Source organism: Corvus hawaiiensis, chromosome 3 (assembly GCF_020740725.1).
Source record: "Corvus hawaiiensis isolate bCorHaw1 chromosome 3, bCorHaw1.pri.cur, whole genome shotgun sequence".
Taxonomy (NCBI): domain Eukaryota; kingdom Metazoa; phylum Chordata; class Aves; order Passeriformes; family Corvidae; genus Corvus; species Corvus hawaiiensis.
The window spans coordinates 99,073,177-99,212,465 of record NC_063215.1 but is presented as its reverse complement, the minus strand read 5'-3'; the positions used below and the strand labels follow the sequence as shown (position 1 = coordinate 99,212,465).

The following is a 139,289-nucleotide window of genomic DNA, read 5'->3' as shown; positions in this document are numbered from 1 at the left end:
CACTTGTATTTTGTCTATCAGGCGGTGATAAAAGATGCCCATTACCGTGTCGGATGTGATACAGAAGGGTCCTGGAGAAACCCAGCTTAGTATTTGGAAGGGATTGCTCAGACTTGTCTCCAGCAGACCTAACTCACCCCGAGTGACTCTGCCTGCGCTCCAGCTCATTGCTATAGCCCAGTGGTGGACAGGCTGCACTGCACGGGTTAGTGAGAGGTCACTTTGGCTGGAATGTGCCTTCAGGTGTGGGACTGTGTGTAAGGGCAGTAGGTACTTGCAGCTGATGCTCATTCACCTTCCCCTGTGGATTGAAAGGCAGGAAAAAAGCCCAATCCATAGACATTGAATAGCCATAGCGGCAGAAATATTGTCCCATGGGGCCTCCAGCTTCGGAGACCGAGGCTTATGAAGACCTGTGTGGATCAGACTCAAAGGTGTTACTTCCCTCAAGAGCCTGAGTCGACATATATGGCTGGAAACATGAGATAAGCCCCTTCTGAGCATATCTGACAGGTCTGGAGAATGGGACTTGGCAGAGCTGCTTGCTGCACTGTAGCTTGTATGAGAGGTGCTGCACAAAGGTGGAAATAGAGATGGATGAAAACAGATGAGTGTGCTGCTGCACTTACATCACACCACCTTCTCTTTATTCAGCTGTTTGCTGCACTGTGGTTTGGTGGGGGAGCTGGCAACGTTCTCCATGTGTAGAGGAGCTGGTAAACTGCGCTGTTCTGCTGTATGATAAAGCACTATCAACAGCATTTACAAAAAGAAAATATAGTCCATGTGTTTATGAAAAGCTTGTCAAAGAAGTTGCCAGCACAGCTTGTACTTAATGGCAGTGAGAACCAAAATGGACAATAAAAATAATAATTAAAAAAAACTTAAGGCTTATATCTTGGACAGGAAATTGAAAATGAAATATTTCCAGTTTGTTAGGTTGTGCATAAGTACACTACGTCTTGCTAAGCTATGTGAGGCTCCATTCCTACTTCAAAGTTTACTTTGATCTTCCTGTATTTACATTAGCCTTTGCCACAGTATTCACAAAGAGTTTTCAATGACTGGTCCAAGTCATATATTACACTCTGCTAAGACAAGTTTTAAGTCAGTATTGTGATGGTGCACATTATCTGGTGTAACAACAATACCCCCAGCAGTATGAAGTGCTTATTCCTTTAGCACACACACACCAGAATTTATACAACCTTGGTGGTGGTTGCACATAATTAGGAACAGGTTCTAATGAACCCTCTCCAAAGTTCTGTGAATGTTCCCTTGTGGACTCAAACCTCGTTCTCAGCATGATTTTTCACAAAGTTGGCTCCCTGGGAATGGTACATTATGGTACATAACATACATGAGCAAACTCACAGGGACACAAACAATTGCACGAGGACAACCAGCCAAAGCAGGATCAAGCCAGCCACCAATAAATGTGGTGATAGAAAGTGACTCTCCATCCCACCCATATGGACAGGGTTTTTACCTGTTTTGCTTAGGTATAAACAATTTGCATGTTTGAGTACAACAGAAAATCCAGCCCAAAACACGGAGTCTCTTCGGCATCTCTTAGCAGTCCCTTACCTCATGCCATGGACCTGGGAGGGCAGGATGGTGGCTGCCTTGGTCATTCCTATGAAATCACAAAGAGATATGGCTTCTCCAAATTTCTAAACATCCCGAGGATGAGGCAGGAGGTATCACAGCATTAGCTCCTGATTATATTATTACTTACAGCCAGGTCTATTTAGGAAGTATCATAACAATATCTTTGTAACAAGTGTCATGATAAATTCACCAGCATGAAACATCCTAGATTTTTCCCCTCCCATTGGCTTTGGTTAGGCGGTTGGAAGGATGATGCAGTGGAAAGACTGGTGAGATGATCAAAGCATTAGGCCAAGAGTTTAATTTTCATTAAGGCCACCTCAGGCTCTTGTAGAGCCAGGGAATCCTAAACCAAGCAGATATTCCAGCAGTGACAGGCAGTGTGAGAGCACTGTGAATGACTTTGAATGCAGATTTTATTCTGTAATTTACACTAGTCAGAAGGCCACAATAACTATATCTCTCACAGAGGGTGGGGAGAATGAATATTCCACCACATTTTCCAGAAGCCAGACAGTTGGTACAGAAGACATTATGCAAACACCAACCTTCTCATTCCCATTAAGAATCTGTTGCAATCCATGTAATGTTCCAAACTTGCATGTGCCTAGGAAAACACATAATTCTTAAGATTAGAAATTTAGTTTTATTTATGTAGCAATCTACCAAGTTTCCATCATCTTTTAGAATAACAATAGAAACCAAGTAACGTGTTCTGCCATCCACACTGAGGAGTAAAGGGAGGAAAACCAACCTCACACCCTGCAACACAAGCACAGCAGAATGCCTGGGAAAAGATACGGTTTATTTACCCTAATCTCATTTGTATTCTTACCAGTATTTCTGGTTGCAATGTCTAACTGATACTGCATTTACATAATGGATTTTTTTAAACCAAAAAATGTTGCATTCATTAGTGAAAAATTACTAAGTAGTAATAAATCAGTAATAAGAAGCTATGGCAAAATATTTCAATGGCTGTATTTGAAAATAGATCTGGAATTACTAGTTTGTGAGCTGCTGATTTTTCTGTTGACTGGGTTGTGTAAAATGGAATGTTAAACACTGAGTAGTTCTCATTTGATACTATGCAGTGTGTGCAAACTGTGAAAGGAATGGACAGAAAATTAGAAATCCAGGAATTTAGATATGAAAATGGACCCAGTTCATTTTTTTATAATTCTCTTGAATTTTCTGTGTCCTAATTTCTCTGTCTTTCAGTCTGAGAAAATAATGTGTTCTCATCTCAATAAAACATTATGAGGCTGCCCTGTACAATTTTATTCATAGATACAAACCATTGTAACTTTGCATATAGAAAATACAGTCAATATTTTCATCAAATACTGACCACTGGGTTTTAATCTTCCCTCTTTAACACCAATAGCACTGTCCTGGGAGCGCTGCTGACTATAAACAAAAGTCACACCCTTTCTGCTTTCATCATACACCTTAGCAGATGGTGTGGAGCTTGGGGAAAAGGCCCTGTGACAGTGAAGAGGTGTAAAACTGAAGTAGGAGAAGAGATGACTACCATATTCCGAAGTGGAGCTGAAAGTGGAACTGGACCACTTACTCTTTTTGCCACTGAAACCACTCATTTCCACCATTAAGGAAAAAAAAAAAACAAGTGGAGATGCTGGTTATTAAAAGTCTGTGTCTGCTATGTTGTCCTGGGTCAACTGGCTATAAAATCAGGAGAGCAGCTGGAAATAGAGCCTGTAGGAGGTATTGTCTGTAGGAAAGGAGACTGCAAATCCTGTGGAGCACAGAAGCACCACAGATTAAAGATAGGATGTGCTCCTCAAGATCAGATAAAAACACAAACACTCTGGACTTCAAGATTCCAGATTTGGATGGTTTCCATTATAAAATACAGAACATTTTTTTCAGAATCCAAATCCAAACTCCATCAAATTCATAAGAGTATGAATGAAATCATTTTTATACTTCAGGGCATAATCTGCAGTCGTGTTAAATCTTTGTAGATTTGTCTTTTATCGATCTCACTGAGAATCTGACCTAAAAGTTTTGATGTTCTCTCTATTTTTTCCCTAAACCTTTGTTTAGGAAATATTAGCAGTATTATCAATCATGAACTGGAAATGTCAGAAATTGTTCATTAAACTTCCCAATGCCAAAGATTTCATTTTAGAAATGCATTAGTGGAAAAAAATAATGACAATATTGCTCAGTTCATGAGTGCATTACAGCCCGTAACAGGCAGGTAATCTCTTTTCCAAGATGCCTTTTTTTCTAGAGTTTTTATAAAATTGAATGAAATTATATAGCTCCTGCTTGTATGATTTTTTTTTCCTCTTTCAAAACAAAAAAGCATCATAATTGCCATGAAAATTCCATTGTGCTGTCAGGTCACCATCCTGGGTTGCTGTGACCAACAGAGCATCTTGGAAAACGCTATTAATCTGGGAGACTTTTCCATAGAAGGATAAAAGCTTTGCTGACCTGCCAGGAGAGCATCTTGAGATGCACAACTGCAAAGCAGCACCAGAAAAGTATAAAACAGGAAACCCTGTTATCCAGCATGGCTGAGATGCCAGCCCATTTGTGTATCCCATGCAGCCAGCCAGTGCTGATTTTCAGAGTACACTTCCAGCTGGGGAAGGATTTAGTCAGGCAACATACAAAGGCAACAAATAAAAGCTCCAAGGACCTGTGACAATGAAATGTCCAGCACCATCTTGTGGCATTAGCATTAATTCAACCAGTTGGTCTTCTCTACAGTGGAAACTTTGTAACTCCTGTGCTTTTCTCGCCTGAAGAGACTGCTCGTTATAAAGCAGGAGTAGGGATACAAATCCGCTGACAAACAGAGCTCTGGAAATGGACCTGTTGAAGTGGTTCCAGAGGAAAGCTACAAAAATGCACAGCGGGCTGGAGTGTGTCTCCTGTGAAGACAGGCCAAGAGACTCGGGGTTGTTCAGTCTGGAGAAGAGAAGGCTCTAGGGGGACCTCAGAGCACCTTCCAGTACCTAAGGGAGGCTGCAAGAAAGCTGGAGACAAACTTTTAGTGGGGCCTGTTGTGATAGCACAAGAAGTAACAGTTTTAAATTGAAGGAGGGTGATTAAAATTACATATAAGGAATACGTTTTTTTACAATGAGAGTGCTAAACACTGGAACAGGTTGCCCAGAGAGGTGGTAGATGCCTTGGGCACGTTTGAGGCCAGGCTGGAGAGGACTCTGGGCAACCTGTTCTATTTGAACATGTGCCTGCTCATTTCAGGATGACTTTTAAAGGTCCCATCCAACCCAAACTGTTCTGTGATTCTGTGACTAGAAACAGGCTGGGGAATAATTCTTCTGATGGCCTGGCCAACATTCCTTTCTTTGTAAGCTGGGATGATCTTGGTGCCAGCTATTACTGAAACAGAGCTGCTGCCACGTTTGCTTACATAGCTAGTGCATGATCAGGATCTAAGTCATTGTTTGTCGAGTGCTATGCAAGATGTTCTGCATAAATGTGTACAGAAACCCACATCATGCTCTCAGATAGGTTTATAAAATACTCCCATACAGCTTCACAGCTTCAGTCCTGAGTTAAATTGCGCCAAAAAAAGGAAAGAATAATTTCCAGGAAGTTTTCCATTTTCTGGAATGATGCTTCTTTGTCTTTGGTCAAACAACAAAATGACCCAGATGAATTGCCTTGTGTTCTCCACATCTGTGTGTGAATTAAATTCCCCTGTGAGGTGCTTGGTTCACAGATTAGATTTTATTCAATTGAGAGGAAACTCTGGAAGCTCATCTTATCATTTCTTGCAAGCTGAAGTTTCTCTGTCTCTTCTAGTACTTTTTAGCCTGGAATTTACAAGCCTATACTTAGGAATAAGGTTTTAGTTCACTCAGTCTTTGGCGTCTGCTGAGACTGATAAGACATTCCAACATTAAACAGCACCTGGCAGAGGAGCTGTTTGTTTCTTTTTAATATGGTTGCAGTATCATTACCAGATTAATTTCAGAAGTCATTGGATTCTTTGGTCTCCACCCAAAAGCAATGTACATGGGTGTAGCTCCACAGACATCTTGAGGATCTGGCCAGAATTTTTTAGTAGTGGTCGTAGCTCTGCTGCGAATATGCTAATCAGGCACATGTGTATAAGTACCCATGTATTTTTTAAAGCTTAACCTTTACATTTTGAAGATCATGCAATTCACTTTTATGAAACCTTAAGTGGCAAAACAAAAAAAAACCCCAAACAACTAACAAGAAAACCCCAAACAAACAAACAAAAAAACCAAACAAACCAACAACAACAATAAAACATCCAGCAAAAAAAATCCCTTAAACCCATAAACCACCAAGGCAAAAGGATATAGTACATTCAGTTCTGTAATTATTAGTTAATCAGAATGTCATGATCATGCCTTGAATTAAAAGGATGGAGATCCAGTTTTTCTTATAACTCCCTGCTCACCTTGACCCCTGACCACAGGGACTGTCCCTGCAGCTGGTCATAGCCCTGCAGTCAGTTGTTGCACTCCTTGGTGTGCTCTTCCCCAAAAACCAGAAATGCAATTTCCAAGGGAATTTAAACAGCTTATACCCAGCTACTTCTGACAGTGTTCTTCTCTCCTCTCAGACCACATTCAGAGTTACAGAGGATGCTGTCTCCAGATCCTGGGGGCATAGAGATCAGGGAGCCTCCTTACGAGCTCACTGTGACTTGCTCCCGTTCCCGTCATGGCACTGGTAGATACTGCTTAGATGCCTAAAAAGCCGCCTGAAGGACTGGTAATTTAGGTCTAGGGTAGTGCTGTGTTGTAGCAGCCCTTTCAAGCAGGGACCAAACACAGGTTCTCAAGGTTTGCCTTGGAAGTGTTGGCACTTGTCTCCTGCAGCTGATTCTTTAACAAAAAAAATCAAAAATTGAGATAAACCAAATTGCTAACCAAAGGTAAATGTACACTGATTTTTTTTTTTTTTTACTAAACAAGGTTAATAGCTATTGAATCTCATATAGAGTTGATATTTAGTTTAGTCTCAGTTTACTTGCTATTTAAGTGAAACAAGGCTGTATTTTGTTCAAGTCCATTGCTGCAGTAACTCCTTCCTTGCTTTTCACAATAAATCAGGCAAAACAGAGCTCTGAAAAAAGACACGTGTGACACATGATTTGTAGTCAGTGACCATTGCAAGATATTTTAAGTCACAGAGCAAGTGGATAAATTACTTTACCAGAAAAATGGAAATTTAGTTGGGAATATATTTTAACCACATGGGTTCCAGGAAGGCTTCTCCATGCTTCTGTAAAAAATCGTTTAACAAACAGATGTCTGATTTTTAGCTGAAGGGATTACAGAATAAATAGCAGATTTGTCCTTCTAACTGCAGCTTAGTGAATGATAGGTAATATGTCAAACTTGATGCACATCAATAAATTGACTTAATGTGTAAGTTGATGGGTGGGTTGTTTAGTTTTGGTATTTGTCAAATGGAACTTCAGTCTGTCAGTAACAAAGCACCATGAACTACAGCAATGGAGTACATTGATGTGAATGGAAAAATAAGCAAGAAATATCAAAATTCAGCATGGACAAAAAAATGAACTGCTTTGGGTTAAAAGAGCAGACTGTGGTTTTATCAATTTATACAGGATAACTAAATTAATTCATACTCAGAAAAAAATGCAAAAACTACAAATTAAAATGTAATAGTTATAGCTAACTCAAGTGAAGAAAAAAGTAATTATTTTATTTCCAAAAATGTTAGAGAAAGGTACATTTTTCAGTAGTCAATCATTGACAGAAATGCCTCTGAATGCTTTGAATATGTTTTTAAAGAGAAAATTTCTCTCATTGTTGCCTATCTGGAAATCTGATGAATGGAGAATTGACTTTTTAATGTAGGATTACTGAAAACAATTTTTTTTGTGTAGCATTACAGAGCAGCTACATTTGCCCTTATAAATGAAAATAAAGACATGGTATTGGCTTTGACAACAAATTTCTGTAATGCAGCTTCATATCCATCATCTGCCCGAGCCTGCAATTGTGCACTAAGGGAAGAGGATGTTTTCTCTGAGAATAGAAATGCACCTTTTCTGTGGGGCAGCGATGTCTCTCAGCTCTTCCTGGGATCAATGCTTGTCCCAGGATACCTTGGAAAGAGGGAATTATGTATCATTTGAAAAAGGGTAGGCCCACACAACCTTACAACCAACCTTAATAGAAAATAGATGTGTTTGCTTCCTGTGACATTGCAAGGATTAACAGCCGAGATTGAATCCTACCCCCTCCTATTAATCCACTGGGCAAGCAAAGCCTCCATGTGAGCACTGGCAGCTCACTCCAGAAATGATTCTGCCACTGCCCTCTGTGCCCGAAATAATTTTCAGCATCAGTAACCACGGTATGTGGCATGCCCACACTTCTGCAGGACGTTCCCCTGCAGGATGGGGCAGCTCCTGCCTTCACCTGCTGCAGAATCAGCATGGCTGGGAGGGCTGGCTATGGCAGGCTGCAGCCAGTTTCAGTTCCTTAGCCTGGAAAGAAAATACTGTTTTAAAGTGCTTCTTTTGGTTTTCACATCCCTGATCTACCAGGTGACTCCTTGAGATGATGTAACGAAGGTGAGAGTTACTTTCTCCTCACCAGTGAGGGGACCTGAGCTCTCCAAACCCCCTGTCCCCTGGGAGAAGGAGAGGACCCCTCAGCACCTCCTGGCAGTCTGAGCAGTGTGGCACTCTTGTACTTGGGGTGCTACAGAATCATTTCTTGGTAGCATCTCATGGAAATATTAGTAGTACCAAAAATGTTCTCAGGTAGGACCTCGCTGACAGTGGAATATTCCTGTGGAAATCTTCAAGTGGAAATTTGCTGATGGGGTAATTCTGTTGTGGCACTTTTCTTGTAGGAGTTTGTTGATGGTGGAGTGCTTCTGTGGGAGTTTTCATGCAGGAATTTGTTGATGGTGGAGCATCACTGTAGAAGGACTTCTGGATTTATTTTGATGTGCAATGTTAGAGAGTACAACAGTGGTTTGGCATGAGTTTGTGGAAACAAGAATCCTGTGGGTGCAGTGCAGAGGGCAGACCTGAGGTTGCCTGTGCAGTGCAGTGGAGGGGAGAGCTAATGAAGGTGCTTCTCCAAAAAAGAAGAGAGTTGAGGCATAGCTGTCTGCTTCAGCCCCTTCTGCCAGGGCTGAGAAAGGCCACGTGGAGCTGAAGTGTTTCCCCAGTTTGAGGAAAAATCTGTTTCCAAGATATAACATCTATTAAACAGGCAAAGAACTTCCCTCCGTACAGAGTAGATTTGGACAGAAGTGGCACTGTTTAACTTTATTTCAAGAGAGAATTTCAAAACATACTGAAGTTCATTTCAAGACAGGTCACTCTAAATTATCAAATAAGATCGCTTCCCATAGTGCTGTTATAATATAATTAAATAAAGTTCAGAAAGACTCTGGACTTAAAGAAGAGGAAAGGCAACACAACTGTCAGCTTTGTAGTGAAAATGAAATAAAATCTACTTTTCATGGAGGAGGGTTCTTTATAGTGATGCCTTCCCTACTGATTTACTTTGAATAATAGAGACTCAAAGTTCAAAGGAAATCTCACCAAAAACCAAAAGAAATCAAATAAAAGCTGGTGTTAAACCTAAATTACACCCACCTGAGAGAAAGGTGGAGGCTTGAAACAGGGAGTGGAGAATGTTACAGTCAAGAAGGGAGTTCTCTTTGGAAGAGGTAAGCTGTGCTTTCGGGAGGGATGGGGATGTGGTTTGGGTAAGAAAAGAGCAACACTCAAGGCTTGCCTCTTATTCAGGAGTGGAGGGCTGCAGTCATAGAGGTGCTAAGAAGGAAGGAGGATAAGGCCCGTCTTCTCTTCAGGAGAGGTGGGGTTTGTGGTTCAGAACAGGTGCAGGTGGACTGAAAATTAACGTTTCAAAAAAAGCAGGGATGTGTTTCTCAGTCCAGGGCCTGCTGAGCCAGCTGTCCAGGCTTCCTTTGCACAGTGACCTGATCTAGAACCTGTAAAAGAGTATAACTGTGTAAAAGAGTGTAACTGTGCTGAGGAGTTTGCTGCATGGTGAGGAATGCAAATACATGCTAGTAAAATGAAAAAGATCTCATGCATTTAGGAGTTGTTTGTGCAGGGACTTTCTGCCATGTGGCGGAAAGAGAAACAGTGAAACAGATCTCCAAAGTTCAGGGGGTTGCGCAGTTACATTCCATGTTCCCTTGTGGTGCCTGCTGGCAACAGCTCAATTGCTAAAAGGCATGGGAGGCTTTGGGAGCTCTAGAAAACTCAGATTGTTGCACTCTTTGCAGGTAGGTGGGACATTGGCTACATGAGTGTGTGGAGAACGTGCAGGATTCGACATTTAGAGCAATTAAAAACCCCAAATCATACGAACAGTGCAGTCAATCCAAAAGCAGGTATTCCAGACTCCAAAGGAAGACAACAGCTCTTAGTTGGAGTACTGGTGCAAGTTTACTTCCCTGCTTGGCAAGGATACCTCTGGTTTCCCTAAGTTAGTCTATTTGCACTGAGTTTCTTTTCCTCCCTTTTGTTCATCCATCAAAAGAAACAGAGAAAGGAAATCTCCTCTGTAGGAGCTGGCAGTGGGTGGTGTTAGGGGAGCACCTCTCTCCCTGGGAAGGGGAATAAATGCAGCTGTGTGATCTTAGTACACCTGTATTGAATCTTTTAATCTTCCCCTTGTGAAAATAAAAGCTCAGCCTGCCACCTATAAGGATCATAAGTAAAACTGTTCTTGATTTCTGGAGGAGTTATGGGGTAATACCCGGAACAGCCTTGAACAGAGGCAAAAGAGCATTGCTGTCGCTGTTCCTTTTCTAACTCTAGATGAAAAGTGCTTTCCAGTCTTTGCTTGCAGGGGTTCTGCTCCCTGGGTTGAGGGAATGTGCTTCATCTGCTGGTTTACATTTGTGTGCTGTAGGCTTTTATTCTGCTGGTGGTCTGTAAAACTCAGTGTCTTTCATTTTAATCTGGTGTAATGACTTGACATTTGAGTCGCATTCCTCCCGTCTGCACAAACGCAGCCGTAGAAGGCTCTTCCTGACAGGCCAGCGTTAGCAGCAAAGTGCAAACAGGTTCATTCCCTTGGCTCCAAACTGTAGTCAACTAGGACAAAGTAGTTACAAAACGAAACAATAAAGTTTTAGAGGTCTCCTATAACTAATTATTTCCAGCTACAGCCTGCTCCTAGGGTGACACTGGAGGAAGTTAATTAGTGGGTATTTTGGCTGTCTGCTCAAATTATACTTCTACATTCAGCTAGGTCAGGGTATCCAAACAATAAAAATACCTTCTAAAAGTCATGATTAACTGCTCTTTTATCCTCACTGCATCCATTTTTCTGAAATTACTTGAGCACATATTGTGGTGAGAGGTGTAGGTGAACACGTCCGGAGAGAGCAGCCAGGCCAGGGAGCAGCCTCAGGCAGGACCCACTCCTTCTCATGAACCAAAGTGCTCCTGTGATGCCTTTTCCTGGTCTTAAAATCAAGAGTCATACACAGTTAGAAGGGGAAAAGGGATTTTACCTTGGTATTTATTTTAAGGAACCTTATGTGCACATGTCCAGGTCATATGCATCGAGATGCACCCTGCCGAGTCTATCTCTGTCTCTGTGTCTCTCTGTGTCCCCGTGTCTCCCCCCCCAACATTGGGTATAACATTATAGGTTTTACTAATTAGCATATCTATCAAAGATTCCCCAATGAGAGGCTCGAGTGAGCCCCCCTCCCCAAGGAACCTTCCCCTGGGTGGTTCTATCTTGGTTTACAGAATGTGTTCTGGAGAGGGCCTTGGGGTCTGGGGCACACTGATCCCCAGCTACGAAGCTTCTAAAATGTTTCGTCTCTCAGCTTGACAAACAAGTCCAAGAATGTAGGGAAAAAGCACTAAGAATACAGAAGCTGTAAAAAGGTATAACAGGGGTATAAAAGAAAAGGCAAAAAATCTTCATGGCATCACCTGCATACCCCAAGAGCAGCTGCATGTTCCAGGCTTTCATTCTATACTATCTGTGATGCATAACCAAGCCTAAAACGCCTCACAGAAAGGTTTGCTGGGGGAAGAATCATCTCTGTGTCTGCTGCAGTTCCCTCATGCTTGCAACAACAGGCGTGTGGCAGCTTAGATTGTATGGAGTAAGGGCTCCTCTGGAGGAAGCTCCTGGATCCATCACAAAGCAATGGATGTTTCTTTCTTTTCTGTTTATTTAATATTCGTTTTTCTTTATTTAATATTCTTCTTTTATTCCTATCAGTCTGAAAATGAAAAGCCCATCCTGTTGTATTGTATGATTCTGCTTCCTGAAGGTCTTCTGCATTCTACAAATGGCCACAGGCACCTGCACACGTCTCCAAAGCTTTCTGTTTGCATGTCCACTGGCGAAAAAAGCATTAAAGAAAATTGTTGCTATCTACTTTATTCAGATTTAAGCTTTATTTTCACAGGAGGTAAGTACCAGCAGTGATACTCACATCTGGGTGCAGCTCTATATACTGTGAAGATCCAAGGGTGTTTGTATCTGTATTGCAGGTTGAAGCTTTTATTTGAGAAAGCATCACTGTTAATTCCCCACCTGCAGGCTGGTCTCAGTGAACCTCCTACAGAATTATTCCAGGACAGCCTCAGACTCTACAGAGAAACTGGTACAAAGAAACCTTTTCTTTTCTTTTCTAGAACTACCTGGTTCTTTCAGTTTAAACAAAGCCAAAACAAATCAACCAACCAACCAACCAAAACCCCAAAAACCAAACTAGTTAGGACATTGGTATTTTCTCTTCTTCTTGCAGATGAAACAAATTACTCCTGCTATTAGTAAAGAGCTGTTTCTGTAGTTATGAACTAATTTCTTCAATGATGCTAAATGCATACCAAAAATACAGCTCAGTTGTTGCTGTCACTGACCTTGGTGTAATACCTGTGCACCAGGAAAAAAAAAGAAGTGGATTAGGAAAGTGAAAAATAGGAGACTGGGAAAAAGGAATGAGTTCTTAAATTACCAGGTCAGGCAGAAATGCTTAAGAGAAAAGTAAGATACTTAGTGAAGTAATAAATAATTCCTTTAACTGGTTAGAATAAAACTGATACAGGGACCTGCATCTTCAGAATGTGGCATATTTAACCATATGATATTCTGTTTAAATAGGCTGTTCTTATTAACCATCTGCAAAAATGTCAGAAAAGGAACAAGGACAACACTAGATTACCATTCACATTATCTTCATTCAACAGGAGAGCAGACAATTTCACTGTCCTGGCTGATGTTCACCCCATATTACCTTTCCCATTAGAAAACTTCTCCCAGCCCATTCTCTTTACAGCTCATGCTTTCCCCTTTGCAGACCCACTCCAACTGCAGCTCTAGGCTTACACTCAACCCAAACCTGAATCCTACCACTAAAAATAACCATAATCTGAGGATTATCCTTCCACACATGGCAATGGTAATGGCAACTAGCCATTACCCAGGAAAAAGGCTTTTACAGCCCAGGTATCTCCACAGCCCACACTTCCCTTTGGGTGCTCTTTTCCAGCTCCATTGCAGCTACAGGTCTCTAGGTTCTCCCTTTCTCTCAACCCCAAACCTAACTTTTACTTAGGCTGTAAGAAAGGCCCCCAGTTACTGTCCAGATGAAAAATTTCTCAAGACACAGTCCTCTCTGCAGACTGCACTTCAGTAACACCCCTTGTGACAGGACTATTAAATATTGGAGTTGTGAGTGGATGTTGTACCTCCAAACCTCTGACTTTCTTAATTTTCTTTATTTTTAAGGAAATATTTATAGTCAGTATGTTTAACCAGGCTGATATGTTTGGGCAGGATTTCTAAGAGAAGCAGTCCAAAACGAGGTAAATGTTGAAGGTTTCTTTTTTGGGCAGGTCACTAGTTATTTGTATAGCAGAAAGCTTCTGAATAATTCCTCCAAAGCAATAGCAATCCATGAAGTGCAAAATCACAGGAAGAAAAAATACCTGTATTTAAAATAGACTTACCAGGAAAGAGAAGACAGAAGAAATGACTCTTGAACACACGCATTTCTATTGAATATTGAATGATGAAGCTGAAATTCTAGGCAGTGTTTTCATCCTAGGTTTGCATTAATAAAACAAAAAAAACACCCCCAAAATCTGATGAGGTAAGACTCTCATTTAGCTTAGAGGGCTAAATGTGGAATAATGCAGACATTCATTACCTTACCTTAGTTCTTTTACACTGGCCTGGCTGTGTAGCTCAGCAGAAACTCTCTCCTCAATACCTTTGTATGAAAGCCCCTAAGCAGGAAGGACCAGCAGGACACAGAAGATCGGCTGAGGTGCTGGAACTACGCCCCATGGCCTTGAGCTGCAAGTGCCCACATGACATTATCAAATACCCCCTCTTTACTAAATGAATCACTCCTTTGCCATAGTTGCTTTGCTTAACTAATGCTGCTGGGCACAAATTTTCAAAGGATTTGCATCTGTTTTCTCCAAATTAAAACGTGGCCTTTATAAAGCAAAGTTTTCTCTCAGTTCATTGCTGAATTTTCTTTCTCCTCAACAAAAACAAGGAAAAGTAGTTCAACAGTATGCCTTATATGTAACTTTTTCATCAGCAAGATGTCCCATATCCCACAAGAGGTACTCATTTTTTATTTAAATAAATCCAGCAATAAGTAAGGGTGGGGTAGGTAAAGTCCTCCCAATGGGAAATGTTCTCTTTTAGCTGAAAACTGGAATTTCTGAAGAAACTACACTGAAGAAAGATATTTTATTTCATCAGTCAACTTAATTAGATTTATTTATGGACATGCCTTTCAAAATTTTAATGAGACCTAAACTTTTAAATCTCTGCACTGCTAAAAGGGCTTTTAACTTCATAGTCTGGAAGAATAAAATTATCAATTTATTAAAATAGCAAGTTACAGCTGGACTTTTTTGCTATTTTCTGTTGAGTGTTTACCACTAGGAAGTTATTGTGCAATAACAAATCTCCTGAGTATTTAATACATCTCAGAGTTATTGAAAGTCTCACTGTAAGCTGTTTAGTAGTACTTTCTAAAGGACAGGAAGCCAGAAAGGAATAAAATATCTGTGGTTTTTATATGTATGATTTTGGCTATGATATCAATAACACCTTCCATTTTTTAAGAGACAGGAGAGATGCTGCTGGCCTTGCCATCAAAGTGCTGCTGTGACCAGAGGAGAATCTACGGGGGCTGTGACTTCCCCACCAGCTTTGAGAAGCAGCTTCCAAAGTGGCCCAGGCACTCCATTATCTTCATCCAGGCTTGGTTCTGCTTCTCCTCAAATCAGTGGGAATTTCTGAAGTCTGTTGAAAAGGAATCAGGACCTGTAAGGTCTTGGGTCAATGCAGGGTCATCAAGGTGAAGTGATGTGCTTTCTAAAAAAATGTGTAACTCAAGCACTTTAAACACCTGGATTCAGAAATGTCAAAGTTAAAGCCCTGTGCACATCTTCCATTCTCCTTTACATGTGTGCATTGCAATATGGCCTACACAACGATGTTCTGCTTTCTGTGGGAGATAATTTTTCTCTCAGATGTACAGGACAGATGGAGAATATGGCAGGAATGTGGTTGGGATGACTTGGTTTCTGTATACCTCACACATAAAATTTGGTTGGCAGAGGATGAGTCATGAGATATGGGGAGAAATGTGCTTGCAGGTCTTGGCTATGATCTTAACTGTGGCATCTCCAGCTATCTCGTGTTTGGTTATTTATGTAAAGTAATAACAAATAAACCCGGATTGATCTTAATGCTGTTGCCTGCATAATTTTTGAAAGCAAACTGAGCTTTCACACATTTGGTCCTTTGACACTGGTGTGGAATGACAGCAGTGACTCCTGGATTCATTTATTAGATTTCTTGGGCTGTTGAGTAAACAATTGTTTACTGCTGTCAGTAAACAATTAAGCTGTTCCCTTTTTTTCTGCATGCTACCTTTAGAGGGGGAGCTTACACTTTCCCAGAGAGTTTATATTTTGAAGACTTGGGTCTGAACTTTCTGCTGCTTATACTAAAAATCCAGAGGAACCAATTAAATGCAATTTTTCAAGAGTAATATTTATAGCTATCAGAGTTAAGCATACAGACAATTTTCCTTTGGAAATCACTGTAGTCAAATGGACAAAAATGAAATTGAAAGTAAATTTCCTATACTGTAGAACTGAATCTGCAGGACTTAGCTGCCATGGGATCCTAGGTCAGGATATGCAGGTTTGATTAATATTTTAATTTACTGTTAAATTATCACCATTGAAAGAGTTGAACTTTAAAAGACTTCCAGAAACCTAGGTCAGTTTTTTTATTGTTTCCTTGCTTTCCCCCCACTCTCAAGGTAAAAGATGTATGATGAGAGCTGAAGGAGGAGAAGGTCAGGGAGGTATCCTGCTAAAGAGAATAAAAGCACAGCATCAATGGAATAGTTCCAAGCTTTAAAAGCACATATTCAATAAGCTTAAGTAGTTATATCAGAATTTTGTCACAGAATTCAGTGATGCCCAGTGACAGGACAAGGAGCAGTGCCCGTAAACTAAAGCACAAGAAGTTCCACCTCAGCATAAGGAAGAACTTCTTTACCTTGATAGTGGCAGAGCACAGGAACAGGCTGCCTGAGGAGATTGTGGAGTCTCCATCTCTGGGGACATTCAGACACCACCTGGACATGTTCCTGTGTCACCTGCTCCAGATGATGCTGCCTTGATAGAGGGTTGGACTGGATGATCTCCAGAAGTCCCTTCCAACCCTGAGGATTCTGTGATTCTGTGATTTCAGTATGTTTCTAAAAATTAAAATAGGTCTAGAATCCAGTGCTACATTTTTCTAAAAATCTCACTTTCAAATGTTAGAAACATCAGGTGATTTGAAGGCATGCTTGGTAGGACTATTGCTGGCACTAGCAGAATAATAAATTTTAGATTAATTGCCATCTTGAAGATGGTTGTAAAACTGTTCAAATTCTCACAAAAGCCTGAGCTGAGAAAGATAGGACACGGAAAATACTAACCTGAGAAATGAAAACTTCGAATGTTCCAAGCTGACCAGACCCAGGGATTGAAAGGAGTATGGGCAACATCTCTTGGCCATTGCAGATGCCACAAAGCCCTGGTAGAACTAGGTCACGGTGTCCATAGACCTTACTTAGGATATCTGCTGCCCTCTAACAGCAAAATGTAGGAATCACAAATTGGTTTTTGCTAGTGAACTGGAAAACACAGGACCAGCTCCGAGCTGCACCCCCTCCTGTCTCCTGTACCTGCAGAACTGTGTGCTGCTTCTGTTTCGCTACAGCTTTAGCAGAGAACCTGCACGTAGCTTTTGCCTGTCACACATCACTCCTCTGATTTTAATCAGCCCTCAGATTAATGTCTTAACCTTATCTTAGTTCTTTTACGCTGGCCTGGCTGTGTAGATCAGCAGAAACTCTCTCCTCAATACCTTTGCATGAAAGCCCCTGAGTAGGAATAACCAGTGGGGCACAGAAGATCGGCTGAGGTGCTGGAACTATGCCCCATGGCCTTGGGTTGCAAGTGCAAGGACTATCAGTAGGTGCACAGCTTGAAGTCTTCTCCCTAGCACTGCATTTTAAACCAAAACCAACCTTTCAAGGGAAAAAAGGGTCTTTTGGGTTGGTTTTTTGTATCCCCTCCCTCAGCAGCTCTGCCTTCTGCACACAAAGTCTGATTGCTACTGAGTGAATTGTGGTTGCATTTGTTAAAAAAACCCCTCCAAACTAAATTTCAAAGGCATGTTATCTTCGTGAACCTGTGAAAAACAGTGCAGAGGCTAAGGTAGTAAGGCTAATGTCTGTGCTACAGACCTCAGGATATCTTCTCCCTAGAACCACACAAATGGTATAGAAAGAATTTAAACCATTTCTGAGATGAGCTTGTGAAGAGGGATCTGTGTTAGCTACTCAATTTGCTTCCACTTTATGATTTTAATACTCTGATTGACCCTTGAAAGGGCAAGAGCATAAATAGAAACACAGGAAACAAAGTCTTCTTCCCGAAACCTGGACAAGTACAGTAGCACAAAAAGGGGATTAGTATTTTTTTATGGTTTGAAATTAGTATAATAGGTATATTCAAGCAGGATCCTATTGAAATGTTTGTTTAAACTGCCAATTTAGAAAGCCATTTATGTAAGTACTGTAATAGCACTCTCGTTCTGCGTGGCAAACACATGCTGCTCTGTGCAGGCAGTTTGAAAGGCTGAAGAGAAACTCTTTCCCTGCCAACCTAATTTCTTTTGAGAATTTATTTTTCATGCTGTGTAGTTCTTCAAATCTGAAGGAGAAGTCTAGCTAAAATAATGAAGCTGAGCAAGACTGTCATCCAGTATTTGGGTTCCAGTTTCAGAAACTAAGCAGCTAATGCTAATGGGATTAACTGTTAGCCCACTGGCACACTTGGTGATTGTGACATTGGCCAATCTAACGAGCCCATGGCATTATGAAGGCAAATAAATTACATAGAGCTTAAAGCTAGCAGCTGCTCTGTCATCCCTCCTTATCTAGACATGGTTTATTCCTCTCAGGAGGCACGAATAATGCAATTTTCATAGTTAGAGCTGAGATCTGGACCCCTAACCATGTCATCCAGCTCAGCAGTACACAGCTGCTTGCTTTGTGCATGCAGTACATCATCTCAGAGGCATTTATGGATGTTCCCTTTCCTTATGTCTTCTAACAATGAGAGAATGACTTTGGTCTCTCTGCTTCTCTGGAGTTACATACAGAAATAAAAAAAGTTAATAAAATCCTGCAGAAGTGAACAGATGAATCATATCTTAACTGACATTAATTCTTCATGACTATAATTGGGGATTTAAAAGACAAATTACTATTTACATAGCATTTGAGAAAAAACATATCCACAGATCTTTAAGTACACTGTAGTAAATGGCACTCTGATTTTGATATGATTTGTTACCTCAGTTAGGTGGGAAGGTGATAGAGGAAGCACTTCAGCAGAAATATTATGCCTGAAGACTTAATCCAGTTTGCAAGTCCAGTCACACTGACCACATCCACAGTATTTAAAATAATAGGTATTGCCAACTGCATTTGTGCTCTGGCCATGAACAATCAATGCCGTGGATTAAAGAGCCAAGAGGATTAGGAAAACTTTTTTCTTTCTAAAATATCCATCATTTCATGAAAGGAAAGCAAATCCCGATATCTCATTAAATTTAATTTAATTATGTTTAATTTATTTTCATTTTAATTTTTTTCCATTTTATTACTTTTCCTTTCATTCTGTGAAGTTTCATTTAATCTCATTTTGTTCTTTGATTTATCATTTCATTTCCGTTCATGAACTGAAAATTCATTTCATGAGTGGAAATGAAATCTGAAAATTCCGTCCAATTCCCAATCCTCCCCTTCCCTTCCATTTCAATTTTTGGTATTTCATTTCCTTCCATGAAATCCTGTCATGATTTTCCAGGAGCTCACTACAGATTTGTAACTTTCTCTGCACGTGTGGATAAGGCCCTTGCTACCTGAATAACTGTTAGGAATAAAACCTCTTCTGAGGGTGAGAAATTCAGTTGTTTCCTTCTATGGGGTTTTTCCTCCATATGAAAAAGAGGAAATAATGTAGAGATTGAGGCAGAAACACGAAAGAGAAATTACAGACAACATCATGTGGCTGTGTACACCTCTAGGATTTACTTCCATTAGTTTTACTTGTGATCTTGTAATTTTCTTCCTGCTTCTGAATGTGTGAAATAATAAATTGAATGCACCAAGGAAGGAATAGTAGCTCACAAGCTGCAGTTTTGCACGAAGTTTTCAGGTACTACCACCTTCCTCAGCTGGAAAGGGCAGCATGTCTTGCAAACTAATTTCATGGTTCTCAAAAAATAACTGAAGTGCCCTGCTGAGATGCAGTGCTGAGGTCTTCTGTTCTTAAGCTATGGATAAAAATAAAACATAATGCCTGGCTGTGCAGCTTTCTCTAGCACAGATGAGATGGGGATTTCTCTCTGTGGGTAAAAAAACTTGTCTAATGACTGCTGAATACTTATTTCAGACAAAATGTAAAAAGGCACTACATAAAAGTATTTGTTCAGGATCTGCTTTTTATTCTGTCCCAGCCTACTTACCTCTGTGTAGAATGGATCTGCAATCACAAGTATTTTCATGTACCATTCAGTTCATGTGATCATCTAAGTTACTGCAGAAAATAACTATATGCAGCTCTTACAAGTCTTTTTACTAGAGTCACATTTTAGGCAGAAAGTTGATAGTGAATCCGATTTTTATCATGACCACAGAAAAGCAGCCATGTCAAGAAGATGTCTTGCACACCCCTGTGGTTTGGCAGCTCTGGGCCCCGTGCTGCTTTGCACTCCAGTGTAGATTTCCCTACAAGGCTTTGTGGGTGGCAATTCTCTCTCTAGCCAGCTGCCCTGTCAGACCTTTTGTGTTACATTGGTCATAAAACTTTTGCACAAAACCAATATTGTACACATAAACTTTAGGGAACCATTTCCCCAACTTCTTATGAATGCCTGGGTAGAGACTGGGTAGAGACTGGGCCTCCTTTTTTCTGGTGACAATCACAGACAGGCAATATGACTGATACGACCATATTAACTATGATAGCATGATTTTTGTTTATTAGCCACACTTTACTATTCTGTATACTTACTTCCCTCTTTAAAAAGAAACCAAGGGGAAAAAACCAATCAAAATGGAGCAAAACTCCCATGTCAAGTAACTAGTCACAGATCAGAAACATATTGAAGAGATGTCAGAGAAAAAATTCTAGGTCAAAAATTATTCATACAAACAATTCTGCAAGTACTTGGAAATCAGGCAAGTTTGCAAATAATTTGTGAACTGAACAAGTAAAAATTTAAGTGGATAAGATTTTTGCAGGGAATGCTCTGACTACTGGAAGGTATCCCATTAGACCCACAATACATGCTGAGTTTCTCAGCCCTAAACCCCCAGATGGCAGTCTGAACTCATTCTCTGAGATGGCAGATTTGCTCTGCTGACATTCAGGTTTTCTCTCATTAAGGATCACGAGGATCAGGCACCCTTCCTTTTCTATAGCTCTCCCTGATATTCCTCTCATATCTGTGACATCAAAGTCTTACTGAAATGAATAATGAATTTGAAAAGATGAACTTCAAATACAGTAAACGAGTATTCTTTTGCTTGATTGGCATTATGGTAGCAAAGCAGGAATGATACTCTATCTATGGATGTCAGCTGCATTCCTAACAATACCAAAAGAAGAAGAGACGTCCCTAAATTCTAAGAGCACCTCTCTAGAGATGTCTGGCTTACATGCTGAAAATCCATATATATAACATTTTATTTAAACAACCAATTATTAAAAAAAAAAAACTTCAGAGATTGGAATTATGTAAGAAATCCATCCAATTGGATTCTGTCACCAAATAAGCCTATGAGATTAAACTATTATGCTTTATTGAAAACTCTAGGTAGTATCTGAGAGTTGTCTGATGAGATATTCGTGAATTAAGATTTCTAGGAATCTATTGCAGACATCTAAAAGCAGGAAAGGAACAGAACAAATGATTGACTGATACCCACTATAAGCAAAGCTGCACAAGTGAAAAGCAATCACCCTTACTTATTTCTCTAAGCTTTTGGTTTCAGTGTTCTAAACACCAGGAGACAGTGTTAATTTTGTTCCAATTGCTCACATATTAATTGCAACAAACAGTTCTTGGCCTGTAAATTTTCCAGTCTAAATATACAATATTTGAATCCTCATCCATATTGATTTGTCATAACTAGACCACAAGTTCAGTGTGGTACGCATATCCTACATGACTGGTGGGGATGTAACCAGTAGAATCACAATTATACTACAGGGGGTTTTTTTGACAGTGTTCTTCAATATTTGCATGCTTTTTTTCCTGAGACTACTTCAGCCTGTGAAATAGGTTTCTGAAATACTCATGAAAAGTGAACATAGATGGGAATAAATACTATTGCGATGAATTAAGGAAAAAACATTAACATGCTCAGAAAAAATGGCACAGTTTTTGCTTAACCTTCATATTTCCAGAATAATAATGTAAGGCATCAAGCCAAATAGCCAACGTGCTTTTTCATGGAATGCTATGACTCAGATTCTCAGGCTCAGGAATTCAGGCAATACAAAAGAATGAGATTTGGCCACGCTTAATTAGCACAGAACGTCTTATTGAAAGAAAAATTCTTTATGAGCTATGCATGAATGCTGAGTGACATTGTTAGGGTTACAAAAAATATATGGTGAGTCCCCAGTCAGTACGCAGTCAACTGAGGCTGCTGCAGCCTTGATGTCACTCAAACCAGCATGGCTTAAGGAGTCAATGGAGGTAAAAATTTCCCAGGACAAAAAATGGAATTATGAATTTCCAGCACTTTTCCTTCCATGTTCTTTATCTCCCACTAAAGGTGGCTGTCAGGCTGTGTTTAGATCAGGACCAGTGAGAGGCTGAGGTGAAAGACTTTGTGGCAACAATTTTTGTTCTCTTGTTTTTATTATGACATTTATTATGACATATTATGACATGTCTTTGAAGACCCCTGGAATGGAGCTTTGCACTGTTAGGTGACATACAAATATAGAGACAGTGCTTGCCCTGAAGAACACCTCACTCTCTATGTATTTCTTCCATTTAGTCCACACACATCATTTCCTGTTTGCTTCCAAAATTCCCTCTTCTGTTTCGACACCCAGTTCTCTAATGCAAATCACAGCTGCCTTTTATTTTATTTTGTTTTCCTTTCTCCTGCCTTTTCTTCAGCTGTACGTTGTCTTCATCAAAACTAATCTAGTTAATTCTTCATTTTTAAACCAGGCTGTGGTGTATGGTCCACAGTTGCTTAGCAACAGCTCCCCTCCACGTGCAGGGATAAGGGCAGGCAGGGATGCCAGCCTGGAAGTCTGGTCCATGAAGGTGAGAAAAACCAGGAACAAGACAGGTTGTCTCCCTCTGGGCTTCAGGGCTGTGCATCCTACTGCTACACACTAGCACAAATGTCAGAGGGCCAGGGTTTGCTTTCATTACCAGAACTGGCTTTTCAAACAAAAAAGCCTGTCTCAGCACATGATAGGAATCAAGTAGGCACAACAGAGTATGTCCTGGGTGCATGTATGGGTGATCTAAACCATTCCTCTATCAAGCACTAGGCACGGTTTACAATTACTCAAATCCCAACACTCACAACTTTACATAAGCCTGAAATGTACCAAAGAGGAATGTGGGTAACTTTATTACACAGGATTTAGGAGACTAAGTGTTGCAATCTCAAACCAGGAGGTCTGGCACTTTCAAGATGGGTATGAGCGATTTATGGTACAGATCTCTCCCCCGACAGACTTCCAAAAATGCAGAGGAAACTGTGGGAAGACAATGTTGTGGGCTTTCACCATACTCTGTAAGTATGTGTACATGGGAATGTACCTTGTCTCTCTGTTAAAACTCTGTTTACATCACATCCTTGGGTGAAAATCAAGAAATGCAAATGATAAGGCTCTGAGGCGACTGTGTAAATAACAAATATTCAATGATTTTAAAAGATCCAGGTTATCTTAAAAATCTTTTACTTCAAAAACATAAAGTAAGATGAGTCTGGGATTCGGGTTCTCTAGAGATTGGGTTTAAATATTCTTGTGACTGAAGGCCAGGGTAGTAAACACTCCAAAGGGCTTTGTGACTAAATCTCAAGAATAGTCAGATTGAGACACTAGTCTTCATGCCTTCCACATTACCTCAAGTTGCAAAGAATGAATTTGGAACAAGGCACAGCCAGAATTTCGTTAAGCCTTACAGGCTGTTGTAGATTAATTTCAGCTGGAGATGCTTGCAGCAGCCCTAAGTATGTAGAGAGGAGAAAAGGTTGCTTAAATCCAGACTTAATCCATCTCAGAATGATCAGATGAGACATTCTGTCTGGCTCATCCCGCCTTCACCCCATCCTGCCTTTGCTCTGAGTCAGAACACCCAGTCTAGGTACAAAATGGAAGGAATTTCTCCAGTATGCTGTTTTCTCCCCAAAATTAAGGTTTAGAATACTTTTTCTAAAGGCAAGAAGTGCAATATATAGGAAAAGAGAACTATCTGGTGCATCTTTCCATCCTCTGTTCTTCAAATACAACCTTTACTAAATTTCATAAACTGTGACAGCAATAAGGAATCCTCACACTCCCAGTCCTGCCCCCATCCTGTCTCGTGCTCATGTAGGAGCTTGCAACAAAGAATTCAATGCCTTGCCAGATAAGTCTGTTACAGATAACCCAAGAGAGAATACTTTGTGACAGCTATTTTTATATTTTTAGATGGATATTTATACTTTGCATACAGTACTTGCTCTCTCCCCAAGAGTACTAACCACATTACCCAGAAGATACTAATGCATGTATTTGATAAGGTGAATGTATCAAGTTGACATTATGGTGTAGATGTGCCTGTTGTGACTATTACTAAATTGCTGGTTTTGTTTTCACTTATTATCAAAGACCAAATGTGGAACTCTGCATATGATAGTATATTCACACTCATTTATGCTATTTAACATTAATGAATGACAGCTGGAGGTCATCAGGGCTGCTGAAGAAGGCAGAGTTTTACTCACTGTACTCCACAGATCAGAGAATCATAGGATGGTTTGGATTGGAAGGGATCTTAAGGATAATCTAGTTCTTATGGGCAGGGACACCTTGCACTAGACCCAGTTGCTCAGAGCCTGGCTCAAAATCTGTCACTGAACTCTTCAAGGGATGAGGCATCCATAGCTGCTCTAGGAAACCCATGCCTCACATGTCTCAGCAGCCTCACAGTCAAGAATTCCTTCCCAGTATCTCATCACAAGCTACCCTCTGTCACTGCCAAGCCACTGCCCCATGTCCTGTCAGTGCCTGCCCTTGGAAGAAGGCTCTCTGCAGCTTTCTTTAGGCCCCTCTTCTTGCAGGATGAGGCTGGGCAGTCCCTGGGGAATTTCACTGTTACCCTGCTCTCTGCAGCCTTTTTCCCACAAGATTCTTCCTAAAACAGAAATTCTATGGAACAGGGCTCCTGCAGGAAGCATGTGTGTGCTTGGGTCAGGAGCCCATCTGGTCACAGCCACAGAGAGCGAGCAGTGAAGTGCACAAGATGCATCATTCTTCCTGCACAAAGCACAGTGAAATGCAGGTGCAGCAAAGTCCCTGCTGGACACATCAGCCAGAGAAATGCGCTCTGGCAGGCTCCATGCCCTTGCAGTCTATGAGATCTATTGCTGTTCTGGACTCGAAATAACAAGGGTGCTTGTGACACCCTCGTGCCAGGGTAGCCAGTGACATACAGCAACTGAATGCTGTAGACAGAGGAGGATGCTCCTGCTCTAAGCCACAGGCCATTCTCCATGCCATTCTGTTGTGGGAAATCAAGATTTTCTTGCCCATCCTGTGGTGATTATGTGCAGCACTCAGGCAGACAAGCACACCAAGCTGTAGTTTGAGTCTGTGCAGCTGGCTCTCTGGTTGCCCCTTCTCTCCATTTGCCAGGCTCATACAGCCCTCTCATCTTCCTTGACTCCTCCCTTTCTCTGCCCTTGTCTCCTCCCAAATATGGAGCCAAGCTGAGGGATCTTTTCCCCCTGGCCGCCAGGCTGGCCCCTCCTGTGAACAGACTTGGTGTTGCAGCTGCTGTTGGCCCACTCACCCTGGCCTTCCATGGCATTCCAGGGGTGCTCTCCTACTGTTCCTGCCAGGTTCCTCTCCCCACGATGACCCCAGCCCTTCCTTTGAGTATCTCTCAAGTGTGACCACCTGGCACATCCATCACCCTTTAGTACTCATGAAATCTGGCTCTGCCTAGGGCACTGGCACTCCTGTCAGGAGCCAGCAGTTTCCCTGGTCATGCTTGGGAGTTTCCCAGGTGTGCTGTTCCCTTAGCCCAGGCTCACACCCTGGGCCCTAATGCCCAGCCCATGTGCCTTTGAGCACCACCCCCAAGGTGTCTGCTCTTTTCCTATCCCCTTGCTAGGCTTGATGTACCAGGTTCCTGCAGCCCATGGTGGCTGAGAGCACTCTCCTCTCTGCCCAGGCACTTGGGAGCTCTTTGGAGCCACTCTGTCCCTTTGTGCCCAATGGCTCCTTCTGCAGGTGCTGAGCGTGGCAGTCCTTGCCTTGCCCAGGAGTTGGAATTGCACTGAAAAGATGGTTCCCTGCGACCATAGGCAACTTTACTTCAGGTAAGTCAACCGTGTTGTCTGCCTGAACACAGAAGAGTGCGGGCAGGACAGAGCAGGTTTTTGACACTGATGCTGCCTTTGGATCAGCAGGCATTGCCCCAGAAGGAAATGGTTGCTGTACACTGCAGCAAGCTCTGGATGTTGCCTGTCCTGCTGCTTAAGATGTGTTTTGCCCAAGAATCTGCTGGAGGAGTTGCTTCACTCGAGTAAAGAATTCCACCAGAATCTTCATGGGAAATGGGCAGGAGTTAACTTTGCCCAATGTTGTTGTAATTGGCCTTGGTTTTGGAGAGGGGGTTGCTCTCGACCAAGGCTTTTGAGAGGCAGTTGGCCTTGGACACGACTTTTGAGACAGAGGTAATCTTGGACACAACTTTTCAGAGAGGGGTGGTCTTGGCCATGGCTTCTGAGAGGGTTGTGGGATGGTAATATAATGAGACCAGGGGTGTGAAATGGTCAAAAAATTACTACACGCCCGTGATGTTGGAGAAGAATTTCCATCTGGGCTCAGGCTCATCTGGAATAGGATCCAGTCATAGAAGAACTGAGTGGAGATGTAGACTCCAGGACGCCTTGCTCTGGCACAGCCTTTCCCCCAGCTGGTCACTCCAATGACCCACCAGGAGTCAGCGTTGTTGTCTTGGCACATGAGAGGACCACCGCTGTCACCCTGCAGGGGAGCAGACAGGATTAAGGTGGTGTTGGGTGGTCCCTGTCAGCACTGGGGGTGTCTCTGTGTCTCCCACAGCCCCTGCCAGAGCTGCATTCTGGGCAGAGCAAGGCTCTGCTCAGGGGCTGGAGCCTCCAGAAACCCATCTGCAAGAGGCTTGGTGTCCTGTAAGGGTAGTGCTCTCTGTCCTCTCTGCACAGGGCTCCCGGATGTGCAGAGGATGGACATTTGGCACCTGGATCTCTGGGTTGCCAAGAACACTAGTTGGGCTTTCTGGCACAAGGGGGCCCTGGGCAAGCAGGTGTGGCTGGGGAGTGTGCGGGAAGCCCCCACAGCGGTGGGGAGCCGGGGCTGGGAGGGCGACTGAGTGGCCGGGCAGAGCAGGCCCTGGGCTGTGTTGGGGCGGTGCTGCCCGGGCTGCCCGCGCTGCTGGGGGCTGAGGGGCTCGTGGCACGCTCCTACCTGGCAGGTGTCGATGGTGCCCTGTGGGTAACCAGCACACAGGTTGTGGGTGTGGATTTCTCCTGCGTACCAGTGGCTGCTGTTGCAGAGTTTGGTATCGATGAGCTGGACTTTGGCCTCCTGCAGGTGATCACTTGATTTTTGAGCTGTGAGCAGAGAAAGGAATGAGCACCCAGCAGCTCCTTGCCTGTTCTCCTCCCCTTTCTTGGGGGGGGGGGGGGGTCCCTTTCCCTAGGGCTTGCTTTGCCTCTGCAGAGGCTCTGGGGTGCTGTGTCTCTGCTGCCTGCCTTTGGGGACCAGAGCAGGTCCATCTCTGCAGAGGCGTACGTCCCACAGCCTGACTTTGGCCTCTGCTGTGGGGAAGCCCAAGCTGTGTCCCCAGTGTGCTGAGCTGGCTCAGGAGTCTCTCTTGGGAACTCACCTCTTGGAGCGGTGGAACCCCATCCAGCCACCCAGCAGTTCTTCAGCTCTGACACTCTCAGCGTGGCGTCGGGCACACAGGCCAGCTGGATGTAGGGGCTGCACTGGACAGGATGGTCCAATTCCAGCAGGGCAATATCGTAGCTCATGTCATCAGGATTGTATGCCTGGTGCACGAGCAACTGCTTGATATTGCGCACTTCTGCACCAGGACCTGGCTGAGTCAACTGGCTGGCCCCAATCACCACATACACCATGCTGATTTTCCTGGAAAGCAGATGGAGAGAGGGCTGAGAGGGAGCAGAGCCATGCACCACAGCAGCCCAGCAGCTGCCAGACCTCTGCGTGGCATGGCACAGAGGGAGCAGTGCTCTGGCAGGTGTGAGTGCCCTCCCACAGCTTAGGGTGGGGGAATGTTGATCTGTAGGCTGCTAGGAAGCCTTGGCATGAGCCCAGGCTTCTCTTCAGCAGTGTGGCAGCTGGGCTGACTGAGAGCAAAGGGGATGGGAGTAGCAGGTGGTGCTGCCAACAGGGCACCTGCTGGTGTTGTGGGGATGTCCCCATTCCCTGCTCCTCCTTACCTGATGGGGTCGAAGCAGTGGGCTGCTGTGAGGACCCACTGAGTGCTGATGAGGGAACCTCCACACAGATGCCTTAAGTCTGGCATCCATGGATGCTGGATGCTGACGATCCAGGGCCAGGCTCCTGGCAGGGCATTCGTGCCACCCACAACACGTGTCATGTCATAGCCATAAGCCACGTTGCCGTAGTAATAAGTCATGAGGCCATAGTCAGATACCACAGCTCGGTGCCCGCAGGTCCCTCTGCAAGCAGAAAGTCATTTCCATGCTGCTCCATGGCCTGCTGTGGCTCAGGCTGAAGCTCAGCCCTCTGCCCTCCCCACAAGGGCTTGCACGCACAGCAGCCCAGGGAATTCCATGGGGTGTGCGTCTGTCCGTGCCAGCACCTGGCTGCTGGCAAGGAGCTGAGGCTTGCCCATGGCGGGTGGGAAGCCGTGGCCCGGCCATGGGGGACAGGCAGGGCCCCCTCCAGGGAAGGCCCCAAGTGTTGGCCTGGCTCCCTCCCAGGGCCTGGGGCCACTTACCCACAGTTGTCCCATGTGCCGTGCGCCAGCCCGGCAGCGGTCAGCAGGACGAGGAGGCCGAGCCAATTCATGGCTGCCAGAGGCACGTGTCAGCTGCAAGCACTGAGGGATCCGGGCAGCAGCACAGCCACAGCCGCAGTGCCCGCAGCAGCCGCGCTGCCCGTGGTGCCCTCGGCCCTGGGGCTGATGTCACAGAGGGGTGGGTTCCGTGTCCTGGGCACTGCGGCCTGTGGCCCGGGGGCCACTGGGGGAGGGGCAACATCGAATGGAGGAGCCATGGAATGGTTTGGGCTGGAAGGCACCTTGGAAATCATCCAGCTCTGACCCCCTGCCATGGGCAGGGAGGGATAGCTTCCACTAGACCCAGTTGCCAACAGTGAACACAGCCTGGCTCAGAAGCTGTCCTTGAACACTTTGATGGATTGGGCTTTGAAGTACTAAGTCCTGGTCAATAGGCCCTGACCGAGGCTGGAGCAACTGGCCGTGACCAAAAGTCAGCCTCTACATGGGCTTTCCAACCAAATGTTATCTAAATCTGCTCACTGGAGAATCGTGGATTTATCTTTCCATATTTAGAAACTGGATAAGGCCACATCTGGCCTTGTTTTGGGGGTGTAGGATCACAGACAACTCCCTTGGTTCCTTCTGAAGCCTTCCCAGGCCTCAGGAGCATCCCAATAGAATAATGAAACCAGATGTTCCTGTACACAGAAGTTTTGGTATCTTGTTTATTCAACAGTGTAAAAACTGGACCCTCTCACAGCGTGGTCAGAAGCCTCGTTGCCTGCAGGCACCTGCAGGATTTCCCAGTTGCCAGGAGTGGTTCCCCAGTCCTTCACTGTGACAGTGGCTTCCCCCAGTTGATGGGCAGACCTGGATGATGGTCAAAGGTTAGGGTAACTGGTGATGTGTCTTCCTTCATCACTGTAGGCAGTCTTTTGTAGTAATGATTACATGCATTGCTTAGCTTATCCTTTTGTCAATGTTTGCTGATGATTTGATGTACTGCTTACCTATCCTTTTGCAATTCTTTGCAGTTTTGAATTATAGGAAATGACACTCCTGAAGTTGGTATCTGTGTCTTCTGTGCTGACCCTGCCTACATGAAAAACAGGCATCCACACTGCTCTGGGAAACCCATGCCAGCGTCTCAGCAGCCTCACCATCAAGAATTCCTTCCCAGTATCTCATCACATGCTACCCTCTGTCACTGTCAAGCCACTGCCCCATGTCCTATCAGTGCCTGCCCTTGGAAGAAGGCTCTCTGCAGCTTTCTTTAGGCCCCTCTTCTTGCGGGATGAGGCTGGGCAGTCCCCGGGGCAGGCAGCTGCTGAGGAATCCATTTGGGGCAGGGAGCTGGGTGTGCAGCTGCAGTGCCAGCTGCAGATTGAGCTCTGGCTGGGGGGAGCCCGGGACCAGGGGCCGTGAGCTGCCCAGCCTTTGCATAACCGAGGGCACGGGGAGCTGAGGTGCCAGCCAGGGATTTGAATGGACACGGAGAGCTGCAGCAGGAGCTGGTGGCTCTTTATGGAATGAGACATCTGTGAGTCTGCTGGGGGAATCCCGGGGCTGAACGGGTACGGAAACCCGCTCTGACTGGGTGAGAGTGGAGTGTGTAGGGAATCAAATGGGGCACACATTGGCTCGCTGGAGCCAGCCGTGCCTCCAGAATGGTCACACAGGGGAGAGGAGTTCCCTCAGCACTTTGGCAGCCCAGATGGGACACAAGAGCAGGACTGCTGGAGCTTCCCTCCTCCAAACATCCAACTGCTGGCAGCAGGTGAGTTCTCCTGGGATCTTTAGAGCAGGAAGAAGCCACAGGGGCAGTGTTACAATTCCGTGTGCAGATTCCATGTAAATTATAAGGGTGGATTTGAGCCTCTCTATTTGTGTGGTATTTGGTGCAGATTTGGTGACATCACTGGTAGCATGTGGAGCATGGGTGCGCAGCATGATCAGCATAAGGTGGCCACAGAGGAGTTATGGAGGCCCCCATAAGCTGTGAGGTGGAGGGGCTGGAGTTTCTGCCAGGACGCTTGAGTCTCTGCTCAAAGGCTTTTGGAGACAGGCACAGGGAGAGCCTTGTGTCCATCATGGCACACAACAGGTGCTAGAGTCCCTGGGCACGCACACAGAAGGGGGTTGAAGTCCCTTCTTGGCATGCAAAAAGGGGTTTCACGTGCCTCGAGGTGTTTGATGTGATGGGAAATATCCCTGATTTAGGTGAGGGAATGTTTGTGGCCGAGGTGTTGCTAAACTGGGGGAAATCATTATGGGCAGCAGGATTCTGCCAAGACAGCGCCATAAGGTTGTGCCAGGGTGATCGGGCTGCTCTAAGCTGGTTGCTCACTGGGCAGGGTAATGGCCATGCCCAAGCCTGAGTGACACTCTTGTGGTCAGCATCTTTAGTGAGCAGGCAGCCCCTGACTTCAGGAAATATTTGAAGAAGCTTCTGCCAGGGTGCCAGGGACCAGTAGAGATGCGGGGCGGTTGTTCTCAGCCCAGCCCATACTGATAAACACAAAGGGAAGAGTGCCACCCACCATGAGACAGCACTCCACTGGCCTGGAAGCCAAGAAGAGTATCCAGAAGCAGATGGAGTGACACCTAGCCCGAGGCACTTTGAAGCATTCCATTAGATGAAGGGAGTCAATGTTTGCCTCACTTCACTTGGAAAAGACAGCCATTGCCTTCGACACGTCTTCCCTGTGGCATTCCAGGATCCCCTACCATTTCTTCCCCACCCCGCACTATCAAAGTTTGATTGAAAAAGGTATAAATTTTGGGGTGAATTTGTACAGTTTGGAGATGATTTCTTGATTAGCGAGTTGAGATAAGAAGGTTCTTGCCCATCCTGTGGTGATTATGTGCAGCACTCAGGCAGACAAGCACACCAAGCTGCAGTTTGAGTCTGTGCAGCTGGCTCTCTGATTGCCCCTTCTCTCCATTTACCAGGCTCATACAGCCCTCTCATCTTCCTCGACTCCTCTCTTTCTCTGCCCTTGTCTCCTCCCAAATATGGAGCCAAGCTGAGGGATCTTTTCCCCCTGGCTGCCAGGCTGGCCCCTCCTGTGAACAGACTTGGTGTTGCAGCTGCTGTTGGCCCACTCACCCTGGCCTTCCATGGCATTCCAGGGGTGCTCTCTTACTGTTCTTGCCAGGTTCCTCTCCCCACAATGACCCCAGCCCTTCCTTTGAGTATCTCTCAAGTGTGACCACCTGGCACATCCATCACCCTTTAGTACTCATGAAATCTGGCTCTGCCTAGGGCACTGGCACTCCTGTCAGGAGCCAGGAGTTTCCCTGGTCATGTTTGGGAGTTTCCCAGGTGTGGTGTTCCCTTAGCCCAGGCTCATACCCTGGGCCCTAATGCCCAGCCCATGTGTCTTTGAGCACCACCCCCAAGGTGTCTGCTCTTTTCCTATCCCCTTGCTAGGCTTGATGTACCAGGTTCCTGCAGCCCATGGTGGCTGAGAGCACTCTCCTCTCTGCCCAGGCATTTGGGAGCTCTTTGGAGCCACTCTGTCCCTTTGTGCCCAATGGCTCCTTCTGCAGGTGCTGAGCGTGGCAGTCCTTGCCTTGCCCAGGAGTTGGAATTGCACTGAAAAGACGGTTCCCTGTGAACAAAGGTAACTTTATTTCAACAACTAATTCAACTGCAGTGTTTGCCTGCACACAGGAGAGGAGTGTGGGCAGGACAGAGCAGGCTTTTGACCCTGAAGCTGCTTTTGAATCAGCAGGCATTGCCCCCGGGAAAACTGTTGTAGTGCACTGCAGCAACGCTCTGGATGCTGCCAGTCCTGCTGCTCAAGAAGCACTTTTAGCTGCCTTTAAGCCCATCTGGACCAGGATCCAGTTATAGAAATGCTGAGTGGAGATGTAGACTCCGGGCTGCTGTGGTCTGGCGCAGCCTTCTCCCCAGCTGGTCACTCCAATGACCCACCAGTAGTCAGCGTTGTTGTCTTGGCACATGAGAGGACCACCACTGTCACCCTGCAGGGGAGCAGACAGGATTAAGGTGGTATTGGGTGGTCCCTGTCAGCACTGGGGCTGTCTGCTTGTCTCCCATAGCCCCTGCCAGAGCTGCATTCTGGGCAGAGCAAGGCTCTGCTCAGGGGCTGGAGCATCCAGAAACCCATCTGCAAGAGGCTTGGTGTCCTGTAAGGGAAGTGCTCTCTGTCCTCTCTGCACAGGGCTCCCGGATGTGCAGAGGATGGATATTTGGCACCTGGATCTCTGGGTTGCCAAGAACACTAGTTGGGCTTTCTGGCACAAGGGGGCCCTGGGCAAGCAGGTGTGGCTGGGGAGTGTGCGGGAAGCCCCCACAGCGGTGGGGAGCCGGGGCTGGGAGGGCGACTGAGTGGCCGGGCAGAGCAGGCCCTGGGCTGTGTTGGGGCGGTGCTGCCCGGGCTGCCCGCGCTGCTGGGGGCTGAGGGGCTCGTGGCACGCTCCTACCTGGCAGGCGTCGATGGTGCCCTGTGGGTAACCAGCACAGAGGTTGTAGGGGTGGACGTCGCCTGCGTACCAGCCGCTGCTGTTGCAGAGTTTGGTATCGATGAGCTGGACTTTGGCCTCCTGGAGGCGATCACTTGAATCTTGAGCTGTGAGCAGAGCAAGGAATAAGCCCCCAGCAGCTCCCTGCCAGCTCACATCCCCTGTGTGGGGGATCCCTTTCCCTAGGGCTTGGCTTTGCCTCTGCAGAGGCTCTGTGTCTCTGCTGCCTGCCTTTGGGGACCAGACCAGGTCCATCTCTGCAGAGGCGTACGTCCCACAGCCTGACTTTGGCCTCTGCTGTGGGGAAGCCCAAGCTGTGTCCCCAGTGTGCTGAGCTGGCTCAGGAATCCCTCTTGGGAACTCACATCTTGCAGTGACGGCACCCCAGCCAGCAATCCAGCAGTTCTGCAGCTCTGACACTCTCAGCGTGGCGTCAGGCACACAGGCCAGCTGGATGTAGGGGCTGCACTGGACAGGATGGTCCAATTCCAGCAGGGCAATGTCGTAGCTCAAGTCGGCCCGTTTGTAGTACCGGTGTATCAGCAGCTGCTTGACATTGCGCACTACTACCCCCGGGCCCGGCTGGGTGAACTGGCTGGTCCCAAGCACCACGTACAGGGTACTGACATTACTGGAAGACAGATGGAGAGAGGGCTGAGAGGGAGCAGAGCCATGCACCACAGCAGCCCAGCAGCTGCCAGACCTCTGCGTGGCATGGCAGTGCTCTGACAGGAGTGAGTGCCCTCCCACACCTTCGGGTGGGGGAATGTTGGGCTGGAAGCTACTAGGAAGCCTTGGCATCAGCCCAGGCTTCTCTTCAGCAGTGTGGCAGCTGGGCTGACTGAGAGGAAAAGGGATGGGAGTAGCAGGTGGTGCTGCCAACAGGGCACCTGCTGGTGTTGTGGGGATGTCCCCATTCCCTGCTCCTCCTTACTTATACTTGTTGAAGCAGTGGGCTGCTGTGAGGACCCACTGAGGTCTGATAAGGGACCCTCCACACCAATGGCCCAGGTCTGGTGCCCAGGGATGCTGGATGCTGACGATCCAGGGCCAGGATGCGTCCATGGCACCTGTGCCACCCACGATGCGGGTCATGCCATAGTCATAAGCCACGTTGCCGTAGTAATAATTCATGGGCTGGTAGGTAGCTCTGAGTCCGCAGGTCCCTCTGCAAGCAGAAAGTCATTTCCATGCTGCTCCATGGCCTGCTGTGGCTCAGGCTGAAGCTCAGCCCTCTGCCCTCCCCACAAGGGCTTGCACGCACAGCAGCCCAGGGAATTCCATGGGGTGTGCGTCTGTCCGTGCCAGCACCTGGCTGCTGGCAAGGAGCTGAGGCTTGCCCATGGCGGGTGGGAAGCCGTGGCCCGGCCATGGGGGACAGGCAGGGCCCCCTCCAGGGAAGGCCCCAAGTGTTGGCCTGGCTCCCTCCCAGGGCCTGGGGCCACTTACCCACAGTTGTCCCATGTGCCGTGCGCCAGCCCGGCAGCGGTCAGCAGGACGAGGAGGCCGAGCCAATTCATGGCTGCCAGAGGCACGTGTCAGCTGCAAGCACTGAGGGATCCGGGCAGCAGCACAGCCACAGCCGCAGTGCCCGCAGCAGCCGCGCTGCCCGTGGTGCCCTCGGCCCTGGGGCTGATGTCACAGAGGGGTGGGTTCCGTGTCCTGGGCACTGCGGCCTGTGGCCCGGGGGCCACTGGGGGAGGGGCAACATCGAATGGAGGAGCCATGGAATGGTTTGGGCTGGAAGGCACCTTGGAAATCATCCAGCTCTGACCCCCTGCCATGGGCAGGGAGGGATAGCTTCCACTAGACCCAGTTGCCAACAGTGAACACAGCCTGGCTCAGAAGCTGTCCTTGAACACTTTGATGGATTGGGCTTTGAAGTACTAAGTCCTGGTCAATAGGCCCTGACCGAGGCTGGAGCAACTGGCTGTGACCAAAAGTCAGCCTCTACATGGGCTTTCCAACCAAATGTTATCTAAATCTGCTCACTGGAGAATCGTGGATTTATCTTTCCATATTTAGAAACTGGATAAGGCCACATCTGGCCTTGTTTTGGGGGTGTAGGATCACAGACAACTCCCTTGGTTCCTTCTGAAGCCTTCCCAGGCCTCAGGAGCATCCCAATAGAATAATGAAACCAGATGTTCCTGTACACAGAAGTTTTGGTATCTTGTTTATTCAACAGTGTAAAAACTGGACCCTCTCACAGCGTGGTCAGAAGCCTCGTTGCCTGCAGGCACCTGCAGGATTTCCCAGTTGCCAGGAGTGGTTCCCCAGTCCTTCACTGTGACAGTGGCTTCCCCCAGTTGATGGGCAGACCTGGATGATGGTCAAAGGTTAGGGTAACTGGTGATGTGTCTTCCTTCATCACTGTAGGCAGTCTTTTGTAGTAATGATTACATGCATTGCTTAGCTTATCCTTTTGTCAATGTTTGCTGATGATTTGATGTACTGCTTACCTATCCTTTTGCAATTCTTTGCAGTTTTGAATTATGGTAAAAGACACTCCTGAAGTTGGTATCTATGTCTTCTGTGCTGACCCTGTCTGTGGGAAAAGCAGGGTTCCACACTGCTCTGGGCAATCTGTGCCCTTGCCTCAGTGCCTAGGTTGTGATTTATTTTGATAGTGTATTCCAAGATCCTCTGCTCTCTTTCCAGAAATTGTTACTGTATCTTCAAGAACCTTCAACCCAGGACCTGACCTGTGTGAGGCCAGGGGGAAAGGAGTGTTTTGTTTTTGTGTGTGTATTTTTTAAAAGCTCCCTGCCCAGGTTTTTCAGGGCTCTGTGTGGCATGTTTTTATCATGGCTGGCTTGGTTTTTGCCTAGGTAGAAGGTTTTCCTTTCCTTGTCTCCGAGAAGCTGCAGTAGCAATTTTTGGGCTGCCTTGAGGCAAATTGAGCAGCTGCTTGTCCGAGACCCGGGACATCATACCAGCAGGAGTGGAGCTTCCCTGCTCCAACCCAAACTGCTGCGAACCACACTGAGCTGTGGAGAGAACACACCAAGTTGCACTAACCCAGCTATTTTGCCTGCCATGACCATTCTGCTGTTCTTTGCCATGCGGAGGAGGTCGCTGTCAGACGAGCCACCAGGCCTTCGTCTGCTGCTGGGCTTCATCTGTTCCATGATGCTCCTGCCTTCCAAAGGGGAGAAGTTGATGCAATCTTGTATCGTGTATCAGGAATGGGTATTCTCCAGCATTTTGGGTCTCCTTTTGTTCTGGTGGAGTGGTGAGGTCTAACACTTTGATATGTACAAGCTATTTACTTTTTATTTTTTCCCGCCATTTGGTTTTTTAATAAAACTTTGTTGTTTGGGGTTTTTTTTCACTTTTATTTATTAGTATTCATTCCTTACTGGTGGAAAGGGATTATTGGAAATCTAAAGGATATAACTCAGATGGTTCTCTTTTAAATTGTCTCAAAATGAGACAAAATTTGTTGTCCAACTTAAGAGGAGAAAGAGAAAGTGGAAAATAAAAAAATAACATTTTTGTCTGAAAGAGTTTGTATTGGGTACAACAGTCAGTGTCCACCATGCTGCCTGGCACCTAGGCATGTGTGCTTATCCATATATAGTGGCAATCCTGGCCCTGGTATGTATCTTCTTCATATCAGGGACACGAGCCCTAATTGCCGTGTTGATATGCTCCATGCTTATAATTTATGGAAAGATAATATCAGAGGCAATTTGAGTTACTTGGGATGTGTATTCTCTGCTGTTTTCCTGTGCTGGTCTCGGCAGTCGTTTTTGGGGGTTTATTAATAATTACACTCAGTCTGTTGGGGGAAAAGTAGGGGATGATTTTTCCCATCTTTTTACCCCCTTTTTCCCCTTCAGATCTGGCATGCCACCTTTTGAGAATATACCATTCCCTCTGAATGTTAAAGATGCCATATTTTTTTGTTAATTCTGCTAACTCTCCTCCATACAACCTATAGCACGTTTAGAATCAGGGCTGAAATTTCCATAGAGGTTGTCCAGATATCTGCCCCAGTGGTGGAAAATCCTGAGTGGTGTGGGATGTGAGAGGACATATGCCAAACCCCGAAGGAATTCTCTGCCCTGATAGATTAGAACTTCCCCTCTAAACAAATTCAGAATCCAGCTGAGGTGGGGAAATAGCTGAAAGAAAATTGCAATGACAGCTCTAAAGAGAAGAAGCTCATTGCAACGTGCTGGGCCCTGGCTAATGGTTATCGCACACTGCTAGACACTGTAGGGCAGCAGGTACAGCCAGAGGAGCAGGAGGATGAATCAGCAGACACCCCAGGCACTCAGGCTGCAGCTAAACCAGACAGGGAGCCTAAACCAGTAGCAATTGCCCCTGTCCAGAGAAGGAAGTACAAAACCAAATCCATTTGCCCAGTGAATGATGATGGGGAGCCAGGACCCTCACAGCCAGCAAAGGAATTGGAACCAGAAATAATCACCAAGTCTCCATCCTTAGAAAGCCTTCACAGTCTGAGAAAAGATCTCACCCAATGGCCCAACGAGTCTATATTAAGTTGGTTGGAATGAATCTGGGACACTGCAGGCTATGGTATGATTTTGGATGGTCCTCAAGTGAGGCATTTGGGATCTCTGTCACATGATGCGGGTATTGGCCAGGGGATTGCAAGGAGGCCTGAACCTCTCAGCCTCTGGACATGGCTCTCAACAAGAGATAGAAAGATACCTTTGTCCAGATCTTCAGCTGCAGCAAGGCCTTTGGAAGACCATGGAGCAAAGAATCCATCACTTGAGGAAACTGGCTGTGCTAGAGATCCTTTTCTCAGATGACAACCAAACCACTAAGAGTCCAGACATGCTAAAATGTACGGCAGTCATGTGGCTCAAACTTGCACGACTCGGGCCACAAGTGTACACCCCTGCCACAGCAACGCTGCAGTGAAAGGAGAGGGACGAGACAGTGGCTGCTCTGGTGGAGACAGTGGAGGCTCTGGTGTTATGAAGACACTGTGCATGGCCCAACAGAAGCAAAAGTCTCAGCTGTGGAAACAGACCTGGCAGAGCGTATACAGAAAGTGGAAGACAGGATTGAAGAGACCCAGCAGAAGCTCAGGAAGGAGATTAAAGAGGACCTTCTCCAAATCTTATGGGTACAGAGCAGATGCTTTCTTATCAGAGGCAGATGACCCTAGCTAGGGAGAGAGGGTACCCCCCACAAGCAGATCTGTGGTTCTTCCTGTGTGAGCATGGGGAAGATATGAGATAGGATGTGAAACTCACTTCTGTCCCGGCAGCACAGGTGTGTAAACTAAAGGAGGAAACTACTAACAGAGGGAATTCCACCAGAATGAATGTAGCTACAATTTCCAGTAACTGAGCTGCCAGGTGTAAGAGAAGCGAGGATGATATGTCTGATCCACTCAAAGGAATCTCTGGAATGTATACCAAGGGAGTGAATGGTAGCCAGGACAAGAGGGGCCCTGCCTCTATCCAGGGAGAGGCTGAGAAAAATCAGGTCTTTTGGACAGTGTGGATCTAATGCCCTGGCACATCAGAACCACAAAAATACAAGGCTTTGGTTGACACTGATGCACAATGTACCATTGTGACATGTGGGGACCGAACCTGTTTCCATTGTTGGGACAATAGGAGGGTCACAGCAGTTGGCTCCATTGGAAGCTGAGGTGAGCTTGACTGGGAAGGAGTGGAGGAAACTACTGTGACTGGTCCAGAGGCCCTGTGTATTCTGGGCATAGATTTCCTCAGGAGTGGTTATTTCAAAGACCCAAAAGGACTCAGGTGGGCTTTTGGAATCGCTGCTGTGAAGACAGAGGGCATTAGGCACCTTGCCTGGTGCCTCAGAGGATGTAGAGGGATTCCTTGTGGAACAGGGGCATATGATACCTCTGGAAAAATTGGATAACCCAGGGTTGCTGAGGAAAAACCCCCGAACTGGCCCCTGGCTGCAGGCAAGCCTGGAAGACACCTGGCTGCAGGCAGCATTGAAAGTCCTTGTCAAAGTTATACACTGGTTGTCTACCCTGTGGATTAGAGGCCATCTAGAGGGACTGGGCATGAATCTTTGCAAAGTAGATATAAGCTTGCATAGGTAAACAATAAAGCGGAGAACGATGCTCAAATCGCATCGATGTACATGTTGTTTATCTGGCCAGCTCTTCAGTACTCAAGCCCCAAAAAGAGGACCCTTCTGCAGTAGGACTCCTGAGGGTAGAAGAACAGCAGGTACTGATGGCCACCACTACAGTACGTCATTGGCAATAGCACACAAACCGAGACTCCATGATCCCCGTACATAATAAGATCTGTGAGCTGGAGAGCCAGGGAGTGGTCAGTAAGACCCGTTCATGCTTCAACAGTCCCATCTGGCCTGTGTGCAAGTCTGATGGGGAATGGAGACTAACAGTTGACTATCGTGGCCTAAATGAACTTAAACCATCACTGAGCGCTGCTGTGCTGGATATGTTGGAGCTCCAGTACGAGCTGAGTCCAAGGCAGTGAAGTGGTACGCCGCTATTGACATTGCCGATGCATTCTTCTCCATTCCTCTGGCAGCAGAGTGCAGGCCTCAGTTTGCTTTCACGTGGAGGGGAGTTCAGTACACCTGGAACTGACTGCCCCGGGGGTAGAAGCACAGTCCCACCATCTGCCATGGACTGATCCAGGCTGCACTGGAAAAGGAGGAGACTCCAGAACAGCCACAGTGCATTGATGACATCATTGTATGAGGGAACATGGCAGGGGAGGTTTACAAGAAAGGAGAGATGTAGATACAAAAAATGCTGCTAGCAAGGATTTTCTTGCTATTTTCTAAGTCCATGAGAGACTTTTCTCTCACACAGAAGAGGTAGCAGGGAATGTAAACAACCAAGCCACCTGCAACCTTGAAAAGTCTTGTTTATGGTATAGTAGAAAAATATTTTGACAATGGATGTTTTAGGATTTTAGCCAATCACCGCCAAGGGGTTGCTGATCCTTTGTCCAATTAGACTATGAAGAAAAAAGTCTATAAAAGAGTTTGTAAAATAATTTAAAAAATCAATCTTGCTGCACAATTCCTGCTTGTTGGATCTTCTCTCCTCCTCCTCCCTATGGCTGCAGGACACGGTGATATCCCGTAGGAACCAGGCCTGCAGTAATAGAAAGAGAATAATCCAGAGTCTTCTGAAAGCAGGTTTTGCTATCAAATGAAATAAAGTCAAAAGGCCTGCCCAGGAAATTCAGTTCCTAGGGGTGAAGTGGCAAGATGGATGCAGACAGAGTCCAACAGATGTGATTAATAAGATAACTGCTATGTCCCCACCAACCAGAAAGAAAGAAACACAAGCTTTACCATGGGCTTTTGGAGAATGCACATCCCGGAATCTAGCAGACTGTAAGACCTCTCTACCTCGTGACATGAAAGAAAAATGATTTTGAGTGGGGCCCTGAGCAACAGCAAGCCTTTGAGCAGATCAAGCACAAGATTGCCCATGTAGTAGCATTTATGCCTGTCAGGACAGGACAGGATGTGAAGAATGTGCTCTACACCATATCCAGGGAGAATGGTCCGTCCTGGAGCCTCTGGCAGAAGGGACCTGGGGACACCTGAGGACAGCCTCTTGGATTTGGCATACAGAGGATCTGAGGCCAGAAACACCCCAACTGAGAAAGAGATTCTTGCAGCCTATGAAGGGGTTCAAGCTGCCTCAGAAGTGACTGGCACGGAAGCACAGCTCCTTCTGGTACCCTGACTACCAGTGCTGAGCTGGATGTTTAAAGGAAAGGTTCCCTCAATATATCATGCCACAGATGCTGCCTAGAGTAAATGGATGCCCCTCATATCACAGTGAGCTCGAATAGGAAACCCAAATCACCCTGAGATCTTGGAAGTCATTGTAAACTGGTCCAAAGAGCTTTTGATAATCATCAGAAGAGGAAGAACAGGTAATGTGCTGAGGAAGCTCCACCATATAACCAGCTACCGGAGAGTGAAAGATGGTGCACCCTCTTCACTGATGGATCCTCCATGTTGTAGGAACCAGTAGGAAATGGAAAACAGCTGTATGGAGCCCTACGTGGTGAGTTGCAGAAGCTACTGAAGGACAAGGTGGATCCAGCTAGACTGCAGAGTTGAAAGCCGTCCAGCTTTGGACATTGCTGTGTGAGAGAAGTGGCCAACACTCTACCTCTACTCTGACTGGTGGATGGTAGCAAATGTGCTGGGGGTGGCTGGAAAGGTGGAAAAAGGCCAAATGCAGTGTAGAGGAAAACCAGTCTGGGCTGCTGAAGAATGGCAAGACATCGCTGCCTGGGTAGAGAAGCTGACTGTTAAAGTCTGTGATGTGGACGTCCACATGCCCAAGAGTCAGGCTAATGAGGAGCATGGCAATAATGAAAAGGTGGATCAGGCTGCAAAATTGAGGTGTTACAGAGAGGTTTGGATTGGCAACACAAGGAGAAGTCATTCCTAGCTCAATGGACCCATGATGCCTCAGGTCAGCAGGGCACAGATGCCTATAAGTGGGCACAAGACCGAGGGAAAGATTTAAACATGGACAGTGTCTTGCAGGTTATCCATAATTGTGAGACATGCTGATAAGAAACGGGCAATAGCTTTACAGTTAGAGGGTAGCTCTGCACGTGTCTTCCCCAAGAAGTTGCAGGATGCCCTACCACGTATTTTTCTCCCCAACATGAATATTGTGGGGTTGAATAAATGGGTATAAAATCTTGGATTGAATTTGTACAGTTTGGAGATGATTTCTTGATTAGCGAGTTGAGATAAGAAGGTTCTTGCCCATCCTGTGGTGATTATGTGCAGCACTCAGGCAGACAAGCACACCAAGCTGTAGTTTGAGTCTGTGCAGCTGGCTCTCTGATTGCCCCTTCTCTCCATTTGCCAGGCTCATATAGCCCTCTCATCTTCCTTGACTCCTCCCTTTCTCTGCCCTTGTCTCATCCCAAATATGGAGCCAAGCTGAGGGATCTTTTCCCCCTGGCCGCCAGGCTGGCCCCTCCTGTGAACAGACTTGGTGTTGCAGCTGCTGTTGGCCCACTCACCCTGGCCTTCCATGGCATTCCAGGGGTGCTCTCTTACTGTTCCTGCCAGGTTCCTCTCCCCACAATGACCCCAGCCCTTCCTTTGAGTATCTCTCAAGTGTGACCACCTGGCACATCCATCACCCTTTAGTACTCATGAAATCTGGCTCTGCCTAGGGCACTGGCACTCCTGTCAGGAGTCAGGAGTTTCCCTGGTCATGCTTGGGAGTTTCCCAGGTGTGGTGTTCCCTTAGCCCAGGCTCATACCCTGGGCCCTAATGCCCAGCCCATGTGTCTTTGAGCACCACCCCCAAGGTGTCTGCTCTTTTCCTATCCCCTTGCTAGGCTTGATGTACCAGGTTCCTGCAGCCCATGGTGGCTGAGAGCACTCTCCTCTCTGCCCAGGCACTTGGGAGCTCTTTGGAGCCACTCTGTCCCTTTGTGCCCAATGGCTCCTTCTGCAGGTGCTGAGCGTGGCAGTCCTTGCCTTGCCCAGGAGTTGGAATTGCACTGAAAAGATGGTTCCCTGTGAACAAAGGTAATTTTTATTTCAACAACTAAATCAACTGCAGTGTTTGCACGCACACAGGAGAGGAGTGTGGTCAGGACAGAGCAGGTTTATGACACTGAGGCTGCCTTTGGATCAGTAGGCATTGGCCCAGCTAGAAACACTTGCTGTGCACTGCAGCAATGCTCTGGATGCTGTTTGTCCTGCTGCTCAAGAAGCATTTTCAACATTCATTGTGCCCATCTGGACCAGGATCCAGTTGTAGAAGAACTGAGTGGAGGTGTAGATTCCAGGACGCCGTGCTCTGCCACAGCTTTTTCCCCAGCTGGTCACTCCGATGACCCACCAGTAGTCAGCGTTGTTGTCTTGGCACATGAGAGGACCACCGCTGTCACCCTGCAGGGGAGCAGACAGGATTAAGGTGGTGTTGGGTGGTCCCTGTCAGCACTGGGGCTGTCTGCTTGTCTCCCACAGTGCCTGTGCCAGAGCTGCATTCCGGGCAGAGCAAGGCTCTGCTCAGGGGCTGGAGCCTCCAGAAACCCATCTGCAAGAGGCTTGGTGTCCTGTAAGGGCAGTGCTCTCTGTCCTCTCTGCACAGGGCTCCTGGATGTGCAGAGGATGGATATTTGGCACCTGGATCTCTGGGTTGCCAAGAACACTAGTTGGGCTTTCTGGCACAAGGGGGCCCTGGGCAAGCAGGTGTGGCTGGGGAGTGTGCAGGAAGCCCCCACAGCGGTGGGGAGCCGGGGCTGGGAGGGCGACTGAGTGGCCGGGCAGAGCAGGCCCTGGGCTGTGTTGGGGCGGTGCTGCCCGGGCTGCCCGCGCTGCTGGGGGCTGAGGGGCTCGTGGCACGCTCCTACCTGGCAGGTGTCGATGGTGCCCTGTGGGTAACCAGCACACAGGTTGTGGGTGTGGATTTCCCCTGCGTACCAGCCGCTGCTGTTGCAGAGCTTGGCATTGATGAGCTGGACCTTGGCCTCCTGCAGGTGATCACTTGATTTTTGAGCTGTGAGCAGAGCAAGGAATGAGCACCCAGCAGCTCCTTGCCTGTTCTCCTCCCCTTTCTTGAGAGATGGATCCCATTCCCAAGGGCTTGGCTTTGCCTCTGCAGAGGCTCTGGGGTGCTGTTTCTCTGCTGCCTGCCTTTGGGGACCAGAGCAGGTCCATCTCTGCAGAGGTGTACGTCCCACAGCCTGACTTTGGCCTCTGCTGTGGGGAAGCCCAAGCTGTGTCCCCAGTGTGCTGAGCTGGCTCAGGAGTCCCTCTTGGGAACTCACCTTTTGCACTGGTGGCACCCCAGCCAGCAACCCAGCAGTTATGCGCATGTGACACTGATACTCCTAGGATAGCATCAGCCACACAGGCCAGCTGGATGTAGGAACTGCACTGGACAGGCTTGTTCAGTTCCAGCAAGGCAATGTCATTGCTCATGTCATGTCTCTTATATTTTTCATGATGCAGTAGCTTCTTAATTCGGCGCACTTCTGCACCAGGACCTGGCTGAGTCAACTGGGTGGCCCCAATCACCACGTACAGGGTACTGACATTACTGGAAGGCAGATGGAGAGAGGGCTGAGAGGGAGCAGAGCCATGCACCACAGCAGCCCAGCAGCTGACAGACCTCTGTGTGGCATGGCACAGAGGGAGCAGTGCTCTGGCAGGTGTGAGTGCCCTCCCACGCCTTAGGGTGGGGGAATGTTGAGCTGGAGGCTGCTAGGGAGCCTTGGCATGAGCCCAGGCTTCTCTTCTTCTCAGCAGTGTGGAAGTGGGGATGACTGAGAGCAAAGGGGATGGGAGTAGCAGGTGGTGGTGCACACAGGGCACCTGCTGGTGTTGTGGAGATGTGCCCATTCCCTGCCCCTTCTTACAAAATGAAGTCGAAGCAGTGGGCTGCTGTGAGGACCCACTTGGCTCTGATGAGGGATCCTCCACATAGATGCTTTGTGCCTGCTACCCTGGGAAGCTGGATGCTGACGATCCAGGGCCAGGCCCCTGGCTTGGCATTCGTGCCACCCACGACGCGTGTCATGCTGAAGTCATGACTTCTGTTCGCAGAGTCAGACACCATGGGTCTAAGTCCGCAGGTCCCTCTGCAAGCAGAAAGTCATTTCCATGCTGCTCCATGGCCTGCTGTGGCTCAGGCTGAAGCTCAGCCCTCTGCCCTCCCCACAAGGGCTTGCACGCACAGCAGCCCAGGGAATTCCATGGGGTGTGCGTCTGTCCGTGCCAGCACCTGGCTGCTGGCAAGGAGCTGAGGCTTGCCCATGGCGGGTGGGAAGCCGTGGCCCGGCCATGGGGGACAGGCAGGGCCCCCTCCAGGGAAGGCCCCAAGTGTTGGCCTGGCTCCCTCCCAGGGCCTGGGGCCACTTACCCACAGTTGTCCCATGTGCCGTGCGCCAGCCCGGCAGCGGTCAGCAGGACGAGGAGGCCGAGCCAATTCATGGCTGCCAGAGGCACGTGTCAGCTGCAAGCACTGAGGGATCCGGGCAGCAGCACAGCCACAGCCGCAGTGCCCGCAGCAGCCGCGCTGCCCGTGGTGCCCTCGGCCCTGGGGCTGATGTCACAGAGGGGTGGGTTCCGTGTCCTGGGCACTGCGGCCTGTGGCCCGGGGGCCACTGGGGGAGGGGCAACATCGAATGGAGGAGCCATGGAATGGTTTGGGCTGGAAGGCACCTTGGAAATCATCTAGCCCTGACCCTGACTGTCTACCATGGGCAGGGAGGGATAGCTTGCAGTAGACCCAGGTGTCCAGAGTGTCCTGAGCTTGCCTTGAGAGCTGTCCTTGAACGAACCCATGCCAGTGTCTCAGCAGCCTCACCAGCAAGAATTCCTTCCCAGTATCTCATCACAAGCTACCCTCTGTCACTGTCAAGCCACTGCCCCATGTCCTATCAGTGCCTGCCCTTGGAAGAAGGCTCTCTGCAGCTTTCTTTAGGCCCCTCTTCTTGCGGGATGAGGCTGGGCAGTCCCCGGGGCAGGCAGCTGCTGAGGAATCCATTTGGGGCAGGGAGCTGGGTGTGCAGCTGCAGTGCCAGCTGCAGATTGAGCTCTGGCTGGGGGGAGCCCGGGACCAGGGGCCGTGAGCTGCCCAGCCTTTGCATAACCGAGGGCACGGGGAGCTGAGGTGCCAGCCAGGGATTTGAATGGACACGGAGAGCTGCAGCAGGAGCTGGTGGCTCTTTATGGAATGAGACATCTGTGAGTCTGCTGGGGGAATCCCGGGGCTGAACGGGTACGGAAACCCGCTCTGACTGGGTGAGAGTGGAGTGTGTAGGGAATCAAATGGGGCACTCATTGGCTCACTGGAGCCAGCCGTGCCTCCAGAATGGTCACACAGGGGAGAGGAGTTCCCTCAGCACTTTGGCAGCCCAGATGAGACCCAAGGGCAGGACTGCTAGATCATCTGTGAACAGACTTGGTGTTGTTGATGGTGTTGGCCCACTCACCTTGGCCTTCCATGGCATTCCTGGGGTGCTCTCCTACTGTTCCTGCCAGGTTCCTCTCCCCACAATGACCCCAGCCCTTCCTTTGAGTATCTCTCAAGTGTGACCACCTGGCACATCCATCACCCTTTAGTACTCATGAAATCTGGCTCTGCCTAGGGCACTGGCACTCCTGTCAGGAGCCAGCAGTTTCCCTGGTCATGTTTGGGAGTTTCCCAGGTGTGGTGTTCCCTTAGCCCAGGCTCATACCCTGGGCCCTAATGCCCAGCCCATGTGTCTTTGAGCACCACCCCCAAGGTGTCTGCTCTTTTCCTATCCCCTTGCTAGGCTTGATGTACCAGGTTCCTGCAGCCCATGGTGGCTGAGAGCACTCTCCTCTCTGCCCAGGCACTTGGGAGCTCTTTGGAGCCACTCTGTCCCTTTGTGCCCAATGGCTCCTTCTGCAGGTGCTGAGCGTGGCAGTCCTTGCCTTGCCCAGGAGTTGGAATTGCACTGAAAAGATGGTTCCCTGTGAACAAAGGTAACTTTATTTCAACAACTAAATCAACTGCAGTGTTTGCCTGCACACAGGACAGGAGCAAGCACAGGACAGAGCAGGTTTATGACACTGAGGCTGCCTTTGGATCAGCAGGCATTGCCCAGCAGCAAAGGTTGTGGTGCACTGCAGCACACTCTGGATGCTGTTTGTCCTGCTGCTCAAGAAGTCTTTTCAATGGTGTCCAGGCCAATGTGCACCCCAATCCAATCATAGAAGTACTGAGTGGAGGTGTAAACTCCGGGCTGCTTTGCTCTGGCACAGCCTCTTCCCCAGCTGGTCACTCCGACAATCCAGAAGTAGTCAGCGTTTTTCTCTTGGCACATGAGAGGACCACCGCTGTCACCCTGCAGGGGAGCAGACAGGATTAAGGTGGTATTGGGTGGTCCCTGTCAGCACTGGGGCTGTCTGCTTGTCTCCCACAGTGCCTGTGCCAGAGCTGCATTCCGGGCAGAGTCAGGCTCTGCTCAGGGGCTGGAGCCTCCAGAAACCCATCTGCAAGAGGCTTGGTGTCCTGTAAGGGCAGTGCTCTCTGTCCTCTCTGCACAGGGCTCCTGGATGTGCAGAGGATGGATATTTGGCACCTGGATCTCTGGGTTGCCAAGAACACTAGTTGGGCTTTCTGGCACAAGGGGGCCCTGGGCAAGCAGGTGTGGCTGGGGAGTGTGCGGGAAGCCCCCACAGCGGTGGGGAGCCGGGGCTGGGAGGGCGACTGAGTGGCCGGGCAGAGCAGGCCCTGGGCTGTGTTGGGGCGGTGCTGCCCGGGCTGCCCGCGCTGCTGGGGGCTGAGGGGCTCGTGGCACGCTCCTACCTGGCAGGTGTCGATGGTGCCCTGTGGGTAACCAGCACACAGGTTGTGGGTGTGGATTTCCCCTGTGTACCAGCCGCTGCTGTTGCAGAGCTTGGTATCAATGAGCTGGACCTTGGCCTCCTGTAGGACATCACTTGAGTTTTGAGCTGTGAGCAGAGCAAGGAATGAGCCCCCAGCAGCTCCTTCCCAATTCTACCCCACTGCCTGGGGGCGATCCCATTCCCTAGGGCTTGGCTTTGCCTCTGCAGAGGCACTGGGGTGCTGGGTCTCTGCTGCCTGCCTTTGAGGACCAGAGCAGGTCCATCTCTGCAGAGGCGTACGTCCCACAGCCTGACTTTGGCCTCTGCTGTGGGGAAGCCCAAGCTGTGTCCCCAGTGTGCTGAGCTGGCTCAGGAGTCCCTCTTGGGAACTCACCTCTTGCAGCAGTGGCACCCCAGCCAGCCACCCAGCAGTTCTGCAGCTCTGACACTCTTAGGATGGGGTCAGCCACACAGGCCAGCTGGACGTAGGGATTGCAGTGGACAGGTTTGTTCAGTTCCAGCAAGGCAATGTCGTTACTTTTGTCATTTTTATTATAGCGTTCATGACGCACTAACTTCTTAATCCGGCGCAGTTGTGCCCCAGGGCCCGGTTTAGTGAGCTGCGTGGCCCCAATCACCACATACACCATGCTGATTTTCCTGGAAAGCAGATGGAGAAAGGGCTGAGAGGGAGCAGAGCCATGCACCACAGCAGCCCAGCAGCTGACAGACCTCTGCGTGGCATGGCACAGAGGGAGCAGTGCTCTGGCAGGTGTGAGTGCCCTCCCACAGCTTAGGGTGGGGAAATGCTGAGGTGGAAGCTACTAGGGAGCCTTGGCCTGAGCCCAGGCTTCTCTTCAGCAGTGTGGCAGCTGGGCTGACTGAGAGCAAAGGGGATGGGAGTAGCAGGTGGTGCTGCCAACAGGGCACCTGCTGGTGTTGTGGGGATGTCCCCATTTCCGGCACCTCCTTACCTGATGGGGTCGAAGCAGTGGGCTGCTGTGAGGACCCACTCTGCAGTGATGAGAGACCCGCCACACAGATGTCTTGTGCCTGGTATTGCGGGATGCTTAAGGCTGACGATCCAGGGCCAGGCTCCTGGCTTGGCATCAGTGCCACCCACGACGCGCATCATTCCATCGTCAGGACCCATGTACTCATACTCATACACCATGGGTCTAAGTCCACATATCCCTCTGCAAGCAGAAAGTCATTTCCATGCTGCTCCGTGGCCTGCTGTGGCTCAGGCTGAAGCTCAGCCCTCTGCCCTCCCCACAAGGGCTTGCACGCACAGCAGCCCAGGGAATTCCATGGGGTGTGCGTCTGTCCGTGCCAGCACCTGGCTGCTGGCAAGGAGCTGAGGCTTGCCCATGGCGGGTGGGAAGCCGTGGCCCGGCCATGGGGGACAGGCAGGGCCCCCTCCAGGGAAGGCCCCAAGTGTTGGCCTGGCTCCCTCCCAGGGCCTGGGGCCACTTACCCACAGTTGTCCCATGTGCCGTGCGCCAGCCCGGCAGCGGTCAGCAGGACGAGGAGGCCGAGCCAATTCATGGCTGCCAGAGGCACGTGTCAGCTGCAAGCACTGAGGGATCCGGGCAGCAGCACAGCCACAGCCGCAGTGCCCGCAGCAGCCGCGCTGCCCGTGGTGCCCTCGGCCCTGGGGCTGATGTCACAGAGGGGTGGGTTCCGTGTCCTGGGCACTGCGGCCTGTGGCCCGGGGGCCACTGGGGGAGGGGCAACATCGAATGGAGGAGCCATGGAATGGTTTGGGCTGGAAGGCACCTTGGAAATCATCTAGCCCTGACCCTGACTGTCTACCATGGGCAGGGAGGGATAGCTTGCAGTAGACCCAGGTGTCCAGAGTGTCCTGAGCTTGCCTTGAGAGCTGTCCTTGAACGAACCCATGCCAGTGTCTCAGCAGCCTCACCAGCAAGAATTCCTTCCCAGTATCTCATCACAAGCTACCCTCTGTCACTGTCAAGCCACTGCCCCATGTCCTATCAGTGCCTGCCCTTGGAAGAAGGCTCTCTGCAGCTTTCTTTAGGCCCCTCTACTTGCGGGATGAGGCTGGGCAGTCCCCGGGGCAGGCAGCTGCTGAGGAATCCATTTGGGGCAGGGAGCTGGGTGTGCAGCTGCAGTGCCAGCTGCAGATTGAGCTCTGGCTGGGGGGAGCCCGGGACCAGGGGCCGTGAGCTGCCCAGCCTTTGCATAACCGAGGGCACGGGGAGCTGAGGTGCCAGCCAGGGATTTGAATGGACACGGAGAGCTGCAGCAGGAGCTGGTGGCTCTTTATGGAATGAGACATCTGTGAGTCTGCTGGGAGAATCCCGGGGCTGAACGGGTATGGAAACCCGCTCTGACTGGGTGAGAGTGGAGTGTGTAGGGAATCAAATGGGGCACTCATTGGCTCGCTGGAGCCAGCCGTGCCTCCAGAATGGTCACACAGGGGAGAGGAGTTCCCTCAGCACTTTGGCAGCCCAGATGAGACCCAAGGGCAGGACTGCTAGATCATCTGTGAACAGACTTGGTGTTGTTGATGGTGTTGGCCCACTCACCTTGGCCTTCCATGGCATTCCTGGGGTGCTCTCCTACTGTTCCTGCCAGGTTCCTCTCCCCACAATGACCCCAGCCCTTCCTTTGAGTATCTCTCAAGTGTGACCACCTGGCACATCTATCACCCTTTAGTACTCATGAAATCTGGCTCTGCCTAGGGCACTGGCACTCCTGTCAGGAGCCAGCAGTTTCCCTGGTCATGCTTGGGAGTTTCCCAGGTGTGCTGTTCCTTTAGCTCAGGCTCATACCCTGGGCCCTAATGCCCCGCCCATGTGTCTTTGAGCACCACCCCCAAGGTGTCTGCTCTTTTCCTATCCCCTTGCTAGGCTTGATGTACCAGGTTCCTGCAGCCCATGGTGGCTGAGAGCACTCTCCTCTCTGCCCAGGCACTTGGGAGCTCTTTGGAGCCACTCTGTCCCTTTGTGCCCAATGGCTCCTTCTGCAGGTGCTGAGCGTGGCAGTCCTTGCCTTGCCCAGGAGTTGGAATTGCACTGAAAAGATGGTTCCCTGTGAACAAAGGTAACTTTATTTCTACAACTGAATCAACTGCAGTGTTTGCACGCACACAGGAGAGGATTGTGGTCGGGACAGAGCAGGTTTTTGACACTGATGCTGCCTTTGGATCAGTAGGCATTGCCCGGGCAGCAAATGGTTGCAGTGCACTACAGCACACTGTGGATCCTTCCTGTCTTGCTGGTCAGGGAGCACTTCCAAATGGGCTCAGGCCCATTTGGGCCAGAATCCAGTCATAGAAGTACTGAGCGGAGGTGTAGACTCCAGGCAGATTTGCTCTGGCGCAGCCTCTTCCCCAGCTGGTCACTCCAATGACCCACCAGGAGTCAGCGTTGTTGTCTTGGCACATGAGAGGACCACCGCTGTCACCCTGCAGGGGAGCAGACAGGATTAAGGTGGTGTTGGGTGGTCCCTGTCAGCACTGGGGGTGTCTCTGTGTCTCCCACAGCCCCTGCCAGAGTGGTATTCAGGTGCTTGGGCCTCCAGAAATTTGACTGTGAGTGGATTGAGTTTCTGTAAAGTAGTGCTCTCTGTCCTCTCTGCACAGGGCTCCTGGATGTGCAGAGGATGGACATTTGGCACCTGGATCTCTGGGTTGCCAAGAACACTAGTTGGGCTTTCTGGCACAAGGGGGCCCTGGGCAAGCAGGTGTGGCTGGGGAGTGTGCAGGAAGCCCCCACAGCGGTGGGGAGCCGGGGCTGGGAGGGCGACTGAGTGGCCGGGCAGAGCAGGCCCTGGGCTGTGTTGGGGCGGTGCTGCCCGGGCTGCCCGCGCTGCTGGGGGCTGAGGGGCTCGTGGCACGCTCCTACCTGGCAGGTGTCGATGGTGCCCTGTGGGTAACCAGCACAGAGGTTGTAGGGGTGGACGTTGCCTGCGTACCAGCCGCTGCTGTTGCAGAGTTTGGTATCGATGAGCTGGACTTTGGCCTCCTGGAGGTGATCGCTCGAGTTTTCATCTGTGAGCACAGAAAGGAATGAGCACCCAGCAGCTCCTTGCCTGTTCTCCTCCCCTTTCTTGGGGGACGGATCCCATTCCCTAGGGCTTGGCTTTGCCTCTGCAGAGGCACTGGGGTGCTGTTTCTCTGCTGCCTGCCTTTGAGGACCAGACCAGGTCCATCTCTGCAGAGGCATACGTCCCACAGCCTGACTTTGGCCTCTGCTGTGGGGAAGCCCAAGCTGTGTCCCCAGTGTGCTGAGCTGGCTCAGGAATCTCTCTTGGGAACTCACCTCCTTCAGTGGTTGAACCCCAGCCAGCAATCCAGCAGTTCTGCAGCTCTGACACTCTTAGGATGGGGTCAGCCACACAGGCCAGCTGGATGTAGGAACTGCACTGGACAGGCTCATTTAGTTCCAGCAAGGCAATGTCGTTACTTATATCACTTCTCTCATATTTTTCATGACGCAGTAGCTTCTTAATTCGGCGCACTTCTGCACCAGGACCTGGCTGAGTCAACTGGGTGGCCCCAATCACCACATACAGGGTACTGACATTACTGGAAGGCAGATGGAGAGAGGGCTGAGAGGGAGCAGAGCCATGCACCACAGCAGCCCAGCAGCTGACAGACCTCTGCGTGGCATGGCACAGAGGGAGCAGTGCTCTGGCAGGTGTGAGTGCCCTCCCACAGCTTAGGGTGGGGGAATGTTGATCTGTAGGCTGCTAGGAAGCCTTGGCATGAGCCCAGGCTTCTCCTGAGCAGTGTGGCAGTGGGGATGACTGAGAGCAAAGGGGTTAGGTGTAGCAGGTGGTGCTGCACACAGGGCACCTGCTGGTATTGTGGGGATGTCCACATTCCCTGCTCCTCCTTACTTGATCTCGTCGAAGCAGTGGGCTGCTGTGAGGACCCACTGAGTGCTGATGAGGGACCCTCCACACCAATGCTCTGGGTCTGGTAGCCATGGATGCTGGATGCTGACCATCCAGGGCCAGGCCCCTGGCTTGGCACCTGCTCCACCCACGATGCGTGTCATGCCATAGTCATGAGGTATGTAGTCAGACACCATGGGTCGGAGGCCGCAAGTCCATCTGCAAGCAGGAAGTCATTTCCATGCTGTGGCTCAGGCTGAAGCTCAGCCCTCTGCCCTCCCCACAAGGGCTTGCACGCACAGCAGCCCAGGGAATTCCATGGGGTGTGCGTCTGTCCGTGCCAGCACCTGGCTGCTGGCAAGGAGCTGAGGCTTGCCCATGGCGGGTGGGAAGCCGTGGCCCGGCCATGGGGGACAGGCAGGGCCCCCTCCAGGGAAGGCCCCAAGTGTTGGCCTGGCTCCCTCCCAGGGCCTGGGGCCACTTACCCACATGTGTTCTGTATGCTGTGGGCCAGCCCAGCCGCAGCGGTCAGCAGGACGAGGAGGCCGAGCCAATTCATGGCTGCCAGAGGCACGTGTCAGCTGCAAGCACTGAGGGATCCGGGCAGCAGCACAGCCACAGCCCTAAACGTCACAGAGGGGTGGATTCTGTGTTCTGGACACTGGGGGGGTCTGTGCCATAGGGCCCATGGAGGGAATTGAGGAGCCTTAGATTGGTTTGGGTCGGAAGTGATCTTGGAGATCATCCAGCCCTGACCCCCTGTCATGGACAAGGAGGGATCTCTTGCACTAGACCCAGTTGCTCGGAGTCTGGCTCAGAAACTTGTCCTCAAACACTTTGAGGGATGGGGCATCCACAGCTTCTCTGGGCAACCTATGCCATTTCCTCAGCACCCTCATAGTCAAGAATTTCTTCCTAATATCTAACCTAAACCTACTCTCTCTCTTTTTGGAACCTTTCCCTCTTGTTGTTTGTTGTGCTGACTCTAAACAAACCATTGCCTGCATTTAATAAAGTGGAAATCTGTATGTAGCTTAATTATGCATTTTTGTAAACTGCATTAAGGCCTTTGATCACCAGGACCTATGTCAATGCAAATTATCGTTCTTACTGGAAATGTGTTGTTAATTTTGGATATTAAGTGTTTATCTGAATGTCTTTAAGAACTTTGCTTAAAATTATGGCAGATGTTTTTCAAAGTAGTTTTGTTTTCTGTAGCCATCCATAATGAATCTTTAAAAAGTAGGAACTACTGAAGGTATAACAAACACACAAAGGTTTATTCTGTAGCCAAAGGGTTAATATGAGTTTATCACTGCACTCAAGGCTGTCTTGAAATATCAACTTATTTGCTGAGTTATTCATTGCCTTATTTTATGCTTTCATTGGTATCTTGGTAGTTTGTAACTTGACTTCTTTATGTACAGCAAACCAGGCAATCTTAAACTGTTCACTATTCTCTAATAAAGAAAATTTTCATGTGATGAAAGCTTCACTAAAGAATGACAAACCATGTTGTTAATTTAATTTCTTGCATACTCTTTAGTAATTCAGTCAACATTACTAGTGACTGGGCATGTTACAATTCTAAAATGTCATTAAATAGTTTTCCTTACAGGCTTTACAAAGTTTAATTAGAGCATCTGCAAATGCCCTAGACATTTCTCTCAACTTTTCCCACACTATGACCTTGTTTTTGAAGAGAGTCCTTCCTATTGCTCCACATCATGTAATTCTATGCCTGTTCAGAAAAAACAGGATTGAACAACGCTGTATTCAATAACCACAGGATTATTCATCTGCTTAAATTCAAGGGTAACCTGCGTATTGCCTGAGGAGCCACAGATTTGAAATGTGAACACAAAATGTTCCTGTAGTCGCCATGGACAAAATTGTTACTGAGCCCTGATTACTTGTCCTTGGTACAGAGGAAAAGACAGGTGGAGTTTCTAGCCCTGTTTAATTCAATACCACCCACCACATTGAGGGGCTGTGGTTTCAGTGGGAAATCCGGGGTGGTGGAAGCAGAAAGTTCTTCATCTTTTTGCTGGGTTCGTGGAAGGGGCTAGGACTGTGTGACTGCTCGGCACCCAGATAAAGCTGCCATGGCCACTGTAGAGTCCCATTGCTGCCACTTCAGGTATATTTATATAGGAATGAATTATTATTATGACATATTATTACATGTAAGATCTTAACCAGAATTACTTATTACACAGTATAAAGCTAGTACTGTATAGTACAGGATAGTATAGTGCACTATATCAAAGCGATTATATTGAAGCTAGCAAAAAAAACCAATGCCAGGCTCATTCTCTCAAGGAAGTGTTTGTGTTTGTTCCATGCTGAATACCCTCTTGTGGGTATTGCCTCTTTGTGCCCTCTTTTATTGATATTGCATTTATTACAAGTTTTTCAGTAAAACTGTGATTCCTGCTTGTGATGTCCTAGTGTTTTGTCCCTTGTTGGAAGGGGGCGGGGGAGGAGGTGCAGTTCAGTGGGGTTAACTTTCCTGCTGGGTTTTAATCCAGTATATCACTACAATAAAATAGAACAGCTGAAGACATTAAAAAGTTGTCAGGGTAAGTTAAAGCCAGTTTCTTTGCAAATCTCACAAGAGATTTTGTGGAGTTTAAAACTTGTTAGAGTCGTGCCTTTAGGAGAATCCAATTGGAGCCCACTTTGGCATGAAACTTCTCTTACTAAAAATTTGTTTAGTCTTGGAGGGTATTTAAAGATGATGTAGAAGACCTAGACCACAAACCAAACTTGTAGAATAACTTGGACTTTCTCAGTTATTTCTGCTTTTAGCTACTCAAGACACACATTGCTATCTATCACATAAAAGAGCCCTGTGTGAAAACAAGAAACTGAGTTCTCATATATATACATACATATATATATATGTGTGTGTGTGTATATAAAGGCTAGTCAAGTGAGATCCATTAAAAAATTTGTCAAGTCTTATGCACAGGGAATTTGTGTTTCCTTGGGGCCCAGAAAACATCCCTTGGTGTTCTTCCCACATATTCTTTTTTCTCCTTATCCAATGAGGAGGTTTTGGAGGCATGGGTCAGCAGTCAACACCAGTGTCACTCCACAGCAAATCTCACTCATTATAATTGCTGCTGTCAGATGCTTCAGTGTCCAGAGGAGGAATAGAAATGGGCTGACATTAAATCTAAATAAAAGCTTTGTATTTGAAAGAGCAATTAAGACTGAAAGAAGCCCTGTTCTCACTAATCAATACAGGTTTTTTCTATTTATCAGAGTAACATGGGGATGTTGGGCCGTGCTGGTTCATCCTTAGGCCTGGATTAGGCTGAGGGGAGTTGGGGTTGTTCAGCCTGGAAAAAAGAAGTTTCAGGGGCGACCTCATCACTCTCTACAGCTCCCTGAGAGGAGGGTGTGGGAAGGCGGGCAATGGCCTCTTTTACTAGACCGCTTGCGACGGGACAAGAGGAAACGGCCTCAAGCTGCACTAGGGAAGGCTTAGGTTGGACATTCGGAGGAATTTCTTCACTGAAAGCGCGATTAAACACTGGAAGGGGCTGCCGGGGGGAGCGGCGCAGCCAGCGCTGCCGCCCTCAGCACCTCCCCTTCAGGCCCCGCCCCGCCCCGCCCGCCACCACGGTGGCGCGGGAGCGGCGCATGCGCCGTGCGCGGGGCTGCGCCGGGCCTGAGGGAAGTGGCCGAGCGTTTCCGGGTTGGGTGGCGGCGGTGGCACCACCGGCACCGGGAGCATGTCCTGCGCTCTCGTCCCCTTCGGGCACTTCCAGGACCTGGAGTTGGCCCGCGACTTCCTGTGCCCGCACCGCCGCCAGGGCAGCGCCGCGGCCGGCAAGGAGAGCGGTGAGTCCGGCCCCCGGTGCGGGGCCGCTGGGGCCCGGCGCGAGTGGCGGGGCTGTGCCCGCCGCCCCCGCGGGGCCCGCCCGGCCGCGGCACTGTCCGTGCGGGCCGTGCGCTCGCTCGGCCCCGCGCTGCCACCCTCCTGCCCGCCCGCGGGTGGCCGTGTTAGCCGAGTACTCGGGGTCACTCTTGTGGTAAAGGGTGGGTGTCTCGCTGGAGCTTCCACATCTTCACCTACAAGGTCAGACTTTTCTGGCGTCCGTAAGGTCCAGGTGCGAAGCTGTTCGCAGGTGTGACTCCTTATCCTGTAGCGTGCAGGGGAAGCTCTTTGGGCACTGACCCTGCGTGCCCCAAACTTTAAAAGTTTGTAGGTTTCTTGCTGGGAGTGCTGTTGTCTGGAGACGCTCGTAAAGACAACACACGTTGTGCACGCCGGGTTATCTAAGAATGCAGAACGTGCTGAAAGTATACTAAAGGTTTAGCTTGGCAACTTAAAAGACAGCAAATCTTAAAGCAAGTACAGTCAGAAGTTGTGGAGCAGGTTTCTGTTCTGTTCGGCAGTGCAGGCTGAGCTGCCTGACACAGAAGCTGTGTTCTCAACAGTTCCATGGCCAGGATAGACAGCACAGGGAACTGAAACGCTGTTTTATGTATTTGTTACTGCCGTACTGTGTTAACTGTACACTGTGTGTGTGTATGTGTATAAAGATATAACTTCCCCAATATGTACAAACTAAATCTGGCTGATATTTTTTGCTTTCTGGCAACAGTAGGGAACGAAAGTGTTTGAAGAGGTTGATAAGGATGCTTGTAAAAGTCCTTGTAGCTGTAGACAGAGCTTTGAGAGAAAACATCAAGGTGTTTATTTTAAAAGCTTAAAATGCCTGTAGGGGAATTAGAAGAGGGGAGATCATAGGATGGTTTGTGTTTGAAGTGACCTTTAAAGTTAATCTAGTCCAACCCCCCTGCCCTGAGTAGGGACGCTTTCCACCAGACCAGGCTGCTCAAAGCCCCGTCCTGCCTGGCTTTGAACACTTCCAGAGATGGAGCATCCACAGCTTCTCTGAGGAACCGGTTCTAGCACCTCATCCTCTTTGTTACAAAAATAATTTCTTCCTAATATACAATATAAATCCACTCTCTTCCTGTTTAAAACTGTTGGTCCTTGTCCTGTAATTACTGGTCCTGTTAAAAAGATGGCTCAACAATTGTTAAACACTTTTAAAAGTACATTATATGTTCAGCTAGGTAATTTTGCCACTAAAACTTTTGTGCACAAAAGTTTTGGTAGAAAACAGTTTTCTGGTGCTGCTGGTGCTTGTTCTCTAATAGTTCTCTGAAAAATTCATAACAAGTTCCATATGGCTTTTCTTTGCTATCACCTGTGTCTAAAAGAGGGATTCTGGAATCAGAAGGCTTCGTTAGTGTCTCTTGAATTCTGAAGATAAAAGCAAAGGATTGGAATGTGCATTTCTAAAAGTATGTGTTGAAAGAAATTAAAATACTATTCTCTTATTTGATGATACATGAGAGGCATTTGTGTAAAATAACTTCGATATTTTATTGGAGTGGATTTATCAAATGGGAGCCATAAAGAGAGAAAATATTTAGTATGTTGTAAAACTACCAAAATGATAGAAGCAAAGAAGATGAATGTTCCAAAATGTGCTGCCGTTCCATTTTAATGAGTGGGCTGTATTCTGGACTATTTTTATATTTGCTTATTCAGTCATTGAGGCAGAAACGAGTGTTTTTCAAAATAATGCTCATTTAGATTCATTGAAATCTTTTGGATTTGTGCCTGTGATTTTTTGCTACAACAGCTGTTTTCAGGGTTCAGGATAAATAAGTATAAATGTCAGCAAGTGAGAGTTCCCAAAGCGGTTTAGACATAAGATTGTAACTTAAGTGATTTTGAAGCAGAAATGCTTAGTGCGTTTGTGTTTGATGAGGGAGAAGCGCTGCTACAACTTTGAGGTATCTTAAATTAGAAGTGAGTAAATTGTGGAGATATCCTGAGTTAGAAAAAGCTGAGTTTGGCTGTGTGGAACAGGAGATTGTTTTCCTCTTAGGCTTGTTCCTTCCGTTCTGCTTTACTGCTGCTTTGTGCCCTGACAGCTAAGCAGCCAAGCTGCTGTTTTGTAACTCGGGCTGAGATGAGAGGGTCTGGATCCTGCAGTTACTGCCTGTCTCTTGGTCACCCGCAGTCCTTGGAAATACTTAACTCCGTTTTTCATTCTCTCTTCCTTTGATTTTTTCACCTACACACTAATCCACTCATTTCTCTTAGTAAACAAGTGACTTGTTGCGTGGCAGTCCAAAGTTGCTCCCTTTTCTCTTGGGTAGTTGTTGTGTGCCTTGACTGTTAACACTGTTCACATGTAAGAACTCTTTGCTGTAAATAAAGTTCAAGGGAGAAAGTGAGAACACGCATCAAATCTCTGCTTCTCATGTTGTGCACTGAGGAAAGAAAAACCAACCAAGTTTTTCTTGGTTTTATTTGTTTTTTAAGTGTGTAATGTGCTTCTATGGCACAAAGAGCCAAGGCAAATATTTTTAACTAAGCAAGGTATAAATAAATACTTTTTATCAGGGAATGCTTTGGTAAAAACTCTTCTTGACAGAATGCAGTGTTTTAAAACAGTAGTTTAATAAGGTTGAATGTTTAAAAACTTGGATTTTAATCTGCTTTTATATTTTTACTCTGTAGGGAGAAAAATAAAGACTAGGGTTTTTTTACTAATAAGTTCAACAGAGAAGATGTTAATTTGCTATCAAATCAAACTTTAGAACTAAACTTAAGCTGTGTTTATTTTCGTAGAAACAATTATATAAATACCAGCAAACACATGTCAAAACTCTTAAGTATTATTTCATTTTTACCTGAGGACGAGCACCTTTCATTTACTTACTTTTTTTTAAAGCTATGCTTCATTTGTATGAAAACTCTTGCTAGTATATAAAGGTTGTAGTTAAATGAAAAATGATGGCTACCTTAGGAAAATAAATATGTATTAAATGTTTTCATTTAACAAAGCACATTTGAGTTAACAAGTTATTTTAGTCATAACTTAATGTTTCAGGTGTTTAGTAGAATTTTCAAGAACTCCTGTCAGGTTTTGGATAACAAATGTTTTTGAAAAGATGCCTCTGGGATCTTCAGTGCATGAGGCTTAGGGTTTTTAGTGGAGGCTGTAGATCTTGTCTTTTTTGGTTTCTTAGTTATAGAGCAAAGAAGTTTTTTATGCTGTTTTAATTTTGGCCCTATTTTGATTATAACAAAACTAGCCAAAATATTTTCTGTGAGTGCATTTGCTGGAATAAAATTTAGGGTGATTAGTGTAAAAGCATTTTTGCAGTAACATTTGAAATGAAAAGAATTTGCTTGCTTCTGAAAATGCAAGCAGTATACATTTCTAAATCACAGTGTGATACTGTGACTTTAATTCAATTTTGAAGAGAATTTTTAAATGTCTTTAGTTTGAGTAAAAAACCTGTAACTCATCACCTTGTATTTAACATAGCGTATTTCATTTATATAAAAGTTAATCTAAGTTGTCAATTTCAAATTTTACTTGAAAAGGCTTAGCAAAGTGTTGCATGTATTAAAAATACAAGTGTGGATAAATTTAAAAAAAATCTGGATTTTTATTCCAAGGGGACTTAATTTTTTTTTCCCTTTCTTTGTATAGGTAAGCATTTAAACACATTCAATAGTAGAACAGGATAATGGAAAGCATCCTGTAAAGTACAACTTCACTTAAGTTTTTCCTGTAGCCCAACAGGTTGTCTTGTTTCAGCAAGGGATACACTTGTCTGGTAAACTGAGGAGGAAAAGAGAGGTGTCCTCCTCCTCTGAACCTTGTGTGAAGTCAGTTCTGTGGGTGCCTGTTTCCTGCTCAGTCAATAAGCACTGGAAGGGAGGGTTTGTGTGCTTCGTTCTTGTGTTATGCAATCATCTGTTAAAATTGGTACTGATGCCATGCTGAAATAATTTAAGAAATGTTCATGGACTGCTCGAGCTGACCATTGATCTGCCATGAAGCAAAATATAGCTACTTTGTATTGTCCATATTAGAATAACAGGTGTTGGGCTGGATCTTGCCTCACGTGCTTTAAGTAAATAAACCTGGCATTACAGAGTAAGTAGGTTAAAAATGCTTCATATGGAGTTGCTATATCTTCATTCTTTAGAAAAGAAAAAGGTTTGAGTGCTTTTTCATATTTTAATGAGCAGGACTTAAACAAGCACGAGAATTTAAGAGTCTTGAGAAAAGTAATGCTGCTAATGAGTCCTCTGCAGAGCCTGAGCCTAGTGGTGTCTAAGTGGCTCTGAAAACTGCTGTTTTAACTGTGCAAATACTGGGAATAGGAAGTGTTTGCATCACATTTAATTTGACATCTTGCTGTGTTGAAGAGGTTTTGGGCTGCTGTTGGCTGGATCAGAAAACAGCTGTAACAGTTAACTCTGTTAAACACCTCTCTAAAATAAAGGCATGCATATGAATGAAAATCCATCTTATTTGCAGTATGTGATAAAGCTTTGCAGGCATGACAGAATTTTAGCATTCAGAAATTAATTATTGGATGTTTACCTGAAAAGAGCAGAAAATAGAGCAAGGCAGATAACATTTTCTATAATCTTTACGAATGGAAGAATTTAACTGGAATTTATTTAGACCTCTGTGTGTCTCTGTTCTTCCAGTACACTCACAGCTTGAACAGTGTTTTAAAACATTTTATAGGCTTGATGACAGCAATTCAGTGACATAGCCAGGTAGGACTGCTGCCAGATAAACTTTGGGGGTGTTAAGGTGAAACAGAAAAATCAGTGCTTTCTTGGTGTGCAGATATTTTTAGTTCCCAGGTGTGTTTATATCTGGTTAGGAAATTAATAAGGAAAAAAAGCCAGCAAACCTAAACTTGGCCTTGAGAGTTCCCAAGCAATGGTACCTCCATGTATGATAGTGAGTTCGTTCTTATTCAGGGGAAGAAAAAGATTGACCCTCTGACCTGAGAGTTTGCTCAGAACTATGAGGTGTCACTTTGCTGCTTCTTTTTGCAGTAGAAGTGATGGCTTAAGCCTGTCAGAGAAACTCCTTTCCAAAATCCAGCCTTGTTGCATTGACAGCAGCCTGAAAAGTGCTCTTCAGCCCAGTTCCTGGCTCCAGCATTTCTGGAGTTGTACACTTTGCTTTATCTGGATCAGCTGATTTAATTCAGAAATACAGAAGGCCAGGCTTTTTATTTGAGTTGCCAACAAGGTTACAAAGAAAAAAATACATTACAGAATGAAATTCTAGACTGCATTTAGCATTAGGGTTGTTAACTGTTTCTGTATCAGTCTTATTGAATCAGTTATATTCCTGTTGAATACTCTTCTGACAAGTTCTTTTTCATTGCTTCTTTAATCAGATCCTCCCTTTCCAGGTTGTATTATTTATGTTCAGTATTCCTTTCTTTCAGTTTTCATGTAAAATGTCATTAAAATATGCTCTCTGCCTGAATTGGGTTACATTTGTAGTAGTTAATACATCTCATACGGGGAAGAGTAAATGACATGCTCTCAGCATACATGAGAGAATGGTGTCAGAGTACTTCATCCAAACTATCTTCTCACCTGAGTTTTTTGCTGCTTTAACAACTCCTTTGCTGCACAGGCTTCATTCTTTCTTACTCTAATTTAAGGCACTGCTTGCACCTGAAAAAAAGTGTGGAACACTATGTTTTGTATGTAATCTGTTTCATTTGTTTCCTATGGGCTTTGTTTTTTTTTTCCCTCTGGTATTTCAAATTTTGTTTTTGGGGTTAAGTTACAACTGTAAGCTATAGAACTTTGCAGTATTACTTTAAAAACATCTATGTTTATTTTTATCTGGATTATTTTTAATTTAGTCATTTTTTACTTTTGTTGAAAGCAATTGTGACGACCTTAAGGAAGAAAAATGCTTAAGTGGTTATTTTTGTGATTAGGAAACCAACCTAGTTTGAGTGCTTTTGGGGTTTTTTTCCCCACTTAAGGATATCTGAAGTGAGAAGAGAGAACAAATATACAACTAGTCTCAAGAGAGGCTTCCTAGTAATGTTGGCAAAATATCCTAATGTATTTGTGAGTCCTCACGTTGGAGGAACTTTGGGAATAAATGGCCTATGATTCCTGAATAGCAGGAAGAGTCTAAGCTATTTCTGAAATTCCTTGGCCTGAAGAGAAAAGAAACTGCTTCTATTTCTTCCAAAATTATGCAGTCTAGTGATATCAGAATTGCAGTAAACATGCATGGAAAAAAAATCTGCAACTCTCACACTTGAGCAGTCATTTCTTGCATTATTACCTTTTATTGTTTTATATTCTTAAAGCATGGATGGGAATTCATTGCATGTGTCCAAGCACATCCTCAAATAACCTCCTGCATGGACTTGGAACATAAATGTGAGGGCAGGAAGGAAAGGCTCCAGCTGCCTGCCCCAGGTCATCGTGCTGCTCTGGAAGGTAGGACACTGGCAGTTCTCTGTGCTCAGATGTGTATTCTGTAATTTGGGAAGTGAGTAAAAATATCTTTCATAGTGAATTTGACCTGTTAAATGCCAGTTAGACCTCAGTGGTCTAGATCTGTTGCTATTTTTTCTCTCTCCTCTCTTCTTGTCTTTTAAACAAAACATGCTTATGAGTAGAAATTGTTCTTGTGGGTATTATGTTTATGATAAATGTGCTTAAATGAATTTTCTTGTGCATTAACACCAGTGTTGCACATGTGCAGCATTTAAACCAGCTCTAAAGTTTCAAATGTGCTGATGCTGTATGCTTCAAATAAAGAATTAAGTGGTTCGTGTAAATCCAGTAGATGAACTTTTATTTTGCAGTCTCCTCAGTAAAGCAAAATCTGGAATACTGCTGCTGCTTTATCCAAGTAAGGAGAACTGTTTTTAAGACATCTACTACTAGTCAGAGATAAAGTTGAATGGAAATAGAGATTTGTGCAGGAAAGTTTGATTTCCACCTCCCACCCTTCCCCAAAGAGGGACTGGAAAAAATGGTCATGTTGCAACTGTTTAGGGCTTGCTTAGGTATTGGTTACTAGATAGTGTGTTACATTCCACGGTTGCTAGTTCTGATCTGTAATGTTACTAAAGGAAATGGTGGGGTATTTCTCAAAATCTTCATCATAACCAATCTTGGACTCAGTGGACTTGGACTCTCACTGGTCCAACTGCGGGTGGGTGGGAAAGGCTGTGCAAGCTGACCTCCTCCATGGAATACTTTGTAGTTCATTGGCACAGGTGAATAACTGGTGCTTTGGGTTACTTTATAACAGTGTCTCCTCTGTGCCTTCTCTGTCCATTGTTCCAGAGGTGGTTGTCTATTGTTTAAGGCCTCGCTTCACTATTCATTGCATAGGTGAAATGTCTAAATAATAATGTGAATAAGAAAACAACTTTAATTTCATTTCTTCTTAAAAAAGGGAACAATATGTGGAAGAAAGGCAAGATGGATGCAGGGGCTTGAGAAATACATATGATAGTGCATCCTGGGATGGTTTATACAATGTGGAGAAGGGATATGAAGGAGCAAGCTTGTAAACCCTTGTAAGCTGGAGAAGGTGCTGCCTTTGCAGAGCAGGCCACAGTTCCAAAAGATCTCTGCAGGTTTCGTCAGTGGAATGGTGACTCACCATTACATCATTTTCCCATCTTTTTTTCTTTTATCTAGTATCATCCCAGCAAGATGACAACCACCATGAAATTGTAGCTATTCACAGAGGCAGCAAGAATCCTCACAGCTGCAGTTTTATGTTGTGGGTGTTCAGTCTCAGAATTGAAGTGGCTGAGGTTTCTTGGGAAGGTTGGTCTGCTCTGTGCTGTAGGGAAGGCATTGGCCCCAGCTGTGTTTCTTGGATATGGTTATGTTTTTCTCTGGACTGTGGCACATGGACAGATTTCTTTTCTCCATTAATTTTATAGGAAGATTTTTTTGTCTTTTGAGATAATAAAATGCAAACAGAAGTAGAGTTTTATTAGCTATCTTAATCTAAACATTGAAGTTAGCTACTGTTTTCTTCTTGTGGTTACTATATTCAACAGTATTTGCCACAATTTTCCTTTGTATGTTTTTATGCTGGAAAATTTTCAACCTCAAATACAAGATGAGACTGTGACCCTTGGAAGCTTGTTGCTTGTATAGTTATGTCTGAAATAACTGTGCAGTTATATCTGTATTGATGATGATGATGCAGTAAAACTGGCTGACTTGCCCATTTTGCAGATGGTACAGACCCTTCCATTTTACAGAGGTAAAATGGAGTGGGCATCTTGTCTTCTACAGTCTCCTAAAATACCTTCTTAACAGCATTGGGGGAAAGCTTGTGTCTTAAACTAAAATATTTTTTTCAAAGGTTTTGTCTTCCTTAGTCATATAGAAGCAGATTTAAAATCTGCCTAGACAGAGATTACAGATTTCTGTTTTGTTGTTCAGTCTTTCCTTGCTTGGTGGTAACACAACTACAAGTTTTTAGACCAAATAAAATTGTTCTTGATACAAACCTTCTTGTCGGTACTGTTTGACCATCGAAAATGGCAGAATCTTGCTTAAAACTAAATTTAAGCTCATTTGAGACATTATGTTTAAACTTCTTCTTAAGGTCAAATTTGCCATGACAGCAGCAGTTAATGGAAAAACTTGAAAGAAATCCTTGGAAAACTCTTGAAATCTTACTGATGTTACTGCTTCAGATTTCACTCCAGTGCATGCTTGGGTGGAAGTCAGTCTTTGGCTTTTCTACTGAACTATAATGACGTTTATTGATTTATTGATCGTCCCAGTGGTGGTGGTGTTTGAGAATTGTACATCTGCTACTACTAAATGCCTGTGGCTTTTAAATTGATATCAAGTTCTATATTTTTAGGTGAAAAAAATGGCTTCTACATTCACTCTTACAACTAAGAAGTAGGCTTGTCTCTATGAACCTCTGTTTTCTTAGGTGTTTGAGGTATTTTGTGAGCTTGTGGTTACTCTGAGGTTTCTGAATGACGTAATTGAAACTGATCGGTGTCTCATTAATTTTCCTCTCTGTTGTCTCGCAAAGATGTGAATGACCAAGGTCCTTGTGTTCATTTTCTCCTCAGAGGCCAAACCTTCAGCTTTTGCTTTGCTGGTGCTTGTGGGAATCTGCATTATTCTGGGCTCAGATGTTTTGTGGTCACAGATGAATTTCTGTCTACTATAGTTTCCTTTTGAAATGAACTTCGGTTGCTAGTGGCTGATCCTGTAATTGACTTAAACTGGATGTTAATCCACATTGTGGAAGGGAAGATGGTTTACTTGTGCATATGTGGTTTTTGTGGTGTGTTACAGGTTGTCTTAGTAAAGCATCGGGGGCAAATGCAGAAAGTTCTGAGGGCTTGGAGGGAGACTGCTGTCTCTTCTCCCTTTGTAGCTGCCTAAAATGTACAAGATGTGGCTTTTCTTGTCTTTGGAGTAGTAATAATTCCATAAATCAAGCTAAGGCTTAGGTTTTGCAGTGAGGTTTTATGTCTCTGCCTGCTGGAGAGTTTTTGCCAAGTGGAAAGTTTTTGCCTTCCCCCCTTATGCCCTCTTACTATATAAAACTATGGGTGTATCTTGGGTCTCTGAATTTCTGTGAGAACCTGAGAAAAGACAAATTTGCTTGGATAATTTGTTCTAGTGGACAAAGGCCCTGTTCAGTGATCAGTGGCTGTTGTCTCAGGCACTGTAAGGTGAAACTTGTCCAGAGTCCTGGATGCAGGCTGTCAGAATTAATGTGACACAGGTGTTGTTAAACCTGTTTCCACTTTGTACATAGGGTACATCTTCTGTTATTGCTCTTCCATAGTGTCAGAAATGGAAGTAAATATAATACAGATAAATAAGACACTTCAGGGTTCTTTCAGTAGAACACCTTTAGCATCTGCCATAAAAAAACTGTAATTCATTAGTGGGGAAAGGAAAATGATTGTTTCGTTGCATAGGCTGTATCCCTCTGACAAGTCTTTTTTCACTTAAAGCAGGCAGATCAACAAGCTGGGAAGATGGTGGCTGGGGAGCCTGGGATGAAGCAGAATTGCAAGAACCTGTAAGTTCATATGTATATGTGTATTGCTAACTTCCCTATTATGGAAGACTTTTCCACTAATTTGTGTGTGTGGTGTTTTGTTTTTTTCCTCCTCTGTAACTGTCACCTGGGCAAGAGAGGTCTTGACCTCTGTTTTAAATGTGACTGCTTGCTTGCCCCTTGCTCCTGTAATTTTTTTCTAAATATAGCTTGGATGTTACCTATTGTGATAATTGCTCATATTCTTGTGTTCTGTAGTGTTTTTCTCACTGGAGTATACCCACATCTTTCTGTGCTGCTGCAGCTGAGGGCATCTTTTTTGTCCTATAGCTAGCCAGAAATAGGGCATGGCAGTGAAGGTATAATTAACGCAAATTAATATAAATTAAAAAATCCTGAATCATGAATTACTGGCATAGACATCCTCCTAAGGATCACTAGTGCTCCTTTTATGTTGTGATATGTGGATGGTGTTACAGGAGAGTTTAAACTACCTGTGTGGGATGGAACAGCACAGTTGCTCTTTAAAGGGGGAGAAGCATTCCTCTGCACAACTCCTTCAACTAAGAGTAGCAGGGCTGGTCTGTTAATTGTTTGTAAGGCTGAACCTTCCAGCTACCAGCTGACTTGATGAGATGTCAGTGAAGCTGCTTGTAGAAATCCTTTGCACCTGAATGAATCATCTCAACAGAATTAGTTTATTAATTCCCTTTAAGAGCTCTGAGGAATCCAGACATCGCCTTGGTAACAAACCCCTTATCTGCTGTCTTTTTCTCAGTGTGTAGGAAGGGTGCCCAAGTTGTTGGGCAGTATCCTTGTGACTATACAGCAGAGAAACAGATTTTTCAGCTGAGGTGACAGACAAATTGAAATGAGCATGGTGTCTCCCAGAAATGAGTCACTGACACTGTCACGAATGACAGGGGTATAAAACCTTTAAAATAGGATGGGTACTCAGCTCCACTGTAATTGCCATGAAATGAGTGTGTTTTTCAGGCCATGTCTTTTTTAGATGTGCTGTAATGTTTATAATTTCCAGAATGAGGGGAACAAATACTTGATTTTCTACTTTTGTTGTAATTTGATAGAACCAGCAGGCATTTCTAAATTGAAATAGTTCAGTTTTTCATTCTTTGCTTTAAAATGTCATACTCTTCTGCCAGGTGGTTCACACCCTTCTCGCATCCTCTACTTACTGGTTTTCCTCTAAAGTTACCAGTGATTCCAGGCCAAACTCTTCAGAAAGGGTTTGCTGTCATACACAGCAAAGGGGTTGTTCTGTGTGGGAGCATATAAATACAGGAGTCTGTGTGTCTAAACACACAGCAAAATGAGTGCGTGAGTCCAGCACAGAGTTGAGAATTATTAGTAAAATATTCCCTTGTTAAAGCTTTGATTTGCGTTATAGTTGGTGAAAAATCCATTGTTTCTTGGAATTATTTGTGCCCTGGACAAGTACCTATTTCATGGAACATAGCAATTTCTGAGAAGGCATTGAAAAAAAAAGTTCTGTTTTTTTTTATAAGGTGTCCTTTTATAGATCTGATTAGTTATTTTGTAGGCATGATGATGTCTTTTCTTAAATACAGATTTTAATCATTCTGTCTTTCCCCTTTAAGTAGTTTGTTTTGAAAAGTTCAGTGCTTTTCCTGTTTTTAACCTTAGCTTATTTTTGTAGCTAATATAAGATGACCACATTTTATGTCTTTATATTTCAAGTTCTTTGTTTGTGTTTACAGATAATTTTAAATTTTCTGTCTGAAATACTGTAGTAATTCCTTTTTCTTTAGACAAGAGTTTAATTTCTGTTTCTTTTTCCTCAGTCTGAAAATCATGACATTAAAAATTAATACAAGGCTTTTCTTTGGCTTTTGCTTACGTGTTTTTGCACGATACATTTATCTCTGTCATGAGTAGTTAAAATTGTCATGAGTATCTCAGCCAACTTCATTGCCTTTTTGTAAAGTCTTGAAAAATGCCAGTAAATAGGGAAAAATTGTTGCTATAGAATTTGGCATCCATCAATAAACAAAAATCACATGAAAATAGGTTCTCTTACACAAATTAAGAGACGGTGTGGACAGCGGTAGTTAACAGAACATTTGTAGTGTGCTAATGTAGACTTTATCACGGATATACAAGGTATTTTTATGTGCACAGTGGCCATTTCTATGGTACAAGCTTATGAAAGGAAATAAATACAATAGCTGATTAAGAGCATGATATGCAAATTCTTCCTACAGATTGGTGTTTATTTTTCTGCTGGGAGTAAATGTGCATGTTTTCAAGCGGATGCAACTTTACTGTAATAGAATAAATAGAATGAATCAGAAAATGATCACACTGAAGCTGTTGGGTTTTTTATTTGTGCATAGCTGCTTTGAGATATGAGAGGATGAAGTAATACTTGGGAGAGCTAAGATGAAGTAGGGTTGGATATGGAAGTGGAAATGGAGTCTGTGGGCAAGGGAAAGTGTGTTGCTGTGATTGGGTAAGAAGATGGATCTAACTAACCAGGAGTATCAACTCTCAGACTTTGCAGCAGTTCAGTGAAAGGCTGTTACTTCCTGACTTTGAACTGTGATTAGCAAAATATTTGGCTTGTTGCCCCAAGCAAAAAAAGATGTAATTGTTTTGCTTTTATGCATGAGGATGGTATCTAAGTTTTTACTTACCCATCTTTATACCCTTAAAACTTGGCACCATTTTGTTTGCAATTGTTTCATTGTGAAGATACTTTGTGGAAAGGCACCTGATACCTGTTGCCACGTGAATACCAGCTTAGTTGCCTTCTTGATATGTGCATGTATTTACTTAATGCTGGTCAATGTATGAGCTTGCATAAATTGTTCATTTTGAGTATGGATTGCAATGAGAATAACTACAGAGATTCTCTGCACTCTCTAATCAATGATTTTAAAACTTTAAGTCTCATTCTCCTAGTGTGTCTTTGAAAGGAGATGATTTTGGGTAGAGCTGGTGATGAGTACTTCTTTGTTTTCTGTTTTGTAAACACACAATTAGTGCAAGGCTGATGCATTTCTCAGGGCTTTTCATGCAAGTTGGAGCTGAAGTGATGTGGTCAGTAATAAAAAGTCCATTCAGCACTGGTATGGAGGGCAAGCCAGATTGTTCTCATCAGTCTTGCAAGTTCTGCTGTGCCTAAAAATTCTTGCATACATTGACTAAAGCTTTACCTGCAGGAAGAAGAGGAATCTAATTCCAAGAACCAGAGGAGTTACTGGCTTCAGGACTGTGTGTTGTCCTTGTCACCAACCAATGACCTGATGGTAATAGCTAATGAACAGAAAGCTGTCTTTTTAGTGCGTAAGTATCCATTCCGTGGAGTGTTTATGCCAGGACACTTTATAGTAACCAGAACAAGGTTTGTTTGCCCCACTCCCTCTGTTTATCCCCCAAGTCATAATTCATATATGTTATAACTACCCAATAGTTTTAAAATGCTCAGAGATACCGACATTATTTTTTCTCAGTAAGAAAAAACCAAAACTTTTGTATTGGTTTTAGCCATTAAGAAATGCTTGACCTTAGTTTCCTTTTCCCTTAAAAAATTAGCTGAGCCAGTATCACTTGGGGAAAGGAGTATTAATATAAATTTTTCTTGAAGTTTCCACCTTTGATAGAAAATTCTTGAACAGTGGGTGAATACCATCTTGAACATTGGGTGGCTTTATATTTTACTCTAAAGTAGGGCTCTGGGAACTTTTAAAGGTATCCCTGTTTCCTGAATTGAACCTTTTAAAATTCGATGGATTACTGTACAAATATTTTTAAACAAAACTAGGTATTTCAGAATTTTAGTACTGTGTTGTTCCATGTAAATTTCTAAGAAAGCATATGAGTTCTTAAGAAAAGTCCCTAAGAATGTCTTTTTATTTTTATGATCTTCAAGGTTTGTAATTGGCACTTAATCTAAGTGTGGTAGGATGTATTGTACTGAAGAGAAGAATGAGAAATAGAACTAAATTTGTGAGATGCAAAACATTGGAGTTTTATAGATGGTGTCTTTATTCTTCATGGCAGCTAAATGGAAGCACAGTGACAAGGGAAAGGAGGAAATGCAATATGCTGTTGGCTGGAGTGGCTCTCTGAATGTTGAAGAAGGGTAGGTGTTGAAATGCAGCTGTGATTAAGATGTTATTTTCATGTTTAGCAATTAGTAACATAGGCTTTTTACTTGTACTCTTCTTCCTTTCATCTGAGTGCATTCGTGGTCTTATGTGTATCACTGTTGGAAACAGAGTAACATAAGTGATGAGAAACAGTACCTGCAAAGCTCACTCCTGTACATTGTGTGGTGTCACAGGACAAGTTCTTAGAAATTAAAAGAAGGCTTCTCTGCAAATCACTGTATTTGTGTGTAATTTAGACATGGTTTTTATCTTGTTCTAGAAGGGGAAAAAAATTAGTACTCATTTGAAAAATCTACTTTTATAGTAGAGATGAAATTTTCTTAAGGAATGTTGCAACTGGAATCATATGGAGTTGTTCTAGAAATGCTTCTCTTCATATTCAAAACCTCAAACAAGTATAAAGTCATCTCTCTCATCAAAATATGGTTTTGGGCTCTAAGTCACTTAGGGACTTGGAAAATTTGCTTTGGTCATACATTTGGTATTTATACAGTATTTTTGCTTCATCTGTCCTCAAATAACCAGGCAGATGCTTTTTTGTATCTCCCATATGGAATAAGATTTTGCACTTTGCTGTTACATTTGCAGCCTTGAGTTGCTGTCTGCCTTTGAACATGCTCCCTATTGCCTTCAACCTTCTGCTTGCTGCAGGAGGTGTTGACTTCATCAGCTTCTCTCCAATCTGTAAAAATCATAATTCTTTTTTAAAACTGCTGCTGCCATGCATTTGAAATGACCCTGACATCTTTTATTAATAAAAAAAAAAAAAGAGAAAAATCTGTTTGAGGGTTTGTTTCTTGCTACTGTTACAGCCCTGAGGGACACTGTCATATGAAACAGGTAGCTCTCTTTAGATAGGTGCACTTATATTCAATACAAATTGATTTATTATTCTGTGGAGGTGTAAATATGTTACTGTCAGATTATCAAAAGACTTAACTTTTTTTGGTTGGTTTTTTTGTTTTTTTTTGTTTTTTTTTTTTTTTTTGTTTTTTTTTTTTTTTCTTTTCCCAAAGTTGCCTTCAACTGAGAATGTTCTGTGGTGGCTAAGCTTTGCTATTGGAAGATGAGATGTCACAGAGATATTTAATATTGCTTTGAGGATGTAATGAAATTGCAGTTCATCTCAAGCTTGCATTTAGAAAGCTTTCCTTCTCCAATTGTCTACCTTGCTTATTTAGTCACTCTTTGGGAAATGGGGGTGACCTGAAATGTAAATAATAAACTAACAGTACTGCTGGCATTTATGCTTTAAGTGCTGTTTGGGATGTCATCTTGAATTATATGCTGGCTTGTAAAACCTTTGTACCACTTCTGTTTCCCCAGACAGTGTAAAACTTTGTGTCATGGTAACAGTTAAATAACTTTTGATTTGAGATATTGAAGCCTGCTCATCTGCTTGCCTTCTGCATACTTTGCCTGTCACTGAGCATGCTCAGTTATTGCATTAACTGGGAAGACCATATTCAAATGCTGTCAAATTATAAGTCACTGAATAGCAGTGGATATAAAATCTACCTAATTGCATATTTCAAAAATTTATTTTGATATGTATGGTTCAGTTGGCTCTTTTTTTTTTTTTTTTAAAGTGGTTGTTCATGGCATATCATTATAGATCAGAAAAAAAATTTTACCTTTAGGTACATGAGATTTAACTTGAATCTGCTGAACAGTACTGACAGAATAATCAGCCTGTGATTTATGAAAGACAGCATTAACAAGGTACAAAAAGCACTGATGCAGTCTGTTTGGGCACTCTTGAAGTTGTAATTGAAAACGTCTTTAAAATGAAGGGATTTTTGTTGATTCTTACTGTGAATTTGATATATGGTGGGCTGCATTAATAAATGACTAAAACTTTCAAAGTGCTGACATGGCAAGATCTCTTGTGTGGAGTAAAATTTCACAGCTAGGGAAAAGCATTAATTTTCTGTTTCTGTTTCTAGTGAATGTGTTAGTAGCGTATTGTGTATTCCATTGGCGAGTCAGAAGAGGTAAGGATGGATATGCATCCCTAGTCTCCTTACATGACACTTTGCTGTGTCTCTAGCTTAGAATGGGATTTGATTTTAACTTGAGTGTATCTTTGTGAAACAGGAGCTCCACAGGCCGCCCTGACTGGACGTGTATCGTGGTTGGCTTCACCTCTGGCTACGTTCGGTTTTACACTGAGGTGCGTTTCTGAGCAGGGCAGGAAAAGGGTGCTCTTGTCATAAACATCTGTGTGGTTTAAATTTGGTCTCTGCAGACTGTGCTTTTTGCCTTCCCTAAGAAAAGGGACAGACATGTTCATGCTTCTTATCCTTTCTCTTCTAGAGTGGAGTACTGCTTCTTGCGCAGCTTTTGAATGAAGATCCTGTCCTCCAGCTAAAGTGCAGAACCTATGAGATTCCCAGGCATCCTGGTGTCACAGAACAGGTTTTGTCAGATTATTTCAAAAGCGAAGTGCCAGTGTTATGGGGTATGGAAGGGAGTCTTCTCTGTGAATCCTCTGTGTCCTTTACCAGTTTTTGTTGGGATGGACAATTCTTTAGAACAAGAGACTCTTGATTTCTTGTTCTAGATGTAGTCATGCCTGTATAGTTTGAGGATTCAGAATGTCTTTTTATTTTTTGGAGTATTAGCTCTATAGATTTGTTCTATTTTTCTCTGTTTGCAAAGGAATACTTCATTCATTTTCTGTTTATTCATTTGTGTGCAAAAAATATGATAATGCATCGATGAAGGAAGAAAATGTAACTTGACAGGTGCCGAAAGCTATTCATACTCATTCATAAGAACTTATTTTAATTATTTCACAGAGGAGATAGCTGGAAATTAACAGAATGTTTATGGGGCTCGGAACCTGCATGTCATTATGAGTATTTCCTGCAGAGAAGGATCTGCAGAACTCAGACTATTCAGGAAAGAAGGCAGCTTTCCTTCCTTTTGGCTGAGGTGGCAAGCTTTATGTGAAAAACTAACAAAATCACAGAAATTTCCACGTTTTCTTTGTACCAATACTCATGTGATCTAGCATGACATTTTTGGGATCAGTTTTGAAATACAGGAGCATTAAGGAATTTGAGTCTTGAATTTGTATCACCAGATTAGCATTTATGTGCCCAAGTGGTAATTTAGGCAGGCACTAATCCAGTTTCAGAATTTGGCTTCCTAAAACCGTGGTATTTGCATTCTAGATGAACCTGTTTTTCTGTGGCCTTCAAAAGCTGCTGTAACTTACGTATTTTCTTCCTAAGCCATAAGATACATTAAGCAAACAAGTTATTAAAAGAAGATAAAAATATAAAACTGTGTGGCTAAAATAATTTTTGGGACAGTTTAATACTGAATTTCTGTAGTTCTGCCTTAGTCTGTTGGCTGTGGCTTTTTAATATGTTAACTCTCTGGATGTAATCCTCATCTTTGTGTAAAAGCCAGAAAAGAAGCTGTTACAACAGTAGGAGTAATCTATTTTTGTCTCCTTCTCATTTTTTCCCCAGAATGAAGAACTAAGTATCTTGTACCCAGCAGCAATTGTGACAATTGATGGCTTCAGCCTCTTCCAGTCCCTTCGTGCGTGTCGCAATCAGGTAGCAAGAGGTACGTGTAAGAGGAAATGTTTATTTTTCAATCTCTTAATAGTTCTTTATTTTTTATGACATTTACTCTGGTTAAATATCAAATCAAGGTGGAATTTAGATCTTCCTTGCTTGCTCATAGATATATTGACACCTACTGCGGTCAGGGACATTTCTTCCTTTACAGAAAATGTTCTCAGAGCCCAAATTGTCCAAGTAGTATTGACTATCCTCTACATGCTTTACACTGGTTTTGGCTGGGATAGAGTTAATTTTTTTTCTAGTAGCTGATAGGAGGCTGTGTTTTGGATTTGTGATGAAAACAGCACTGATGGCATGCTGATGTTTTAGCTGCTGTGGAACTGTGCTTACACAGTGTCAAGGTTTTTTTTTGTTTCTCACATTGGCCTGACAGTGAGCAGGCTGGGGGCTCACCAGAAAGTGGGAGGGACACAGCTGGGACAGCTGACCCCAACTGATCAAAGAGATATCCTGTGCCGTATGATGATATTCCTGAAAATAAAAGCTGGGAGGAGAAAAGGAGGAAGGGGCAATCTTCAGAGTTATGGCATTTGACTTCCCAAGTAACTGTTACATGTGATGAAGCTCTGCATTCCTGGAAGTAGCTAAATACCTGCCTGTACCTGCCTGCTGATGTGAAGTAGTGAAGAAAGTTCATTATTTTGCTTTGTTTGCGTGCTGTCATTATCTCAACCCACAAGTGTTCTCACTTTTACTATTCTGACTCTTCCCCATCCCACAGGAGGGAGTGAGTGAGCTGCTGTGTGGTGGTCAGCTGCCCACTGGCATTAAGCCACTGCATACTGCTAAGGTGCTTCTTAGCATGTCACTGTCAGTGGAATGCTCTTCTTCCCAAGAAAGACTTCATGGGGAATGATAATGCTGTGATGATGGCAGTGGTGGTCACTGCTGTTTGTGTAAATGTCTAAGAGCTTTTGATACCTTGTTTGCTTGTGCAGACTTTTATCCTGTTTCTTAGTACAGTGCCTGTTCATACTCTAATTTGGAAACAAGCTCAGTTTCCAGGGGGTAGAAGAGAATTATGTGGCAGTACTGTGTGATAGGTGTTGAGAAGGACTTAAAGCTTGTTGCAGTATCTGCAGCTGGAGTGTTGTATCTTCCTTCATTCTTGATCATCTATATTTGGGGTAATAGATATTTTGAAAGTTTCATTCACTGGTTTAGTTTTACCACTGTTCTTACCTCCCACTGTTACATATCTAGTGAGTGTGCTGACTTTGCAAGTACTTGGGTGGAGAAGTTTCCACTTAAACATGCCCAAACCACAGAAATAAATTGTAGTAGCTTTTTAAAATTGTACAGAATATTATACCATAAATAACTAGTGAATACACTATCTGCAAGTGCAAAATGTAGTTATGATGGAATAGCCTGTGTGGTTTTATTCAGTTAATTTTTAAAAATGTTTTAATTTGGTGACAGTAAATATTTCTAAAGGCCATTTTAACAGATGTTTCAATGCATGTTAACTTAAAACCAGGTTATTTTGTGGCTTCAGATTGCATCAGGTGTTTTTTTCCCTCTCTGTTATGCTATTCCTTTGTCTTTGACTCAGTAGAAATTTTTTTGTGCTTTATCAACTTTTGTCAGCTGCAGCATCTGGCAATGAGAATGTTCAGCCTCCACCATTAGCTTATAAGAAATGGGGTTTACAAGATGTGGATACGATTGTTGACCATGCTAGTATTGGTAAGCATTTCTGTTTAATTTCAAGTATTTAAAAAAATGAAATAATGTTTTTGTGCAGTTAACTTCGGGTTGAAAGTACTTAGTGATACCAGTTGCATAGAAATACTGAGAGAAGGTTGTCATAATGAATTATCTCATTAACCATTATCAAAAATATATTTTACTTTCTTTTCTGTTCTGATTGAGCCTTCCATCTTACAGCTGTAACTGACTTGTTCTTTGTTGCTTGGGAAGAAACAGCTGAGAGAGATCAGATCAGATGCAGTTTTTTCCATTTCTGTCTGGTGAAAAAACTGTCTGGCAGGCAGGTTAAGACTGGTGGGGGTGTTCCCTGAGTCTAGCACATAAGGAAAATTGAATTTGAGATGGTTCCTTTCCAAAGAGGACAAATTGACTTGTAGGCTCTCAAAGACTTTTACCCTTCAGGAATTTGCAGAAGCCTCAGTTCTTGTCAGAGAGGCATATCTGAGGGACAGTAAGCTTAGTTTCTCTTCCACCCTTTCTACAAAAGCAGCTAAGAGGTCAGAAGGCTGCTATCAAGGCAGGTGAAGTGAGCTTGGTACATGTATTTTTGCTGCTCAACTCTGCTGAATTTTTTTTCTTCTCAACAAACCAGATGTGCTTTATAATTAACCCAAGGCCATTAGGTTGTTTCTGACACATTGTTTAGCATTTCTGTGGTTAAAGCTCTTCCTCTTCCCTTCCCCCTGAATGTTGGCTGGTCAGTCAAGAAGGCAGGAGTGTATTTATGCTTTTGGAGCAATTGCATGCCTTTGTTCTGAATGTGTAAGACATTCACTTTAATGTTTCTGTTAGGCATCATGACACTGTGTCCTTTTGATCAAATGAAGACTGCCTCCAATATAGGAGGATATAATGCAGCTATAAAAAACAGTCCACCTGCCATGTCCCAGTATGTTACTGTTGGAGCCAATCCTTTCACTGGGTTCTTTTTTGCCCTGGAGGTATGTACTACAAAGCTGACTTGCTGAAACTTTGAATAATTAATCCTTCTTTTTTCTGTATGAGTGTTTCTGAAGTATTCTTATGTTCATTTTATGCTGACATTTCCCCCTCTTGATCTTCTGAAACTGGAATGGTTTGGAGTGGATGTGATAGTAATGTCTAGCATGGCTTCCTGCAAATGAGAAATTTTATTTTCTATCTTACAGTGAATGTGACAGTCAAGTAATTTTTTAAAATTTGTTAATTTATTGCCTATTACGTAACTTACCTGTTTTTGAAAAATTAGGTTGGTATTGTGTGAACAATGCATCTTAAGGATTTTTGGAGTCTCTGGCCTTTGATTGTGTGCAAACATGACCTGAGTACATTGTAGTGATTTCTTGTAGGAGAAAATTGCAATTTATGCTTAACATGTAGCATATTTACATCATTTTCTGTTGTATGGGAGGAAAAGGATGTCATCGTAGCTGTGTCTTGTACCTTCAGACCCTACATGTGTGCTGCCCTTATCAGGATTGAAAGTTAATTGAAAATGCTAGAATTGGAATTTTTACTTTTGTACTTGCTCTTCCAAAATGTTTGTGAAAAAACTGCTTACATGGTTATTTGTAAGGATGCCAAAGCCGTACACCGGCTAACTCTGTGATAGATCATACACAGGGTTTTTTTAACTTCTGTTGCAGACAAACATACTGAGCTACCAGTGACTTGCAGGAGGATTTTGAAATTGTAAAGAGATGTCAGAATGGCTTTTCTGGGGGCAATGAATTAAAATTTTGCAGTCTTAAAGCTATGCTTTCTGAGCTGAAAGTCCATAGGAGGCCTGAAAACTATTCTGCAGTTGAGTTCAGTGTAAGAACTATTTCTTGGCTTTCTAAAGGCTTTGTTCCTTCATTTCAGGGTGGTTCACAGCTGACTGTTTCTTGACTTTCTAAGCACTGTATTCCTTTCTTTCAGGGTAGCTCACAGCCACTGTTGTCTCACGTTGCCTTAGCCGTTGCAAGCAAACTGACTTCAGCATTATTTAATGCTGCCAGGTAATAAAAAAATATATTTTTTTTTAGTTGTGGCTTCATAATATTTTGAGCATTTTTAGGACCATTAGTGTAATTCTTCTTACATGTTTTTCTGTTGCAAGTGGCTGGCTTGGTTGGAAGAGTAAGCATGAAGAAGAACCTGTCCAAAAGCAAAAACCAAAAGTGGAACCTGCAACTCCATTGGCAGTGAGGTAAGTTTGTCAGTTGCTTTAGGTCTCTTGTGTTTTTAATTATTTGGATTATTTTGAATTGATGAACATGTGACTTTAAGCAGTAGTGATAGTTTGCAGGTCATTTGTTTTAAGCTTTGTTTCTTTTCAGTTTATCATTCTGAATAATGAAATAATTAATGAAATAATCTGAAACAAATAATTATTCATCTTTCCCTTCCAGTGTGTGGGTTCACTGTTACTCTACAGTCGTTGCCTGACAGTGCATGACAAGGCAATCACTTATCCTACTTTCTGAACTTTGCTTTTGCAGTAGGACTTAGGCAGAGCTATGATACATCTTGGTAGATAGCACAAGAACCTTTTTCAATTTGCTCTTAATTTTACCCATACCTTCTGTTACCTTAAAAAAAGAAATCTTAATCCTTATAAGAAAATCTAACTATTTCTGAAGAAAAGGATGTGTTTAGTGGTTTTGCTTGATTATTATTATTTCTTTAGGTTTGGACTTCCCGACTCCCGTCGCCATGGTGAAAGGATATGTCTTTCTCCATGTAACACTTTAGCAGCAGTAACAGATGAATTTGGAAGGGTAATTTTGCTGGATGTTACAAGAGGACTTGCAGTTCGCATGTGGAAAGGTATGGTAGTGATATTAGGATAACAAATAATATTCTTCAAAACACTGGGCTTATGTTGAGACTTATGATTTCAAATATTTTACTACATTGGTTCATTTCAAACCAAAGTCAGGTGTAACATAAAGTCCATAAGAGTATTGCTGCAAATCCCTGGAATACATGGCCTACAGTTAAAATTTGGTCTGTTTGTTTTGAATGCCATAGATTTTTCTGAATTGTTTTTCTTCACAGACTGTTTCCCAACAGAAAGCTTTTGACCTCACAATTTTTTTGGAAGAGCTTTAGCTTTATTCTCCAAGGTTCTTTCTCTTGATAAGCTCTAGTACCCTCTTTAATTCTGCTGAGAAGATAAACAATTTGAAAAATCAGTAAGAAGATACAGAGCTTGTTAGATTCTCATTTCATTATGATGACTGCCCAACAAGGAACTCCTCAATTTCTTGTGTTGGTGTAATGTCCAGAGTATTGACCTGATGTGTCTTGGGGTTTTTTTGTATCTTCTTCAGAGGAATTTGTTCCTCCCCAAAGCTTTGTCATGGGCTGTGTTTGGCCACTCTCTGGGGGGCCCTGTTCCAAGTCAATGGACCAGAGTTCTTTCCAGGAGTCAGGAATTGCACAATTTGAAACAAATCTTAAGATTACAGCTTGATGCACTAATCATGTATTCATTTCTGCACACTAAGGAGCTTCTGTCTTCTCTTACAAAGGATACCGTGATGCAGAAGTTGGTTGGATACAGACTGTAGAGGACCTTCAGGAGAGGGAAACTGAGAAGATGGATTCTTCTCCTTTTGGAAATGCACAGGGTCCAAGCAGGGTAGCTCAGTTCCTTGTGATCTATGCTCCAAGAAGAGGTATTCTGGAAGTGTGGAGTACACAGCAAGGGCCTCGGGTTGGAGCCTTCAATGTGGGGAAATACTGTAGGTAAGAAACAGGTAGCAGGTAGGCATGGTGGCTGTGCTGCTGCAATACAGTGATATGTGGCTATGCCAGGGGTAAAAGTGCTAGTGGTGCTGGCAAGCACTTCTTGTGCTGCCCAGTGTTTCTACTGAATGCAGCTGCTTGTTCTAGAGATGGGAACTTAGTCATATTTCATCACCCTACAGTCTTTTCTGATAAAGGTGTTTAGCAGTTATTAAACCTTAGCTTTATAATACTTTTTGCCATTTTATTTAATGTGTGGGAAGGGGAGGTTGCTAGTTTTGTTATTCTGTATAAAGGCTTGTTTTTTTGTTGGTTTCAGGTTGTTGTATCCTGGTTATAAAATAATGGGTCTAAACAATGTGACCAGTCAGGGATGGCAGCCCCAGACTTACCAGATCTGCCTTGTTGATCCAGTCTCTGGGAGTGTAAAAACTGTCCACGTACCTTTCCATTTAGCACTGAGGTAAGGACATTCTGTGTTCTGTATTACTAATTTCATTATTGTTTTTGGAAACAGTTGGAGAGGGTAATCCTGGTGTTCCTTTTCAAGCTGAATAGTACTCTGTAATAGTGTCATTGGTTCGTATGGATTAACTTGATTTTCATTATTGTGATGTTACCTTAAAGTAGCATAAATAATTTTAAAAATACAGTTTAATTGAATCATTGCTTTTAGTTCTCTTCACTCATACAATTAAAAATTCTTTTCCTTCAGTGATAAAAAGAGTGAACGAGCAAAGGATATGCATCTAGTGAAGAAGTTAAATGCTTTACTCAAAGCTAAAACCTCAGATCCAGGTAGGTTCTCCTGTATAATTTCTAAAGATTGTGTGTTATCAAAGGGTTCTTGGATTATCTGTCCTGTAAGTGTGCAATCACAAGTATGATTGTGGTGCATTCTGACAGCTCTATGTGCTATTATGATCTTTAAGTAGCTCGGGGTTTCTGTTAGTTTGTTTCATTTTCCCCAAGCTTTTTTTTGGCAGCTTCTATAACAGTATCTTCATCTTTGTCATGAACCCATATGCCCCTTAACTGTTGTGCAGGTTGACTTGCTCTTCAAAAGGCATTTGAGAAATATGAATTGAAATTGTGATTGTCTTTGTTTGCAGATCTAATTGAAGCTGAAGCAAAGGAATTAATACTTGATATCAAATACCCTGCTACAAAAAAACAGGTGAAGATTTAGAGTATACTTTAATATTAGAAAAAAAGTACTGCATTACCAGAGTGCTAAATCTTTCAAAATATGGGGGTTTTTTTTCCCTATATTTACTTGAAGCAAATAATTGAGCTGTTTAGGGTTGCTGTATGTTTTTTTCTGGGTAGTTTTTTTACAACATATTGACTAGAATTAACTTTGACTTGTGACTTCTCCAAGGCATCATCCATGAATAATAAAAAGAGAGAAGACTTTTCTGTAGGAACAAATTATGCCACAAGTATATGTGAAGGTGAAATACAGATGAAAAATTGTGGTCAAAGTTGTGCTATTGTTGGCTTAACTTCCATATTTGTACAATAAGATTAAGTGAATGTTTAATTCTCTTGAATATCTGCTTAACAGGCTTTGGAAAGTATACTGACAAGTGAACGTGTGCCACTTTCATCTCTCACAAACATCACTCAGACATTAATGGATAATTTAAAAAAACAGGGTAGGTGGATTTTGCAAATATGGAGAGGCATTTGCACTTGGTCTGCAGTGCTGTAAGACTGTTGTAGAAATGTTCTATTCCACAGGAAGACTGCACTTAGTCAGCTTAGTTTTGATACCAGATATCACAAGATGTTGCTTTACCGTGTCTTTATTTAATGCAGACTGCAAATAGCTTGCTAGTAAGTATGCTTGGCTGTGCTTGCTGTGTGCTTAGTAACTTGTAATGATATATTTTTAACAAACCCAACGAAACAAACCCAACAACAACTGCTCTGGGTACTTGTGTCCTGTAAAAGCTTCCTTTAGAAAGAAGGTTCATAGGCTTTTGCCTGTAAATATTTTAATTTATTCTCTCTTCGAGGAAGGAAGTAAGGATGTGGTGTGGTCTGTGAATTTTAATGTACTTGAAGCACAAAATCCTTACCAGTGAGGGTCTGAGGTGTGACCAGATGTCTAGTTGATTTGGTTTTGTTTGTTGTTTTTGGTTTTTTGGTTTTTTTTTTTTTTGGTAGATTTTGCTGAAGTTTAGCAAATACTTCATGTTTTACTGGAGATTTCAGAGCCTGTGTCAGGGAATGTCATTGCCAATTCAAAATCTTATTGCTGAAAGTCTACGAGATTGTTTCTTTGAAATTACACGTTCATATCTTTCTAAACTGGGCAAACTTTGTGCTTGACCCATTTTAGAGACCCAACTGGCTATTGAGAATTAGAGTGGAGAAGTATGTGCCTGCCACTTCCTTTGCATGTGCTAGAATTTCTCAGCAACAAAAGTCTGCTTTGTTGTTGTTGTTGTTATCACTGGATTCACACTGCCTTGTTAAAAGATGAGGCTTTAGCAATAGCAGTCAAGAAGTCCCTACCACTGTTGTTTGCAAGTGCTGAATAAACCATTTGTCCATTGGAAAGGCTGTGTCCCTTCTCCTGCCTCAGTTGAGAATGTGACAACATATTCTTGTAGTTTCAAATGCTTGAGAAGAAATCCCTCCTTCATTTCTATCAGTGGTAGGTTTTTCTTATCATTTTCTTGAAGTATATAGGGGAGATCAAGAACTTCACACATGCAGTTCTCTACCTAATTTTGGTTTGGCATTCTAAATCAGTAGTATTATCCACCTCTGTTGGAACTCCTAAAATGTCCAAAGGAAAACAGAAACATGCTTTTTAACACTGAGGAGAGGTTGATGGAGACTATGGTTTCTTGGTGTGTTTTTCATCATTAATCTCTTGTTGTCAAACATAACATTATTTCCCCACAGTCAGAATATACAACAAACTTGACTAATGTTCCAGCCTTCTAATTTCACAAGAGTAGGGTCATATTCCTCCATTCTGTCTAGTAGGTAAAAGATAATATGCAGAAGATCCTGGGCTCTGTGAATGCTGTGGTTGTGAATTCAAGGTCAAGTGGCTCTGTGCCAAGCTCCCTGTGTTTTTCTTTTTTTTGGTAGGATTTTAATAGCAATGTATCAAAAGAATTTAAGGGGTTGTAGGTGAAAATCATGTTTAGAAGCAGTTTCAGGTGAAAATTATGTATTCAGAGGAATCTTTCGTATAGAAAGGTCCTTTTAGGATCTCTCAAAAAAGCTTTCTTTAATGACGAATAAGTTGGAATAAAAGAGTTTTTCTGGACACGTTTGTGGTAGTTTCCTATATTCTGTTTGCTTTAATTGTTACTGGAATTTGAATGTCAATAGATACATGAAATTTCTGAGACTAAGATTGCAAAAATACAGAAGTCAGTGTCTTGCTGAGATGAAATTTAATTCATATCGATAGTTATCAAGCCTTCTTCAGATGCAAGGAATATGCTTGAAGTGTTGTCGCAATGAATAAAATATTATAGTTTGTTATTCTTGATGAAAGAAAATAGGAACTGTATCTCAATTTTTGACAATTTCTGGTTTGATCTTAAACCAGGAAAAGACAATAGATTTGTCTTTGTTCAGTTCCACATTGTCAACCTCCAGTTTAAAAACAAGCCTGATAACTTTTTTTAATACCTCTTGTAAAAATAATTCCTATTTTATGCTGCTCTGAATTGAATGTAATCAAAAAATTACAGTGAGTTTCAGAAATCCTCCAGTTCTGTGCATGTGTTTCAGTATTCCAGGCTACATATTCAAGTTCAAATGCAGTTTTATTTCTCCTCAGAGCTGGAGTGTGTGGATGAAGGACTGCTGCAGTTCTGTGCAAACAAGTTAAAGCTGTTACATCTTTATGAACTGGTTAGCAAACTAAATTCCCAAAGCATACAGAAAGAGACTCCACCTTCAGATAATGTGAGTAAATCCAAAATTCAACTGTCTTTTAAAATCCAGTGATTATTTAAGCATAAAAACTCATTTTCAAAGCCTCGGATAAAGTAAGTATGTAAGCAAGTTACCCATTTTTGTGGCCTGGAACTTTTAATGAAGTAATTGTTTATAATATCTTCCCTCCAGCCTCATAATTTATCTACCTAACATTGTTTAGGAGTCACATGAAGTTGAGATAGAAATGAAAATAAAACCACAATCTCCTGTTTTCAGTCCTTTATCCAAAGTACATAGTGTGTTCTTAACTTTGGTTTTGAAGGATATTTTGGAACCTGTAGAAGTTAAAACTTTTGATGCTTGTATAGCAGCATAATTTGGCTTGCTTTTGCTATAATTTGTAAAGCTGCTTATATATTTACAAAACCATACTGGTATTTTATAAGTTTGTGTACTTGGTGGATGATTGTTATGCTATGAGCAGGCTCTAAAATGAGAAATGTATCTGTTCTGGTCCTTAAAAAGGAAGCTAGACAAGCTCTTCATTTGAGCTATGTGAATAGCTTATTTGGAGAATATTCAACCATTTTGGCCCTTCTCAAAGACATTTTTAGTGTTCAAAATTAAATATTTTGACTCTCTTGACTTTTTTTAGTTTTTGCTATGGTTTGGAAACCCATCTGCATGTGTAAGTCTTGAGGGTTTTTTTATTTTTACTTTTAAGGACTTAGCTAAACTGCTTCATCTTGAAGAAAAAGATTTTCATAGGCTTGAAACTTTACTGGAGAACTACAAGAAAGAAAATACTCCAACTACCGCTCAGTTGACTGATGAGAAGGACGATGTGTTGTCTGTGAAAATGTTCTTGGAATATCTGGAATATGAAAAGGATGTGATTACTGTAAAAAATATGGAAGATGGAGAATATGTGGCTTTAGGTAAGAGCTATTGAACTCCTTATCACATTGCTCAGACTGATTTTAATCTAAGATGGTATAAATATTTTAGCCTTAATTTGAGGACCGTAGCAACCTGTCTTGCCTTGAAGTAGTGTGTAACTGCTCCTTCTGGACTCTCACATTTAGGTGGAGGGCAAGTCTTTATACCTCAATAAATATTAATTCAAATTAACTACATCTGTGGGTACAATTACCCTGAAGCCATGTAACCACTGTTCATTCATTTATTAACACTACCAAGTTGAGCAGTGGTGACTGGATACTTCACAGAGCAGCTGTACCCTGCTGTTTCTTTCATGGTTACAGCATACTAAGAGTTGAGTTAATGGCAGGGCTGACTTTTAGCCTCAGAGATGGGGGGAGCTGACCAGAGGCAGCACAAGGCCATTAGGTGAGGCAACAAGGACCCCTAATTTGTGGAGTTGAGATTTTCAACCAGGTCCCTCTAAGATGTCCACTGAGTTCATTTAGTCCATGACTGTGGGCTCCATCTGTTATAGTAGTCCTCTAGGGCAGGAGAGGTGGTGTGTGCTGTTGCATTGCTGCATGCTGAAACCAGTATTGGTTCTGTCACTGCTGTGCTTATCATGTTGTATCATCACTGCACTTTGCCAGATTCATCAAAATTAAGTTGTCATTAATCTGGCTAATTTTTATTGCAATACCATTGATATGACATATAGCATCCGTAGTAGTGATGCCATACAATGTTATGTAGCAATTAACATCATACAATTCAAACCATTGGCTGTTCCCACCCAGAATCAAATCCCCTTGAGGTACACTTCAGGCGTTCCACAAATGGGTTTGCTTTTGCCTGAGGCAGGAATAACACAGACTCTGTTCCCCAGCATATTTTTATCTTTCTGTTGTACATAAGAGTTTTGATTGGGCAGGGTTAGTTTGATTGGCAGATCCCATAGTACTGACTAGCCAAATGACCTTAGCTAGACGTGTATCCCAGTGTTTGAATATCCCAGCACCCACTGCATTCCACGTGGCCTTTAGAAGTTCATTGTATCTGTCAATCTTTCCACAGGCTGGCTTCACTGTTCTGTGCAGTCTGAATCAGTCCATTTGCCTACATGTAATGTATTCCCTAAAGGGATTCCTTCCCTTCACACCTGGGAGGAGTTGTCTCTAGAGGCTGAGGACTTGTGCTCCTTTTCCAATTCTGTTGTCAATGCCCCCTTCGCTAGAAAGGGATCCTAGCCCTTTAGCTTCCTTACTCTCTTTTCAGGCTACTGGCCCTGTTATCCCAACATAAGAACAGCATACTCACCTGGATTATGGCTGAAATCTTCACGTGTATCTCGCAGCTCCCTCAGGGATAGGGATTTTTTGGTTACTGTCTCATTTACAAGTTCTTCCTCTTCTTCCTTCCTGAGTAGTGACCACCTCATTCTACTGCTCTCATGCTGGCCTTGCTTTGGAATAGCCTGCCTCATCCGCTTCCTTTTCCTGTTCCTTCTGCTGAGTGAGCTGACTTCCAGTGTTTCTTCTTGTAGAGTTGGCAGTGGTTCAGTGTCAGGCTGGTTTTCTAGCTCAGCCATTGTGCCTGTTGCTGGGTTCGGAGTAGCCACAGTGACTGTCACTTTCCCATCAGATCCAGAGGTCTTCTCTTCCCTTTGACTACACCGAGCAGTGTTGAGCAGAATGATGGTAATTCGGCTGCAGAAGGGCGAGGTGTAGGAAGGCATTTGGCCCCGGATGGGCCCTTGGAGGAGCAAAGGTGTAATCGCGAATCGTTCCCACTGGATGGCACCCGAGGGCCGGAGCTGGTGGCGGGGCTGAGGCCAAACGCAGATCGGTGTCACCGCACGGATCTTACCGTGCCATGAGCCAGCATTGCACAGTACCTGATAACCCGAACCAAACCCCCTGGGGTGGTAGAGCACAACACGGAATGTTTACAGCAATTTACATGTCACTTAACACAGCTCTGGCAACAAATCCATCAGCATTATGACCACTGACTATTAAAGTAATGTAATGAATGATTATGACAAATTTGTTTCAACATGCTCTGGTCAGATCTGTCATTATCTCAACCCTCTGTGCCCCTTGTTGGGCTTTAGAAAAGACTGTTGTGGTTTAACCTGGAAAGCAGGTGAACATCAGGTGATTCTGAATGTAACTTGTTCCTTTGTATTGCTCTCAGTGGGACCTGATCAATAGATTGCCTTTTGTATAAGTGTAAGGAGAGGGATTGTGGTTTTAGATGCTGTTCATAATGTCTACTAATTCTTGCTTCAGGCAGCTTTTTCTTCTGGAAGTGTTTGTGTGGGGAGAGTTCCACAGAGGAAATGTGTCATGCTCTGGAATCAGCAGGTTTTAGCCCACAAACCTTGTTGGTAAGATGTTTACTACATACTTCAAAAATTTGATTTAGTATTTTGAAACAAAACTTTGAAAGGAAAATTTCTGCATGTTGACCCTTGGATTACTGCTGTATTCAGGCTGTGTTCAAATTACCCACGTATTCAGTTCTTCAGTTGCTCATATTTGCATTTCCCAGTTAAAAGATATCAAAGAAAAAAAGGAAATATTCTAGTAGGAAATGTGGGTATTCTAGTGGGAATGTCTGGAATATGCATTAAGGACTACAAGTGTTGTAAAATTTTCAACTGTAATATTAATAACTACTAATGTTTGCCAAGTTGAACCTTCAAAAGGGAGTGTTTTGTAGAATGTCTTCCTAATTAAACCTACTGATTGCATTATTTAATTTCAAAATCTGTCTTAGAGTGCATTGTGCCATATATTTTTAACTTGCTATGTTAATATAATGGTTCATGGACATAGCATTTTTACTCTTTGACACAAAACTTGTTTGAGAAACTGTTTGCATTAGGTGTGTTGCAATATTAGCCTTCCATTTTACTGCTTCAATTCCATATTCTCTTTTTTTACAGTCACTCCTTCTCAATTTATGGCTTTCCAAGGAAAAGGATATTCTAGACAAACCAGATTCTGTCAGTTGCCTTCACTCTATGCTGTCACTTCTGAGCAAAATGAAAGGTGAGATATGCATTTGGAATACTTAAAGGCAACCGCAGTTATTATTATTAGAAATTTTCTACACTGACTAGGCTGTATTATCACTTTGGGTTTTCAAAACCCCTCTCACAAATTATGCAGCATAACTAGATGCTGCATGTTCATGGACTAACTAATCATGCCATGTTTTCACTCTCACTCTACACTAAGTTGACACAACTCCTGTTTGGCACCAGATCGTGGCTGTCCAGCTCACTTCCCTCACATATTTTGAATGTATAGTCTCATCTCTTTAATTTGTGCTGACTGGCTCTCAGACATCCTTGAGACACTGTTACTTTATCAGCATTTGTATACTGAACGTCTCTGTAACTTGAGTACTCTATAAAGTCAGTTTGCCATAATTTGGATTAGGTTGTACATATGTTGTACATATGAATAGATACTGATTCTCCTACCACACGTGCAGCTGATGTGGATAAGTCTGTGCCAGGTTTCCTTATTGTCTCCTTCACCACAGAGCAGCATTATCAGCTTGAAACTGAAAGTATGAATAAGCTACTGCTGCTGTCTGAATAAATTAATGCTGCTGAACACAAGGTAGCCTGAGGGGAAACAGCTTGAGTGCATTGAATATGTGTGGCATCTTGGAATCACAAATGAATCTGTCTGCATTGTGAAGTGCAATATCCCTTAGATCTTGTAAGCGTGCAGCAGGGTTGCTCTCCAGTGATTCAGATCTATTATCTATTTGCTACAAATGAGTTTTGGGAATGAGTAATTCACGTTCTATTTTAAACTTGAGTTACACTCCAGAACCAGTGTCCTACATATCTAGAAAGTGATCACGTAATCAGAAATTGCTCCTGATGGACAAGCTGTGTTCACGAGTGCTGGTTGTGGGGTTGGTTGCTCCTGCACGATGACCCAAGCTGCGTTTCCTGCTCTCCCTTTGCCTGCAGTCGCTATAGACGAGTCCTGGGACACGCAGTCGGTGTCCCCCTGGTGGCAGCAGATGCGCACGGCCTGCGTTCAGTCCGAAAACAACGCGGCTGCCCTGCTGTCCGCTCACGTGGGACACTCTGTAACTGCACAGATCATCGACAGCGTGACGGAGAGAAAGGTAACTCAGCTCACACCGCCCCCTCTCTTCTAGTTACTGGAGCAGTTCCGTGGAACTGTCTTGGCAACAGTAACATCCTCAGCATTTGTGCTCATTCCGACCTGGGCACAAGCGTGCCATCCTGCAAGCCTGAAAATTTGCATTTAAACTTGAAGAACATTATGTTGAGATTAATTAAGATTATTTACTAAACATATTTAAATATAGAAACTGTACATTAAGTTTCTCTCTTGATAGCAAATTATGTTGACAAACTTAAAGCCTACATACTTTCCACATAAATTTGAGAATTCCACTGAGCTTTGGATGGTAAACTTATTTTAATATACTTGTGATTTCTTTTTTTTTAAGTATACTGTTGAATTTTTGTAGTACCTATGTTACTATTCCTTCTTAACAAGATGGATGCTTGATTTTCTTGGCAATAAATCTCTTTACCAAGTTGTGATTAAGGCTGTGAAATTGCATACAGCATTACAATTCAAGATGGAAAACATTATTCCATTTCCAAACAGCACCAGGCAGATGTGTCTGAACAGATTAGATGGGATGTAGGTGATGTTCAGTCTTGTAAATAGAACCAGAGAATGGTTTGGCTTGGAAGGCACTTTAAAGCTCATCTGGTTTCACCCCCTGCTGCCGTGGGCAGGGACATCTCCCACTAGACCAGGTTGCTCAAGAGCATCATTACCTTGGCCTTGAACACTTCCAGGGAAGGGGCCATCCACAGCTTCTCTGGACAATCTGTGCCCACCACCCTCACAGTAAAGAATTTCTTCCTAACAGCTAATCTAAACCTCCTTATTTTTCTTTAAAGCCATTTCCCCTTGTCCTATCACTACCTGCCCTTGTAAAAATTCCCTTTCCAGTAGACCCCTTTAGGTACTGAAAGGCTGCAATAAGGGCACCCTGGAGCCTTTTCTCTTCCAGGCAGAACAATCCCAACTCTCTTAGCCTGTCTTCATAGGAGAGGTGCTCCAGCCCTCTAATCGTGTCTACCTTATAAATTTTAACTAGATCACTAGGAAGTGTTTTAGTATTTTTGCACGCTCCCCTTAACTGTTGCAATTTTGTTTATCAAAATTGTCAGTGTTGCAAAATAGAGATGTTGGTTTTTTGCAACATAGTATCCTTTACACACATGCTCTCTTTGTACCTTTTTCTCCAGTTCTGCTTTTTTTTTCCCCCCCCTACCAATCTGGAAAGATTCTTGGGCTTCCTGGCAGAGAATTTGCTGATAAAGATGAGCATTATCAAAATAATGCACAGACTGCCATGTGGTGGGATCCAGTATTTCTGGATACATGATATATTTTTTTTAATATGATAGGAAATGGAAATGTAGGTGGATTAGTCATATATTTGGAGAAGGTTTACATATAGTGCAGGATTTAAAGTTAAATATTTTTTTAGGTATTCTAACCCATTTTCCAGTTAAATATGAACTTAAAAATGGGACTGTAAGATGATCCTTCAGGTCCTTTTATTTCTTTTAGGCTTTTATTTAAGGATCTGTGTAACTTGTGAGCAATGTGGGATTTTAATTGATCTTTGCATAATAGTTAATGCATACTTTGAAGTAAATTATTCTTTAAAATGCAGTAGCTCTTGGGATATAGCTTTGAATTTTAATGCTATGCAATTTTTATGAACAAATTTGTGCTGCTTTAAAATGAGCAGACCTAAACCAGATCATACGTTCTGTTAGTTTTCCCAAATAATTGTAGGTTCAGACACGGAATCCTGGGAAGCACTTTCCCTTGATACTGAATATTGGAAACTTCTGCTGAAACAGTTAGAGGATTGCCTGATACTTCAAACACTACTGCACAGCAAAGTGACCAAAAGGACAAAAAGAGTATCATCCCTCCAGACTGAGCCTTTGGGCAGACTGTCTGTTAAGAAATTACTTGAAGCTGGAAAAGGTACATATTTTTCTTAGAGAGATTGTTGATTTTCTTTCTAATAGACTTCTGAGCCATCCTTACCTCTTTAATGATGTATTCTGCACTGGAACTTGTTCTGCTGGATACCAGTCTTAATTTAAAAACCAATGCAAATCATGTAGAACATTGCTTTAAAGTTGTAAAAAGCTATTATTGTAAAAACTGCATTGTAAGCTTCTGATCAGTTGATTAGGAAGTTTTTTAATTGGTAGAGTTACTCTTATGTAATTAAGGTAGTAGTTAAAACTCCTGTATTGTCTGTTATCCTTAGATTCTGAGCCATAAATAATCTGCAATACATTGACTCTACCTGATACTTTTCTTTTCAATATCCTAGGAGGTATTGCTGACACTGTAGCGAAGTGGGTTTTTAAGCAAGGCTTCAGTCCTATTATACTGAATGTGGCCCAGTACAAAAACAATACAGATAGTACTGAAGAATCTGTAGAAACGCATAATAATATCTTTCTTCAGGAGCCAGAAACAGCTACAGGCTTGGAAAGAATCCTAGGTAAGAAAATAACATGAACTTTTTAAATTATAAAAGTCTGCAGAGACTGCTGCTGTGAAGTAGCAGAAATTTTAGTGGGAAGAGGTCTGTCTTCTAACTTTAGATTCTTTTTTTCTAGAGCTGCTGCAGGTAGCATATCAACAATTTCCATGTAGTCTTGAAGTGGATGTACTCCATGCACATTGCTCTTGGGAATGTGTAGTGCAGTGGAATAAGGACCCAGAGGTAAGAAAATGTCATTGCAGGGAATAATGGTTAAGACCAACTCGATAGAAGCAGTCTCACAAGTTTCTGGTAGTTCAGAAAAACATTAATAAGACTGGCTTTGAAAGCAGTTACTAGGTACAATTTTCCTGTGTAAGTGGCTAGTGGAAATTGAATTGAGAAAACGAGAGTATGTCCCGAGGCTGAACAGCACCTCACAAGGCCAGGACTGTATGTTTCAAAGCTGCCAGATTCTCAAAACTAGGAGTGTGGAAACCAGGTTCAGTTTGAAAAAGGTTTCTGGCTGTATGTACTGCACATACAGAGCAGTTAAGGTACTGCAAAATAGAGGGGACTTTTCTCTGTTCTAAGTATGCTTAAACAAATCACAGAATACTAAATTTTTTAGACCAGAAGCCGTTCAATTTAAGGAGGAAAGAGGGATTTCTTGAATGTTCTCAGATTCCCTGGCCACTGCTGGGAGTTGTCATAAGAAAGAAAAAAAAAATTCCTCCTCTTCCTCAGCTGTTCTGTAGTTTCTCTAGTGGAAAAGGTTGTCCTAAGTTCAGATGATGTTAAAAGCTAAATCAGTGCTCCTTAGACGTGTGCCACATAACTTGATGTAGAATAAAAGGTTCCTCTGAGATTGTTAAAAACTTACTCCATCATCACAAAATTGAGTAAAAATTAATCTTTCTATCAGAAATGGATTTTGTATTTGAAAACTGACTGTAGTCAGTGGAGATGTCTTTCAGCAAACATTATGTTAGCAGTACTTATACTAAAAAACCCCCTGAAATTACAGTTTGTTTCATGATGACTGAAACAAACTTTGCCATGTACATGTGTTTGTCAGATACTGGTAGAGAAGATTGCAACAGCAGAGTAACTTACAAGTCTTATAACTGTCAAAGAAGGAGCTTTAAGACAATCTACCTGGGCCTTTTAAGAATTAATAATTTACATTTAAACCAAGTTTTGAATAATGTATTAACTTGTACTTTTATTTATTTTTTTTCCATAAGGAAGCATGTTTTCTCAATAGGTCTATAGATCATCTAAAATGCATCATTAATGCTCACATTCAGCATGGTAAGTGCAAAGCTCTTAGTAAAAACTATCTTTGTTGAAATTGTGAAACAGAACGGATGTTTGTTGACTAAAGTAAATGAATGCAGTTCATAATAGCAATGGCCATTTTGTCTCAAAACCACCCCAAAACTTCCTGCTGACATTTACGCTTCTCTCTTCCATGGCTCAACTGGGTTTCCATCACAACTGTGAACATAAGTTAGTTAGATAAAGTTGATGTGTTTAACTAAAAGCATTTTAAAATAAAATTGCTCTGAAATGATTTTTTACTTTTATTTAAATAGTGAAACGTCAGTTGCAGTCAATTACTTCTCATGCATCTCTTGATACCCTGTTTCAATGAAGGTGATGAGCATTTTTTTTGTAGACTACTTATGTATGGAAATAAGGTGCTCTCTTGCTGTGTACTTAAAATGTTTAACCCAGTCTGCATAATATCATATTTTTAACAAGATCTTAATTGCACTTATGACTCTATTTGATCACCAGTGTAGTCTCCTCCTGAGAAATCTAAATTCCAGATATAAAGCAGTGAGGGTAACTCACAATTCCTTCTTGTTTTGTTCGCCATCTTGTAAGATCCCTTTTCTATTCACCTGGAGTTTACAAGTCTGTGATTTTTCTAGGTATTGCTCTGATGATGTGGAATACATTCATAGTAAAAAGGCTTTCTTCTGCTACATATCTTATGGACAAGGTGAGTGCAGTATCTTGAGGCTGCTTTTGTTAATAACTGAAAAGTGAAACTGGTATTTATAAACAATTTTATTGTGGCTTTTTGTTTTAAAAAGTATTTGGAATATCTTTGATTTAACTATGCAAATCACCACTGTTTATCTGGTTTATTATGTAGCTAACTTTTGGAATTGATGAAAGAATGCATATTTTAACATATCAGATCTGTTGGATGATTAACTGGAGGCAGCTGATCAATACTGAGTGATGTGTTCTGAAGACTTAAGTGCAGTTTTAGCTTGTAATTGCTAAATAAGAAATATTCATGAAAGAGTTTAAAACTGTCTGTGTGTGCATATATAAAAATTTGTCAGAAAACAATAAATATCTTAAAGGGTTTTCCCTCTGCCTGTTTCCCGGTAAGTTACTACCAAGAATCTACCACGAGTCCAGATTTCATATACAAGAACTCTTATTGTGCAAAATACAGAAGATTTTGTGGATGTTGTTGAACACTTTTAACTATTGCTACTTTTGTGAATCAGCTTTTATTATTCTAGTATGTAGCTTGTTTGCTTTGAATTTGAGCAATCTCTTGTCCCTGCTAAGCTTCAGGTTTTTCATGCTTATAACTATGCAGTGGGTCTGTTTACTGGAAGGCAGTTTAGAAAGAGTGCTCCTAGTAAGTGGACAGTGACTTAAAAAAAAGAATAAAACTCCCAACAAAAAACTGCAAGAATTTGCTGTCTTGTCTTCTCTTTTCCTTCTCCTTTGCTCCTCTCATTTTCTGCCTTTGCTTTTTGTTTAGCTCTCTAAGAACTGGAGAATATCCTCTTCCTGGTTCCTTTCAGCAAACAGGCTCAGTTGTGTACATTGTAGTAGGTGTTGCTTCTGCAAAAACCCTTTTCCAGTTTTCCTGCATGCCTTTATGCAAATCCTTCACCATAACTCTTCTACCTGGGTTAACACCAGCAGGAGAAGAGAGAGAGGTTTTTATTAACTAACTAGTTCCTTTTTAATATGATGCTTGGTGTTACAGCTTTAGTTCTGCATTGTAGAAATCACTGGGAATTTCTTAGCAGTCTCTGAGATTTGAATGAGGCCCTTGGGGCCTTAGTTCTAATCCCAGGCTTTAAGAAGGATGAACTAAGTATGGGCATCAGTGTTGTTCATTCCTTTACAATCTGTATCAAGTCTTCTGTTGAAAGCAAGATATGCAATGTGCTGCATCATGTAGCTGCAATGAGCTATTTTCTCATTTTGTATTGAGAAAATAGTAATAAAAGGTTAAAATGTGAGAAACAGATATTATAATGACAATTATTTAGTTGTGATACATTTTATGGTTTTTTTGTAAAAACAGGTTGGAAAAGCTCCAAAGGACAGATTATGCAGACGGGCAAGTAATACTACTTTTGTCTGAGTGGGAACAAATAATTAGAAATGTCTTAAATTTAATACTGGTTTGTGATTCATTTTTGAAAGTTTCAAAAAAATTCAAAATGTAGCCCTAGAGGCAATGTTACAATTGATTTATACTTCTTAAAATTTGTATCTGAAAGAGCATATTAGAACAGTAGTACAACTTCAAATGTTACTGAGGGCAGGCTTGAGACTATAAGATGACAAATTACTATTATTTTTCATGCATAATATCATTAGTTAAAACTTACTTGGAAGACAACTGATATGATCAGAAAATTCAATTTACTAGGTGGTGTTGCTTGATTCAGTCTTTGTTGGAGATACAGTATTGTAAATGGCTACATTTAACTTTATTCCAAATTTTCCTGTTATTTTAATTCTTTGTTGTACTTCAGTAGGTATTTGTTTACATTTAAATATAACTGGTTAAGAAACTGAGCTGAACTATGTATTTTATGTCAACAACTGTCTTCTCAAACATACAGAGCTAATTCAAGCCTGTTTCAATTCCAGCTAAAACAATTTAAATTTTACTGTTTGTTACCAGGATGTAGGGATGAGTGACGCAGCAATGACAGCTTTTCTTGGCTGCTGTTCAGAACTTCTGCAAACTTTGCTAGAGGTAAGTTTTTATTTTTCCCATTGAAAGCAAGGAACTAATGGGTTAAAATCTATTTTTGAAGACTGTGGTTATACTAATTCCTGTACTGTTAAGTTCAGACAAATATTAATGATATTCTAAACTACATGAAAATTTCTTCTTAATTTCACTGCAGAGCACTTGTGCTCGAAGGCTTTGCAGAGCAGGCCAGTGTAGGAGGTGTTTAGTGTGTGTGTCTGTCGTGTGTTGCTGTGGCAGGCAGATGTGAGCAGTGATGAAATGCAGGCCCCTGTGCTGGACACTGAGGACGCCTGGGTGTCGGTGGAGGGCCCGGTGTCCATTGTGGAGCTGGCCCTGGAGCAGAAGCGCATCCACTACCCGCTGGTGGAGCACCAGTTCGTGCTGTGCACTGTCCTCTATGCCATCATGAGGCTCTCCTTGAAGGATGTGAAGCCACTGTCACTGTTTGACAGCAAGGTATGGCTTTGAAAGCAGATAATGAAATATTACCATATTTAATACTCCCTTCCTTTTGGTATCTGGGATATTTGCTGGCTTTCGCACTTGGAGCAGCTCCTGTGTGATTTTATGAAAGCCTTTAGTCCACTGTGGTGCATTAATGAAGTTGTCACCAGAATTCAGGCAGAGACACAAACTTGGTGAGTTTCCTTATGAGTAAAAGATTTATAGTGACCTCAGTTGCATGAAGACCAGCTCTTTAATTATTAAGTGGCCTGAAAGTACTGCATGGTCAGAACACTGGATGACAGGTTTTTCTGGTTGCTTTGAGAAGTGCCAGACCAGTGGCAACATAAATATTTAAAGGTCAGAAATGTTAGTGTCACTGTTGTATCCATTATTGCTGATGTTTATTCCAGAATTCTGAGCATCTCAAAGAGGATAAACAATTTGTCATTTAACCCATATAAACCACTTTAAAAAGCTGCTGCATTTAAAGTGCATTACATTACAACCAGAGCTTGATCCTGATGCCAAAAATTGAGCTTTCCTCCTCCTGTCATAAGCACACTGCAATTCTAATAGAATTTAAACACGAAGTACTGGTGTAGACTGATTTAATTCCTGCTGTGGAGAATATGATTTAGTGCTGTAATACTGTTCAGATTTTTTCTAAATGATTTACTGAAATTTTATGAATGCAGACTATTACTTTCCTTTTGCCATAGACTCTTGTCTGCAAGTTATCATGAAACATTTGAGTCTGATTTTAGCATTTTACCACAGGTCAAGTTCCATTGGTTTTATATATTTTTTTAATCTGTTAGCAGAAAGCATTATATTACCTTTTGTCATTTAAGAGTGCATATTATGTCTCGAGTAAAATCAGATCCTATTTCTGTGCTTCCATTCTTTTACATACAACTATTACTCTTAGCCATTCTCTTTTTGCCTTCACTTCCACAAGGTTTCCATTTGCTCTGTGAGCAAAATAGAAGATGCAGTACAAAATAAATTTAAGAAATAAGTGGGCTGCTTAGTATTGGATCAAAGCAGATTTGTTGTATTGCCCTGTTTCCCTGAGGCCTGTCTTTGGTTCTCAATTTTAGGGCAAAAATGCATTTTTCAAAGACCTTACATCAATTCAGCTGCTGCCTAGTGGGGATATGGATCCAAACATGTTATCTATACGACAGCAGGTAGGCAGAAGTTTTGTACTCAAAGTTCTTAAACTTCTGAAGTTACAAATAATCCTGAAGTAACCTGCAACTTTTGCTTCCAAGTTCTTGCTCAAAGTTGTGAGTGCGGCAGTTCAAACACTGTGTTCATCACAGAAGGACAAAGAGGTCTCAGAAGAGGAGTATTTTCCTTTTGAAAAGGGGAAGAATTGGCCAACTTTGGCTGCGGACCTGGCTCAATATCTTCAGATCTCTGAGGATCTGGTCAGAAGGCATTATGTCTGTGAACTGTACAGTTACGGGATGGATCATCTTGGTGAAGAGGTAAGAAGAGGTTTTAACATTTTTTAGTACATACAATGCTGTCGTATATTCTGCTAAAATTACTTTTTTACTTACTTAACATGGCTGGAAGGGTTAGACAAGATTTGTCAAGATCAAAAAATCCCCAGGCTGAAAAGTCAGAGACTATAAAAATACTTTTTCGGATAATTACGTTTATTTTTCCATTTTCCCAATAAGAATCTGTGTATTGCAACTAGTGGAAACATGACAGAAATTCACTACTGGCATAACTAGCATGGCCTTTTTTATTTTATTATATTTGATAAATTCAGGAATTGGCTTTTTTTGCCTGTAATGTCTTTTAGGAAAGAAAAAACATTTAGGACAAAGAAACCCCTTCCCTTCCTTGAGGGGGGAATATGTTGTCGGGCTGTAAGACAGATCTTGTGCTCCTGCTAAGCTGCTCTGAAGCTCTTACTAATGTGCTTTGTTACAGTAACACACAACACAAGAAACAGTCTCAAAAGCTATTTGTCCTTTTAGTATCAAGAACCGACTTTTGTTACAGCTGTTCAGGCCTCCAGCTTAGTGAGCTGTGTCACACTGAAATGGTTTTCAGTCCCTTACATTTCTCTGCTTTCAGGCCTTCCTGCAGGTGGCTGACAAAGAAGTGCTGGCATCCCAGCTGCTCATCCTGGCTGGGCAGAGGCTGGCCTTCGCCCTGCTCCATGGACAGATCAAGGAGGGCATGGAGCTCCTCACCAGGCTTCCTCCAACACTGTGCACTTGGCTCAAAGCTATGGTAAGTGAAACTGTTTGGAAAACAGGTTGATTTTCTGAGGCTCCTGTTCACCAAGACAGAGATTACATCTGAATGGCCCTTTCTTACTCCTGGAAGTAAGATTTTTTTTTTTTTCCCCCCCCCAGTTTTTCCTCATGGTAGTTCTGTTTCATGGAGGGTAAAGCAGTTTCATGGGTCAAAGCATCAGCTTGATTGTGTTTATAAACATTAGCAGTCTGTCTTATAAAAGTTCTGGAGGCCTTACTTGTGAAATGACTGAGGTGCTGAGTTTATTGTTTCGCACAGGACCCCCAGGAAGTTCAGAACGTGGAAGTGCCAATTGCAACGACCGCCAAGCTGGTGAGCAAAGTGATCGAGCACCTGCCCGAGAACCACGGGCAGTACAGCCTGGCCCTCAACCTCATCGAGGCCGTCGAGGCCATCCCGGACTGAGCCAGCACTTGCTGAGCACTTCTGCTCTACAGGGCTGCAGGGCAGGGTCTTACACAGAGCAGGAACTTCATGGGAAGAAAATCCCATGGGGTTCTGGTTAAGCAACAAAAAGAACAGTGCTCCCCATCCCAGAATTTCAGAAGGTAATTTTAAATTGGAGTATATTTTAAATTCTGCACTAGTACAAGTATGTTTAGTTTCTAGTACACTTGTCAGTATCTGAACTGCTTTGTTACTTATTTCTGACTTGAGTGCTTTATGCAGTTGTTTAAATTGGGTATATTTGACAGCAGTTTTAGTCTCTTAACAAAATCACATCCTGTGAAATTCTGTATTTCATGCTGGCAGTAACTGCTGCAGTTTCAATGTTCCATGTATGATTTGTTTTCAAAAAGCAACTTTAGAATTAGACCCAAGAACTTCAGTCTCTGAAGTTACCATGTAAAGCCAATACTGCTTTTTCTGAAGCTCGAGCTGGTGTTGGGCTCACGCCTTGTAACTGCATTATGTGACAATGACAGCTGCACTCGGGGTAGGATGAAACGTGCTGGGGCCTTATGCAAAGGGAGAACAGCCTGGGAAGGAGAACCTGGTTCTCCAGACACGAGTATGGACTCATCTTTTAGTCCAGCTCTCCCAGTGCTGCCTCTGGGGTGCTGGGCTTCAGCTACAACTGGATTTACATCCCTCTCCATTATTATTAAGCTCTGCTGAGTTTAAGTAGGTCAAGGAATGTCTTACTGTAAGATTGTTCCTCCATCTTATCACTGTAGGAGATGTAGTATGCTATGAATCTCTGCACATGTTAACTTGTAGTCAAAAATGCTTAAAAAGTTGATCCAACTTCTCTTAAGATCGATAGTACTGAGTACTTTAGCCTTAAAACCCCCACTTTATTTACAGTACCTACAGGGAATCCTATAGTGGGCATCTTCACTGCTGGAGTGGTGTTGAACGTGGTTATCTCACATTGGTGACTCCTGTTCAATACTTGTCTGAAGGAAGCCAGGAGAGAAAATTGAAATTGGTGTAAACTTTTTGTCTTTGTCAGCTGAAATGACCAGCTCCATCTTGCACCCTGCTCCTCCTGCATTATATGTAAGAAACATTTGTAATATTCTGCCTTGCTGGAGACAGAATTTAGAATTGGGTCTTATCTTTCTGAAGTATGTGCTGCTGTCATCTAAGGGTTTGACTTCCCCCCAAAAAGAAGATGCAGCTGGCTTGCTCCACACAGCCTCCTCCATCTGTCCTGCAGCCCCAGTTCCTGGTCACTGCACTCCAAGGTAGCTGGTGCAGGCTTCTTGCTTTGATACTGCATGTTTTGACTTCCCACAGGCGGAGCAAAGAACAGTCAGAACTGCAGTAACAGCAGGTGCCAGCCTGGTCTATGTTCTATTGCAGTTCTCTACTGCCTTCCATAACCGAGGTTAAAACGGCTGTAAAGGAGAAATGGAAGAGGCAATATTGGACAGGTGCCATGAGCACCTTGCCTGACAGCACCTCACACTTCTGCAGAAATGAGTGAGCTTGAGATTTGGTCATCATGGAACCTGAGGAAAGCCAAGTGTTTCTTAGCTGCATTACATTCCTCTATCCTGGTACAGCTGTGTAAAGGAATTTACTGTAACTGAGTATCATGTCAGAGCTGACACACTACACCAATCAAATCTGTAATGTATTGTAAGTAATACTCTGTATATAGTGCTAATTTGTGTTTAATTTGCTGTGGATTTGTGTAAATTGATTAAATGAAATTTGAGGTTTTATTGTGTCTTTTCCTTCCTTTTAGGGAATGGTGGTCACCACCTTCTCTTCTGTTTATTGTAGAGAGGAATGCTTCTCTGGGGTTCTGCAGAACTACCAGCTGTCAGTATAAAAATTAAACACTGGGGATTTTCACTTAAATGGAAGTGAACTTCCCCAGAACACAGGTTGCTAAGAACAAGTAAATCAGTCAGTTATTTTTAACCACCCTTTTTTATTAAGCTGACAAGTGATATACACAAGTAGTGTATGTATATATTTTTATATATATATATATATATACACACACACACATAAGGTTCCCCGAAGTACATGATAACCTGCTCAGGCTGGGGCTTAAGCATCTGCTTCTACAGGTTCCAGTATGCAGGTCTGCTGGTTCAGCCACTTTGGAGCAGCTTTTGCATAGGCATTTAGTCTTCATGTGCTCCCCTTTCCAGCAGCAAGGACTTGGAGGCACCGTGGGCAGGGAGTGCTTGAGGACTCAGCTGTGTATCTCCTGCAGCGAGGGCATTTTGCTTTGGCACTGGGTCGGGCTATAACTTTGTATGAAGATTGTTCACAGATGTCACCACCTGTCAAAGAAAGTGTCATTGCTGAGAGAGGCTGAAGCTGTAGGTAAGACTCAGGCTATGAAAAACACTGTGATGTAGGGCAGCAGCCTGTCTGGAATGGTTCTCTTACCTTCCAAGTTAATCAGAAAGGTCCCTTTTATGATGTTTGCATCTGAAGGTGTTTCTTTGGGGAACTCGCTCAGCAGGGTTGTCTGGGAAGCCATCATTATCTCATTCAGCTGGGAAACACTGGAAGTTTCTTCAGCCTGCAGTGCCTGGGGGACAGAGAACTTTCAGACTTGGAACCTGGTTTTGTTCCTCAGCACCATCCATTCTATAAAACAAATGCTGAGCTGTGGTTCCTAATCAGAGTGGATGGTTTGAACCAAGAGTCTGATTTACTTATTCCTGCCAGGAACAGGACAGACTTGAACTCCAGTGTCCAAGAGAAGGGGGTCTGAGGGCCAAGCAACTGCCTCTGAGCCAACATTCTGCTCTCCCAAGGAGAAGGCCAGCAGCATCCCACATGAGGATGCTGTGTTAGAAAGAGCACAGGCAGCAGGGTCAAGGTGATCCCGCTCCAAGAAAACACAAAGCTGATTTTTTATTGGCAGGGTGGTCAAACACTGGCACAGGTAGCCCAGAGAGGTCTCCGTCCTCAGAAGTATCCAAAAACCAACTGGACAGAGGCCTGGGCAACCTGTTCTAACTAAGCCTGCCTGAGCAAGGGGCTTGGGCTGTACAGGCTCCAGCAGTCCCTTCCACCCTCAACTGGTCTGTGATTTTCTAGTAAGTACAAAGCAGAAGAACATTTTCACACAGACAACACTACTCTTAGTTGCATTTTTTACCTCCATTAATTCAAACAGCAATCCAGGCTCAATTACAATGATGGCTTCGTATTCCAAAGCATTCTTGCCAGAGATGGACCCAAGGAAAGAGTCTCTCATTGCACATGCACCTTCTATTGCTTCCTCAATGCCCGGCTTCTTCCATGCTGAGCTTGCATTAATCCAGCCAGTACGAAACACACCTTCTGAATCTTGAAAGCAAAACAAAGCAATTCTTAGTCTATTTGAGTGTTTATTAAATGAATAAAAAGGAATGGCAAAGAGTGGTGTATTTCTGTAATTGTGCAATTAAACAGTGCACTAAAGGAATTGCTGAGTACTGGTAGGTGCTTTACCTTTCTTGTAAGGGATGTACTGGAAAACCTCCTCTGCCAAGTGGGGCAGGATGGGTGCAAAGGAGCGGACAACGATGTCCAAAGCCTCTGCCAACACAGTTTGACACGAACGACGCTTAGGATCCTTTGCTTCTTCGCAGTAGAGCCTGCAAGACAGCAGTGAAAGCTGGAAAGTATTCCTAGGTTCATGCTCCTGCTCAAGAGCCACACTTTTGAGACTGCCACTGGAAGTATAGAAATCTAAGGAAAGCTTTCTAAAGTGCCCTTCCCAGGCAAGCACAGTGGGCTACAGACATGACCATCTGCATCTGCAGCCACAGGAGAAGAGTTTGTCACAGGAAAGGAGATTCTGTACATGTTAATTTGTGGAGAGACACTGTCTTCAGGGAGGTGAGCCTGCAGCTGTCAGCCTTTTGCTCTGGTTCACCTGTAAACCTCAGCATTAGGGCTTTTCTCTCTTCCCCCCCTCGTCCTTTACTCATATTCTGGCAACTAAAGATCAGTATAACCCCCACCCCTCCTATCCCATGAAACAGCCCTTGCACATTTACAAAGGGATCTGTCACAGCCTTAGGATTCTTTTACTCATCTAAAACACCCAGATAAATACATTCAGTTGCACTGCTAAGTGCTAAAAGCCCTTCCAAAATTCAGATGCACACCCTTCTAGGTAGAAATATAAATCCAAGACTCTCTTTAAATACTTATTTGGTTTTGAATGTGCTCATTTGATGACCTTTTAAACTGCTCAGTACCCCCAGTGGACAGAAGAGAGCACAACAATGACAAACAGCTGAAAAACAGCTGAGCTTTCACCGGGCAGCTGGAGTGCACTGGAGCACAATGTGTGACTGAGAGGTACTCAAGAGTTACCTGTGTTCACTCATCATTCACCTGGAATGTTATTACCTCCATCTCAGATTCATTTCCTCCTTTTTTCCCTTTTAAAGGCAGCAGGAAGGAACTTACCTGTCCTTGATCATGCTGAAATAGAAGTTAGACAAGTTTCTGGAACAGAATGCTTGCAGCAGTCGAACAACTTTGCTATAATCATATTGTTTGTAGGCTTCTGTAACCTGGGCGAGGGAGGTGAGAACAGTGCATCAGTTTGCATCACACAGCACACAATGACGGGCCCTGATAAACCCAAACTTACAGAAAATGGAATGAGTGGCACAAAGGCTGGGAGAAACCTTTCTTTAAAAGGTTGTTGGAGGGGAAAAAAATTTTATGTAAATTAACAGTTAGGCCAAAGAAGTAATTTCCATCAAATCTGAGGGGAGAGAAAAGAGGAAACCCTTTCCCTGGGGAAACCAGAAATTATGCCCATGGTTTCTTGGTCTGAGTGACAGAAATGACAAAGTGCTGGACTAAGCAAATTTCCAAAGCTCTATAATAATTTTCGGGTTTCTTTTTTTTAACATCCATCTTTAACTCCTTTTAGGGACTTCTAATTTGAGGCCTTGGGCAGTGAGTGGGAAAATCTGGCTGACGTCCAAACCAAGTTAAGAATGTTAAAGTCTTCCTCAAAAATTGAAATGGGCTTAAGGGAGTGCACATTGCACTGAAAGATCCTTTGTGGTTGTAATGTGCCTGCATGACACACACTCTACTCACACACCTAAAGAAAATACAACCAGCGGAAAACATTACACACATGTTCATCTAAACACATTTCCCCCTACCTTGCTGCTATATTCCTGCAGTAAATGCAGCATGTATTGATCCACTATGTACATCTCTGCAGGGGGGATGGCATCTGTCTCTGGATTGAAGCCCTCCACGTTTCCCAGCATGAAGCGTAGCGTGTTCCGGAGCTAGGACAACCCAGAGCAATTCAACATTAATAATTTAGATGAAACACAAAATGCTCATATTCCATCATTAACTAAAATTGACTAATTTCCAAAATGAATGTTTGAATAGTTACAAAGGCATCATGAAGAAGACATGGCAAAAGGACCTACAGAAAAATAGAGACTGGCTGTTACCAAAGCACACTGCAAAATGAGTCTTTATCTCAGCACACTTTACTATTTGACCCACAGGTATAAAAAGCAGTAGTACTTTCCTAAATAAGCTTGGAAAAGCTTTCTTTAGTCTAAAGACTGGAAAGCTTTGCAGGCAATACAAGGAGGACCTGTTGCTGGGATGAACAGCGTTGGCACTGGTGGCTCTTACCTTGTTGATGTCATCTCTGGCAGCATTGAGCACCACAGGCCCAATCAGCACCTCAGTGAAAACATTGGATTCTGCCACCCACCAGCGGAGAACGTCGGCACCATAGGGAGGATCCTTGGTGTGATCCTGAGTACAGACAGGAAAGCACAGAGCCATAGAATATCTCCAGCTGGAAGGGATCCATAGGGATTACCAATTCCAACACCCTGCTCCTTGCAGGACTACCTAAAACTCTGTCCATGTGCCCAGAGGCTGCTGTGGTGGGAAGCTTCCCCCTCTTTTAGCAGGATTTACTGTTGAGCAGGGCTACAATCCAAAACTGCAGCACTCTGTGTTCAGGCAGTGCTAGAACCCAAGTAAGCTGACAGACACTCATCTGCAGCCTTAAATCCTTTGAATACTTATCATTAAAATAGTCATGTTAATATCTAAAACTGTATTGGTTTTTCTTCCCCTTCAGATTGCTTTCAACTCTGAAGACAGCTTTTCTCCTTTTCAAAGGATAGGAACGACTGTATGTTTTAATGAATCAGAAAAGCAAGTCATGTATGGATTGATCCTTCTGTCTAGAGAGTTACAAAAGCTGCTTGGCAGCCTCAGAAAGAACAACAGCAGGACTGGGGAGGGAAAGAAATTCAGAGCATCACCTGCAGTGCAACTTCCTGACCATGGAATGAAATTTCCCATCAGTAACAGTCTGAGAGCAGAGAGATTGCTGGGGTGCAACTGCTACATCTGACTGCTCCACTGCCAGCCCCACATGGTAGTTTTCAGTCAGTTTGACGGCAGAGGTTCACCATTTTAATTTTTTTTGTTTTTATTATTCCCCTTCTCCATTACTCCATCAACACTGGTCAAAAGGAACCATTCTACACCCTCTGCATGACTTTTTTTTCTCTTAGCAGAGAACAAAGGTGAGGAGTTTTCTTGCACTACAGCAGAAGCAACACAAGTCAAGGTTTTGAGTCCAGCCAAATGGAACTGCAGTGTAGCCAAAGAAGAGCCTTACAGAGCTGTGCCACAAGACAGCTGCAGAATGCAGCAGTGAAAGCTTGTAAGTGGCAGTTCTGAGGAACTCAGGAGTTTGACCTACTTCGCCTCCATTGATAACGACGTCAGGGTCAACCACGTTGCCAATAGATTTGGACATCTTCTCCCCTTTCTCGCCAAGAGTAAAGCCATGAACCACCAGAGTCCTGCAGAAAAGATTCTAGTGAAAACAAAATCCCAGGGAAAAAATCTATGCTAAGAATAGATTTCTAATGAGGAGATTCTTAAGTCAAAGCATACAGAAACCCCCTATTTTAATGAGCCTGAGGCTTCATCCCCGGAGTTCAACCAACCATGGATATACCCTGTACTACCATCCAAGGAGAGTAAACAACTTTATTTTCCTCATTTAATTTAATTGTGCAAGCAACAGATTGTTTAGATATCCAGGGCACGTATATTTCAGATTAATTAAAGACTAAAGTGTTATTTACTTTTTAAGCCAATACATTTCCCAAAATTGCACAGCCTCCTTACAGCTGAGGCACATTCCCCTTCTCTATGCTTTCCATCTTCCAGGGGATAAATGGTGTGCCACAGCTTCAGCAGAACGTAAGCACACAGCTATTCCCAATTCCCTACAGCCTCATGTTGAATTCACAAGTCAATGATCTTGGGAGATTTGCACTGATGCCATGAAGATTTTTTGCCTTTTCTTTTATACCCAGTTAAACCTTTTTTACAGCTTCTGTATTCTTAGTGCTTTTTGCCTACATTCTTGGACTTGTTTGTCAAGCTGAGAGACTAAACATTTTAGAAGCTTCGTAGCTAGGGATCAGTGTGCCCCAGACCCCAAGGTCCTCTCCAGAACACATTCTGTAAACCAAGATAGAACCATCCAGGGGAAGGTTCCTTGGGGAGGGGGGGCTCACTTGAGCCTCTCATTGGGGAATCTTTGATAGATATGCTAATTAGTAAAACCTATCATGTTATACCTGATTGATTGTGTGCGTGCATTGTGGTGTGCATTGGGGTGCATTCCACCTGGGCATGGTGCACCTAAGAATCCTTAAAATAAATACCAAAGTAAAATCCCTTTCCCCTCCTAACTGTGTTTGACTCCTGATTTTAAGACCAAGAAAAGGCCTCAGCACACTGCACTTCCCAAAGAATTTAATTACGGGAGTGGGAGAGAGAGCAAAAAAACAGACTTATATCTGATAATGCAATTCCTAAATGACTAAGAAGGAAAACATTATTAGAATTATGATAGAAAAAAGTTAAACCGTAAATTAATTACAATCTAATGTGAGAAAAACTTTATAGTGAAAATGTAAGAACATGAATCAGATACTTGGGACTGGTTTGATGTCTCTTGTTTATACACTACTGTGCACACTTCCAAAAGCCCAATATTCAATAAATGGACTAGAAATGTGTTTGCACTCCACACACTTACTTGTATGGTGCCTTTTTCCTTGCTGCCACACTGGTTAAGAGAGATGACTGAAACCAGCCTCCCAGCTGGTCTTTTCCTTCCAGGTATGTATCTGCTCTTTGCTCTGCACCTTTTAAACCAGAACATTTTATTTGAAATATCAGACCTTGTACCTTCAAACAATACACAAAATCTCTGGAAGTGATTAGTAACATTTATTCTGCTTTTTAAACCCAGTAGGTAAATTACTTTTATAAATGGTGTGTGGTTACTTAACCATGATACAAGGGATTCATTAGTATCACAACTTTTAAAAGAATCCAAACCTTGCCAAACTCCAGAATTTAACAAATAAGCTTGCTCTCTCCCAAACAAAGTAATAAATTACAAAAAGAAATTATCATGCTCAAGATTGCTTCACAGAAGTTCTCAAAATACTTTCCAAGTACACCTAAACAAACTGGAATACCCAAGAAAAGTTCACCTACTTTGGAATTAATAAAAATCTATGCCACCATCTGAAGCTTCCCCATTTGGAATTACACAGGGCACAAGGCACAGAGGTAACATGCCCAACCAGCCCATCAAAAGCATTTTCAGAGGAGAGCAGGAAGCTTTGGCAGTGACCACAGCTCACCTGTGACAGAATTTACATTTTTGGCCACTGGTGTTCCAGGAAGATTAAAAACTTCAGGAAAGAGTTAGGACAACATGGGAAACAAGAAAGGCTGTTGGGGATAGAGGCATCTGGAAAAGCCTGCCTTGTTTAGCTTATCCTTGTGAAGGCTGAGTAGAAATATTATTCTCTGTAAATACACACACAGAAAAAATAGAGGAATGCTAGGGAAGAACAAGTGGAGCTAATGAGTACATTAGAGGAAAAATGGGCTAACAAGGCAGGCAGGGTATTAGCTGACTGCACACTAAAGGCAGAAGAGCAAACCCAGCTATCCCACAGGGCTGAGAGAGGACAGCACAGTTGAAATGGCTTTACTGGTGGAATTCAGTCACTACATAAAAAGGTACAAAACTTGTTGACTCCAGAAGTCCCTCCTTGTCCTATGCAATCCCAGAAAGGTCACCAGAGTGAGAACAGAGCAATGTGGAACACAGCAGAACATGCAAGTCAAAGGTGACAAATGTGCAAAACCATCCACATATCTGTCAGGAATTTAGTTTTGATTCTACAAGTTGGTGGTGTTGCTTTCCAAATATTCAGACAGAAGTTTCTCTACTCAGTTTTTATTCACTATCTCCTTTTATCCTCTTTCGAGGACCCCGGAGACAATGCTTCTTTCTGCTGCTGGCACACTTGATTTATTTGTTTAACTTAATGGAAGTTTCGATATTTAGATCCATCCTGCAATAAAGGGAAGTTCAACATTACAAAGGTCAAGGCCAAGCAGTTCCAGGTAGCACAGGAAAAATGTGTGGGTGGATGTTACAGTTTTTAGCACATTTGCTTATTCATTCAAGGAGATCTACAAAGAGTCTGGGGTTTAGAACTACAGTAAGTAAGGAGCAGCCTCTGTATTAAGAGACTGCAAAAATACTTGTGAGGATAAGATAAAAAAAGAATTATCTGTGGTAAGGAAGATAGTAACATTAGAAAATCTGTAACAACACATTTGTTACTTAAAACTAGTTTACTAGCCACTGGTTTTAGAGAAATTAACTTTTCATGGAAAAACACAACTTAGAGGAGAAAATTTCAACAAACAGCAAACTGGATTGGGCTTTTCTGACAGGAACTACTACATGTGGCAGGCTGGCTACTAGTGCTTGCAAAGTTAACAGAGGTCTGGACATTTTATCTGTAAAATACAAACACGGGGTTTGCATATACAAAACCTGCCTTTTAAATAGCTCCCCTTCCTCACTTTTGTTAAAGTTGTGATTGTTATATATAAATTAATTACAACAGTGCTCACTATTTTTTTTTTTTAATGGAGAAGTATGTCCAACAACCCCAAAGAGACTTTTCAGCTGTTTATTTTAACTGAGGTACAGTACATAGGTCATTAAAGAGAATTACAATTTATGATCCTTCTAGTTTGGATTTCAAGATTCCATATCTTTGATCTTACAGACTTTGACTTTTAGATTAAACGTATTGTATTTTAATGCCAGGAATGAACCAGCTAAGATAAATTCAAGCCCCTCAGTCAGCACAAAAGTTTAAACACTTAGATAGGCAAGTTGTAAAATAATCACATTCATTCAGTTAAACATTAGCCAATAAGATAGGGAAAAAAAGTTACGATTTGAAAATTACCATCATTTCAATACCCACAAAACTGTGGGTAAAAAGCTGGGTGACTTTTACCAGTGGCAAATCACGTCACAATAGAGTCCAGTGTGCATTTTTATATGAAATATTTTTTAAAATAATCATCTCAGGGTTGTAGTGAAGATGGCACTCTGCCCATGAGGAAAATGTACGAGAATCTGAAGACATTAAAGAGTTCTCTTAATTGGATGCTCCAGAAAGAGCTACTGAAATGAGCTCTATCAATAGGTTGAACTTCAAGGCAAAAGAACAACAATAAAAAAAAAAAGTCCTGGGCACCACAGCACTAAGTATTCAAAATTAGCACATGCTTTTGAACAAAATTTTGCTTTTACCACACTTTCTTTTTGGAAGCAGTGGATTAACACTCTTCTACCTCACAGCAGCATTGTGAAAATGCATTTATACATGTATGAAGCATTTGGACTTAAATTTTAACATTGCATAAAACAATTTTTCAAAAAAATACTTGAGGCATGTGTAGCAAGAAACAAACAGGATGAGGGGGCACAACAATAAACTGTTCAGTGAAAACAGTGTTAGGCAAACAGAGCATTAACAAAGCAAACAGCATCCCCAGGAAACTTCAGGGGCAGCAGGATTTCAGAGAACGTTGCACTTGTGGATCTGCTCTCAGTGATGCCAGTGAGTGGTGTTTATTTCACACACAGCCTAGTTCTAACTGTACAGTTCTGGGTTTGTGACTACAGCAGCCAAATCTCTGATTTTAGTGTGTAAGTTGCACCTTCCCACCTGCCACACTGCTGACATAGAACGGTTTGGTCAATCTGTCATTTAGCTACAAGTGGTACCTTAGGCACACCTAGGCTGGAAAAAGGAAGCCAACCATAATTTAATGGAACAAGAGTAACTTTAAGCCAAGTCCATCAGAACTAGGCCCAGTCTCTGGAAGCAGGGCAAGCATTGGAAATAGGACTGTGCAAGGGCAAAAGGTCATGCACCCTATAATTTACACCATTGAGCTTGGCTATCTCTGAGCAATTCCTTTAACCTCATACAGCAGAATCTCTCTTCTTGCCTGTCTTCACCCCCTCCCCAACCTGCTGTATTTTCTGACAGCAATCTGTGTGGCTGTCAGCTAAAGGGATTCATTTTGTAACAGGGGCATCTCCCTTAGTAAGCTCGGACACAGCTGGGTCAAGTGAAAACCCAGGAACTGCCTAGTTCCCCGAGACACAGAGATGCTGGAGAGAAGGAATTATTTTCACAAGACTGGAACTAACAGGGAAATCCGTAACATCTGTTATTCCTGCTGGTTACTAACAGATCATTGATTTAGAATTTTCAATAACTTGAGTTCAGGGTAGAGTGAAACAAACATTAGTCTCAGTTTTAGCCATCTTTTATATGCTGCAGTTGCCCTTGAAGTAACTCAGGCTGTGAAAGAGCCTCTGCCACCAACACTGACATCAGAAGACAGCAACAACCTCTGCCAACACCCACCTCCTACCACAAAATTCTTCTTCCTGTTATGACATTCTCTAATTCATTCTCCATGAATTTCATCCCTTTTTCTCCAAGTGTACTTTGGAAAACAATCCTATCCATTAGCCTGTCTGTAAGCCTTGCTGATTATTATTGACATTGGAAGAAGTTTTGGGAAAGCTTTAAAATCTGAAGCATATTTGGGAAATAGATGAACAAAACTCTTAATTCAACTTCTGCAAAATTTCATAAAAGGTAAGTTAAAACAATAATTTGATATGAATTCCAGACTGTACTTCACTTCTGGCAGTGGCTGGAAGCCTCAATTACACAGAAAAAAAAATAACGCAACTTTTGTGTTATTTCTGAGAATAAACAGGGTTACAAGGTTACACTGCTGGTTAGTCAGTCCCCAGCTTTTACACCAGTGGGGCCACTCCAGTCATGTCACACAGCAGAAGAAGATGCCTTACACACACCAAGTTCCAGCAAACTTAATGAAAAGAGAGGTAGAGGACTCGTAATGGTTCCGTGAAAGAAGCAGTCTGAACTGTGATAACCCAAACATTTATTAGACACTACAGAATCCATATGGGAGCTTGACACAAATTAAAAACTAATCAAGAGCCTTGATTCTGCTATTCCTTACGAAAAGACAACCCCTTTACACAGGATTACAGGTAGCTTTTGCAGGCTGAGGTGTTCAGCCCTTAAAGAATGCAAGTTTGTAACTGAATAAAATACCACTACTTTGTTATACCTTTCAAAATCAAACCAGAAACATTTTTAAAGAGCATAAACCTCAATATATGTAAAAGTCTTCTAGAAAATTAATGTTTGCTGATGGTACTGTTGCCTGACCACGTTGCTAAGAAATAAAATCTCTGGTACTAACGTGTTTTATAATTCAACAAGATTGTTATCACACAATTGTGTACAGAGGGTTTAAAGTCCAACAGACTTGATGTATGGGACCAGACTCCTCCTGTAGAAAGGACTCCTGACTTTGCACTATCCTCCAGGCAAACAGTGTATATTTTACATCTTTTTATACAAATATCTATCTGCTACCTGCTGAGCAGCAACTACTGGCAGTAGAAGCCATAAATAGCATATAGCAAGTATAAATATTTTAAGCCACAATATACTGCTTTAGTTACTGAAAGTAATCAAAAGTGAAAAAGCACACCTACACTTTTAAATCACAAAACTTACTTAGACTCAGCAGCTGATCTCAGTCTTGTTCTGCTTCAAATAGCACACACAAGCACAAGCTGATATTTGTTAACTGAAAACAATTTAATTATCCACAAGGACCAAAATACCTTAGCTGTCTGTGCCATGACATGTCTACACTCAAAATAATTTGCTGTGATTAGAAGATACATGGTGTACCACATGGCACAAACATTAGAGTAGAATATTAGAAAAATCTCAATTTTAATTACACTGAAAATGAGTTTGCCAACATTAAATCCTTATCTTTACAAGCAAAAGCAGCTTTACAGGTCACAACCAGCCTGCTGCTGGCATAATCTGCCTCAGTTTTGCTGACACTAACACTGTCACACAGAACAGTTATATCTTGTTCTCCAAGTATTTTAAAAGAAGGATCAACATAGGAGTTCTGTACCTTCCAAAACATGAGCCCAGGAAGTTCCACTGTCAAACCAAATGTCTAGGACATCCTGTCCCTTGACATAATCTGAAACATCACGACCACCAGCCTATTGAGAGAACAATTATTAAATAATACAAATAAAATAATCTGTATTATCAATGCTTTTCAAAGCTAAATATAAAGCAAATTTGGTCTCTGGATCAGTTTTGTACAGGCTCTGCTACCACCTTTGTGAGTGATCACAAAATAATGTAGATAATTTTTGACTAGAGTTTTCAGATAATTACTGATGGAAACCCAAAGTAGGGCAAGGAAAAATTACAAAGAAAACCTCAGATGGCAGAGTAACACTACAGCTTTGTGCTAGCTTAAGTACACAATTGTCAAAAAACAATAAAAAGTTAGGAAGAACTAAATAAAAATTCTAATCCATCTTAACGACCAAGACCTAATACATATTTGGGCTCCTAATTTGGTTAAACAGGATGTCACTTTCCTCCTGAACTAAGAGGAGGAGGATGGAGATCTCTGCCCTGAATCAACAGCACAAATCCAATTGTGTGTATTTTGCCCCACTCAGATCTTTCTTTTTGAATACTCCTTTCACAGGATACCTTCTCGTAAGGGTACAAGACTGAAGAGGATCATGGGAATAAAGGAAGTTTTTCTATTATTTCCCATCACTCGACTGTCTCGAGCACCTGCTGTACCTGAAGTCAGAAGTTTACCTTTGCTACGGCCTCTTTTGACAGGAGTTGTTCAATAGGAAGGGTCCACCATGCATCTGTCCCCTGCTGCTCCACTATTTTGATGACATCTGTGATGGTTTCACTGGGTTAGGAGGAGGAAAAAAGGGGTTTATGAATTGAGGAGTTAATCACACCTTTCTACAAGTATCCCAGACCCAAAGCAGTGAGAGACAATTATACACAGACCAAGCTATTAGAACCTGTGATTTTCCAGCTTCTAATCCAGACAAGACTCCCCAGAGCTTCCTGCCTGTATTAAAGGCTTCCTACTTTTGCCTTCCAAGATGGGAGAATTTGTAAAACATACAAAACCCCACATGGATTTCAAATACCTTCTTCTGCAAATGCTCCATAATTGGGGCACTCAGAAAAGATGCCAGCAGGTTGAAAACTTCTAAAATCCCTTTTATTAGCTATTTATTGACCTTGAATTTAAAGAAACTACACAACTATTTCCCCTCAAAATATCTGCTCTTTTTGACAATGGGTTTATTTTTCCTACTGGATACAGAGACTCTGAGAACTCACATGGAAAGGAGTGAGAAAATGACAGCTTTTCAAATAGTATACATATATATCTTAGACTTCCAGTTGCCTGGATTCCCCTTTTTTAGCAATATGTTTTTTAAATTGTAAGAAATATACAGATAAATATATAAATCCAAATAATGTAAGAAACTGAAAATTCTGCACCCAGTAGAGGAGTGATAATAAACCATTCAATGTACACTCTGAAGGCAATCTATGAGTTCATATCATATAGCACCAGCCAGAACAAAGGTCCTGAAACAAACAGATACTACGGAATAAGAAAAAAAAAAAATTAACTAAGCATTTTTTCTGATGTGAACAGATAAGGCAACCTCAAGGTGTGCAGTTCTCTGCACTCTTTATGACACATTCAATCCTTGGCCCCACTGGTAAGGCTATGGGGAATTGATTTTTAATATTGCTTAATGCCAAGTCTAGACATAAATTAAAGTATCTTAAAAAACCAAAGAGGAACCCCACACACTTCATCTTGCTGACTCACAGGGCACTTACTAAAGAGGTGATTTTTAAGACATCTGCTGCATTTAAGGAGTACAGCAGATCATCACGACCTGCCAACTTCAGACTAAATCTTCTGTGTTACCCAGGCCACCAGAGATTTATTTGTAACTCGAGAAATGAAGGTTTAATCAGTTAACTAAGTTCTTGACACAGTATTGCAAAGGGGAAAAAGTAAAATAATGATCTGGCATAATTATCTTGAAAACACAGAAGGCAGATGATCTTCAGTGTCATCACTTGATTTTATACTTGGATTGCAGCACAGTATTTTACTGCACTGCTAATAAGCTGAGCTACAACACTAAAACATTTAATGACACAGTGTTTAAGCATGAAAACATGTTGTCCAAGAAGCTGTAGAACAAATTACTACATTTCATGACATGATGTGCAACAGCAAGAAGAAACTCCAGTTTTGCTCTTGACTGCTCAAATTGCAACGACAGAACAACAATTTTGTATTAATCAAACAATCAATCATCAATTAATCAATTTACTTCTCAAAGTAAATTCCTGTAGAACATCCCAGCAGGTTTTCCACAGGGAAAGGCCTTTAAGCAGCAACACTCACACATGCACAACCAGCTGGCACCACCACCATTCTGCCCCTTTCAAACCAGCATAGGCATCATTCACCTTCCAGTTTAATGATGGTGGGACACAATCTATGGCTTTGTAATGTATCTGCTAACATTTATCTTGCTAAAACAATACAGAGGAGCTCCAGCTCTGAATGGTACCACTTCTTTCCAGAAATGTTTGCACAGAGGCCTGTTTGACTATACTTTCAGTTGTAAGAGTGTTACTTCTCCAAGACAAAAGCAAACAACCACCCCCGTTCTGGTACAATTCCTGGCAGATAGCTGATATGCAACCCTTATGTCTTGCCTCCTTTATGCTAAATCTTCAAATTCAGAAAGATCACAGGAAAAACAAAACAGAAATTTGTTTGCCTCAGCCTGGACTAAACTATTCCACTGAATTTGTATTTTGCAGGGTCAGTACCTTCCACTGACAAAGCTGAATTTACACCCTGACCTTTAGTGATGACGCACACTACAGCACTGGGAACATTTTAGGAAAAGCAATACACAGTATTATTTTTCACTCTTTGCCAACAGAAGTTTCCACCTTGGATTCTTCTCAAATACACTATCAGTGTATTTTTGAAGACAGTTACAGATAACCAACTGTCTTCACGTGAGGATTTCAAGAGCTCTCTCCACAGTCTCAAGGCCTTCCAGCTGCTGACCATGGAACTCACCAGTGGAAGACAAGAGTAGCTAAACTAAAAAGAGGATGATTTACCCTAAAACACGTTTATTACCATATAAAATATTAGTGTATGTTGAGTGATTTACGGAAGAAGTAATTCAGTGCTCAGCTAATGGGTCTGGCCTCAGTGAGAGCCAGAAAAATTCTCTGATCAGGAATCATACCCACAATTAGTACAGAAAAGCTACCAGCACGTCCTGTCAAGCAAGCAGAAAATTTAAACAGGAACTAAGCCTGTCTTCCACATTGCAAATACCCTTCAGTGGAGGGACATAAACTCCAGTGATGAATTAATTTTCAACCTACACATTTTTAAAACATTCAACAGGTATTTCAAGTTATTAGTATTTAAAGGGATTTATAAAAGGTGATAAATCCAGCTATAGACCAAAACTAACAATTATTTTGGACAACATATAGAAATATACTCTTAACAAACAATTTTTTCCTTACCATCAGAGGTGAGGGTGGGGAGGGACAAGAAGGAAATAAACCCTTGCTATTACTCTCCCTTGGGAAACCATCATAAAATGACTGCCCTCATTTACAGTATTGCTAATGTCACACAAGAGTTGTGTATCCTTGTAGATACACCATTCCCACAAAACATACTATGGACTAACATTTTATCAAGTATATTGCTATGCAATACAAAGATTACACTATTAATTTCTGAAGGGCAGATTTGTTTTAAGACATTTGTGTTACACAAGAAGCAACAGGTACAATTATGCCACAGATAAATTTTTTCAGATAAGTAAAAGAAAGATTTGTGTTACCAATCACTTACTAGAAATAAGGAGTCAAGGACTGTGAAGCCAACTTTTTATTGACCAACATTCCCAGAATCCTATCATAGTTTCAAATCAAGTTTAAAAAAATTACCATATTCTAGCAGTGCAAGTTTGTTTCATTATGCAGTGTTTCTCTACAGAACATAAGTGAACATTAATGAGTGTTTTCTAAGAGGAGATAGTTTAGATGAAAAATTTCCAGGGTATCTTTTCAACAAATCTTTTTTCCTCCTACAGTTTGAAAAATACAAGACAAACAAACACAGCCCCTGTACTTGGCTCTGCTCTTCTCGCAGGATCCTTATGATTAATTTTACTACAAGACAGAAATAACTTTATTTAAGGTCTCTGCATTGTAAGGAGCAGGATTTTTGCAAAGTACTCTTCTGTAAGGTGTAAGTGAAAACCACCTTGCTCAAATAACTACTCATCACTTTATAATCTGCAGCCTTCAAGGTGAGCATGATAATTCTGCGAATGAGCCATAAAGGCCATTGTAAAACTTTGCCCTGTATTCAGAGGCTATCTGGAAGAACTTGCATTACGTGTCCCTGCTACGCTCTGACACCCCTACGGCAATTCACGCTACCACAGCTCCAGCCAATCACCCGGGAGCCTGATATTGATTATGCTGCACACTTATTTAATCTGTTAACAGAAATTAGGCAGCATTAAGATACAGTCAGGAGCAGAAGAATACAGAGCCTGATGTTCTCTCCATCTCCTTTCCAACAGAGGCAAAGAGGGGAAGTTATCTTCTGCTTTACACGAACATTGATACTGCAGCTGTAAGTATTTAGGGGATGGTAAGCTGATACTAATTGCAGTTCACTGAAATGTCTTATTATTTTGAAAAACAAATTAGAGCACAGGATAGACCTCTTTCAAAAAGATGTTGGGGTTTTCTTTTTCAGAAATTTAATTTACGTGTTAATCGAAGTCACAGCGAAGCAGACAAAAGTTGTCAGGCATTAGAACAATCTCTGCAATACTACTATTTATTACCAATATCTGAACAGCAAATTTGTACAGCAGTTATTGCATGAGGTCAGATTAAAGCATGTATCTCACATTTATCACCTGGCCTGAGCTACTACTGGAAATACAATTCTCGCATTTTAGTTTTGGAGCTCTTTCTTTTCCATGAGTTACAAAATTTCCTACATTGAGAATATCTTCTTGTGAAATCTATTAAATGTTGAAAGCTGTCACACAGTGTAAGCATCTATTTGTGCATGTACTCTAAATCACTTAAAGTCTTTTTTTCTCCATTTGTGCAGAAAAATCCCACAGAATCTCACCTCTGTATTCTTACTGAAAATGGCAAAAATGAAAAAGTGTTCTCTCTTTTCTCTTTCTTTCATATAAGGGTTTTTTAATAATAATTTTTACACTCCTGGTCAGAATATTATGCAGTATACTCTGTAGCAAAGAATTTAAACATTACTGGTATATTAAATTTATAACCATAGATGACAATGTCATTGAATCAAATATCGTTTAGGGTTATGGGGGGCCCACAGCAGCAGGAAGATCCATGGAGATTCTGCATCAAACATTACAAACTACCTCTTGGCTTTTAAGTTAGAAAGACTGCACTGCTGGTGTGGCAAAACCACTCTGTTAGAGAAAGCAGTTCCATCTTGAGAGGGGCTTTCAGCGGCTTTTCATGTGACAAATTCAGGGGCAACTCTCATAGAGGGAAACAGCAGTTTATTTTAGGGACTTTTTTTTCTTTTTAAAAGTCATTTTACAGGTGATACATAAACAGGATCACTCAAGATCGACCATTGGTGCTCTCATATGTAACAGCAACTCCATGTGGACTACACTGACTTCCAGTGGAGATGCTGTTACTTTTGATAGTCACTCAAAAACTCCACGGCAGCTGCTACTGAAAGGTTGTTTATCCAGCACTCAAGTTAAAAACAGCTCGTGTTTTGAAATGCAAGTTATTTACTGGTGTTTTAATTGTATTAATTATCACACAATCTAAGTATGAAACTTCTTAAAAAAATAAGTCAGCAACCTGTTGTAATATGATTTTCAAAATGATAATGCAAATGTAACAAATCAATCAGGTTTAGCTGCTTATTTCAGTAAGAACTGGTGTCCAGGAAAATGACCTATGAATTGACAGACTGTCTTCTAAATTTGCCTGTCACTTCTATAGGCCAATATTCTGTGCACTTCTCCTACTCCAGTTACAGAAGCCTGCTACAGTTAACTTTACAAATATTTGTAAAGCTCAAACTTTTTAGAATATTTAATGATTGCTTTACACTTTCCTTTGAAAATTCCACCGAGAGTATGTAAAGTTAGAAGTAAAGAGTCCTGGCTATAAATGAGCATCTGAAGCTGTCAGCAAATTAAATAAATCTCTTTTCAAGCATATTGAATATGTCTGTTTTTTTTCCTAAATGCCTCTTTCTATTCCTCAGATCAATTCTACCCAAACATGCCATGCTGTCCCTTTGTTCACTCCCCACAAGTGTGACTGCTGGGCCAACACCTACATACAAAGATGGAGGTGTTAAGCTATGGCAAAGTTCACCACATCATTTTGCATAATTCCAGGAATAATCTCACACAGCTCGAGCACTCACAAAAGGCAGGGGTTTTAATACAGGTGACTGCCTTTCAAGGTAATTTTTCTACAACCTAAAGGTTGTAGAAAGGAATTCCCACACATCCCTCCTTTCAAATGCTTTCTGTCCCAGCTCCTCGATGTGCAGAAGAAGCTCTTGCTTCATGGCGCCCTTCTCGTTTGAGTGCCAACTGCTGAACTCCTTTTCATTACGCTCCCTTCTTCTTGTTAAACTACATATTTAACAATTTTTAAGCAACACACACACACACACACACACACTCTCAAGCCTACTCTTCAACCAGAATACAAGAACTATTCCTCAGAAATAGTTTTTTTATAGAGACACACACTTTTTTGCAGGTAAAACGGTTTTACACTCCACAAACCCTCCACCCATTTATTTCCTGATGTGTGGCTATTGTGGTCTTTTCTCACAGTTATTGCCTATGGTGAGAGAGCCAAAGTACATCTCCATGCACCTACACACCCAGTCACACCAGGTGAAGCTGAGGACTACCTGTCTAAAGTCCATTCCCTGCTCTCCACACCCTGAGCCTCACCTACTACTGTCTACTATCTACTGCTTGTGTGCTCAGTACAGCCTCTGGAAAACAGGCTGGACTCCTGCAGTATATTTATTCAACACCAGAATAAAAAGAGTTCTGCAACACTATTTAAGTTCATCTCCAGCTATGCAATCATATTATCCAGAATGAATTTACACAAAAGGTTGTAAGATTAGGGTGTATAAAACTGAGTTATATCAGCATATCTCAAGACAGAAAAAAATATGGAACTAATCAATGAATGTGGAACTCCACAATACTACTTTTATGAAATCACCTCTTAGAGGGCATTCACAACTGAATACCTCTGTTCCCCAAAGAAGTAAAAGCAGGACTCTATTATTCCTTACAGAACAGAAAAGGATTATATTTGGTTGAGTTTTCTTGCTTTAAAGCATAGCTTGGATTTCCTCTGCATTATGTTGTCTACAATTCCTGAAATGCAGTGTTTGCAATATCTAGATACTATTAACTAGAAGATGGCAGAATCAGGCTAGCATCTGAAGATCTGGACATACCAAATCATATAGCTAAGGGTCAGTTACACTTGAGGCTGGTCGTCAAAACCACTCTAATTTTGTTTTCAAACAAAATGCAGTTATTTATTCTGCAACCAATGTGGTTATTACACTTCAGATCTCACTGTCACTTACTTAACTGCAAAAAGCTCTTTTGAGACAGAACCTGGACTGTTCAATGTAGAGTTGCCATCTCTTCTAATCACAACTTGCATTTCACTGCTTGCTTAAATGGAAAGGCCAGTCATGACTGGCAGCTCACTTAACTACAAGATGAAGGATGAAAGCAGTAATTAATCTCAAGGGGACTTCTCAGGTAACTTTAAGTATCTAAGTAAATTAATTCCATTAGTTATATACAAGTCACTTCCAGCAACAAGTTTTTGATTGTTCTAACTTACAGCTAAATTAGATCTGTGTAAAAACAACTACAACTAAAAGCACGTATTCCTACCTGAAATAATAAGAAATTTTATATCATTAACTGCAGCACAACAGACAGTGCTCTGTCTCTGTCATTTTCAATGACAGAAATTCTGCCATTTCTCAGTGTACAAGGCTAGACAGGTACCTGTTGATCAAGCATTCTCCCGTGCTCTTCTGATAAAAAACAGGAATCGGGACGCCCCAGCACCTTTGCCGCGATATGCACCAGAATGTTCTTCTGTCCAGCATCTCCAGCATTCTGTTCATTGCAGACGTAGGGATGACTTTCACTTTTTTCAGCACATCCTAAAAAGTAGACAGTGAGCTGTTGAACACACTTCAGCATTCCCATAAACACTGCTTATGCCGTCAGTAAAATACGGTACAGATCTACTCTCCCATTCCCAGTATCAAACAACACATTCTCAGACAACTAACATACTTTGAACACTGCACATGCTGTATATTTCCCAACCAAAGCCCAGTTCTCTGATTCTCTAGCAGACACACCCTAAAAATGAGTTTAAAATGGCATCAGTGGCCCTATCTGAAGTTTAAAAGCTGTCTCTTGTGCTGTTGTCTACTTTGAAAACCCACCTTGATACAGACTGCCTGTAATACAGTGTGGGCTGCCACTCACTCCCAGCCCTGCTGAGTAACCATCAGGTTTTCATTCATTTTAGATAAAGATTAATATGGAATATACACCTCATGCCCTTAATAGAATAAAATCACTGTTACCCTAAGGTGCTGGTCTGAATTTTTAGTGTGGACGTACATAATTTCAAAGAGCAAAAGACCCCATGGTTTAAAGTTATTTAAAATAGGACTGTGACAAAATTAACAGGGGAGCAAACAAAGATCTCTGGCCGCACAAGGCTAGCCTAACAAAAAATATAATTTTAATAGTGATAAAATCGTCTGAGTTAATTTCTTGAAACATCATATTTTTAAAAATATTTTAGGGAAAAAAAAATCAGTAGCTCTAAGAAACTTTTCTACATCTCTAAATACAATGAGCAAATATACCAATCAATGTAACTACCCTAGATCATATCAATATTGACAAAAAATTTGACAACACTCTTCACTTTGACAATTAATTAACATTTTTCAACTACTGTTTATAAATGCTATAGAATAACATATTCTGCAGGGAGCTACAGCAAGATTGTTTTGCTGATTCCAAATAGCATCAGTTGTCTTTAAGTGTCTCATAAGAAAGCAAAATTACCTACCTGTGCTGCAGCCTTCACATCTGCTGTGTTTACAAACCACTGTTTGCTGGCACGAATAATCATTGGTTTTTTAGTCCTCCAGTCATAGGGGTAACTGTGCACGTACTTCTCCTCTTTTAACAAACTCCCAGCTGCTTGAAGCATTTTAATGACTGAGAGAAAAAATGAGGCAAGATTAAAATTCAGATTGAACGTATGGCTACTGTTAACCTCAACTCAGCTCCTTTCCATAATCAACACTTAGCAAGAAATGCCTGTATCTCATCCATATTCAAAATATGATCAGTTTATACAAGCCCTCAAAATGTTCCTGCAGGACTGTAACTGATGAAGTAACAAATAGTCAAGCATCAAATACTCACCAGCTTCATTTCCCTCTTCAAGGACATTCTTGTTTTTAAGTTCAGGACCTGCTGCTTCTGTAAAATACCCGCTTTCGTCCACAAGGCAATCCTAAAAATGAACACATTGATCATGTCAATAAAATACCATGTGGCAATTATCTTTTTTGGTATTCAAAAGTGAGTTAAATACTCTACTAGGTGACTCCTTTCCTGATGAAGAACAAAATATTTAAGTACACTTCAGATTTAGTGAACTGCAGTTCAGTAATCTACCAGGCAAGTGAATTCTGCGTGTGAGAAGGAATAAGCACCATTGCATTTGCACACATACCACAACTATCTTACATCAAAGTCACTGGTATTTCAGTGACTTTTCAAATAAACAGTGAAAAACAAAATCAAACCTAATCCTCCCCATGCCCCATATCCTGCATCTTCACTCCCATCAATCACAAACTGGCCATGCATAACTGAACTGTATTTATACACGTGTTTAAAACAAGTTTTGCTGAAAAAAAAAATTAATAATGACCAACATAACTGGTGATTTACTGTCTGGAAAAGACAATTCTGAGTAGTGAGTCAATATCTGAGAAAAAGTCTCTGTGTTATCCTTTAAAAAACAAAACCACACACAGAGCAGAAAAACCTGATGCTGTTCTACCACTTCTCCATGACTTTTAATCAGCAGAAGGAAACTTCATCCTTTTATCCTCATACACATTTCTTTAAGGTTAGTCTGGCACTCCTGCAGGCCATGAGTGATACTCATGCTTCTGTGAATGCTTCAAAACATTTTCAAGTTTTATGCACAAATTAAAACAAATCATTTTAAGGGCACACAATCAATCAGTTGCAGGAAATCAAGAGCAACAGCTGAAAAGATGAAGTACCGTGGGTAGTTGATGGTGGGAAGCTACGCTGTAATCTTCCATACCATGAGCTGGGGCTGTGTGAACTAATCCTGTCCCTTTTGTCATTGTCACATGATTTGCAGGTAACAGAGGAGAGACTCTGCCAGGAATGGTGGGATGAGCACAAGAACCATCTGCCAAATCTGCACCTGAAAAACACAAATGGAAGAAAAAAATAGAGAAACACAATTCACGCATTCAGCTTCTTTTATCAGACTGCAGAAAAAGAACAAGTGGTTAAAAAAACCACTGAAGAAATATTATTATTAAAGTCTTGCTGGAAGTCAAGAATCACAGAGCTTGAGGAATGTGTCATATGACAAAATGGTGTTCACACAATGACTTTCTCCTAGAAGGACGATGTTTAAGAACTGCCGTCACACAGTTATGTACACAAATACAGGAAAGTAACAAATATAAGTAATTACTGAATATATGGGAAGTTAAAAAGAACAGGTTCCAATATGAAATTTCTTTTTAAGAAAGTTCAACTCTACTACTCTTGGACATTATCTGTAAATCACATGATTCAAAAAGGTGGAAGCTGTGAGAAAAAACAGCCCCAGTAATTTTATCACTAGGTAAAAACAAGACTTCCCCTGAAAGAGAAGGCATGGCAAGGCACCAAGAAAAAAAAAAGAAAACAAAAAGTCATAGAAACAGATTCCTCACCTCCTTCACATATGCATATTTCCAGTACTGAATCACTGATAGAGGCAAAGGAATAAAGCTCACAAATAACACACTAAATCCCAACTCATTACACTGAATCCCAAGCCTGCCTGTTAAGAAATGTCACTATGCAGTTTGCTAGGATGCCAGCTCAACTGCTTTAGCTTGTCCAGAGAGACAAGAGATACCTACAATACCTCAACAGTCATTCTTGTAATTAGCCCCCTCTTGTCATTAATAATGGATGGAAAGACATACAAACTGTACTCAGTGTAATTAAGATTTTAATACTGCATAGACTTGAATTCTGTATTTCATTTTTCCAAGCGCGAATCCAGATTTTAAAAATGCATTTGAAATCTATGGATGATAATTTGAGTTACAATACACCAATAGTAAATTGGACAGACTCCTCCTCCTCCTCTTTGTATTATTTTAGTGAAGCATATACTCAAATTATAAAAACACTTAATCCATCAAAACTGAAGCAGTTTTCAGACATCTACCAGCAGATTTCTAAGTAATTTATGATAACGATATTAAAACCTACCTTTACACGTTGTTATAACCTCAAACTGTGTGTCCAGAACAGCAGCTGTAGATTCAACTCTATCTGCAGCAAGGATGAAGCGTTGTCCAGTTGTTGCACATTTTACAATTGAGTATCTGCAAAGCAAACGGGCATTCATGATACTAAATAATTACAAACATCACAAAGCTACCAATTTGTGACATGCTTCATCTCTAAAAGATAGACAAGTATGTTTTATATGTTCAATTCACTCATAAATCTCAGAAGTTTCAACATAACCTCGCCTAATGGAGAAATAACTTAAAAAAAATTAAAGCAGAAATTAATATATTAGTAGATATAGAACAAAGCTTAAATTGCATCACTTAAAAAACCAAACAAAAAAACCCCAACCAAAACCAACCAAACAAAACCTAAAAAAGATGCCTTAAATAAACTGTAATGGCAGTCCAGAATGTTTTAATTTTGCTGCTAAATACCACTAAGGACTGACACAGATGACTGACCCAAGTGAAAGACACCTACGCTGAGTCTGGCATGTAACAAACTGCTTGATTGGCTGGCACAGTCCAAGGTTGCGTGGTCCAGACTAGCACACTAGCAGGGGATGATCCATCTACAGATGTAAATTAGAAGTACTTTACTCACAATAATAACAAAAATCAAAGCTATCAGTCTTTAAAGCTACAGAGAAGTCGTACCTATCACAGAAGTCAGCTTAGGCGGCGACTTCAGCAGCGGAAATTTCATGTACACAGAGCGACTGACGTGCTGCTCGTTGTACTCGAGTTCTGCCTCAGCCAAGGCTGTTCTGGTACACATCAAACACAAGTTACACACTGCAACATCAAAAGCTACAAGTAAGTATCCTTGCTAAAATTTTGAAGACAAAATAGTAAGTTGATTCTTACTTTGTTGAAGGGGACCAGAACACAGGTTTATAGTCCCGATAAATTAAACCCTAGAGAGGGCAGGGAGAGGAAAAAAGAAAGTTAGGAGAAACAAAACTCATGAAAAATCAATACGGACTTCAAGAGAAATTCAACATACCTTATCATACATCTTGTAGAAGACTCTCAGCTGATTTGCTTCATACTTTGGGTCAAATGTAAGGTAGCAGTTGGCCCAATCTGCCATTACACCCCAACGAATGAAGGCAGATTTCTGTTTCTCAATTGCTCTTTCTGCAAATGCTCTGGCTGAAGGGAATAGTTCCATTAAGCACATGGTTTAGCACACTAAGATCAATAAAATACCACTTAAAATGTACTATTGATGTTTTTTTAGTAAAGCCAGAGCTGAATATAGTGAACCTATGCCCAAAATATTACAATTCAAAATACATACATTTCAGATTGGTTGTTACAAAAAATGACTGCAAAAAGTAAACAGATCCAGGAGTGGCACTTTTTTGACTAATACAGGAACATTAAGCCCATGTCTTTATAGTCCTATAAACTTTCTCTTTAAGAAAGGGGGGGGAAAATGTATTTTGTTAGGAAGAGAAATTTCCCAAAATAAGTTCTCAACGTAAAACTAGTAAGAGTGAAAGTCATCCCTCTGTTGATGCTGATCCAAAATTTTCTAAGTAACATACATCTGAAAATAAGTTAGCCTATTCCATTACCACAATTTCAAATTAAAGCAGTTTCAATTGCTCATTTCAAAAAGCTTTGCAGCTGAGTAATGATGCCCTTCAACCCATACTGTATTTGAAATTATTTCTTCAAAACAGTTTCCATATAATGCAGACTTTCTCTGAAAGGATCCCCCCGGTAGTTTTGTAGAATTATTAAAAACACAGTCAACAAATACATTCCTATTTGTGAGAGAGAGCCAAGCTGTCCTGAAGGAGCCTGACTTTTACATGCATCTTTCTAGCTCCTAATCAAATTCAGCCTTCAAAAACCAAAAGGATGCTGATCTCATAAATACCAGCTTCCTGCCACTATACAGTTAATCAAAGCACACATCCAAATCCTCTGCCCTCCTTTTGTGTTTTTCTAAACCCAGGGTCAATGCTCTGCATGCCCATTACAGCAACAAATTAAGCCTGTGTGAAATGATCCCATTTCATCAGATTCCAGTCTGGTCTATCTGCTTGGCAAATACACCCAGTGATCATAGAAAATGTCACCAATAGCTAATAGAAAAGGCCACAAAGTCTAAAAGGCATATCAGGCATAAAGTACAAAAAAAGAGTAGGATATACAAATAGTCAAGCCAGCCTTTTTTACGGAGATACTGCAGACAGTAGTTTATTTACCTCTCTGCCGAATTTCCATTGGTGAAAGATTTTCAGCTCCTTTGACTTCTGACAGTGCCTTCAACTCAATTGGCAATCCATGGCAATCCCACCCTGGCACATAATGCACTTTATAACCTCTCATCACATGGAAGCGATTGGTGATGTCTTTCAAAATCTGAAAAGCCACAAGGTCTGTTATCACTTTAGCTCCCCCATGTGGAACAGCCACATTTGTAATTAAGCTCCTCCTGTTTACAAATACAATTATCAAAAGCTGCAGGACGAATTTATATTTAAGACCAGAGAAGCTATGGGTGCCCCATCCTTGGAAGTGTTCAAGGCCAGGCTGGACAAGGCTTTGAGCAAACTGGTCTAGTGGAAGGTGTTCCTGCCGATGGCAGAGGGTTTGGAACTAGATCTTCTTTAAGGTCCCTTCCAACCCAAACCATTCTGTGATCCAAAGACCCTACATTTGTTCTTTTTCTTGCCTATCATTTTGTACATTGGCAGAATCTTAGAGGACCTCTGATCCAAGGAGTTTACAATCAGAGTAACTGAGAGATGCAGTTTATAAACTTGTAAGACTTGACGTGAACATATCCGACTTGCTCTCATTTTTAAAACACTGAACTGGACCTACAGCCCTGGCCTAGAGCACACTGCTGCAGCACTGGGACTGTAAGAAGCTGTGGGTGACATTTGAGTCTTTCTCACTTTGTGGCCAGTGTAATGCTGTGAATCTCAGGACTGAACCTAAATGAACACTGAGCATTCAGTACATGGTATTTATGTTGGGGTACGGTGTCTACGTCAACACGGCAAAATATGGCATCACAACCATAATGTTGGTTTTTAAAAGCCTCAGCGACCAAAACCCCAAACATTTTAAAGTGTTACCGATTTAAATGGGAATGGAGAACACAGAGCACATGACAGTAAAGTTTTATCACTTCATAAGAATAAAGCATGAACGAGTAAATATTTACTTTGTTTAATGCATGGCCAACATGAGGGTCTCCGTTGGCATAAGGTGGTCCGTCATGCAGACAAAATTCCTGTTTTGCTTTTCTTTGCCTTTGCCATGAGTACAGTTCCGAAAAACCACATTTCTGTGGAAACAACAAGAAAAAGACCAAAACCATCACAAGTCTCTGCGCTTCTAAAAAGTCTGGACGTGAAACGCACAACAGAACCAGACAAACAATTACACTTTCCTAACTCTGCAAAAGAAGACATTAGTGGGTTTAAAGTATGTAAAAGCCCGAAGGAGGTGAAGTATTAGGCCTGAGATTATTCTCCTGGCACTCCACTGTCCGGAGAGTCACTACTCTTCTCCAAATCAGACCGTAACAAAGTTATATCCAAACTATAAACACCTCAAGAGCCCGAGCTTTTCTAAGCCCGGACGGCCGGGCCAGGCGAGAGCCCAGACTCGCCAGAAGCTCGCCCTGCACGGCGGGACCGAACACAAACCCTGGCAGCCACGCCCGCCCTCCTGCCGGCCCGGGGCTCGCAGCGCCCGGGGCAGGCCCACGGCCGTCCCGAGGCTCGCACCGCGGGGGAACCAGCCCAGCCCAGCCCCGGCCGCACCTGCTGCGTCTCCAGCTCTGTCTCGGGCTGCAGCCGCCCCGGGAGCTGCGCGGGGAAGCGGCTGCGCGGCAGCAGCACCGTGTCCCTGTACCGGGAGTCCTCCCGGCTCTCGGCCGCGGCCTCCGAGGCGGCGGAGCGCGCCCAGCCCCGGGCGGCCCCGGCCCGGGCCCGCGCCAGCGCCGGCGCCCGCCAGGCCCGAAGCATCCTCACGGCTGCAGCCGCGCTTCCGCCGGCGCGACGGGCCGCGGGAGGGGACACGCCGCGCAGGGCGGGCGGGACGGCGGCTGCTCGGCGCTCCCGACGGGCCGGGCAAGCGCCTGAGCCCCGCCCGGAGCCGGAAGGATTCGGGGCATTCCGGGGTGGTTCTGTGGAGGTGGCGAGTCCTCCCTAAAGGAGCGGGCGCGGAGGGCGCGGTGCGCTGCGGGAGGTGAGCGGCGGTGCTGGAACGTGGGTCCTTCCTTGGCAAGGGGACGGGCGCGAAGGGCTCAGAGAGCCCCGCACGCTGCTGGTGATCGGTGACGGGCTGCGGGGGCCGGAGGAGATCCAGCGAAAAGCGGGGCTGGAGACGGTGAGTTGGCTGCTGCGCCAGCAGAGCTGCTCCTCCATCCCTGACCACCCGTGGTGTGTCCGGCCACGCTCCGCTGGATGCATCCGCGGGCACTGCTCGTAACTCTGGCTGCGCTGCGCTGCAGGCGCTTTGCCACCGGGAATATTAATGGCAAGAGAATGAGGAACAGGCTTCCCTTTTTTTTCTCTTTGATGAAATCAGGTAGCGCAGCCCTTTCCCACTTGGAAGCCTGTAAATGAACCGCACTGGGACCCATGAATTCCCACCCCGAGTCCTAGCCCGTTTCTGCTGGGCAAATACTGTTCCCTTACATAATGGAAAGTTTATCTTTCACCAGGTGTGGGCCGAAGTTTAGTGTAAAGAAATACGGAGCTCTAGTCGCTTGGGCATTGAAGAGTTCCAAGAAAGAAGTCATAGCTTAGCACTTGCATTTAAGGACGTGTTCTGTCTGATGTCCACTTTCTCCCTTCATCAGGAAAATCATAAATTTGGAAAATGGAAGTTTGCGTAAAAGAGACGGAGATAGGAACATCAACAAATCACTCGTGTGCTTTCATAAATTAATTGTAGTCAACCCATAGTACTTACATACATCAGAATTAAAAAGTGGAACAAGAACTGGAGAACTCATTTATTTTAGTAAGTAGCAAAACAGGCTGATTTACCGAGATCATTCAACAGTTTGGTTGCTGGGCTAGAAGAAAGGAGGGAAGCTCTTCAGAGGACAAGGTGTGTTTTGAAAATTATACCCAAATTTAACTTGAGGGATAGTTGCTGTGCAGTATTTGTAAACTGCACAGATCTGTAAGAGTCAAACTATTTTTGTCCAAAGCAAGCAATATATTCTTAAGTGCTTTCTGGAAGAATACACTAGACATTGCCCTCATCAGAAAGAATGTGCCATAAAGCTATAAATGAATTAATTTGAGATCAGAAAGTTACAGAGGTGAAGAACTTACAGTCAGCTGCTGCATTCACTTATCTAATCAAAAAGGTTCCACACACCAGAAGACGTGCCACACAGGAGATGCAGCCCTGTAAAAATTTAAAGCACCTTTGCACTAATAACATACTTTGCAATTCATTGGGTAATTACTCCAGAGTGGTGAGGAAGGGGTGTTGAACCTCTCATTTCAGTTTCTTTTAATAAACCTTATTTTTTCATAAAAATATTTCAATTTTAAGGTTTTCCAGGAGATTCTGGGCTCACCACAGAAAGTATATTTGTTTGCCTTAAGTATGGCCAAGAAAAATGTAACCAAGAAACACCTTGGGTCAAGCTTCAAGAATGCAAGATAGTATTTCTGTATTGTTTTCTGAGTCTTTTGAAACTTTATGCAAACATAAAATAAATCAAGCCTTGAAAACAATTAAGTTTTTATCTCATTTTATGAAGCAGGATCAAATGTACAGTAAAAGGTCAAATGACTTTTTTTACGAGAAGCTGAGCAAAAAGTGTTAGTTATCTTCATCTGATAATTCATCTCAATTCTTTAATCCAAACTTCCCATCTAATATGCTACTTTCTAAACTCTTTCTCAGAAATTCTCAATTCCAGATATTTTTAATATGGAATGAACTATATCCCATTTTTCTTCCTGTTAACTTGTTTCACATGATGGTATAGACTCAAAATAGTATCTGTCTTTCCGTGTGTTATGACATGTATTTGCTCTACAACTGTTTGAGAGCTGCTTTTTGCCACAGGTAGCATTTCCAAAATTTCCTCTGTAACCATTGCTACCAGTCCAGGGTAGCTCCGCTGTGCACTTTGGGTATGGATCTTGGCTATTCCACAGAACTCCAGAGCACTTTGCTCCCATCCATCAGCAGGAAATAATAATTAACGTTAGCAAGAGTGCTTTCTGAATGTGCTTGCACAATCACCCTACTCTTTCAGCCTCACAGAGCTTCTGACTTTAGTGGTACAGGTATGGTGTTACTGAAGTGCTCAAAAAGTTCTTAAATCAGCTAAATTTGGGATTATGATACTTCTGACATTGCTGTTTTGTGAACAGCCATGACCTTGATTTCTCAAGGAAGAAAGGAAAGGTATTGTATAATGACCTATTGCCACTTAAGCAGTACTTGCTGCAATTGCAATATTTGTCATATGATTGTTATATTACACTTCCCCCATAATATATCTTCTTTTGTGTGGTGATTAGTGAGTACCTCTGTATTTTGTTCTGGCTCTGTGCTCAAGTGTTTTCTTGGAAGTGTGTCATACATGTGAGCCCCAGCCAAAAAGTGTGTCATCTACACAGAAACAACTGATAGGAAAACATAAAAAGCTTTGCATTTTAAAGAATGCAGTGTGGTTATCAATACTTGTTTTTCCTGAGGTAAAGAAAAGCTGGGAGGAAAAGCCTTTCCAAGAGTGATAGTTACTCTACTTGGGGACTGAAGGCCCAGCGAATTGCACTGGTTTGTGCTGAGGAACAGATGAGGAAGACAATGCAGTGAGGAAGAATGACAGGACATGCAGTGCTCAGGGGAGGCAGGAAGATAGAAATTGATTTCCGTAAAGAAATCAGAAGTTAAAGAAATACAGAAAGGATGCTTAAATTCAGATGGTTAAATTCAACTTTTGCATACAAGTTTGCTGTATCTGCATATCATTAACCTATTTTGTGTCCACAATTAGGACATCTACAAAAGCCTGTTTTATATTTAAAAAAAGAGGAATAGTAAGTGAAGTTGCTTATGTCATCCTGTCTGGCAGCCTTGTGCTTGAGTTCTGGGCACAAACCAACTGTAGGTTCAGTTCTGGAAAAATGAACTCATATTCAAAATGTGCAAAAAATGAGTACTGTGTGTAGACTCTTTCTTAATATTTATGATAAGAGTTGCTGCTGCTGTTCTTTTTTAATGTAATTTTATTTTAGTGAGAACTAGGTTCACTGTCAGACAGAACATGAATATTTGCAAGATCTTGTCTACAATAGTTTTACATCCTTGTGTTTGTTAATTGTATTTTTTTAAAAAGCCAAAGCTCACCTCATTACCACTCACTGGCAGTAACCCACTTTCCCCTTTCTACTCTGTTTAAACTGTACCTGTTTGGAATGTTAGGTAAAATATTTTACCTTTTTTCTTCTCTTGAAGAGAGAAGTGTTCAAGTTTGCTTTTTGTTTCTTTTCAGCATTCAGCATGGCTTCTCCAGCTCTCCTCATGCGTGTGGTGGCCTCTGCATATTCTGTTGCGGAGAAAGCTGCAACAATTGTTAGGAATGTGATGTCTGCAGGAGACCTGGGCATAGTGGAGAAGGTATTACCTTTTACTTTGTTCCAGTTTAACTTCTCTTGTTAATCTTGAGTTAGATACAGGTTGAGGTGGTATTTTTAAAAATCAGCAACTGTAGGAAGAAATACAGCCCTCACTTCTCTGAGACAAGAAATATTCCTTGTTAAAGAATTAAAAGAGCACTAGAGAAGTGTCTTTTGACCAGTATTTCCAAAAAAATATTTGTACATTTAAAAGAAACGCCATTAATTTTGTCCTGATTTCCCTCACAAAACACAAGGTTTGCATAGTACCTCAAAATTCATAATAATGTATATTTCCTGTTAATTTCTATACCTATGTTCTAACATCTTTATTACATCTTAAAATACTGTGCCTGTGATGAATTTTGGATTCGAATAAATCATTGTTTAATTTCCTAAAACAAAAAACAGCTTCAGATTTTATTGTAAATCACAGCTTTTAAAATAAATTCAGAGCTTCAAATTTAATTCTAAAAAGAAAACAGGTATTAAAATTCTTAATTTGCTGTAATTTAGTAAATTGCACTGATGAGCCAGGATCTTTGTTTTGATTACAGTGCTAGAATAGGTGGAATTAACTTTTGAAGTCAATTCTAGCTTTACAGGTATGTAACAAGATTATGGACTTCATTAAATAGATACACTATTTTTGGTCTGTACATTGCAGGCATTTACATTATTCAAAAGTGATCAAAAGTAACAGGCAATATTGGTTCTAAGTAAGACTGTTTACATGTGCTTTTAATTTTTTTTTAATGAGGTAGTAACAAACACACAAAATTAGATTGAAAACAATAAAACCAGAGGTGGTTCCTGTTTGAGGGACTAGGGATCTGGAAAATCCTGCAAGCTTCTTGCCAAAGGTGGCTGCTAAAGGAAGAAGAAGAATGCAAAAGAACCTCTGCATGTGCCTCTGTTTTGCAGTCTGAAGAGATGCAGAACAGAAAGGAAAGAAAGTGCTGCTTCTCATCATTCATCCTCTTTCTGCAGCCAGCAAATGTCAAGACCAATTCCAAGATCTGGCCTTACTGAAAGCTTTTGAAACATCTAGGAAGGCAATGTTCTACTTTTTCCCTCAACATAGTGACCTCCCATCATTTATCTAGTTCAGGAAGAGCTGAGTTTTTAGCCATCTTGTCTCCTGATATCCAGAGTTTTCTTTCCCTCGGTCATCTCTAAGTTCTCAATTTATATTGCTTCTCTTCGTAGTAATTGTACTTTTTTCCCCCCTCCAGCTGGTAGGCAGACTCTTAGTCCACCCATTTTTACATTATTGATTCCTGTTTTGAAGAACTACTTTATACTGTTTTATTGGGTTTGTGTCGAGGAACAGAGGACGCTCTCTTCAGTGAACTTGATCTATCTGAGTCTAAACTCAGGACCAATTTCAACCAAATTTTTTAGGGAATGAGAGGGAAATTTCAAAGAAAAATATCATTTCCTAAAAATTAGCAGCTGGCTAAGGGACAGACCACTTTTGAGCATGAAAAATTAACTCATAACATGATTCTAAATGGAATATTCCATTCCTGTGGCTAATTTCTGTAGCTGGAGAAAACACTTTTCATATTGTCAGCAAATAAGATACCAGCAGATAAAATTTTTTGATTCAACTAAGATGCAAATCTTGGATAAATTGTCTTTCTAAATTCCAATGCTAAGAGAATTATTTCTTAACTGGGATTCTATCTTTGGACCTAAAGGGTGAAAAAAGTGTTAATAAGTTACCCACTTTCTCTATGTAGCAGTTTATTAATATTCAGGAGATTACTGTAACCCATGTAGCAACATATGTTTGGCTACACAACATTGGGAAAGCTTGCAGTCATTTTTTTATGCCACCTTGGGGGCACCAAATCCACTGTTCTGCTGTCAGACCAATCTGTCTTAGCTCTGGGGTGCACAGGGAAACTCTGCATCTTGCAGTTTTTAGCCTGCCTCTCGCAAGGTCACTTACTAGGTTAAGATTTACCAAATTAGACTTTTTTTTCACTACAAGGTAAATATTTAGAGTGCTGTATGGGCCACTGTGCTGGTGTATTTTTTTAGTTCACAAATTCCTATCCACTCTTGGACAGGCTGGACCCAATGACTTGCAGACCAAAGCTGACCGACTGGTACAAATGAGCATTTGTGCTTCCCTGGCACGGAAGTTTCCCAAGGTGACAATCATAGGAGAAGAAGTAAGTACCTCCTTTATTTCATATTAACAGCTTATCCTGCTGTAGCTTGCACTGGAATTTGCTTTGGCTGGGTTTAGGGAAACATCTGTTTTAATTTAAAAAAAGCCAACCCAAAAAGCAACAAACAAAAGGTATTTCCATCCCATTTCACCTTTGCATTTCATTAGCTTTATCAAGCTGCTGTCAAATACACAGCTCTAAGACAAACTGAGATGATTCCAAAACATTTTTCTAATAATTCTGAGAATTCTTTTGTTAGGAACTGCCCACTGATGATGTAACTGAGGATTTAATTGAAGATGGTCACTGTGAAGAAATACTGAAGAAACCTTGTCCTGCTCAGTACGCAGGAATTAAAGAGGAAGAGGTAATGTGGTAATGTTATGCCTGTGTTTTTCTATTTTACATTATCTGTACTACTTTCTGGTTTTAGCTAAGAGTAGAAGGAAAAAAAGCTTTTTTCCATGTTGCCAGTTTTTCTTTTTCGTTTGAAAACTGAAATGTAGTCACGAGAATCACACCTCCAGAGCTGGAAATGCTGCATGCTCCTGTGTGCAGTAATGGGAAGTGGAAATTGGCATCTTACAATTTGTGATTCAAATTAATTTGGCAGGAATCTAGTTTGGACATAAGAATGTAATCTCATTTCCATGTTCAGTTTAATCCTTCATGCTTCTATTAAGAGATTTGCTGAGACATTCCAGTCAATTTTTAAGCTTGTTTTTTTTTTGTGTAAAACAGTATTATAGGCTTCAGTCATACGATAATGTTAAAATTTTGGAGCTCTTTATTTCTTTACTGCCATAAGGAAATAAAAGCACTAAAGTAAAATATATATACTTTGTGTGGTAACTTACATGATTTGTATTTGTAATTTTCCTTATTTTTTTTATTCTTTAAGCTTGTAATATGGGTTGATCCCTTGGATGGAACCAAAGAGTACACCGAAGGTTGGATTTTCTTTTAATTCTGTTGATAAAAAAACCCAGCAATGTCATAAAGTAGCATATACATGTAAATAGTTTTATCAAAGAAGTTACTTACAATATTGTTTCATAAGGCTGATGTTTCTGTACTTTTTGAGTGGTTGGAATGTATTTATTCATTCCATTGAGTTCCAACCAGTACTGGATATTCCTGATGGGCTACTAAGTGCTGACCAGTTTTTATCATTTCAGAATGCAAAGAGCTGCCTTTGACTGCTGGCAGCTTGTCTTAAGTTTTTGGTCAAATTTAGAATTCTGCAAGTCTTCAAATTGAAGGACTAAATCTCCCCTTCACACAGGAATATGCTCGATTATATTTACATCCTCCTCTTCAAACAGCAGTACTTTAGCCCTTTCAAAATGAAACAAATATCCTCCCACAAATCACGATTCTTCAGTTATGGGAAGAAACTATTTTCAGCAAAGTCTAATTTCTATAGAAATAGACCCTCAAATGAAAGAAAAGAAAAGAAAAAAAAGAAAAGCCTCCAAGAAACATTATGCTGAAACCTCACTTTTGCCTCCTAATGCATCTTTTAGTTGATTAATGTAAAATCTTTTAGGCAGATTTTTTCCCCCTTTTTGGGGAAAGAAATGTACAACTGTCAACAAATTGCTAGTTTTGAATAGCATTAAACAACTCCCACTGCAATTACAGAAGAATGTCACCATATTCTGCTGTGTAGTTGTATCTTTAAACTTCCTTCTCATTATGTGTTAATTATAACATAGCTCTATTAAAAGAACTCTATCTGGGGCAGTTTTTAGCAGACCTCAAGGCTAAATGACTAAAAAATTATATCAACCTCTGAAAATCCTGATTACTATTTGCATTTTTTAGATACCACCCTGCATATTGATTTGTGGACTTTTACTGAAGGTTTATGTTCTTATAAAGATCTTTCTCTTTTTCAAGCATAACTACATTCCTGTTATTTCTGTCCAGGTCTCCTTGACCACGTAACGGTTCTTATTGGAATTGCCTATGGAGGCAAAGCAATAGCAGGAGTTATTAACCAGCCATATTACAACTATGAGGTATTAAATCATTAATCTATTTGGAAGCACTGTGTAATTTCTAAATGTTAACTCCTAAGCCATTTCAGTTAGCACACTTTCAACTCAAAACTGGCATTTAGTGGAGTTAATGTTGTAATGTAAGGTATTGGGTTTTTTATTAAACATATACAATTTTAAATATTGGTTTCCAGGAACTGAATGTCAGGAACATACTAACAGCCCTACTGAATCCTGAGGCTGGTGTAATACACTAATACAGGATATACTACATATATACTGTACAAATTACTACAGTCCATATAAAGTACATACTGTAAAACAAGTACAGATCAGTTGTGTTGCAGTCTTTGCTAGAAATTCTTTAGTAAATCCATGCAACGGGTGCATTTGCAATGAGTGGTAACTGCCATAAATCTGCAGCCACAAATAAACCAAGCATAGATTGTCACTGACAGCTGGGTTAGAGTGTATCATGCCAGGTTTCAGGTATAAGTCCAGGATGGTCAACCTACAGGCATTTACACTTTTGGAGGTTATTTCAGTATTATTGGAGGGAGCTCATGATACAGCCTGATTAATTAAACTTACTGGAGTTTAAAGAAAAAGCCCTTGAGCTGATGTAATGCTATCATGTTCTGTGTGATATGTATCAAAAAATATTTCAAATTACAAGATACTTTCAATTACAGATTGTGCCTGAAGTACAGAAATATACAAATATTAATCTGCCAGTCACTGGAGGCAGATGTAATGCACCATGACAGTGTCACAGATAAGAAAAGGGTCAATTATGTCATTGCCTTAGAGGGAAAGAGAGCCAATTTCTCACTCTGGGCTCTCAAGCAGTTCTAAGTGCCACTGTGTAAATGTATATCCCAGTATTGATGTTACACTCCCTGATATGCCAAGATACATCTAGGTACCCCTTTCCCTTTGTGCTTTAACTGCTGACCAGTGTGATTAACCATCACTCTGTACCTTTTTTTGTAGGCAGGAGCTAATGCTGTGTTGGGCAGGACAATCTGGGGAGTGCTGGGCATGGGTGCCTTTGGCTTTCAGCTCACAGAAGCACCTGCTGGCAAACACATCGTTGTTACCACCCGCTCCCACAGCAGTGCCCTGGTAAATGAGTGCATCACTGCCTTGAACCCAGACGCTGTCATCAGAGTTGGAGGAGCAGGAAACAAGGTATGAAAACTCAAAATCTTCTGTTTTTACTGGGAGGTGGCACTTCTGGAAAAAAAAAGACTTTCTAAAGAAATCATTTGCTTACTTGCATGAATATGCAGGAGAGACTTCCTCCACCTTCCCCAGCACAACTTCTCTTCCTAGCATTCAGTCTGCTGTGAGGTAGAGAGAATTTGGTACAGGTGTATTTATACCAGTGGCCATGCTGGTCATGGCTGAGGTCTGTCTTTCCCCAGTATGCTGTTTTTAGGGGTGAAAATAAAAAGTTGTAAGACCAGCATGATTGAATGGGAATTCAGTTTAATCTCAATTATTAGACATGTCCTCCTGTTTGTGTTAATACAGCTTTTGTTCCAACTATCCACCAGCCCATTTGAAAGGATAAAAATATAAGCATGCATTATATTTCCTTTGTGAAATTTCTCTGCATACAGGGAACACTCATTTGGTACAGTTTTGAACACTTAGTTTTGTCATAGTTGTTAAAAACACACCCTCTCATATCTTTCCTCCAACATGTGCAAGGCCCAAAATGGCATTAACACAACATGTATATAGTTTCCACTTTATTTTTTTAGTACTTGCACAAGAAGTGAATTCTTGTTTCTGAAGCTGAGAGCAGGTTTTCATCCTATAGTCTGTATTTATAACAATCAAAAATACTGAATTGAGAATGGTAATATAGTATAGCTTCTATACCTTAATAAAATTTCTTGTGCTATAAGGAAATGGCTGGTGTTCCTTTTCTGACTATAAGTACATAAATAAATGGATTTAATCCCCACTTCCTGGTGTTATTTCTACCCATTTCTAAATGCCTAGATCCTTTGCAATGATTGCAACTCTATTCTTAACAGATCATTCAACTTATAGAAGGCAAAGCATCTGCTTATGTATTTGCCAGTCCTGGGTGCAAGAAGTGGGATACATGTGCACCTGAAGCTATCCTACATGCTGTGGGAGGTAAGTTCATAGCATTCAAAGTTCCAGGATAAGGGAAACTGCATCAATTTGAAGTTAGTTACACTTTTCATGGAAAGAAAAATGACAATACCTGTACATTTTTTAATAGTTATGATTCACTAGGAGCTCTGAGCCCTCTGAAATCAACAGTAACAGCCAAGAGATAAGGACATTTTGCTCTGAAAAGCATGATATGATCTGTTTTGCCCTGGACTAACAAACTCAATAACTGTCACATAATTTAAAAAGCCAAATCCCCAAATTTGGGGTATATTCATTTTAATATTTTCAAAACAAATGCCCTTTTTTTTTGTGTTGGCTACTATCTTACAGTAAAATCTGCTGTCCTACTAACTGAGTATAGTAGTTTATTATTAGTAACATGTTATATAATATGTGGGCATTGAATTCTTTAAACCAACAAAAATAGGTCAAATCATGAAGTTGTTCTTTGGATGTACAAACTCCAAAATTGAGTCATTCATATAATTCAGCAGAATTAGTGGTCTCCAGCCAACATGAGACACTTCACTTACCTAGGGGCTAAGGGGTTGAAAAGTTATGAAAAGACTCACTGATGACGATTTTAAGTAGTATTATTTTTTGCTAATTCTTCTTTTCACATGAATAGGCCTTTTACCACCATATGCTAAAATTATGGGGTTTGATTCTTCAGTTCTGTCAGGCGAGGATAACAGGCTTCATAATGACACTATTGACTCCTCTGCAGCCTGTAGTGTTCATAACTGGGGTAGTTTTAAACAGGGTTAGCTCAAGCACAAAGCAGCCCAACCAATCTGGGGCAGCACAATGCTGTATTTAACCTCTTGGTTAAATACCTGGGTTAGGTAGGAATCTCCTGGTTAAGTTAGCTTGAATAAAGATTTGTGTTGCTCTTGCTAAGAGATTTCTAAAACCTCACTTAAAACCAGCTGGAGTATTTCTACATTATGTTAGAGTTTGTGGTTAGACTTACCCTGGTTTTTACTTGAACTGAGGATTTTTCTTTGCTGCTTGTCAATAGCCAGTGTAAAAGCTACTCAGGAAGCATTTTAAGTAATCCATGGAAGAGAGATGTTTTCCTTTTCCTGAGACACAAGGAATTTAAGTATTGTTGAAAAAACCCAAAACCACTATAGTTATTTGATTTCAGTCAATATAAAACCTGTTGTACTTAAACTGGAATCAAAGATACTTTACATGTGAACACAGGCATGTGTACACCAAAGATTGCTTTTAGTTATATCACATGAACTAATAGACTCCAACTCCTTTTTGCTGGAATATTTTTCTTCCTTTTTTTGCAGGCAAGATAACTGATATCCGTGGAAATCCATTTCAGTATAACAAGGAGGTGAAGCACATGAATTCAGCTGGGGTCCTTGCCACTTTGAGAAATTATGACTACTATGCCAGTCGTATTCCAAACACTGTGAAAGAATCTCTTGTGCCTTAAAGCAGGGAAGAGTCTTCACTTGGCCTGGAAGGCTGAGAAAATGAGCTTGGAGTAAAAGGAAGAAGATGACTGAGCTTGAAATTTTGGTTCATAGAATCTGAACTGAATTCTTTCAGTAGGTGTTCAGTAATTTCAAAGTTATACAGAATCTTTAAGTAGGTGTTGGATCAGATTGTTTTGCTGTGTTGAGCAGACAACGTCGAAACAGTCACATTTTTTCAGTATTTTCAGTGTTTTCTATATTCTTTGGGAGTTTTCCTTCCTCATGACTGTGTGTAATATATTGCTAATCATAACACTGCAGACCAAAAGTCATCTTAATAATCCGGGCACAAAATCATGTTAAGTCATGTATCTGATCTTGCTCAATAGTTTTTGTTGTCAATAAGGTATATTGTGTTAAATTGACTAAGGATTTGCCTGGATGGATGAGCCCATTTGTTATAAAGTTGCCAGTTTTGATTCTTAGAAGGGCATCTGCATTTTTTTGTTCTCCACTGAGTTCTGGGATGGCCAAGACTGCTATTTGTTGGGTTGTCTGAGTTGAAGCAGGATACAGTGCAGCTAGGCTTGGAAATCTCTGATAAGGGTTCATGGATCACTGGATTCATTGAGGATCAATGAAGTGTTAATACAGTAGGGTTCAGGACAGTTCAGTTGAGAACCCAAGGAAGCACGACAGGGGCAGGAGTTCTTAGCACCTCTCTGACGATTTGAAATGCTTTTGTCAGGGTTTATGCCACTTCAGTCTTGGAGCACTTTGGGCATCCAAAGTCAAGGTCACTTTGGCATACTTGGGAATAACAGA

At 42.5% G+C, this 139,289-nt stretch overlaps 8 protein-coding genes and 1 long non-coding RNA gene across 17 annotated transcripts; 3 read left to right on the top strand and 6 right to left on the bottom strand.

Annotated features, from left to right (window-relative positions):
• The first annotated feature begins 11,506 nt into the window (after window positions 1–11,506).
• On the top strand, window positions 11,507–15,353 carry LOC125322683. The gene is made up of 3 exons (XR_007202154.1): window positions 11,507–12,063; window positions 12,146–12,258; window positions 14,745–15,353. It is a non-coding gene; the product is annotated as an uncharacterized LOC125322683 (long non-coding RNA).
• Window positions 15,354–25,987: 10,634 nt separating this feature from the next.
• LOC125322359 (acrosin-like) lies at window positions 25,988–28,650 on the bottom strand. The gene is made up of 5 exons (XM_048296012.1): window positions 28,488–28,650; window positions 27,964–28,206; window positions 27,384–27,649; window positions 26,963–27,108; window positions 25,988–26,500 (listed from the first exon to the last, which is right to left on the bottom strand). Exons 1-5 carry the CDS (start codon window positions 28,556–28,558, stop codon window positions 25,988–25,990), a joined length of 1,239 nt encoding a protein of 412 aa, XP_048151969.1. The 5' UTR covers window positions 28,559–28,650.
• A 3,501-nt stretch (window positions 28,651–32,151) lies between these two features.
• LOC125323466 (acrosin-like) lies at window positions 32,152–34,593 on the bottom strand. The gene is made up of 5 exons (XM_048298446.1): window positions 34,431–34,593; window positions 33,916–34,149; window positions 33,347–33,612; window positions 32,943–33,088; window positions 32,152–32,480 (listed from the first exon to the last, which is right to left on the bottom strand). Exons 1-5 carry the CDS (start codon window positions 34,499–34,501, stop codon window positions 32,295–32,297), a joined length of 903 nt encoding a protein of 300 aa, XP_048154403.1. The 5' UTR covers window positions 34,502–34,593; the 3' UTR covers window positions 32,152–32,294.
• An 8,102-nt stretch (window positions 34,594–42,695) lies between these two features.
• On the bottom strand, window positions 42,696–45,019 carry LOC125322358 (acrosin-like). The gene is made up of 5 exons (XM_048296011.1): window positions 44,857–45,019; window positions 44,354–44,575; window positions 43,763–44,034; window positions 43,346–43,491; window positions 42,696–42,881 (listed from the first exon to the last, which is right to left on the bottom strand). Exons 1-5 carry the CDS (start codon window positions 44,925–44,927, stop codon window positions 42,696–42,698), a joined length of 897 nt encoding a protein of 298 aa, XP_048151968.1. The 5' UTR covers window positions 44,928–45,019.
• A 1,440-nt stretch (window positions 45,020–46,459) lies between these two features.
• On the bottom strand, window positions 46,460–48,934 carry LOC125323802 (acrosin-like). The gene is made up of 5 exons (XM_048299079.1): window positions 48,772–48,934; window positions 48,269–48,490; window positions 47,689–47,954; window positions 47,275–47,420; window positions 46,460–46,810 (listed from the first exon to the last, which is right to left on the bottom strand). The coding sequence occupies exons 1-5, from the start codon at window positions 48,840–48,842 to the stop codon at window positions 46,625–46,627; spliced, it is 891 nt and encodes a 296-aa protein (XP_048155036.1). The 5' UTR covers window positions 48,843–48,934; the 3' UTR covers window positions 46,460–46,624.
• A 1,601-nt stretch (window positions 48,935–50,535) lies between these two features.
• LOC125322357 (acrosin-like) lies at window positions 50,536–52,540 on the bottom strand. Its single transcript, XM_048296010.1, has 5 exons — window positions 52,461–52,540; window positions 52,164–52,379; window positions 51,584–51,849; window positions 51,167–51,312; window positions 50,536–50,727 (listed from the first exon to the last, which is right to left on the bottom strand). The coding sequence occupies exons 1-5, from the start codon at window positions 52,538–52,540 to the stop codon at window positions 50,542–50,544; spliced, it is 894 nt and encodes a 297-aa protein (XP_048151967.1). The 3' UTR covers window positions 50,536–50,541.
• Window positions 52,541–55,824: 3,284 nt separating this feature from the next.
• RAB3GAP2 (RAB3 GTPase activating non-catalytic protein subunit 2) lies at window positions 55,825–99,635 on the top strand. Of its 7 annotated transcripts, none has more exons than XM_048296750.1 (35): window positions 55,825–56,012; window positions 66,033–66,097; window positions 69,280–69,403; window positions 70,121–70,202; window positions 72,177–72,224; window positions 72,328–72,403; window positions 72,547–72,648; window positions 73,713–73,812; window positions 75,423–75,521; window positions 76,338–76,486; window positions 77,445–77,524; window positions 77,626–77,715; window positions 78,196–78,335; window positions 79,043–79,259; window positions 79,579–79,722; window positions 79,975–80,057; window positions 80,372–80,436; window positions 80,827–80,917; window positions 83,074–83,201; window positions 83,899–84,112; window positions 86,390–86,487; window positions 87,049–87,154; window positions 88,096–88,256; window positions 89,965–90,181; window positions 90,540–90,713; window positions 90,832–90,938; window positions 91,943–92,009; window positions 92,636–92,706; window positions 94,048–94,083; window positions 94,657–94,731; window positions 94,969–95,187; window positions 96,279–96,368; window positions 96,453–96,671; window positions 97,276–97,434; window positions 97,720–99,635. In XM_048296750.1, exons 1-35 carry the CDS (start codon window positions 55,904–55,906, stop codon window positions 97,864–97,866), a joined length of 4,152 nt encoding a protein of 1,383 aa, XP_048152707.1. In that variant the 5' UTR covers window positions 55,825–55,903; the 3' UTR covers window positions 97,867–99,635. The 7 variants fall into 7 exon arrangements, with proteins under 7 accessions (XP_048152707.1, XP_048152703.1, XP_048152705.1 ...); XM_048296746.1 differs by having other exon boundaries at window positions 94,960–95,187; XM_048296748.1 differs by having other exon boundaries at window positions 66,030–66,097; window positions 75,429–75,521; window positions 94,960–95,187.
• A 200-nt stretch (window positions 99,636–99,835) lies between these two features.
• Window positions 99,836–127,067, bottom strand: IARS2 (isoleucyl-tRNA synthetase 2, mitochondrial). Its single transcript, XM_048296753.1, has 23 exons — window positions 126,849–127,067; window positions 126,245–126,367; window positions 125,277–125,433; window positions 124,061–124,209; window positions 123,922–123,971; window positions 123,712–123,821; window positions 123,536–123,626; window positions 123,029–123,144; window positions 121,786–121,955; window positions 120,911–121,001; window positions 120,549–120,700; window positions 119,456–119,616; window positions 112,068–112,170; window positions 111,352–111,445; window positions 106,004–106,112; window positions 104,648–104,750; window positions 103,555–103,680; window positions 103,059–103,190; window positions 102,343–102,449; window positions 101,374–101,519; window positions 101,039–101,229; window positions 100,318–100,462; window positions 99,836–100,208 (listed from the first exon to the last, which is right to left on the bottom strand). Exons 1-23 carry the CDS (start codon window positions 127,050–127,052, stop codon window positions 100,054–100,056), a joined length of 2,985 nt encoding a protein of 994 aa, XP_048152710.1. The 5' UTR covers window positions 127,053–127,067; the 3' UTR covers window positions 99,836–100,053.
• A 90-nt stretch (window positions 127,068–127,157) lies between these two features.
• Window positions 127,158–138,949, top strand: BPNT1 (3'(2'), 5'-bisphosphate nucleotidase 1). Of its 3 annotated transcripts, none has more exons than XM_048296758.1 (9): window positions 127,158–127,275; window positions 130,562–130,686; window positions 132,764–132,868; window positions 133,128–133,235; window positions 133,770–133,818; window positions 134,801–134,892; window positions 135,865–136,062; window positions 136,920–137,025; window positions 138,333–138,949. In XM_048296758.1, the coding sequence occupies exons 2-9, from the start codon at window positions 130,570–130,572 to the stop codon at window positions 138,479–138,481; spliced, it is 924 nt and encodes a 307-aa protein (XP_048152715.1). In that variant the 5' UTR covers window positions 127,158–127,275; window positions 130,562–130,569; the 3' UTR covers window positions 138,482–138,949. The 3 variants fall into 3 exon arrangements, with proteins under 3 accessions (XP_048152715.1, XP_048152716.1, XP_048152714.1); XM_048296759.1 differs by having other exon boundaries at window positions 127,158–127,285; XM_048296757.1 differs by having other exon boundaries at window positions 127,158–127,416.
• The last annotated feature ends 340 nt before the right edge of the window (window positions 138,950–139,289 follow it).

What these genes read in the sequence shown, in the direction of transcription:
- BPNT1 (XM_048296758.1), top strand. Translation starts at nt 130,570, where the DNA reads ATGGCTTCTCCAGCTCTCCTCATGCGTGTGGTGGCCTCTGCATATTCT. An exon ending in ACCTGGGCATAGTGGAGAAG is followed by an intron (nt 130,687 to 132,763) that starts GTATTACCTTTT and finishes ACTCTTGGACAG; the next exon opens with GCTGGACCCAATGACTTGCA. An exon ending in TTGGAGGAGCAGGAAACAAG is followed by an intron (nt 136,063 to 136,919) that starts GTATGAAAACTC and finishes TATTCTTAACAG; the next exon opens with ATCATTCAACTTATAGAAGG.
- RAB3GAP2 (XM_048296745.1), top strand. Translation starts at nt 55,904, where the DNA reads ATGTCCTGCGCTCTCGTCCCCTTCGGGCACTTCCAGGACCTGGAGTTG. An exon ending in ACGTTCGGTTTTACACTGAG is followed by an intron (nt 72,404 to 72,546) that starts GTGCGTTTCTGA and finishes TTTCTCTTCTAG; the next exon opens with AGTGGAGTACTGCTTCTTGC. An exon ending in AGGCTTGGAAAGAATCCTAG is followed by an intron (nt 90,714 to 90,831) that starts GTAAGAAAATAA and finishes CTTTTTTTCTAG; the next exon opens with AGCTGCTGCAGGTAGCATAT.
- LOC125322358 (XM_048296011.1), bottom strand. Translation starts at nt 44,927, where the DNA reads ATGAATTGGCTCGGCCTCCTCGTCCTGCTGACCGCTGCCGGGCTGGCG. An exon ending in GGCACATGGGACAACTGTGG is followed by an intron (nt 44,576 to 44,856) that starts GTAAGTGGCCCC and finishes TTCTGCTTGCAG; the next exon opens with AGGGACCTGCGGACTTAGAC. An exon ending in CACTGCTTCGACTTCATTTT is followed by an intron (nt 44,035 to 44,353) that starts GTAAGAAGGGGC and finishes TCTGCCTTCCAG; the next exon opens with TAATGTCAGTACCCTGTACG.
- LOC125323802 (XM_048299079.1), bottom strand. Translation starts at nt 48,842, where the DNA reads ATGAATTGGCTCGGCCTCCTCGTCCTGCTGACCGCTGCCGGGCTGGCG. An exon ending in CACTGCTTCGACCCCATCAG is followed by an intron (nt 47,955 to 48,268) that starts GTAAGGAGGTGC and finishes TCTGCTTTCCAG; the next exon opens with GAAAATCAGCATGGTGTATG. An exon ending in GGGTGCCACTGCTGCAAGAG is followed by an intron (nt 47,421 to 47,688) that starts GTGAGTTCCCAA and finishes CTCTGCTCACAG; the next exon opens with CTCAAAACTCAAGTGATGTC.
- LOC125322359 (XM_048296012.1), bottom strand. Translation starts at nt 28,558, where the DNA reads ATGAATTGGCTCGGCCTCCTCGTCCTGCTGACCGCTGCCGGGCTGGCG. An exon ending in GGGTTCCACCGCTCCAAGAG is followed by an intron (nt 27,109 to 27,383) that starts GTGAGTTCCCAA and finishes CTCTGCTCACAG; the next exon opens with CTCAAAAATCAAGTGATCAC. An exon ending in GCACCATCGACACCTGCCAG is followed by an intron (nt 26,501 to 26,962) that starts GTAGGAGCGTGC and finishes GCTCCCCTGCAG; the next exon opens with GGTGACAGCGGTGGTCCTCT.
- LOC125322357 (XM_048296010.1), bottom strand. Translation starts at nt 52,540, where the DNA reads ATGGGCAAGCCTCAGCTCCTTGCCAGCAGCCAGGTGCTGGCACGGACA. An exon ending in ATGGAATTCCCTGGGCTGCT is followed by an intron (nt 52,380 to 52,460) that starts GTGCGTGCAAGC and finishes TCCTGCTTGCAG; the next exon opens with ATGGACTTGCGGCCTCCGAC. An exon ending in GCACCATCGACACCTGCCAG is followed by an intron (nt 50,728 to 51,166) that starts GTAGGAGCGTGC and finishes GCTCCCCTGCAG; the next exon opens with GGTGACAGCGGTGGTCCTCT.
- LOC125323466 (XM_048298446.1), bottom strand. Translation starts at nt 34,501, where the DNA reads ATGAATTGGCTCGGCCTCCTCGTCCTGCTGACCGCTGCCGGGCTGGCG. An exon ending in GGCACATGGGACAACTGTGG is followed by an intron (nt 34,150 to 34,430) that starts GTAAGTGGCCCC and finishes TTCTGCTTGCAG; the next exon opens with AGGGACCTGCGGACTCAGAG. An exon ending in GCACCATCGACGCCTGCCAG is followed by an intron (nt 32,481 to 32,942) that starts GTAGGAGCGTGC and finishes GCTCCCCTGCAG; the next exon opens with GGTGACAGTGGTGGTCCTCT.
- IARS2 (XM_048296753.1), bottom strand. Translation starts at nt 127,052, where the DNA reads ATGCTTCGGGCCTGGCGGGCGCCGGCGCTGGCGCGGGCCCGGGCCGGG. An exon ending in ATGTGAAGGCTGCAGCACAG is followed by an intron (nt 119,617 to 120,548) that starts GTAGGTAATTTT and finishes TCTACTTTTTAG; the next exon opens with GATGTGCTGAAAAAAGTGAA. An exon ending in GTACATCCCTTACAAGAAAG is followed by an intron (nt 101,230 to 101,373) that starts GTAAAGCACCTA and finishes TTTGCTTTCAAG; the next exon opens with ATTCAGAAGGTGTGTTTCGT.